General features: G+C 40.3%; 4 protein-coding genes, 1 long non-coding RNA gene and 1 pseudogene across 12 annotated transcripts in view; 3 read left to right on the forward strand and 3 right to left on the reverse strand.

Moving 5' to 3' along the window:
- Positions 1-25,348: 25,348 nt before the first annotated feature.
- ZDHHC20 (zinc finger DHHC-type containing 20) lies at positions 25,349-73,869 on the forward strand. 5 transcript variants are annotated; one of them, XM_029936966.1, is made up of 12 exons: positions 25,349-25,375; positions 29,823-29,926; positions 35,679-35,799; positions 43,452-43,521; positions 45,072-45,104; positions 46,133-46,253; positions 54,819-54,951; positions 59,503-59,629; positions 62,738-62,827; positions 64,271-64,386; positions 65,469-65,546; positions 66,983-70,478. In XM_029936966.1, exons 2-11 carry the CDS (start codon positions 29,867-29,869, stop codon positions 65,504-65,506), a joined length of 909 nt encoding a protein of 302 aa, XP_029792826.1. In that variant the 5' UTR covers positions 25,349-25,375; positions 29,823-29,866; the 3' UTR covers positions 65,507-65,546; positions 66,983-70,478. The 5 variants fall into 5 exon arrangements, with proteins under 5 accessions (XP_029792826.1, XP_029792825.1, XP_029792827.1 ...); XM_029936965.1 differs by lacking the exons at positions 65,469-65,546; positions 66,983-70,478 and adding an exon at positions 72,964-73,869; XM_029936967.1 differs by lacking the exons at positions 65,469-65,546; positions 66,983-70,478 and adding an exon at positions 63,879-63,923 and having other exon boundaries at positions 64,271-64,361.
- Positions 73,870-75,929: 2,060 nt separating this feature from the next.
- Positions 75,930-77,037, reverse strand: MRPL57 (mitochondrial ribosomal protein L57). Of its 2 annotated transcripts, none has more exons than XM_029936970.1 (2): positions 76,935-77,037; positions 75,930-76,725 (listed from the first exon to the last, which is right to left on the reverse strand). In XM_029936970.1, exon 2 carries the CDS (start codon positions 76,718-76,720, stop codon positions 76,412-76,414), a length of 309 nt encoding a protein of 102 aa, XP_029792830.1. In that variant the 5' UTR covers positions 76,721-76,725; positions 76,935-77,037; the 3' UTR covers positions 75,930-76,411. The 2 variants fall into 2 exon arrangements, with proteins under 2 accessions (XP_029792830.1, XP_029792831.1); XM_029936971.1 differs by having other exon boundaries at positions 75,930-76,728; positions 76,935-77,035.
- Positions 77,021-96,491, forward strand: SKA3 (spindle and kinetochore associated complex subunit 3). The gene is made up of 9 exons (XM_029936969.1): positions 77,021-77,277; positions 80,379-80,440; positions 80,572-80,737; positions 83,621-84,032; positions 87,503-87,588; positions 92,970-93,052; positions 94,508-94,711; positions 95,982-96,112; positions 96,367-96,491. Exons 1-8 carry the CDS (start codon positions 77,175-77,177, stop codon positions 96,108-96,110), a joined length of 1,245 nt encoding a protein of 414 aa, XP_029792829.1. The 5' UTR covers positions 77,021-77,174; the 3' UTR covers positions 96,111-96,112; positions 96,367-96,491.
- Positions 96,492-102,335: 5,844 nt separating this feature from the next.
- SAP18 (Sin3A associated protein 18) lies at positions 102,336-108,302 on the reverse strand. 3 transcript variants are annotated; one of them, XM_029936973.1, is made up of 4 exons: positions 107,994-108,302; positions 107,709-107,818; positions 103,005-103,127; positions 102,336-102,739 (listed from the first exon to the last, which is right to left on the reverse strand). In XM_029936973.1, the coding sequence occupies exons 1-4, from the start codon at positions 108,285-108,287 to the stop codon at positions 102,583-102,585; spliced, it is 684 nt and encodes a 227-aa protein (XP_029792833.1). In that variant the 5' UTR covers positions 108,288-108,302; the 3' UTR covers positions 102,336-102,582. The 3 variants fall into 3 exon arrangements, with proteins under 3 accessions (XP_029792833.1, XP_029792832.1, XP_029792834.1); XM_029936972.1 differs by having other exon boundaries at positions 107,976-108,302; XM_029936974.1 differs by having other exon boundaries at positions 108,001-108,156.
- A 14,785-nt stretch (positions 108,303-123,087) lies between these two features.
- On the forward strand, positions 123,088-123,724 carry LOC115289653 (annotated as a pseudogene).
- Positions 123,725-130,229: 6,505 nt separating this feature from the next.
- LOC115289654 overlaps positions 130,230-144,179 on the reverse strand; it is an 18,782-nt gene continuing 4,832 nt past the window's right edge. The window contains exon 3 of the long non-coding RNA XR_003907739.1: positions 130,230-130,315. This is a non-coding gene — a long non-coding RNA (uncharacterized LOC115289654). The remainder of the gene's footprint in view (positions 130,316-144,179) is intronic.

Consider the following 144,179-nt stretch of genomic DNA (forward strand, 5'->3'; position numbering starts at 1 on the left):
GCGCGAGCGGTAACTGTGCTGCCCAAAGCGCGGGCCGGGCGGCGTGTTCGCTGTCCCCCTGACTGCGGCGCCGAGGAGCGCCCGCTTCTGATTTCTCGTGGCGCCGGACCCGTGTTAAAGTTCATTTCTTTCGAGCCAGAATCCGGCAACTTACACAAAACATTATTTTAATACCGAAAGAGTGAGGAGATAGAGCCCGATTCTCTTTTTCTTTGCTGTTTATTATGGGCTGGCCTTTTGAAGTCGTATTTTCGTTACTGCCGATTCTGTCGCTCGTGCTTCGTACCCAGTTTCTCATCAGGTTCCCTGGGCTTAAAAAAAAAAAAAGGCAGTAAAATTGCGGTACGTTTCAAGGATGTGCGATTCTGACTTGAGTAACTTGCCGTTAAGATGGAGGGGAATTGTTTGTAATCAGAACGTTGTTTGGGGGCTCCTACTGTGTGTGACGCTGGGATTGGTTGCTCTGCCTTAATTGTCATCGGTTTTGAGGGTGCGGCTATGTTCGGGTTTTTCTAGCCTTCTGCTTCTCCGTGTGTCTGCCGTTGATACCCGTGCTTCGGGAAAACTTGGGACCGAGTGGTAAGTGGTGTTTGTGAACGCATCCAGACTGAGACCATCCAGAGGACCCTTGTCATAGACACTTAATCAAAGGGCCACGTGAGGTCGACTGCTAGGAACGGGACGAAGTGGAGAGTAGTTGTACCACCCACTCCTCCTGCAAGTGGCAAACCCGCGACCCCTCGCTCTGGCGCTGGAGCCTGTGCCGCTCTCAGCTGAACTTGGTTCCAACCGAGTTCTGCACGTGAAAGAGAATGCTTTGGTTCAGAAAGTTTCCAGGTTGGGTTTTAAGTGAAAATAACCACCGTCAAGAAAATGATTTTGTACCTACAGAACGTTCGGTTTTAAGGAAAACTATCCCTGCGAGTAGGCCCAGAATAAGTTAGTTGTAAATGATCGTAGAGTTAACCTTTTGAGTGTTATTGAAAAATGATGTTTGAGGGGCGCTTGGGTGGCTCAGTCCGTTAAGCCCCCGACTTCAGCTTAGGCCATGGTCTCACAGTTTGTGGGTTCCAGCCCCACTCCGGCTACATGCTGACAGCTTGGAGCCTGGAGCTGCTTTGGATCCTGTGGCTCTCTGCTGTCTCTGTCTCTCAAAAATAAACATTTAACAAAAATTTTTAAAATGTTTGAATCCATTAAGATGGACTAGATTTAGGATGGACTAGGTATTTCTTGAAGCTGCTTCCAAAAAGTGATAGCGAGCATAGGATTCCTTTCAGCTTCTGATCATACTTCATCTTCTTTACTCTAGTGGGCGTTTATTCCAGAAGTTCCCACAGACTTCTCTAATTCTGTCAGAAGAGTGTTCCTACACTATACTAATTCTGCAGTGGCTTTGAAGTGAAGGTTGTGAAGGAACACGGTGACATTGAAATCACACATCTTACCCTATACATGGTTATCATAAAAAAATGTCAAAAGGTGACATTAAGCATAAGGAAAGGGGAAATGAATATGAATTGGGAACTGCTGTGCGCTCCGGTGGACGAAGGGGACATTTTAATCATTCTCTCCTTTCATCCTCAGTAGCTCAGCGCATAGGTATCCTACAGATGTAGGAAAGGAGACTGAGCATCTAGGTCGTCCGTTGGTTAGGTCATACAATTGTTGAGGGACGAGTGCACTGTGATCCACATCCTTACACTCTCCAAGTAACTTTTAGGGAGTCAGTGGAACGGTAAGTGTTTATTCCGGGATTGGGGGAGGGGATTGGGCAGGGATAAGTGGTTGCCCTTCTGGAGATTATAACTTGAACTAGGCCTTAGGCCCATCCCTGAGAGATCATCCCCTACGCCAGCACTTCATGAAGTCACACGGGCTGCAACAAGGAAGGCCCAGTGCTTGACAGAATTTTTAAATATGCAGTAGTGAAAAGTCTTACATAGGGCCTGCATTTAATACTTATAAGATTGGGGCGCCTGGTGCTCAGTCGGTCAAGCTTCCCATTTCATCTCAGGTCATGATCTCCTGGTTTGTGGATTTGAGCTCTGCCTCCAGCTCTGTGCTGACAGCTGGAGCCTGGAGCCTGCCTTGGCTCCTGTGTCTCCCTCTCTCTCTACCCCTCCCACACTCATACTCTGTCTTTCTCTCTCAGAATAATAAACAAACATTAAAAGAATTTTAATGCTTCTAAGTTACATGAGCTTCACTAGGGAGGATTTGGGAGGTCGGCAGTTTCACGGGACTGTATGGTTGAGCGTAAAAGCTCATTTCACTTTCATAGTAAAACCATCCTTTACTACTTATATATATTTATGTTTTCATAACATGGACTTTCCCACTAGAATATATCAATACATAACTTTGCTTTAAGTTGAGTGAAGTGTGAGTTTTATTTAAAGTGCTGTTTTAGAATTATTTACAGTAAGTGAACTACAGGGGTGTGTTGGTGGCTTAGTCGGTTAAGCATCCAACTTCAGCTCAGGTCATGATCTCACAGTTCATGGGTTGGAGGTTGGGCTCCAACACCTTGGAGCCTGGAGCCTGCTTCGGATTCTGTCTCTCTCTCTCTCTCTGTTCCTCTCACACTTGCATTCTGTTTGTCTGTCTCTCTCCCAAGAAAAAGATTAAAAAAAATTTTTTTTTACATTTATTTATTTTTGAGAGACAGCACAAGTCGAGTAGGGGCAGAGAGAGAGGGAGACCACAGAATCCGATGCAGGCTCCAGGCTCTGAGCCATCAGCACAGAGCCCAACGCGGGGCTCGGTCTCATAAACTATGAGATCATGACCTGAGCCGAGGTCAGATGCTTAACTGACTGAGCCAGCCAGGTGCCCCCAAAAAAAGATTAAAAAAAAAATTAAAGCAAACAAACAACAGTAGCTAAACTACAGAAGTAGCCTAAGTATCCATTGGTTGATAACTGGATAAAGAGGAGGTGGTGTATAGACACAAGGGAATATTACTCAGCCATAAAAAGAATGAAATCTTGTCATTTGTAACAACATGGATGGAGCTAGAGAGTATTAAGCTAAATGAAATCAGTCAGAGAAAAACAAATATATGATTTTACTCTTAGATGGAATTTAAGAAGCAAAACAAATGAACAGGGGCAAAAAAAGAGACAAACCAAAAAATAAACAATTACAGAGAACATAGTGGAGGAAGGTGAGAGAATGGGTAGAGTAGGTGAAGGGGATTAAGAGTACCCTTGTCTTGATGAGCATGGAGGAATGTATGGAATTGTCAAATCAGTCTATTTTACACCTGAAGTTAATATAACAGTGTTAACTACATGAATTAAAAGAAAAAAAATAAAGTGCTATTTTAATAATTTTTATAGACTTTTCTTAGTTCCTGGTAATTTTTTTAATCAAACTAGTTGGGAAAGAATGATTATATCTTTACTGTGTTAATTCCTTTAATACTCAAAAGTTAAATAATTCATCCAAGGTCATACAAATAGTAAATGGCATTATCAGCATTTGAAGTCAAGTGGTTTGGCTCTAGAACCCATGCTTTTTAAACTTAACTACTATGCAAGACTAGTCTCCTTGCTTATCAAGGTCTACACTCTCAAGGCAGGTAAGGTAATGGAAGGTCATTTTCTCCTAAAAGGCAGAGGTTTCCTAAATATCTCAGACAGCTAAAATGCCTGGCCCACAGGAGGACTTTCGGAAAATAGTTTATGAGAGGCTCTTGTTCCATTTTAGCCTCTGTAACTTTGTAATTCCACACACTCACAGGAAATGTGTAGTTCCTATTACTAGACGTAGTAATGTCGAGGACAACATTAGAGTAGAATAATAATCGAAGGTGGCCGTGTTACAAGGGTGATAAGCAGAGAAATAACAATTAGGTAATTAGTAATATTGGTGCTTGATGTTACATTAAACTGAACTCCTCTTGATTTTTCTCCCAAGGCTGATATTTAAACATGAATTTATGGGTGGGTTGCCCAATGTTTACACTTTGGTCAAGATGGTTATTTCTGAGGGTTCCCAGAGTGTTATCAGGACCTCTCATTCAGGTCATTTAGAGCTGTTACCAGGAGCTGTGTGCCTCTTGTGTGGCATATAAAGGATCTTAGAGCCCAGAGAGGTTTTAGAGATGATCTAATCCATTTTGTTTACTTCTGAAGAAACTACTTTGCATGGAAGGGCTATGTGGTGTGCCCAAAGATGGATATGTGTCTTTTTTCGGAGAGAAGTATGCAGACTAGAAATGTAACCTCTGAGTCTATGTATCTAACATTCCTGTGTCTCCCTCATAATTTCTTCAATATTGCAATGAGGAAGATAAATAGTTTGAATATCAGCATTGAGCACAGTGTCTTGCTGCAGTTGGTTCCAGTGTTTTTAATTTCAAAAGAATCAGCTTTTGATTTCATTGATTTTTCTTTGTTTTGTTTTCTATTTCTGATTTCTCGACTGATATTTATTATTTCCTTTCTTTCTTTTATGTTGGGTTCATTTGCTCTTTTTTAGTGTTTTTGTTTTTGTGTTTTTTGAAGGAGAGAGTGTAAGCAAGGGAAGGGCAGAGGGTAAGGGTGAGATAGAAACTTAAGCAGGCTCCATTCCCAGCATGGAATCCAACGTGGGGCTCCACCCTATAACCGTGGGATCATGACCTGAGCATTCAACCAACCAGGTGTGCCCCCTCTTTTTCTAGGTTTTTTTTTTTAATTTTTTAAACATTTATTTATTTTTGAGAGAGAGAGACAGATCATGAGCAGGGGAGGGGCAGAGAGAGGGACACACAGAATCCGAAGCAGGCTCCAGGCTCCAAGCTGTCAGCACAGAGCCCAGTGCGGGGCTGGAACCCATGAACGGTGAGATCATGACCCGAGCCGAAGTAGGACACTCAACCGACTGAGCCACCCAGGTGCCCCCTTTTCTAGTTTCTTAATGTGGGAACTGAAGTCACTGATTTGAGTCCTTTCTTATGTGTTAAATCCTGTAAATATACTCCAAATACTGCTTTATTCACATCCTATTAATGTTGATTGTTGTATTTCATTTTCATCCAATTAAAACAACTTTCTAATTTCACTTTTGATTTCATCTTTGACCCATGGGTTATTTTATTTTAATTTTATTTATTCTTGAGAGAGAGAGAGAGACAGAGCATGAGCAGAGGAGGGGCAGAGAGAGGGGAACACAGAATCCGAAGCAGGCTCCATGCTCTGAGCTGTCAGCAGCACAGAGCCCAATGCGGGGCTCAAACTCACAAACCATGAGGTTATGACCTGAACCAAAGTCAGACAGCCAACCGATGGAGCCATCCAGGCACCCAGACTCATAGGTTATTTTAGAAATGCTAGTTTGCAGTTATTTGAGGATTTTTCCAGATACCTTTTGGTATTGATTTCGAATCAATTCCATGTGGTCAGAAAACATACCTTGCATGACATGAGTCCTTTAAAATGTATTCAAGCTTGTTTTATGGCCCAAAATTTGGTCTGTGGTAGAAATATTTCATGTGTATTTAAGAAAAATGTATTGTGTATTCAGTGGTGTATTTTGCTGTTTGTCATTAGGTAGAGTTTTCTGTTATGCCCTAATGTGCCATAGATGTCAAGGCAAGTTGGTTGACAGTGTTTTTCAGAGCTCCTGTGTTCTTGCTGACTTGTTCTTTGTTCTATCAATTGATTATTTAGGGAGGTAGGACTATAATTACGCGTTTGTCTCTCCTTGTAGTCCTGGCAGTTTTTGCTTCATGCATTTTTCAGCTCTGTAATTAGGTACATATAATGTTTGGGTTATTGTGTTCTCTGAGTGAATTGACCCTTTGTCATTTTGAAATGACTTTCTTACCCGTGGTGTTATTGTTTGCTTTCAAATCTAGTTTGGCAGATATTAACATTACCACTAATCTTCCTTTTGATTACTGTTACCATGGCAGATTTTTCTCTGTCCTTTTATTTTATCTTGTTTGTGTCTATATTTAAAATGCCCGGGTGGCTCAGTTGGTTAAGTGTCCAACTCTTAATCTCAGGAATGTGAGTTTAAGCCCCACATTGGGCTCCATGTTGGGTGTGAAGCCTATTTAAAATAAAATTAAAATGCATTTCCTGTAAGCAGCATATAGTTGGGTTTTGTTTTTTAAATTCAGTCTGAAATGTCTGGTCTTTTTTTTCCCATCTTTGGGGGGGTTATAGACTTATAGTTGACATATAATATTATATTAGTTTCAAGTATACAACATAATTTAAAATGTAGATATAGGAGCACCTGGGTGGCTCAGTCAGTTAAGCTTCCGACTTCAGCTCAGGCCATGATCTCACAGTTCGTGGGTTCAAGCCCCGCGTCAGGTTCTGTGCTGACAGCTCAGAGCCTGGAGCCTGCTTCAGATTGTGTCTCCCTCTCTCTCGCTGACCCTCCCCCACTCACACTCTGTGTCTTTCTCTGTCTCTCTCAAAAATAAACATTTAAAAAATAAAATTAAGGGGCGCCTGGGTGGCTCAGTCGGTTAAACCTCCGGCTTCGGCTCAGGTCAGATCTCACGTTCGTGGGTTCGAGCCCCACATCAGACTCTGTGCTAACAGCTAGCTCAGAGCCTGGAGCCTGCTTCCAGTTCTGTGTCTCCTTCTCTCTCTGCCCCTCCCCCTCTCATGCTCTGTCTCTCTCTGTATTAAAAATAAATAAAACATTAAAAACATTAAAAATAAAATAAAAAATAAAATTAAAATATAAATATATTTGACATAATTAAACGATCACTGCAGTAAGTCTGGTTAACATCCATCAACCATATATAGTTATGTATTTCTTTGCTTATGTTGAGAACTTTAAAGATAAACTCTCTGCAATATTCTTTTTTTTTTTTAACATTTATTCATTTTTGAGAGAGAGATAAGGTGTGAGCAGGAGAGTGGGAGAGAGAGAGAGGGAGACACAGAATCCAAAGCAGGCTCCAAGCTGTCAACATGGAGCCTGACACAGGGCTTGAACCCACAAGTGGTGAGATCATGACCCAAGCTGAAGTGGGACGCTTAACCAACTGAGCCACCGAGGCGCCCCTCTGCAACTTTCAAATATATAATAATATTATCAATTATAGTCACCCTGCTGTGCAATCTGTTTTAACCAAGGTGTTTTGACCAGTAACATTTAATGTGATTATGGTATAGTTAGGTTAAAGCCTTATCATTTGCCATTTTTTAAATCTGCTGTATCCTTTGTTCCCCTTTCCTTCTCCTTCTGCCTTCTTTTAAGATAATTAAAAAAATTTTTTTACTGTTTATTTTTTGAGAGAGTACAAGTTGGGGAGGGGTAGAGAGAGGCCGCAGAGGGTCAGAAACCCAGCAGTGAGCCCAATGTGAGGATCAAATTCAGGAACCATGCGATAATGACCTGAGCCAAAATCCAACCTTAACTGACTGAGCCACCCAAGGCGCCCTTGAGTTAATTTTTAAGTGATTTTTGAATTTCAATTTTTTTTAATGATTTTATTTTTTTTCCTTTGTTGGCTTATTAGCTGTAACTCTGTTATTTTAGTGATTTGCATTAGGGTTTATAACATACATTTAAAAAATGTTTTTATTTATTTTTGACAGAGCGAGAGAGATAGTGTGCACACATGCAAGTAGGGGAGGGGTTCAAAGGATCTGAAGCAGACTGTGCAGTGACATCAGAGAGCCCGATGCAGGGCTTGAACTCATGAACTGCGAAATCATGACCTGAGCTGAAGTCAGCTCAGCTCAACCAACTAAGCCACCCAGGTGCCCCCAGAGAGTCTAATTTCTATTTGACATTCAGCTAATGTGTGTTCAGTAGAATAGTGTCATATAATTATGGTCTTCAAACTCACTTGAATTGTGTTTGAAAATGTTAGAACAGACATTCACAATAGCAACATTAATTAAATTATAATTACCAAACACATATTTCAGTTGTCTTTAGGGTTGAAGCCTAGATGATATTGTTTATTGTTTTCTGTGTCTGTAGTCTTTGTTTTGGGTAATGAAACAATGATTCTTTGAAATTATGCCTGTATTATTTAGGAAAAAAATCTGGCTCCCTATATCTGATCCTCAGTGGTTGACATAATTAGAGGAGAATTTAAGACGTGAATTAGAATATTTTTAAAAACCTTCTTATTTTGTTATTTCTTTTTCCTGTCTGTTCTCAGATCCTAGAATGTAGTAATTTTCTATATAACTTGCCTTCTGAAACCTGTAGTGCCCTGCAGACCTTACTTGCATTCTATTATCTCGGCCTTCTTTTCCTTTTTTCTTTCTAAAGAACAGATTTTTTTTTTTCTTCTGACTGCTGGTGAATTAATCTGTTCTTATGTTATTCTCTGTTGATACCAGAAAGCAAACTGGTCTGAGAGAGCTCTATAAATGAATATCAAAAAAAACCCCAGCCCAAATGAACAAAAAGAGCTTTTATAGATTCTTTTATATAAACTGATCCTTTGGGTCTTCACTGGTTTCTTACAAGACAGGAAATATGAAGGAAAAGGTACTGGGCAACTTAGACACCATGGTAGACGATTTGGAAGAAGATTATGCCCTAGTGATACAGATAAAACTTCCCTTCTCCCCTGACCTCTTCTGCTTTAACATTAGTTAATGTGTGTTCAGTAGAATAGAATCATACGGTTATGGTTTTCAAACTCTCTTGAATTGTGTTTGAAAATTCACAGTAATAGTATTAAATTATAATTACCAAACATATTTCAGTAGTCTTTAGGGTTGAAGCCTAGAGATAGATAGAAGATACAGCATTTTAACCTCCAGACTGACTGGCTCCTCGACCTCTCTACTTGGGTATCGAATCAGTATCTCAGACTTAACCACTTTCTGTGTCTTTGTCATTGTCTCTCTCTCTCTCTCTCTCTCCACTGAACCAGGTCCTCCTATCCTAGCTTCGTAAATGAGTTTCCTGCTTCTGATAACTTGGTTGAAACATCATCCCTTATCCAGTTAATCAACAAATCCTGGCATTCAGTCTGCCTGCTTACCATCCCCACTGCAACCGGAGTCATTCAGACCGCCATAATCTCTGTCTTGTGAAGCAGATTGAAAAACAGGATTACAACAATTTACACCTCCTTTCATAGGACAGGAGTCTTTCTGCCTACCCAGCGAATCTGGGCTGGCATTGTACTTGCTCTGATCCATGGAATGTGATGGAAGTGATGTGTGAGATTTGGAGCCTAGGCTTCAAGACAGCATGCATCTCCTGCCTTAGCTCTTTTGAAACTGGTTGCCATTAAGGGAGCTTTGACTATATGGAGAGAGAGGCCCAGCCGAGATGAGCTAAGAGCCAGAGGCCTTGGTGTGAACGAGGCTGTCGTGGACTCTCCTGCGCCAGTCCGTCTGCCAGCTGACTGCACCTAGTACAACAATCCAGGTGATCAGAGCTGGAAATAATACATGGTGGTTTCTTAAAGTCACTAAGTTATGGGTGGTTTGTTACATAACATTATCTGTGTCATTGTAGTACTCTACATTTTTGGCTCTCTTTCCTCCCTCCATTCCTGGCCTCACCCCATATACCTTCCATTCTCCACAGAGCAGCCAGAATAATTCCTTTAAAATCAATACCAGATTTGTCACTCCTCTTCTGAAAACCTCATTCAGTGGAACACCTAGAGTCCTTACTGTGGCCTCCTCCCCTCACCCTCATTACTTCTCTGACGTAATTTCCTCTCTGTTCTTCCTTTGTTCCGCAGCTGCCTCACTGGCCTCCTGGCTGTACTGATACTTGTGGAATGATCTTCATCAATTATTTCCCCTCCCTGAGCTGGTTGGCATGCTATAAAATGGAATAATACCTGTCTTACAAAATAATGTTCTTAGCAGATCAGGCTTTTAGATATTACTGGAGAGGGGGAGAAGATTTAAATAGCCACCAGTGTATTTTTCTTGTCTTCCTTTTTTTGGGGCAGTTTTCTTTGTTTATTTTTAATTTTTTTAATGTCTGTTTATTTATTTTGAGAGAGAGAGAGCACCAGCAGGGGCGAGGGGCAGAGAGAGGGAGAGGGACAATCTCAGGCAGTCATTATGCTGCCAGCGCAGAGCCTGACATGGGGCTCAATCTCAGGAACCATGAGATCATGGCCTGAGCTGAAGCCAAGGGTCTGATGCTTAGCCAAGTGAGCCTGCCAGGTGCCCATGTTTCCTTATTTTTAATTCTTAGAGTTTTTACCCCTTCCTCCTTGTCTTCAGTGAACGAAAGAGCATTCTTATAGTCTTACTACTCTAAATTGACCGTATCTGAAGATTGCATTGCAAAAGCATATGTCTGTCTTGTCGAGCTTGAGCTGCTGTTTGCGTCCAGAGTATGTGTGTGGGACAGTATGTTGTCTGAGAGAGGAAGGCCACATCATGTGGCACTTTAAGAAGATTAATACCTGACAGTGTTCTTATAAGCATGTAAGCTACACAGATTTAGGCATTGCTGAAATATGCAGCCCATCTTCTTAAGCAAATGGATACCTCCACTTAATGAAATAGTAGGTCACAAGTGATGGTGATTATAGTTTTATGGAGAACAGATTTCTCTAAAATAGAGATTCACACACCTTGATGATAAAAGATTGCTTAAAATTATTTTTAAAGCATTTCTCTTCTCTGTGTTCTCTCACTTTTTCCAGTGCTTCATTGTACTTACTAAGGTGAACTTAGGCCCGCCCAGTTGGAATCCTAGGAGAAATTTTATTCGCATACTGGTTGCATAGCATGTGAAAACAAATGTGAACCTATTAAATGTGAAGTCTTCAGGGAAGTTTTTTAAACTGATTGCATGAAAAGGATATCATCAGCACCTGAAGGAATTAATAACACCAAAATGTTATTTTTACATATGTGGATTGCATGGATCGCTGGTGTGAATTTATAGTGACTTTTTCCTGTTCCTGATACCGTATGATTCTTATTTTTCTGTGGATAACTGGCAAACTTCTTACAAGTATTAAAAAAGAAGAAGTGAGGGGTCATGGCTGTGACATGTACACATACGCATTAGCTTCCTAACAGGCCCCCCCCCCCCAAATGTCAGCATGAGTCCTTTAAAAATCTGACACAAGACTAATGCTTCTCAGTTAGGCACCCTCCAGTGGCTTTCCTCTTTGCTCGTAATGAAACCCAGTGTCCTTCCCGTCGTCTGTAAGGCCCTACGTGACCTGCTCTGCCACTCATTTTGACCCTCTCTTCCTTTGCTCCCTTGGCTTCAGCCAAACAGGCCTCCTATGCTGTCAGACCCTGCATAGTCCCACCTGCGGACCCCTTGTGCTTCCTTCTCTTTTGGCTTGGGACGCTCTCCCAGATTCCCTACGGCTGGTTCTCTCCCGCTAGATTTCTTTTAAAATACTCAACTATCAGAGCGGCTTTTCTGACTACTCCATGACAAATAAGTGCTTCCTCTTTCACTTTCTTCTTCCCCTATGCTGTTTTTCTTCTTGGCACTTATTACTGCTTAGTGTAGTTATTTATGTTTCTCTCCTGAGTAATGTGTTCACTGCTTTGTTTCCAGAACCTAAAACAGGACCTGCTTAATATGTACTCAGTAGATATTTGTTGACTGAGTGAATTGATTATATGGTACTAATTCCCATCCTAGTAGAAGAGAAAGAATTGAATGTGTTCACATAGTAGATAGCTCACAATTAATTTTTAGTACAGATATGCTCCTGACCTTAAAAAGATCTCCATATTGATTTAGTCTTTAACAAGCATTAAGTGCTTATAGTGTTTTAGGTACTGTATTTGACATTGGTAATACCAAGATGTATAAATGTGCATGGTTAATTGCATTTGTACTTCACACAGTAGTTTTTATCTTTAATATTACAGTGCTCATTTGCATATTATAAGTTCAATTTTTTTATTTTTATTTTTTAAAGTGAGATTTTTTTTTTAAATTTTTGAGAGACAGAAACAGTGCGAGCAAAGGAGGGTCAGAGAGAGAGGGAGACACAGAATCGGAAGCAGGCTCTAGCCTCTGAGCTAGCTGTCAGCACAGAGCCTGATGCGGGGCTCGAACCCACAAACTGTGAGACCATGACCTGAGCTGAAGTTGGAGGGTTAACAGACTGAGCCACCCAGGCACGCCATAAGTTTTAAATTCCAGTGTAATTAACATACAATGTTACATTAGTTTCAGGTATAGAATATAGTAACTTAACAGTCCCATATATTATTATTCATTTCTCATCAAGATAAGTGAGCTCTTAATCCCCTTTACTATTTCATCCATTCCCCCACCTACTTCCCCTCTAGTAACCATCAGTTTGTTCTCTGTAGTAAAGACTCAGTTATTTTTGAGTTGTCTTCCCCCCCCTTTGATCATTTGCTTTGTTTCTTAAATTCCACGTAAGAGTGAAACCATATGCTATTTGTCTTTCTCTGACTGGCTTATTTCACTTAGCATTATACTCTCTAGATGCATCCATGTTGTTGCAGATGACAAGGCTTCATTCTTTATGGCTCAGTAATATTCTATTGCAAATATATACCACAGCTTCTTTACGTATTTATCTGTCAACACTTCAGCTGCTTTCATAGTTGGCTATTGTCAATATTGCTGCAATAAACATAGGGGTGCATATATCCCTTTAAGTTAGTGTTTTCATATTCTTTGAGTAAATATCCAGTAGTGCAGTTCCTTGATCATAGAGTAGTTCTATTTTTAATGTTTTGAGGAACCTCCGTACTGTCCTTCACAGTGGTTGCACCAGTTTGCATTCCCACCAGCAGTGCACAAGGGTTTCTTTTACTCCGCTTCCTCACCAATGCTTGTTGTTTCTTGTGTTTTTGATTTTAGCCATTCTGACAGGAGTGAGGTAATCTTATTGTGGTTTCGATTTGCATTTCCCTGATGATGAATGATGTTGAGCATATCTTCATATGTCTGTTGGCCATCTGGATGTCTTCCTTGGAGAAATGTCTATTCATGTCTTCTTCCCATTTTTAATTGCATTATTTGCATTTTTGGTGTTGAGTTATATAAGTTCTTTTTTTTTTTTATGTGTTTTATTTATTCTTGAGAGACAGAGTACAAGCAGGGGACGGTCAGAGAGACAGAGGAAGATACAGAATCTGAAGCAGGCTCCAGGCTCTGAGCTAGCTGTCAGCACAGAGCGCGACACGGGGCTCGAACCCACGAACCGTGAGATCATGACCTGAGCCGAAGCCGGATGCTTAACCGACTGAGCCACCCAGGCACCCCAAGTTGCATAAGTTCTTTACATATTTTGGATACTAACCCTTTTTGAATAGGTCATTGGCAACATCCCTCATTCAGTAGGTTTTTTAGTTTTGTTGATTGTTACCTTTGCTGTGCAGAAGCTCTTTATTTTGTTGTAATCCCAATAGTTTATTTTTGCTTTGTTTCCCTTGCCTCAGGAGACATACCTAGTAAGACACTGCCATGGCCAGTGTCAAAAATTTGTCTTTGCTCTCTTTTTTATCGTTCCGGGCCTCATATTTAGGTCTTTGATCCATTTTGAATTTATTTTTGTGTGTAAGAGAGTGGTCCAGTTTCATTCTTTTGCAGGTGACTGTCCATTTTCTCAGTGCCATTTGTGAAGAGACTGTCTTTTTCACATTGGATATTCTTTCCTGCTTTGTTAAAGATTAATTGACCATATAATTATGAATTTACTTCTGGGCTTTGTATTCTTTTCCATTGATCTATGTGTCTGTTGTTGTGCCAACACTATACTGTTTTGATCATTACAGCTTTGTAATGTAACTTGAAGTCTGGAATTGTGATAACTTCAGTTTTGTTTTCTTTTTTTTTTTTAATTTTTTTTATAGTTTATATTTGAGAGAGAGAAAGAGCACGAGTGAAGGAGAGGCAGAGAGAGAGGGAGACACAGAATCTGAAACAGCTGTCAGCACAGAACCCGAGGCGGGGCTTGAACCCACAAACTGTGAGATCATGACCTGAGCCAAAGTTGGATGTTTAACTGACTGAGCCACCCAGGCGCCCCTTGTTTTCCTTTTCCAATATTTTTTTTTTGGCTATTTGGGGTGTTTTGTGGTTCCATTCAAATTTTAGGATTGTTTGCCCTAGTTCTTTGAAAAATACTGTTGGTATTTTGATAGGGATTGCATTAAATGTGTAGATTGGACAGTAACATATTTTAACAATATGTGTTCTTCCATTCTATGGGTATGGAATGTCTTTTTTGTGTGTTGTCTTCAATTTCTTTCATTGTTTTATTTTTCAGAGTACAGATCTTTCATCTTTTTCGTTAAGTGTATTCCTAGGTATCTTATGCATATTACAGGTTTTAATATGATCAATAACTCTATTTATTTCATCCAGTATTTTCCTAAGCTTTTTTTTTTTTGGCCATAGGATTCTTTTTTTTTGTGAAATGCATAATTAAATGCTTTCAGACTTGTTGACCTTTGAGAACAGAGCTACCAATAGTGGTGATGGGGATGGAAGGTGGGGAATAATACATCATTACTGAAGGGACTGTGCCTCTGGAAAAAATGGTGTTACAGTAGATATGAGGGGTAGTAGCTAATTTCTTCTACTTAGCTTTTGTTATTAGATTCATCGTTCAGGAAGAAAAGTCATTATTGCTATAGATAACAAAAAGTTACTTGAAAAATACCAACATTTATTTCTAATTTATTTTTTAAGGTTTATTTATTTATTTTGAGATAGAGTGCTAACATAGGAGGGGCCAGAGAGAGAGGGTGAGAGAGAATCTGAGGCAGGCTCTGTGCAGTCAGCATAGAGCCAGATGTGAGGCTTGAACTCAGACAGTAAGAACATGACCTGAGCTGAAATCAAGAGTCAGGTGTTCAACGGACTGAGCCATCCAAGTGCCCTGTTTCTAATTTTGAAATTGACTTAATAAAATAGTAAATGGTTTTTTGAATAAAATTGTACACATACAAAATACTTGATCAATTTCTGCTAAAACTGGGAACAAGTAAGATGTTTTGTTACATGGCCATTGCTATGTAAGGTTGTAGTGCATTGACAAAATCAGTTACCATATTCCGTCAAGAGAAAATAATTAGAAGCATAAGACACTGGAAAGGAAGAGGAAAAGCTACTTCTTTGTGTAGATGATGTGATAGTATATATTGAAAAGCCAAGAGGATCAATAATAGTGTACCTAAAGAAAAAGAATTGAGTAAAATTAGCAAACAAAAAACCAGTACTTTTTTGTACATACATAATGGTTTGTTTGAAAACATAGTGGAAGAAAAGTCTCCTTTTCCACTAACATCAAAAAGGTAAAAAAGAATAAACTTAAGAAATATGCCAAATCTGTAAGGGGTAAACATTCTGGAAAAACACAAAAGTAAACTTAAATAAGTGCAAAGATGTTTCATATTTCATGTTCATGAATAGAATAACTCAACATTACAGAATTTCTGATCTCCTAAAGTTAATATATAAATGAATTCCATTCCCAACAAAGTTTTCTTTTTTCTGGCACTTGACGAGTCAATCCTAAAAGTCATTGGGTAAAACAAACAAAAAAGAACTAGGAAACCTCTGAAAAAAAGTCATGAAGAGGGCGAACCCCACCAGATTTTAAACTATGAACCCTCAATAATTAAAACTGCTGAGGGACACCTGGGTGGCTCAGTCAGTTGAGTGTCTGACTCTTGATTTCAGGTCAGGTCATGATCTCATGGTTAATGGGATCAAGCCCCACATCGGGGTCTGGGCTGACAGCACAGAGCTTGCTTTGTATTCTCTCCCTCTCTCCCTCTCTCGCGCTCTCGCTCTCTCTCTCTCTCTCTCTCTCTCTCTCTCTCTCTCTCTCTCCTTCCCTTGCTCATGCAGGCACGGGTGTGCTCTCTCTCATAAAGTAAATTTAAAAAACCTATTGGAGTAGGGGAGTGTTTGAGAACTCGCTTTACTCTCTCCAGTTTTGCTCTGAACCTAAAGCTGCTTTAGAAAATAAAGTATTAAACAGTTGTATGGTACGGTGTGTGCATAGATGTATTGGCCAATGGAGCAGAAATAGAATGTCCACAAGTAGTAATTATAGAAATTTAGAACATGATAAAAGTAGCATCTCAAAGCACAGAGGAACAGATGGGACAACTGGATAGATATCTGGTGAGAGAGAAAATCCAGTCCATATCTCACATGATACTCCAAGAATAAACTGCCAATTGATAAAATCTTGTTTTGGGGCGCCTGGGTGGCTCAGTCGGTTAAATCTCCGACTTCGGCTCAGGTCAGATCTCATGTTCGTGGGTTCAAACCCAGTGTCGGGCTCTGTGCTGACAGCTAGCTCAGAGCCTGGAGCCTGCTTCCGGTTCTGTGTCTCCTCTCTGCCCCTCCCCCTCTCAAGCTCTGTCTCTCTCTGTATCAAAAATAAATAAAACATTAAAAAAGTTTTTTAAATCTTGTTTTTACTTCTCTTACATTTCAAATTTTTAATTTTATTATTATTATTTTTTAATGTTTATTTACTCTACTGGCAGGTTCCCCACTGCCAGTACAGAGCCCAATGCAGGGCTTGATCTTATAAACCGTGAGATCATGAGCTGAGCCAAGATCAAGAGTAGGATGCTTAACTGACTGAGCCAGCCAGCTGTCCCTAAACCTTTAAAAGTAATTTCAGACTAGTGAAAAATAGTCCAAAGAATTTTCATATATCCTTCACCCTGATTCCCTAAATGCTATTATTTGCTACATGTCCTTTGTCATTAATTCTCTCTCTGAAATAGTTTGAGAGTAAGTTTGCAGATATAATGTCCCTTTACCAAAAAATACCTCAGCGATCTTTCCCAAGAACAAGTTTGTCTGTGGGGCGCCTGGGTGGCTCAGTTGGTTGAGCGGCCAGCTTCGGCTAAGGTCATGATCTCGCAGTTCGTGGGTTCAAGCCCTGCATCGGGCTCTGTGCTGAAAGCTCAGAGCCTGGATCCTGCTTCCGTTCTGTCTCTCTCTCTCTCTCTCTCTCTGCGCCTCCCCTGCTTATGCTGTCTCTCCCTCTCTCTCAAAAAGAAATAAAACATTAATTTTTTTTAAAAAGAACAAGTTTGTTCAAATTTCTGTAATGATACCACACTCCAGGTGGCTCATAAACAGCAGAAGTCTATCTCTCCTAGTCCTAGAGGCTGGCAGGTAGCTGGGAAGCCTGACATCAGGGCACCGCACATATGCTGTCTGGGGAGCGCCCACTTCCTGCTTCACAGATGATCATCTTTTCACGCATCATCACATGGCAGAAGGGACAAGGGGTTTCTCTGAGGTCTCTCATAAGGGGACTAATCCCCTTCATGATCTAATCACCTCCCAAAGGCCCCATCTTCAAAAAATACATGAATTGGGTAGGGGAGAACACACAACATTCAGTTAGAGCAGAGAACATTTTTTATATAGTATCAGGGTACAGTTATCAAAATCAGGAAATCAGCATTGATAAAATACCACTCTAATCTGTAAGCCTTATTCAGATTTCCCCAGTTGCCCCACGAGTCCCTTCTGTACCACAGTCCAGCTGAGGATCACATGCTGCACTTAGTTATCATGTGTCCTTAGCATCCTTTACTCTGGAAGATTCTGGAAGAGTCCCTCAGTGTTCTCTCTCCTCCATGACCATAACAGGTTTGAGGAGTACAGGCTTCTTTGTGGAATGTCCCTTGAATTAGGTGATGTCTCCTCATGATTAGATTCAAAGTGTACAATTTTGGCAAGGATGCCACAAAAGCAGTGCTCTGGCATTGAGTGTACCTTTCTAGGACTGTGAACTGTAGTTGCCAGTTCAGGTGGTTTCTGCCAGGTTTCTCCATTCTGGAAAGGTGCAGTGTCTGTGTAATTAGCAGGGATGTGGGTAGATTCACGTGCACACATAGGTCCTTCGTGGAAGGACTTGCTGCTCAGTTGGGTCAGCATCTAGCTGTCTGCTCTTTCAGTGTGACTAACAGCACACCGTTCTCTGCCAGCCTGTGTCCAGTGTGTGAATGGGAAGGGCCCCTCTGCTTTAGAGCTCTCGCTTGTCGGCAAGGTTCTGAGGAGCCTGCAGCATGGTTGGATTTCTCCTTAGCACCTAGCCTGTGTCTCAGCATCAGACTCCAGAGAGCCCAACCCGAGACAGGTGTCTTTGCGGGAAAATACCTCAAGACTCTGTAATCTGCTCCTGCTTATTTGCTCTTAGTCTTTTCAGCGACTGTCAATGATTCCTGAAACAGGTTGTGCCGGTAATTTTTCTAATTCTGTGATTTCTTCCACATTTAATGGAATTCTCCCTTAAAGAAGAGCCTTCCCTTCTCCCCAGTCATTCATTTACATCACCGTTCTCTCATGGATTCTTATTTTACGGATTATAATCTAGCATTTATTTTATTGCTCATATTATCTCAGATTTGGCCAGTAAGAACCCTTTCAGTTTAGTTTCTGTAGTCTTTTTGACACGTCTCCATCATTTCTTCTTTCCTTACTTTCTGGCACCACAAGATTTTTCAGGCTTATCCGATAGTTTTCCCAGCCTGGAATCTGCCATTTCAAAATGGGCCACATTTGAATGTAAAAAATAAAACCTTTCAAGTACTAGAAGAAAACATGGGTGGATGGCCTTGTAATCAGGGAGTGAAAAAAGCCTGACAGAAAAAAAAATTAGATAAGTGACCCAAACAGTTCAGAGAAAAGGAAGGAAGGAAAGGAATGGCTCATCAGCATATGAAAAGATGCTTGCTGTCCTGTAGAAGAAAATGCAAAGTAAAATTATCCCGTGGTACAGAACATTAGGAATGCTCCATTGGGTTGATGGTGGGACACAGGCAGTCTTGAGCCTTGCTGGTAGGAGTATAAAGTGGCTCACTCCTTCTCACCGGGATTTGGGGAAACTGGGCAGATTTACTTTTGGTCCAGTAATTTCTCTGTTGGTAATCTACGCTGAGAATAACTTCCACAGATAAACAACACATGCATAAGGTTACTCATTGCCACGTTGTTGGTAACAGTAGAGGTTGGAGCCTACCCAAATGTCTACCCACAGAGCCCTGATTGTGGAACTGGAACGCACTCACAATGCAATACTGTGCGGCTGTAACACAGTGTCGTCTCTGTGTGCTAATGTGCAGTGACTTCTAGGGCATGTTAAGTGAGAGAAGCAGGATGTAGAAGGGGTATGTAAAGGAAGAAATTAGAAATACATTTTTGTTTATTTTGCTAAAAGAAATAGGATAAAGCAGGCTAATAAAAATGATTACCTGGAGTGAGAGGGTAATACGGAAGGAAAGCCAGGCCTTTCCGAGTACCTTATTGTGTAGTTTTGACTTTCAAAGCATTTATATTTTTTTCATATTCAAAAAATAAAATTAAGCAAAAAGGAGGCAAAAGCAAACTGTAACGTTTGGAACCATGGCAGAGATGAACTTTAATTGTATGTAAAATTGATACCATACACAGAGGAAAGAATTGTTTCAAGTGGCTTTTGAATATTGTATTCCTTAGTGGGATATAGTGTAAAGCGAAAACAAAGCAAAAATTTTAAACTACAAAGAAATTGTAAACTAGTATGCAATTTTTAAACTATTTTATTTATATTTTAGGATGAGCTAAATAAGTAAATTCACTAGGAACTAAGATTTTCACTGTACATAAGTGCAGAGAGATATATAATGCCAAGGAAATTAAGGAAAAAAAATTTTGAATTAGAAATATCAATGTGGGACTGCCTTGGTGGCTCAGTTCGTTGGGCATCTGACTTCAGCTCAGGTCATAAGCTCGTGGTTCGTGAGTTTGAACCTGCGTCAGGCTCTGTGCTGAGAGCTAAGAGCCTAGAGCCTGCTTTGGATTCTGTGTCTCCCTCTCCTCTTCCCCTTACCTGCTCACCCTCTGTCTCTGTCTCTCAAAAATAAATAAACATTAAAAAAATATATCAATGTGAATATAAATATAGATGTATAAACTATTTCAGTCATCCCAAAGGGCCTAAAAGCAATGAAACTTTAGTAGCTATGAACACCCCTTGTATTCAAAGCTTGGTTTCCAAGTATCATTAAAAGGCACCAATGCAGGCACCTTGACTGGCTCAGTTCGTAGAGCATGCTACTCTTGATTTCAGGGGTTCATGAGTTCAAGCCCCACATTCAGGTTAGAGCCTACTTTAACGACAACCAAAAAACCCAGGAACCAATGGCCCTTGGAGAAATGGCTAATTTCAGGTCTACAGGAAGGAAGATAGAAAGTGAACCTGGGACATCTTGTACTAGACAGCAAAGAGGTACCCAGAGACCAATGGGGGTAATTCAGGAGGTTGCAGGAGCCTGGTGGAAGGGCATTGGCCAAAGATCAGACAATTTGAGCCTAAGAATGAGTGTAGGTAATAGCGAGACATTAAAGAAATAAAAACCCATAAGTTACCTCATTGATATTCAAAAAGAGAACATTTGAATTTGTTTGCTAACTGTGGAGTTGGATGTTATACCAACATTTCTGTTCTGAAAATGGGTAATTAAAGGGCAATAATTACGATTTTGTGCTGCCTTTTTAGGAAGCTCTAGTTTAATTACCAGTTGAAAGTGCTTTATAGAAAAATGCCAGCTTACAATTATAGAAATCAGTAAGAGTGGGTTTTTTATGGTACTTTTCAACTTATACAAAATAATTGATTCAGGGAAAGGTTATCAGCACATTCTAACACCATTAAGTGAAAAATTTGGGGGAGGAGGGAAGAAAGTCCCATATTGTCAACATTTTACCCCACAGAAATCTTTATGATTGTTAAGTAAAAAATGTGCCTTTACAGAGGAGACGCTTGGTCACTACCTTGTCAAGTGACCCAAATGTAACATAGTGACAAACTTCAGTAATGTACCTCCTGATCCCAGAATACTTCAGATCTGAGTATTTTTTTCCATTCTGTCCCTCCCATCCCCAAGTTACATTCAAGCCTTTATACCTGGAGCGGAATAATAGGAAACGTAGTTTGAGGTAGGGGCTAGAGGGTGAAGTTAAGGACACCAAAAAGAGACAGATAAATCCAGTGCATCTCACAAGACATCTGGCCTGTTCTTGTCATTATTTATTTATTTATAGAGAAGAAGAGGGAGACAGTCCATGTGAGAGCAGGGGAGAGGGGTGGAGGGAGAGAGAAAGGGAGAATCTTAAGCAGGCTCTCTGGGTCTCCGTCCTATGACCCTGGGATCATGACCTGAGCTGAAATCTAGAGTTGGATGCTCAACCAGCCCAGGCACCCCTGTGTCTTCTTTTAAAGAAGTCCCTGTCGTATGAGACGCTTGGAAGGTGATGGTGCATTAGTTTTGAGTCTCCCAAGATCACTGCACAAAAACTTGAATAATATCTATGACAAAACCAGTTTGCTAGAGAATGGGAAGGAGTTTTAGACAACTAGAATGACTACAGAGATATCAGCTTAAACTCCGATATGAGCTTTAAATATTTATGTTCTTATAGACCTAAGACCTATAAGTAAAGGTAATAAGGAAGAGACTATAGTTTGTAATGGGTATATGCTACAACAAGGTAGATATACTAGAGCTATTAGAAAATGGACAGCAATGTGAAAAATTATTTAAATGAGTAATCATATTTTCAGTTGTCATACTGGTTTTGTTATCGAGAGATCGTTGGGTGGGCATTATGGGATAAAGAAGATGAGATAAAAAAGAGGAAGGGTAGAGAGAGGAGACAGGATCTGAAGCTGGCTCTGCACTGACAGCAGAGAGCCTGATGTGGGGCTTGAACTCACAAACTGTGAGATCATGACCTGAACCAAAGTCGGACGCTTAACTGATTGAGCCACCTAGGCACCCCTGTTAATTTAATTTTCAATTAATTTTTGTCAGAAGTTCCAAGGCAGTTCAATAAGGGAAAGGATAGTTTCAGCTAAAAAATACTGGAACTTTTGGTCATCTAAATGCAATAAAATTCATTTCAACCCCTTTTATACCATAAGTTTAAAAATCAGCAGACCTAAATGTAAAACGTATTAAACTTCAAGAAAGAAACATACTAGCAAATCTTTGTGTCTTTTTGTTGGTAAAGATTTCCTAAATAGGGCAGAAAGCGTGAACCATAAAAGGAAAAAATGATTTATTGGACTTCATGAAAATAAAATCTTTCTGCTCTTTAAAACTCACTGTTAAATAAATGAAAAGATAAAATATGGACTAAATGGAAATATTTGCACAATATCTTTGTTAAAGGACTATATCCAGGGTATTTAAAGGGCCTACAATTCAATAATAAAGGAAATAATGATTAAAAAGTGGCCAACAATTTCAACCCACAGCTTCACACAGAAGTGTAGGGCTGGCGGATAAGCATGTCAAAAGACATGTCTTTAGGGAAACAAAATCACAGTGAGGTGTCACTGATGTTTTTAGAATAGCTAAAACTGTAAAGATTGACAGTTTCAGGTGTTGATGAGGGTGTGCAGCAACTTGTAACTGATACATTTTTGGTGGGGAATGTGAAACAGTACAGCCGCTTTTGAAAACAGTGAGGCTGTTTCTGATAAAATTAAACATAGCTCCAGCAGTCTCATATCTAATATTGACCCAAGTAATGAAAATATATGTCCACCCAAAGGCTTGCATGTGTGTATTCACAATAGCCAAAACCCGAAAGCAAACGTCTTCCTAATTGGTAAATGGATAAATAAGTTGCGGTACCTCCATACAGTAGAATACCACTTCGCGGTACAAAGAAACCAAGCGGAGTTTCTGGTTCTGGGACAAGGGAACACATGTTCCTACCATTTTTCCTGCTAAGTACAACTAAAACCCCTGGATATTGTGCATAAAACAAACATAAGATTGTGAAGTGTGGAGAGAGAAAGGCAAGATCATCTGGGGACCGTGGTACCTGAGGAGTCATATGGTGGCAGATTCCCTGAGCCCGCTTTTTGCTTCTCGTGCCCTGTCCTCCGTGCTAGAGAAGCTGGCAACGGGAAGCACCTACGGGCACAGACAAAACCCCCAAGAAAAGCTGGTTTTCTTTAGCCCAACCGGGAGAAGGGCAACCTAGCAAGACAAAACTAGACAGTAGCTGCCCTACTGCAGCCAAAAACCAGGGAAAATTACACTCTGTCCCCACTTTCCCGGAGTGTGAGCTTAGACTCCCCCGCCCAGCTTCCACCAGGAAGGGGATCTCCTCCCCCACTTTCCTTCCCGGGCAGTGTCAGCGTGGTGGAGGCCTAGAAAGTTGGGAGCTTCCCTCCCCTCTGGGCAGCTGGAAGCCCCCCTCCCCACGGTATCAGCGGGGGGCTTGTGGGGAGCACTTGTGTACATGTTGCCCAATTCTTATGTCCATCCCTAGGAATGTTATCTTCTTAGGGGGCTTTATAGATAAAACTTTTCCTCAGTTATAATTTCTCCACAGTGATTGCACGTATGTTGGGAAAGCTACTGATTCCTGTGTACTACGACCACCTCCTGTGTATGATGGTTTTTCAGTTGGTTTTCTTTGGCTAGTGAAGGTATATAGTCTTATAATCTGCAACTAGTGAAACATTCTTTTCTGGTTTTGTACCACTAGTTTATTTCTCATAATTGTGTGGCTTGTATAGTGTTTCCCAATCATTTCACATCATGTCAATAATGAAAATTTTATTTTTAGTGTGTATTAGCATAAATGGGAAATGCTTTGTGAGGCCAGGGGGACCAGCCCAGGATTTAACTGCCCCAGTTCTACCTGACTGATCTGAGCTGAGGGTTGTGCAGAAGCCCTGTGCCTCTCTAAAACCATGCTTTAAAAAAAAAATCACGAACTTGCCTATTTTGTTCCTGAATTTTAGTGGGAATGCTTCGGTGGTGTTTCTCATAGCATTATGCTGGTTTGGGGATTGAAGTAGATATATTTTGGTTTATTAAGAAGGAAGTGTCCAGGTACTTCTCTCTTTTATCAACAGATTTTAGTCAAAAATGGTTGTTGAATTAACAAATATTTCTTAAGCATTGCTGCTGTATGTATGTACAGCTTTAGAACTAAAACAGTGAATAAGATAAGAGACATAAAAGGAAAGAATCAGTCTAAGTAGACTTGAGCTTAGCTGCTGTCTACACTATATGTACCAGTTTTGTGACTTTAAGCAGGTCATTTCAATTTTTTGAGCCTTAGCTTATCTGTAAAATAGTTAATAATAATTTTTGGGGTTGTTACTGTAAGACATGACTCCACACCTGTGCAGTCCAGTAGGGTGAGACAGGACAATCACCAAGTAATTGCAAAAACAATGCGGTGGCATGGTAGTTGGAAGAGTAAGCAGTGGTGATAGAAAGGAGTGTCTGCTCTGCCCAAAGAGGACTCGGGAAGGCTTCACGAAGGAGGTAGTATTTAAACCGGCCCTTGGAGTATGAAGTGGGGAGGCACACGTGAAACTGGTTGATGCATTTAGGAAACTGCCATTTGTTCAGGATAATGAATGTTCAGCCATCAAATTTGCTGGTGGTGAGGTGTGTTAAAACTGATAGTTCAAAGCTCTTTAAATCATTATGTTTGAAGAGACGCTGAAATAAGGCAATGGGAAAAATTGCGAGGAGGTGACAGATTTGAAGAAGCTTAGGTAGTAGAATTGACAAGACCTAGAGGCCATTGGACTATCTGGCGAGGAGGAATAAATAGCAATTCCTAGGGTTTTAGGCTAGGAATAAAAAGCACACTAAAAATTAACAGGGATGGGTTCCTTTATGTTTTTTCTATTGAGAAAGACAAATTGTCTTGAGTACAGTTTTCACAGAGTTTGGTAAGGGCATCCCAGACTGCTTACAGGAATATGAGCCCCATAGAGCAGAGTCCTGTTCATTCTGTAGGTGGCATTAAGAGAAGCGCTAAAGAAAACATAACTATAAACATACTGATAGGCTTAAAAGTAACAAAAGTCTGAAAAAGATTTTTAATGTGATTGGTTGATGAGACAGAAAAATCTTATGTTTAGCATTTTAGTGTTTTTAAAGTGTGCAGTCTCCTCATATGTGGAACTTGAGAAGCTGAACAGAAGACCATGGGGGAGGGGAAGGGGGAAAATAGTTACAAACAGAGAGGGAGGGAGACAAACCATGAGGGAGACCCTTAAATACAGAGAAAAAACCGAGAGGTGAAGTGGGGGCGGAGGGGGGAAATGGGTGATGGGCACTGAGGAGGGCACGTGTTGGGATGAGCACTGGGTGCTCTATGTAAGCGATGAGTCATGAGAATATACCCCCAAAACCAAGAGCATGCTGTATACACTGTATGTTAGCCAATGTGACAGTAAATTACATTTAAAAAAATAATAAATAAAGTGTGCAGTCTTGAATTTGCACTCATGTTTACATATTATAACTAAATTTTATGTTTGTGAAGAAGATATTAAAGTGAATAGTTAATCTGAAATAAATTTATGTACAAAATGTTTAAAGTATATTATTTATTCACTCTTTTTGTTCTATTCTAGTTACTCTCTCTGGAAATGAAGAAAACGGTAAGGCACTTTAAGTCTCAATTTAAGTAGAATACTTACGGTATCCTAATGCTTTTATTTAGTGATGACTCTATGTGTTTTTGTTTTCAGAAAGAAAATCTAGGTTTTTAAAGTTTAAGTAGGAGATATAGTATTGTGTTTATTCCTCTTCAATATCTTTTCATTTGCAGTGTTTATATAAACTGGAGTAGCAGTTATTTTGTGAGACACCTAGTACACAAGCTTCTTTGATAATATTTATGTACATGTTTATGCTTTGTGTGTTTTTCAGAACTTTTGATAGTAGTAATTCAGAGTTCTTCTTGTCTTTATTTTTAATGTTTAGTTATTTATTTTAGAGAGAGAGAGAGAGAGAGAGAGAGCGAGAGAGCACGAGTGGGGAGGGGCAGAGCGAGGCAGAAAATCCCAAGCAGGCTCCCCCTCAGCACGGAGCTGACTCAGGGCCCAGTTCCAGGACCCTGAGATCATGACCTGAACCGAAATCACGAGTCGGGCACCCAACCAGCCGAGCCATCCAGGAACCCCCCAAAGATTTTTACTGTCAGTTCTAGCTAGGGCTGAGGAGGGGGTTTTGTTTCATAATGCCCAAATTTTATTGATGGTTCTCTTGATAATATGTTAGAAATAATACTTTACTGCTCACAGACATTTTACAAAATAACTTTTTGTAACAACTAGTCAATGAGATAATGCCTAGAAGGAAAACTCATTGCTCAGTATTTCACCAGGATAAAAGAAAATAATTAAGTTATTGATATCAAATTTCAAAAATAAAATTCGATTTGAGATACAAAATCCAGAGGATTTCTAAAAACAGTTGAACAGTTAGAAATTACTGACAGATATTTTCTTACTGTAAATAGGCATTAAGCATGTAAATCTCAAGTTGCCTTTGAATCTAATTTCTCAGTTCTAGCCAGGGTTGAGGAGGAATATAGACTTACCCTTGGTAGGATGGATTTTCTTCCTTTAAATCAAAACTCTTTTCTACTTATAGCACAGATACAGAAAGCAGAGAATTTCTGAAGTATTTATAAAAGCACACCTAACTTCTCTCATTATTTCTTGGGTCTGTTTTGCCCATGTCTTTAAAAGATTGTTTTGATGAATTTTTTTCTTTGCTTATTTGTTTGTTTTTTAAAATTCATTTACAAGTGATTTTTGAATCACACTTTTTCATTTATAGATTTTTTTTGCTTTGATTTAATTTGCTTAGTTAACTAACATTTTAGTTTGTCACTTCTAACCAAGGTTTACAGCATATATATATGACCAGAAGTTTTCTTATTAACAGTCATATTCTAATTTATTTAAAAGCAGTATTTCATCAGGGCACCTGGGTGGCTCAGTCGGTTAAGCGTCCGGCTTTGGCTCAGGTCATGATCTCATGGTTCGTGAGTTCGAGCCCCATGTCAGGCTCTGTGCTGACATCTCAGAGCATGGAGCTGCTTCAGAGTCTGTGTCTCCCCCTCTCTCTGCCTCTCCCTGGCTTGTGTTCTGTGTCTCTCTCCCTCTCAGAATTAAAAATAAACATTAAAAAATGTTTAAAAAATGGGGCGCCTGGGTGACTCAGTCGGTTAAGCCTCCGACTTCGGCTCAGGTCAGATCTCATGTTCGTGGGTTCAAGCCCCGCATCAGGCTGTGTGCTGACAGCTAGCTCAGAGCCTGGAGCCTGTTTCGGATTCTGTATCTCCTTCTCTCTCTGCCCCTCTTCCTCTCATGCTCTGTCTCTCTCTGTATCAAAAATAAATAAAACACTAAAAAAATTTTTTTTAAATGTCTTTCATTACATTATAATGTGATAATTTCCATTTGTTAAGTACTTATTTCAGGCATTATGATAAGAGATTTGTTATTTTGGTTTTTTAATTGAGGGTTAAGATTTTTTTAAAAGCGGAAACCATTTTGTTCTTGTGGAGAGCAGAAATACTCTAAAAATATGTTAAATGTCTTTGAAAATATTTTGATAGTATATTGTTTTATGTGCTGACTTTAGTTGTACGTAACTAACTGGTTAAGAAGTTTAAAGTGCCTCAAGGTTACCACTTGTCTCAAAGCTGTACAGTAGTGTACAGATCAAGATTGACAAACTTGATTGAATATGGGGGCCAGGCAAAAATATAAATAGGTGAAGTGAGCTAAGTGAAGTTAACATTGCAGATCAAGTAAATGCTCAGTGTTCGTGTAACAGTAGGAGACTGAGCTCTAGCATACTTTTCCAAAGGAAAATCAAATGGAGGAATAATAATGAATCCATTAGGTAGACCATGGGGTTCAACCTGAAGGGAGCAGAGATTTTGAGAAACCAGAATTTTCATTAAGGATGACAATCAGTTTTAGTGGACATTGAAACAAAAGCAAATTTGAAGATAGATAGAAGTTGTGGGAAGGATTTCATCTGGGCCTCAGATGTTGGCTCTGAAATGGAATGTGACTAAGATGGGTAAAGTGAAGGAAAATACACTTCTAGGTGTGACATAATGGAAAGAACCTTGGTTTTTTATCAAGCAGATATGGGTTTGAATTCTGGCTTTATCATTTACTAAGTGACATTGAGCAAGACATTAAGTTCTCTGAGCCTCAGGCTCACATCTGTAAACTGACAGAATACCTTACATTCTGTAAGGTATATGGACTATAGGGAGGGTTAGAAACAAGGTACACATTATGTGCCTTCAGGTAGGCTGTCAGTATGTGGACTTGGTGACTTGAGTCGCTCTGGTCAAATGTGGTTACTAAGAAGTCCCAGTGGTTCCATCAGTGCATCCATCAGTCATGCAGGTGGGATTACTTCCCAGCAGAGGCACAGCCAAGGCGATACAATGAACAGCACTTCTTACACCGGCTGTTGAGATGGGCTGGAGGCATGGAGGCTGTTAGTTTTTGCAGTGAACCAAATGAGATAAGCCAGCAGGTTATGAGCTGTTACACTGAGAGTGAAAATAACGAGAGAGATTTCTCTGAAAGAGATTTTAGGGACTGGAATTTGAAGTGCTTTGTGCTCATTAGCCGTGTGATGTGAGGAGTCCTGGGTCCTGGCTTCCTGGGCCAGGTTACTCTGGGACTGGTGGCTCTGCTCTCCCAGCCACACATGCACCATTATAATTGCAAAAGCAAAGGCTGTCCAACAGTTGTTAATTTTTTTTTAAAGAACATTTTTTAAACCAAAAGTGAGAGAAAAAATAACCTCAACCAAGGGAAGAAAGGTACTTTGAATTCAATACATGTTAGCTTTATAAAAAACTTCACTACATTCTTCTTCTTAATGTTTCCCATTTCACTGCAGTGAAAACTTTTATCATTTCTTAAACTTGGGAAACACTGAAATAGGGAACATGCAAAAAGAACCAAATTTTGAGAGGACATTAAGATTCTTGGATAGTAATAATGATAATAGCCAGTATTGGGGCACCTGGCCGGCTAGCTCAGTAGAACATACAACTCTTGATCTTGAGGCTGTAGCTCTAGCCCTACGTTGGGTGTAGAGATTACTTAAAAAAATAGCCAGTATTTTTTAAAGATTAGTTATGTGCCAAGCATGGTTTTAAATGTTTTGCATGTATTAGATCATCAGTATTAAGCAGCTAACTTTAACGAAACAAATTAAGTGCTTTAATTGAAGTCCGAGCAGATTTGGAGGGGAGTATAGTATAAAGAGGTAATGAATTCTAAAAGTCATGGAGAAGGCTTATATGGAAAAAGTAATATTTGATCTGAACTTTAAAAATGAGTAGAATTGCAGACTTTTATGCTTGTGTCTATTTTGTTTTGTTCAATGGGTTTGTGGTGCCACTTCCAAATGGAACAAGAGGTTAAGCCCCTGGTAGATAATCTGCTACCTATGGAAACCAGTCCTACTGCAGAACACAACAAAAATCTCTGAATTTTATCTGTGAGTTAATATTTGGAAATAAGGATGTTAGAATAATACATGAATCTACTTGGGAAACACTTAAAGCAGGAGTTTTAAGTGGCTGAAAATGTTGGGTACCCTGTGTTGAGAGGAGAGTGAACAGCATCACTCTTCTGGACAGCCTAGGAACTTTCACTGTGATGGGAACTTCCTGTATTACTTTCAGTTTATAGTTCCTTAGATTTCATGTTCATAGTGATGGATTCAGTCTTAAATAATTTTTAAATCATTTACAATGTAACTTTTAGATAAACTTTTAGAAAGCTTGGAAGACGAGTGAAGAAGGTGTTTCAACTTAAACCTGAATCATTTTAATAAAATCAAATCTCATCTCAGTCTGCAGTCTACTTAAAAATGAGGCTGATAACCCTAATATTACATCGTGCATATAATGGAGTTTACATTTGTCTTCAGTAGATTTTAATTAAGGTATTTATTGGATTAAGCCTAGTGACCCTAAATATTGTTTTAATGTAATGCTTCTTCCTGTTTTCACCTGGATTCAATGAAATGTTATTTGTTTTTATTTACCAGGAAAGGCCGTTGTTTACCTTGTGGCTTTCCATCTGTTCTTTGTTATGTTTGTATGGTCCTATTGGATGACAATTTTCACATCTCCCGCTTCCCCCTCCAAAGAGGTAAATTTAATGTTGGTAAATTGCCAAATGCTGTAGCTAATTATTGAATTATTTTCCCTGTGTTACCTTCGTTAAAACTTTATTACATAATGCATTTGTTCTGTTTCTGTTCATGAACTTTGCTTGGTGACTCCACATTGTGAATGTGAGTCGTCAGCCTGGTCTCAGATACAACCCGCTGAGCACACTAAGATCGATAATAGTGCTGAAGTTTACTTATACTGGTACTTTTCTGCCATGTTGTATTTTCTTAAAGACATACTTTTTTTTTTAATTGGAGTAAAAAATCTTAAGGGACAGAACTAATTTAGAGGAGTAGAGTGTATTTTTAGACACCTTAACATATTTTCTCATATGCTGCAACTAAAGAAAGCTTTGATTGTGGGAAACAACTTGTGCAGGCTATTGTTTGTTATACCTTAGTATGGCTAGCATTTCTTCTAATTTGAGGTTCCATTGGGAAAATAATGTGAGTAAATATTTATGTAGAATAAGTTTTAAGACTAGTATGCTTCTCTTGCCTTGACATAGCTGACTGAAATTTGGCAGAGTTAGATGGCGAAGAATCTACTCTCTGGCGTTAAGATTACCTGAATGTCATTTTCTGCTCTAACATATTACTTAAAGTCTCTGAGCCTCAGTTTCCTCACTGGAAAATGGAACTAATGGATAGTGCCCATTTCCATAAGCTGTTTGTGAGGATTAAAGGAGATTCATTCACATAAAACTTTTGACATAGTACCTGCCACATGGTTGGCAGTCAGATATTAGGCGATGATGATAATTATTTCCCCTCATATCACAGCGTTTAAAACTTACAGACCATGTTTAAAAATGATATCAACTTTCATTTAACTCTTTATAGAACATATATACAGAAAAGTATATCCATAAGTGTACAGTTGCAGAATCTTCACACACCCAACACCCTGTAGTTACCACCACCCAGTCAAAGAAGCAGAACATCACCAGCATCTCGTAAGCCTCCCGTGCTGCCTTCCGCTCACCCACTTCACGCAAACCACTCTCCTGCCCCCCATTGGCATCGGTTTGTTCTGCCTGGTTGTGCACTTTCCGTAAATGGAACCATACACTCTGTGTGTCTGTGTGTCTGGCTCCTCTCAGTAACACGCTGTTTGTGAGATTCGTCTGTGTTGTTGCATATAGTTGTGAAGCATTCATTCTCATTTTTTAGTATTCAGTTGTGGTAAATAACAGTATTTAGCTGGTCTGCTGTCTGTGGACAAGGGCATTTGGGTGGCTTCCAGTTTAAGGCTTTTGAAAATAGGGCTGCTATAAACAGTTTACTGCATATACATGTTATATACACATACATGCATATTTACAAACCTACATGTATCGTTCTTTTGGGTAGATGCCTAGGACTAGAACTGCTGGATCACTTGTGTGTCATTCAGCATTAAGAAAAGGCTAAACAGGTTTTGCCCTTGTATTTCTATTGGGTGCTTTTGTTCTAAGGGGTAGTGAAATCATCAATCAAACTTAGTGTTTCTTCAAATATATTCTTCAGACATTTGGTAGTAATTAGTTAACTCTTAAAGTTACGTTACAAACTGCCATCCACATCTTAAGTTCTGAGTTGAAAAGGAAGTAATTTTACTTGATCACTTAATGCTAGTGACGGCCATTGAAAATATAGCCTGTGCAGAAGTAGATAGTTCTCACTATAGGAAAGAAAAAATAGAATAAGAAAAACAGTTGGTAAGACTTCTGAGAAGCAGTACAGTGTAGAGGTGAAGGACTCAGACTCTGGCTCCAGACCGCCCAGGTTCAACACCTCTTGCCTCTACTACTTCTGGCTGCGTGGCACTGGAAGCTTGCAACGGCTGTGTGTGTGGCCCTCCCCCCGCCCCATGGAATGAGGAGGGTGGTCATACGTGCCTTGTGGGATTGTTGCAAACGCCAAGTAAGTTAATAATATGTGTGGTTGGTAGTGTTTATAGTAATAGTATATGGTTAATAGTGTCTGTGAAGGGCTCAGACGAATACACAGTAGTACATGATAAGTGCCATTTAAATGTTATTTACTTATTTTGGTTGTTGTTTTGTCATATTGCATCCATTTAGCATTCAGCCCAGGGCTTAAGCCTGGACACCCACTCCCATTCCTCACGCTCCCCTGTTCCGAGAAGTTGGACTGACGCCCCAGGCCTGTGCCCAGCAGCCCTGCCGGAGAGGACCCCCTTCCCCCTCAGAGAACTTACCATCCGGCTTCACAACTGCCTCCTGACTCGTCTGCACCACTTTACTGCCAGTTCTTTGAGGGCAGAGGTCATTTTTATGGTGTCCCGCACTATCTCCATCTCCCCACTGCTCAGCACATAGTAGGTGTTCACTATTGAGCGAGGTAATTATGCAGTCATCAAGGGCCGGCTGAGTTCAGCTGCATTGCCAGCCAAGAAGTTGCTGGGGCTGTGGTTCGGGAGCAGCTGGCCGAGCTGGCTCCTTGCGGTGACTGCAGGGCGCTGAGGCAGCCCCTGAAGCTCCTGAAGGCCGTGTCCGTGAGCTGAGAGGCTAGACAAATACTTGGGAAGCAGACCTGGGGAAATTGTTTGAACCTAAAAAGCAAAAACTCTACATTTTTAGGGAAGTTAGGTTATAAATATGGGCATTTTTTTCTTTTCTTTTTTTTAAAATGGTTTTATTTTTGAGAGAGAGAGAGCACATGTGTGCACAGGCTGGGAGGAGAGAGAATCCGAAGCAGGCTCTGCGCTGACAGCAGCAAGCCTGATGCAGGGCTTGAGCTCACAGACTGGGAGATCATGACCTGTACTGAAATCAGGCATTCAACCAACTGAGCCACCCAGGCGCCCAGGGTGTGTTTCATTCTTTGACAGCAAGTACTTCGCACCCACTTTTTACCGACTGTGCTGGGCTCTGGGAATTAAAAGAGCAAGACAGACATGGTCCTTACAGTTTAAAAGGAGAGACAGGTGGGTAACAAAACATTAGAACTGTGATAAATTCACATAATTCTAGAATAAGAACATGAAGATGCAGTAAAGCATCGCGATGAGAGCTCCTGGGGGGCAGAGTGTGGTCAGGGAGCCCTCAGTGGGGTGGCACTTAAACTGAGACCTTTGTAAGTAAGTACCAGTACCTCTTTCACTGAAGTATTAGCTTTTCAAAGGAAGAATCTTTGTTGTTTATTGCTTTATCCCCTTTGCCCAGAATCGGACCTCATCTGTAATGGGCAGATTGCTAACTACGTGAATGAGTGAGTGGTGAGGAGAAGGCAGCATCTGAAGAGCTGGCAGGCATCTTCGGTCCCTGAGCTTCCTCTTTCTGTCACTGAGTGTTCTCTCTCTAAAAAGAAAACATGGCCCCATCACTGATGACCCCGCAGAGGCTGTCCGCCAGCTCCTGGCTGAAAGCAGTGCCGGCCTGCATGGTGCACAGGACCCTTCATGAGCTCACCCCCGACGGCCTCTTCCTGGACCCCGGCAGCCAAGTTATATTTTGCCCTGACTGTTCCATGCTGCATTCACACTGTGCTTTCTGTGTGCTGCTCCCCTCCCAAGATTCTCTTTCCCTCCTGGTTTTCCTAGAAGATCCCTGTTTATCTCTCGTAACCCAGCACGGGCACCACTTCTTCCAAGAAACTTTCACAGACAGTTCACTTTCCCCCCCCCCTCCCCCGCAAGGGAGCTTTTACCATCCCTGGTTCTTAACCCCGATTTCTTTATTGGCACGGTTGACATTCCAGTGGGACTTTGGAGGCGAGGGCTACATTGTTACTTATCTGTGGATTCCGGACCCCCGAGCAGTGCCTTGTTCTAAATTGGTATTTGAACCATCTGAACACTGAACTTAAGATAATGGCATTTTATAGTTTGAATTATATTCACAGTTTTTAATGAAAACTAGATGTATGATAATTTCAGAACTCAAATTCATTAAAAAATTTTTTTTGTTCCATTCCTCATCTAAAATTCTGGTGTCTCGTGAGATTTTCATTTTGTTTAAGTTTTTTATAGTTTATAACAGTAGTCCCTTAATTAAGGAAGAGTAATGATGTCGAGGCCTGGCTAGAAATAGGACAGTCCAGGGAAGCCTGTTCATGTTTTTTAAGGAAACTGTAAAATTTTATTAGAATGGCTCCTTTCCAAATATTTATCATCACACCGTATGACTCTTATGCTCAACTCTGAGCACTGCAGAGACACATCATGTCAGGGAACAACTTGTAATTCAAACAAGTTACAAGTTCTAATTCTCTTAAAGGAGAATGGGCCATTTTGCAAAGTAGGGAAGTATTTCAGTATCTGATTCAAGAAGGAGTGGATCTCCAACGTTTTCTGAAAATTCCTACCTGCCTGGGAGGTTAGATAAGTGACCTCAAGAGTCCAAGTTAAGATCATGGGAATCTTTTCTGACTACTTTCTGTCCTTTTTATTTGTCTGCGTTACTCCTTATGCCTTGTAAGTCATTTGGGGATTTCTTGTGCCATCAAGACTTGATTGTGGGGACCAGGCAAGGTCATCTAAATAGACTTCCACATCCTGAACTGGGGTGTTTGGGTAGGTTAGAGTAACAGTCTGTGGAAATCAAAAACATTTATTTTACATTAGTGGCATGGACGGAAGCGTACTGGAATAAAACTCAAAAGCCTTGTGTCTTAACATCAGCTCTGTCAATAACTGTGCAATCTTAGAAAGTTCCTCAACCCAGAACTCCTCCTGACCTGCCAAACTGTCGCCTTGTTCGTAACAGGACCAACTGCGCCGCTCAGCTAGTGCTGTTACTACTGATGATGGGGCACCCGGAGTATGAGCGTTTTGGTAGTGAGTTAGCAGGTAGATCAAAATACTTGAATATAAAAAGATAAAACTCATTCAAGCAAAACCCTGTAAGAGAAAAATTGAGAAACAGTATATTTAAAATAGATGACATGATCAAGAGCAAGTCTCAGCCATTTTTAGTTTCAAAAGAAATCGTGCAAAATAAAGACTGATAGACACTGAAAGGGTTTGTTTGCATGAAGTTAGAGGCATAAAACTCAGGGTCCTTGACATGCTGTGATGGATGCCCTGACAAGAAGAGCAACTCTAAACAAGTCCTTTGTAGGGAAAATACTGATTAAGGATGTGAACTGGAGGCTGGCCACTCAAGGGAATACAAACTTGAGAGATGGAAACCAGAAATAACTCCATAAGGAGTTGCTCCTTCAGTAAAGGCGACCGTGCTCACCTTGCCGGTCCTTAGTGACTCTGCAGAGAGTGCGCCTGTCAGTTAGCTCTGTAAAAGCTAAAACAAAGTAGTAAAAGAAGGACTCATTCTCACTGAGCTATTTGGCCAGAAAATAGTTGGACCCCATGCCTGTGATTTAACCTTTTCCCCCCAAAGCAAGTGAATCTTTGGACATCCTTCCATAATTAAAAATTTCTTGACACTAATTTTCAAACACCAAAGTTTTTACTAATAGAAAGTATATATTTAACCCTTTTTGGTTGGGCAGCGTTTAATTTTGTCCGTAAAAAGCAAAGATACAGAATTTTCTAGTTCATATTCTTTCTCATCATTAGAATAGAAGGCAGATATTTTTTAATCTGTCAAAGATATATAGTTTTGTTAAAATGTACTTGATTTAGCTTCTTAAATTTGAAAACAGATTTTGCCTTCGTGGAAGAAAATGTCTTTTGTTTGTTCTGGATAAAACTTTCTTTTTCTGACTGTGATGGTTCATGATCATGGGCTTAAAAAGAATTAATAGTTATTTCTCCTTTTATAGTTCTACTTGTCCAATTCTGAAAAGGAACGTTATGAAAAGGAATTCAGCCAAGAAAGACAACAAGAAATTTTGAGAAGAGCCGCCAGGGACTTACCTGTCTACACCACATCAGCCTCAAGGAGTAAGAAACACCAGTCTTAATGTTTTCCTTTCCAAGGAGTTTTTAAAGTATGGTTAATCCTGCTAAGATATACCTGCATGATTTGACTATTAAGCGGGTACTGTGATTGCTGCAGATGATGTCTTCAAGAACAAGATTTCCTGTGTTCTGTATCTTCTGAGGTATCTCAGATATACGTCCATATATGTACATATGTTGATATAGATTTTTTAAGGGGCTCAATATGAGCCTCTATGCATTTTTCCCCCCAACTCAACATCATGGCTGAAAGTTTCACTTGTTATTCTTAGCACACCATCTTTTGGAAATTCTGGTTTGAATTTGAATATTGTGTGTCATCACAAGAGTAATTTTTTTAAAATCAAAAATGTGCTAACTTAGAATGGAGAGGAATAAAAGACACAAAAGGGAAGAAGCCTGTTCAAGGGTTTTTTTTTAATGTTTGTTTATTTTTGAGGTTTGGGGAGGGGCAGAGAGAAAGGAAGACAGAGGATCTGAAGCTGGCTCTGTGCTGACAGCAGAGCGCCCAGTGTGGGGCTCACATTCACCATGAGTTTGACCTGAGCCGAAGTTGGACGCTCAACTGACTGAGCCCCCTGGGTGTCCCCTGTTCAATTTTTAAAACTAATATTTAGAGAGCCAGACTTTAAAAAAATTTTTTTAATGTTTATTTTTGAGAGAACATGAGCAGGGGAGAGGCAGAGAGATAGGGAGACACAGAATCCGAAGCAGGCTCCAGGCTCTGAGCTGTTAGCACAGAGCCGATGTGGGGCTCAAATTTACGAATCGTGAGATCATGATCTAAGCTGAAGTCTGATACTTAACCGACTGAGCCACCCAGGTGTCCCAGAGAGCCAGAATTTGAACTCCAGTTTTTCTGATTCCAAAGCCATTGCGGTTCCACTTTGTCACTTCCAACATTGAGATGGGTGAGTCCTCCAACACCTTTCTTTTCTCAGGGGAGAGTCTTACAATAGGGATTAATTTATGAGTGACCAGTGTGGTCACATAAGTATAGGAAATTGTTTTTCGTGATGTATTATATACCTCCTAAGTTTGTTCAACTAGCAGATAATATAATAGCTAAGAATTACTCAGTTCTGAGTGCTATATACATACTCATTTAAACTTCACAATAGCCCTGTGAAGTAGATACTGTTGTCTTCATTTTACAGAGGAGGAAACTGAGACACAGGTTTATAAGTTGTTCAAGGTTATAAAAATACTATGTGAAAAACGAATAAAATCGAGGTGCTCTGGCTCTAGAACCCACTATGCTGCTGAACTCCAAGGGAAGCTATACCTTTGTAGAGTTATGTAGAAGTTGTGACTAAGGAAATAACAAGTTTGTACAGGATTTTAGGAGGGGGTATTTGTTTTTAAAATTTTTCATGCATTTAATACTATTCATTTTTGCATGACTAATATATTGCCATACAAAATGAAAACATGAATATCAAATCAGACCTCAGCTTTTCTATTACTAGTGTAGTGTAGTGAGAGATACTGACTTTCTAAGTGATTGTTTTCTTATATTAAAATGAGGATAAAAATATCTACGTCTTTGGGTTAGTGGAAATATTAAGGGAGACACGTAAATGACGTGCGTTTAGTGTAGATCTTAGTATACAATAGCTAATGTAAAATAATCTTTGTTATATTCAGTTATGAAAAGTGTGGTTTACAATAATTGTTTGTACTTCTAGTTCTGTAGATTAGATGTTCTTAACCTAGAGTCAAAGATTTTGAAGAATTTATGAATTCTGAGGTAATATGCAAAGGTGTGAGTACAGCTAGCTTTCCGAGTAGTACATTCATAGCAAGGTCATCTGATTTTCAGAGCAGTACATGTGTCTTAAAGAGTTAACAGCCACTGATGTAAAATCTTTACCCTTGAAGCTTTATTATTTTTCATGAATTATAATGGCTTTCCTCTGATCTGAATAATACCCTTCATCTATTCCATGTTACACCAGAATTATGCTACACACTTTACTGGTGATTGTTTAGTCCTTGGGACACCTCTCAGGTGGGTGCTGCACTTGTCCTCAGCTTAGAAATGAAGAAATGAGGCACAGTGAGTGCCCCAATGTCCCTGAGTGATCCGATCTGGGATCTACGGCTTGCCTACCTTATGATGGCAGGCAGAGTCCTTGCTTTTTAGCACCATTTTACACTGCATTTCTGCTGCTTAGAATTCCAAACTTCGGGGGATTTTATTCCCTTCTCTTATTGTAGAAGTCACAGCCATTTGTTCTTTAAGAGCCAGAACTACAGAAACACGTATTCTAGGGAGCGGACCCTTCATAGACCAGAGTTGAGTGAAGTGATGGAGCCACCTCCACAGGAAGGAGCTCAGGGTAGAAGGGGGCTCTCCACTCACTTGCTTTTGGTCTTTTTGAACCATGTGGACGTATTATTATCTCTTCAAATAAACAAAATTGACTCTTTCTAACGCTCTCTCCACAGTCCACACTGTCTCTCTCTACCTTTGTTTCCACTGTTCCCTGCATCAACTCTGCTAAAACACTGTCTTTCCCCACCTTCCTCTGCCTGGGACGATTATTTTTTCCTCTTTAAATCCAATTTAAAGTTTTAATTCTACTTCTTTTCATCAATTTCTGTTCACTTGAACAAGAAGTGATTTTTAAAAGTCTTCCTGGAACTTCTCAGATTCTTACCTTGTCGATCACAGATCACTGCATCACAGTTATTTCTGTGTATCTCACCCCCCGCCTCATTCTCAGACGCTGGCAGTCAGGAATTTCTCCCGTGGTCCCTAACAAGGTGTCTCCTTAAACAGGCCCACAGTCAGTGTTCGCTGAATGAATCTACTCCTGAATCTCTTCCTCCCCCTTGGCTAGTGTTCTCTGTCATTCTAGTACTGTGCTGCCGGAGCCAGCACCACGTGTGCACTATTTAATCTACCTAGTTTTCTCTCCTTCACTGGTTTTTCCCGTCACAGTCTGAATTTCTGTTTTATCAGAAATGATCATTTTTATTATCCTGGTAATGGCACCTGCTTTATTGAGAATCTGACATGTTCTGAAAGACTTATATTTAAGCTGGTCAATCATCCTTTCCCCCGGTATTATTTGCACTTACAGAAGAGGAAATTGAGGCTCCTAGATGGTGAGTACCTGACCCAGAGTCACAGACTGGTTAGGGGAGAGCTGGCATCACAGCTGCCTGGCGACAGGTCCCTGTGGCTCCCAGGACAGTGAGCCACCAGCACCTTTACAGACTAGCTTTGCCAGAATTCATCAGTTTCCTCTTGGTCTCTGCCTTGGTTTTACATATTTTGAGAGAGAAAAGGGAGGTAGGGGGCAGAGAGGGAGAGAAAGAATCCCAAGCAGGCTTTGCGCTGTTCGCACGAACCGTGAGATCATGACCTGAGCCGAAATCAAGTCCGACGCTTCACCAACTGAGCCAGCCAGGTGCTCCTCGTCCTTTCTTATATTTGCATGGAGATTGCTGGCCTTTTTCTTCTCTTCTCCCCCAGTTTGCTCCTAAAATTCTTGCTTCTCCAGTTAATAAATTGCAACCAACTTATTCCTTCTGCTTTCAGGTATGCACCAAAGTATATCTTCCTTAGAAACAACAATTTTGGGGTATCTGGGTGGCTCAGTTGGTTACGCATCCAACTCTTGACTTTGGCTCAGGTCATGGTCTTACAGTTCATGTGTTCAAGCCCCACATCAGGCTCTGTGCTGACAGCATAGAGGCTGTTTGAGATTCTCTCTCCCCCTCCCCCCGTACCCCTCCCTGGATTACATAGTCTCTCTCTCAAAACAAACTTAAACCAATAGTAACAACAAGAATTTGGTCCTGATGCTATTCTAACCAGCATTATATTTTCTCTTCCCTTTGAGTTAGATCCTCTTGTAAGCTGTCTGTACCCAGGGCCTGTTTTCCTTCCTATGTAATTCCAGACAGCTGGCTTCCATTCTCCCTACCTGAGTTCAGTGGCTTTTGCTGCTATGACTTCTTAAAAAGCTTTCTTCTTTCTGCTTTTGTGTTCTAGTTCTGTTCTGCATCCTTGAATAATTATTCATCTAAATTTCTTTTTCTTTAATTTAAGTTTTTTTTTTTTTAGATAGTACACAGCAGGGGGATGGGGGGGCGGAGAGAGAGAGAGAATCTTATCTAAGCAGGATCCATGCTCAGTGCAGAGCCCAATACAGAACTTGATCCCACGACCCTGGGATCATGACCTGAGCCAGATTCAGGGGTCAGATACTTAACCAACTGAGCCACCCAGGTGCCCCTTATTTTTCTATTTCTACTTCACAAGGGTGCCTTGCTCCAATTCTTTTCCTTCTGTTCCTTCAACTTTTGTTTTCAATTCTGGAATTCTGACACTATGAAATTATGATTATTAGTTTATATGTCTCCATTTTTTTTCTTTAATAGTTTTCAGGAATGAGTTCACGTTTCTGAATATGAATTAGAGCAGACTCAAGGGCGCTGTCACACTGGCACACCCTTGCATTCCAAACCCTTCCTTGTGTGTCAGGAAAATGGCAGAGCTGCAGCGACACACGAGGATTGCTTGTCTACCAAGGGGTACCGTCCGCTGTGCTACACCAGGGCGCGGCACTCTTCCTGGGGTTTCCCTGCCCCGCCCCAGTAACCATTATTAAGGCTTCATCACTCTTCTCAGCATGCACCTTCCAATTCAGCAGCTCCCGCTTGGTTCCTTTTCTGGGTTTCTTGCATGAACGTGTCTGTTACCTATGGGTATCCGTGGGGTGAGGTGAGGTTGGGGTCCTCCTACTGCATCATCTTCCCAGGCTTCCCCTGGGATAGCTGTCCTTGAGGGACCTGTTATCCAAACCTGCAAACCCAGACAAAACTGAGTTCACCAGTTCAGAATTTAATACCATCAAGCAATAGTGGTCACATGATAGAAACTCTCTAAATATAGTACTTGTTACGTGATTGAATGAGAAAATGAATAAATGAAAAACACCCTACCCTACTCTACCTGCCTGGCCCCCCCTGCCCCCAACCTGAGCTTATTGTTGTGGTTGACAGCATCGTTCATCTAGGTGCCCTAGACCAGAAACTGCAGTTCCCTGATTGCTTCTTACTCAGGTCTTCTATCTACTTGGTCATCAAGATCCTTCAAAAGTCTTCTTCAAATGTTTGTTCAGAGGCGCCTGGGTCCCTCAGTCAGTTAAACATCTGACTCTCGGTTTCGGCTCAGGTCATGATCTCATGATTGCATGAGTTCAGGCCCCACACCGGGCTCTGTGCTGACAGTGTAGAGCTTGCTTGGGATTCTCTCTCTTTTCCTCTCTCTCTGCACTTCTCCCACTCACACTGTCTCTGTCTCAAAATAAATAAATAAAAACTTAAAAAAAAAAAGTCTATTCAGTTTAGTTTAATCTCAGAGCCAAATAACCATCTCAGAATCTTGAGTGGAAGTGCAGAGGAAAAAGAAAATGAGATCCTCGTGATCTTCGTCTTACCACTAACTCAGCTGTATGTATCCCTGGACAAGTTGCTTTCTCTCTTGGTTTTGGGGTGTTTTTCATCTGTTGAATGGAGAGATCAGCTAGGAGATTTCTATGGTCCTCAAGCTTTACTTTTTCTACATTGTCTGGTTTTGCCTCCCTGGTCTCCAAGCCCTGGTGAGGTGGCTCTGGAAGGGCCTGAGTATCACATGATTCATTCGTTTATAATCCCCTTCATCTTAGAGACACTTCTGTTGAAATTATAAATGTAATACATGCCCGTGATTTAAAAAGGATTTTAGGCCACCAAATGAAAATGGAGCTTACCTTTCACCCTGGTGGCACTGTTCCCAAGGTGACCCCGTATATCCTTGCAGAAATATTTTATGCTTGGCAGAATATTGCAGAACTTATATACAATAAATGTATTTTTTTTTAATGCTTTATTTATTTTTGATGCAGAGAGAGACAGAGCATGAGAGGGGGTGGGTCAGAGAGAGAGGGAGACACAGAACCGGAAGCAGGCTCCAGGCTCTGAGCTAGCTGTCAGCACAGAGCCCGACGCGGGGCTCGAACCCACGAACGTGAGATCTGACCCAAGCTGAAGTTGGAGGCTTAACCAACTGAGCCACCCAGGTGCCCCCAATAAATGTATTTCAACAACTAGAGTGGATGGATGTTAACCAATATAAATTCAGTCACCTGGATAGTGCCTGTTAGCAAGTATAACATTGCTTCAAACTAACACTTTGTCTCTCTTACATGCTAATTCACATCTGGAGGGTGGATACATTTTGTTGGGATATGTGAAGAGAAGAAATATATATGCTTATATTTCCCTTAGAGATGTGAAACATGCTACATAGTCAAACTCTTCTGTAATTTTCTTTTTTTCATCTGCTTTACTTGCATTTTCCAGTTTAGGATACATGTGTATTTTATATGGAAAATTCTTGTTAAAGTCTGCATAGTATTTTACCACATGAATATATCATAAAATGCTTAACTATTTACATAATTTAGTAATTCAGAATATTTTATTATTGAAATCAGTACCAATAGTGAGCATGTCTATAGAATTTTCTAGAAATAGAAATCCTGGGTCAGAGAACATATACATCTTAAGTGTTTATAGATATTCTCAGATTTCCTTCCAAGAAGATTATAACACTTGACCGCCTTCATGCATTTTTTTGAGGGTATCATTAATTTAAATTTTTATTTGAACCTATTTTCTGTGCTAGGAAACAAACAGTAAGAGCACGCAAAGTAGGTTCAAATAAATAGGATCACAAGTCACAGGCAGCAACTTAGACTTTTAACTCTCTTTAAACACCCCAAGAAACTACCAAAAAGTATGAAATGGCATCAAGAATTGGTGAGTGTTTCCTGTGTGGTTAGGGCAGGACTAGCAGAGAATGGAGAGCCCACACTGGGACTCCGTGGGGCTTGTTTCCTCTCGTTCCTGTGTATCTGTTTCATTGGTAACACCATCTGCCTCCAAGTGAGTTTTCATTTTTTATCCAGTTCACATGGCAGAACACCACCCGCTCTAGGCTCTGCTCAATCCAGGGGAGAGCGAGTTTGAGCTAGAAGCGGGGATGGGGATCTGAACCTACTCCCAGAGAAGGCGAGAAAGCGGCTTTTAGACCAGGCACATACCCCCGAAGAAGCCCACGCACGTAGAATATCAAGTAGAGTCTTTACCATCTAATTGCTCTCACCTGTAAAAGTTTCATTGTCCTGAGAGACCTTTAGTCATTTGCCTTGTTGCCGGATCAGTGCAGTTTGTTTGCTTTAGAGGCCGTCATACAGAGAACAGTTAGCATCTAACTGGAATATTACTGTCTCTGTTCATCCATAATAATGGTTTTAAACGGTAGCCTTTGAGGGGCGCCTGGGTGGCCCAGGGGGTTGAACATCTGACTTAGTTTGGGGTCAGGTCATGATCTCACAGTTTGAGAGTTGAGCTCTGCATCGGGTGGAGCCTACTTGAGATTTCTCTCCCCTTCTCTCTCTGCCTCTCCCTGGCTTGCTCTCTCTTTCTTTCTCAAAAAATAAATAAACATTAAAAAAATTTTAAATTATTAGTTGTCAGTTTCACAGAGTTATTTGTAAAAGAATGGAAGTAAATGTTATAGTCAAATTAAGCTTGTACATCCTTTATCAATTTCCTTTTAATTCTTGAATTAGCCATCAGATATTGTGAAAGATGTCAGTTGATTAAACCTGACCGGGCACATCACTGCTCAGCATGTGACATGTAAGTATTACTCGTTTGTTTTCATTTGACCCGAGCACTGCAAATTGGTGACAGGAGAATAGAAGGGGATGGAATATTTTATATGCTTTATACTTAGCAAAAGCACTTCATCCTCTCCAATGATTTGCTATGTGTGCTGGGCTAACAGAAATATTCATGTAAGCCAGAATAGACTCTGAAGTAATCTTGGTTCCTATACTAGTTGGTAGGATTTTTTAAAATATACTTTCTGTGCTTACACTTAGTATAACATTGATAAGCAAGTAATAACCCCTTTGAGAAAGATAACTTTATCTCCTGGATTAAAAAGACTATCATGACAATTTTCTTGTTTCTCTTGTTAATATTGAAACCTAACAAACCAGAAAAATATTGTTTTCAATTATTGTCTGTGTCATCGTTCCCAGAAAAATTTGAAAGATTTTATTTTGTGTGCACTTTTGAGAAGATAGTGTGTCGACATTCTGGGTATTAGTTTATTCATTTCTTAGGTTACCACAGTCCCCTCTTACCTGTCTGGGGATATGTTGCAAGGTCACCAGTGAATGCCTGAAATTATGTATATACTATGTTTTTTCCAATACATACATACCTAGGATAAAATTTAACTTCTAAATTATGCACAGTAAGAAATTAACAACAGTAGCTAATAGTAAAATAGATCCGTTACAACAATATACTGCAATAAGGTTATGTGAATGTGAACTCTCTCAATGTCTTATCATATACCCACCCTTACTGGGATGAGACGGAGGGAGGTGAATGACACAGCTAATGTGACGTAGCGTTAGGCCACCACTGACCTGATGATGATGTGTCAGGGAGGATCATCTGCTCCGAGACCGTGGGGGACTGCTGGTAGCCGAAACCAGGAGAAGTGACTGTAGATTGGGGAGACTGTGGTATTTGAGATGCTTTGTGGGCTAACTTTATACAAATCTAGATTACGTATTATTGGTGGGGAGGCACCTTTTGAGGGGTGTAGAAAAGCTGTCTTACATATATATATCGATAGATATATCTATATCTTATTTATATATAGCACATTATAGATAAATAGCACAGTAGTGCTTATCCATGGGATACAATTTTGTGAATTATGTGGAAAAAATAACCATATACAAGCCCATCATTATTAATATCTTAATATACTTGCTCCTAAAGTTTTATTTTTATGTCTTGCATGTGGTTAAAATAGCATTGGGATTTCTGTATTTCATTTTGTCTCTCTCAGCTAATCTGTAAGCTGGACCTATCTAATTTACCTAGTGTTATATATACCATATCAGTGTATTAAAATGTCATTTGATGTAGTTCAAGGCAGTTGACTGTGCTCAACTGAATTCCCAGTATTAAAAATCATTATTTCTCATCAGTAAAAGTACTTGTGGAAATATCAGAAATTTTTTCTAACCTAGTGTTCTCTAGGTTGGTTTTTGTAAGATGTTATTTGTAAAAGTAAACATTTAAGCCAAAGGAAGAAAAAATTATGAGCAGTTAGCATTAGGGGAATTTTTATAAGGATTTTCTTATGCTTCTTTGTTTTTTAGATGTATTCTTAAGATGGATCATCACTGTCCTTGGTATGTATAAGAAATAGAGGAAGTCTCATTGCGGGTGGAGAGGTGGGAAGGAGAGAGTTGAGAGTAATTTACCTCAGCATTCCTAAATTTTGAACATCCGTTTCATTACTCGTAGATATCAAGATTGATGTCATATTTACATGCATATACATATATGTGTACGTGTTTATATCAAATGTACTCCTTTAATATTTTGATGTTATTCACCCAAGTAAGTATATATTAAGAATTGACATTGGGGCACCTGGGTGGCTGAGTTTTAAGTATCCAACTCTTGATTTCAGCTCAGATCATGATCTGCAGTTTGCGGGCTCTAGCCCCACACTGGGCTCCACACTGACAGCACGGACCCTGCTTGGGATTCTTCTCTCCCCATCTCTCTGCCCCTCACCTGCGTGTGCTCTCACTCTCTCAAAATAAATACATTAAATTAAAAAAAAGAATTAACATCAAAATTCAGAATTCCCTGGGACACCTGTGTAGCTCAGTCGAAGTGTCTGACTCTTGATTTCTGCTCAGGTCATGCCCATGTTGGGCCCTGCACTGAGCTTGGAGGCTGCCCAAGATTCTTTCTCCCTCTCCCCGTCTTGCCATTCTCCGTCTCGCTCACTCTCTCTCAAATAATAAAATAAAATAAAATTTTAAAACATAAGTTCCGAATTCCTCATAGAATTTATTAAAAACACACATCCACAATTAAGACACTGCTCCCTACTTCCCAAATGGCTCATTTCCAAGTTATGACGATTAAGGTTTTTATCTGTCATATGTATTATTGTTGTTTTTATTATGGTTTAATAAATAACATAAAACTTACCATCTTACCCATTTCTCAGTGTGCAGTTCAGCAATGTAAAGTCCGTTCACAGGGCTGTGCACCCAGCCTCTAGAGCTTTTTCCTCCCGCACAGCGAGAGCTCTGTACCTTTCTGTGCCCCAGGCAGCCCCTGGCAGCCGCCATTCTGTTTTTGTTTCTGCGAGTTTGTGGTTTGTCTTACTTTTACAATGTGACTTTTTTTATTCTTCTAGGGTGAATAACTGTGTGGGATTTTCTAATTACAAATTCTTCCTGCTGTTTTTATTGTATTCCTTGTTATATTGCCTTTTTGTGGCTACAACAGTTTTACAGTACTTTATAAAATTTTGGACGGTAAGTCTTTTTTCTATCCTAAAACATATATTTAAGACTTTAAGATGTTTTATATATATGTGTGTATATATATATATATATATAAAGAATTCCTTCATTCTTTATTATAGATGGATATGCTTTATTTCAGTTTTACTAGGTGGAATTTATAATGGGTCAGAAAGCAGATCAGGTTATAAGTTACTTTCATATGTGTGTGTGTTTATTTGTATATAAATGGATATTAAATAAGATATAGTGAGCTTTGTTTAGTGACCCAAACTATTTTCACCAATATTCTAACAATAGACATAGCAGTTTTAGGGAAGTGATTGCTTTTAGTTGAGTTGAAGAGACTTACTGAAGTTTTACAGTAATAAAAGTGAAATTGCCAATATCCCGAATAACCAATAATCTGTTTCCTGCTTCTTAGATGTTAATCTTTTTTCTATCATTTTCCCCTGCATTTTCACTTTATATCTTATAACCCTGTGTTCTTTCAGTTTTATCAAGTCAAAGATTTCTATTTTTAAAGCGACATTTTTATGATTTCTCATTTTCCTATTTATTTAAAACCCATACTTTTCATTTGTGATTTATGGCTTTAGCCTGTTCACTGTAAGTTTATACAATATTGACCCAGGTTTTCCTTTTCCTTTGGTATTTTTAATTATTTTTGTTTTCACATTTAAATCTTTGATTTTGAAGGGGGAATCATTATGGTCAGAAAGTACTTTGTATTTATCCTTCCTAAAACTTCTGTTGAGATGTTGTGAAATGTACAGTTTGTGATTGCACTGCTCAGGTGTGTTGAGGCCAGCCAGTCAGAAGATGATTACTGTTGGAGAGATGGCTTGTTGCTCACGGTGTCAGAGGGAAGGGGTGCCCCACGCCGTGTAGGACCATGTGGGCAGCCCTGGGCATGGTGGGCAAATTCAGAGTGAGCCAGTTTCTTCAACATCTGTGGTCCCTGGTCGTCTTAACTTTCCCTGGAGCGGTGAGGGCAGAGCAGCATTGTCTCCTGGAGAGTGGTGGCCAGAAAGAGGAGGGGCCTGGAGTGTGAATTCTGGATTGGTTAGTTCATCACATACAAGAACGGGTGTCTCTTGCTCTCACTGAAGAACTGGCCAGCTGTGAGAGAGGCCGTCTCTCTTCAGTCAGCAAGGCCCCGGATGCCAGCGCATCAAGAAAATGGAAAATAAGAAAATGTAGTCAATGCAGAAGGAGCTATTATTCCTCTTTTCAGAGTTGAAAATTGAGGCAAGAGGAGGTAGGTGACTAGCCAGAATTTGAACGTAGATCTATCTATTTATCTATTTCAGCATCCAACTACTTTCCACTGTGAGTTGCTTTTCATAGCCTTCCTTGGAAATAACATAATTAAAGCCTCAAGTCCTCAAGCCCAGTTATTTATCCAGGAAATATCTAAGATATTTTATGAGGACTTTCACTTAAACAATTTTGGATGTTTTAAACTTCAGGCATTTAAAACCAGGGGATGGCAGTACATGGCAGGGCCTTTGTGCATATTAGAAAAGAGCACCCCAGTTCTGTGTGGTCTCAGCCCAGTGAGTGTTGGGTTCTGTTTATAACTCTCTTCACCCTATTCAGTGGCCCTGTTTAAATAAAGGATTTAGTGCCAGATAAAGTCTAAATTACAGAATTTCACATTTCTTTATCAGAAACTTCAGTGTTTGCATATAATGATTTGCTAACTAAAATAAATATTTTTAACTTCTTTAGATTCATTATGAGTATGGAAAGACTAATAAACTTAAATCTATCTTTTTCTTCAGTAAACATTTATTGAGTACCTATTATGTGCCAGGCAGTGTTCTAGGCACTTTGGATAGATCAGTGAACAAAACAGAGTCCTGTTTTTAAGAGGAAAGCATATAAGCATAATAAATAAGTAAATTCTATTGTATATTAGAAAGTAAACACTATGAAGAAAAGTAAAAGTAGAGCAGAGGAAGGGATTCAGCAGCTTTCTTGGGGCAGGTGTGACACAGAGAGATAGAAGTGTTAGAGTGATGAGGGTAGACCTCAGTAAGAAGATCAGATGTGAGCGAAGATTTAACGGGAGCTAGTGGATATCTGAAAAAGGAATATATACACCCCACATGGGAGCACCTAAACATACAGAGCAAATATTCACAGACCTACAAGCAGCAATAGAGAGCAATACAGTAACAGTAGGGACTTTAGTACCCCACTTTCCATCAATGAATAGATCATCCAGGCAGAAAATAAGGAAGGAGTGCCATTAAAATGACACATTGGAACAGGTGGACTTAACAGACATTCAGAATACTCCATCCAGAAGAAAGAGAAAACACAATGGTATAAAACTAGAAATCAGTTACAAAAAAGAAAACTGGAAAATTCACAAATAAGATCTCAAATAACCTAACTTTACATTTCAAGGAACTAGAAAAAGAATATATAAGCCAAAGTTAGTATAAAGAGGGAAATAACAGATCAGAGAGGAAATAAATTAAATAGAGACTAAAAAGACAATAGAAAAGTTCAGTGAACCTAAGAGCTGGTTTTTTGAAAAGATAGACAAAATAGGCAAACCTTTGCCTTGATTCACCAAGAAAGAAAGAGGACTCAAAATTAGAAAGGAAAGAGGAGACAGTACAGCTGTGCATTACATAGAAATGCAGAGGATCAGCAGAGACTACTCCAAACAGTTCTACAGCAACAAGTGAGACAACCTAAAAGAAATGGATACATTCCTAGAAACAAACACCCTACCAAGACTGAATCATGATGAAATAGAAAATCTGAGCAGATTGCTAGTAACAAGATTAAATTAATAATAATTTCCCAATAAACAAAGTCTAGAAACCAGATGGTTTGGTAGTGAATTCTACCAAACATTTAAAGAATTAATGCCAATCTTCAGAATCTTAAAAAAATGTAGAAGAAGGAACACTTCCAAATTTATTTTATAAGGCCAGTATTACCCTGATACCCAAACTAGACAAGAACATTACAAGAAAAGAAAATTGTAGGCCAATACTCTTGTTGAACAAAGTCATAAAAGTCTTCCAAAAAATATTAGCAAACTGAATTAAGGAATACATTAAAAAGGGGACAGTTAGGTGGCTCATTCGGTTAAGCATCTGACTTCGGCTCAGGTTATGATCTTACAGTTCATGGGTTTGAGCCCTGTGTCAGGCTCTGTGCTGACAGCTCAGAACCTGGAGCCTGCTTTGGACTCTGTGTCTCCCTCCCTTTCTCTGCCCCTCCCCTGCTTGTGCTTTCTCTCTCATAGATAAGTAAATAAACATTAAAAAAAAATACGTTAAATGGATCATACACAATGATAAAGTGGGATTATTCCAAGGGTGTAGGTATGGTTCAACATCTGTAAATCAATCAGCATGCCATACCACATTAAAAAAATGAAGCAGAAAAATCATATGATTATTTCAATAGATACAGAAAAGGCATTTGATAAAATTCAGTGGCCATTTTTTAAGTGTTTATTTTATTTTTGAGAGAGCGTGAGCAGGGAAGGGGCAGAGAAAGAGATGGAGACACAGAATCTGAAGCAGGCTCCAGACTCTGAGCTGTCAGCACAGAGCCTGATGCAGGGCTTGAACTCATGAGCCAGGAGATCATGACTTGAATCAAAGTCAGGCTTAGCTGACTGAGTCACCCAGGCACTGACGGTTTTTGACAAAAATTCTTAACAAAGTAGGTATGGAGGGATATGTTCCTCAACACAGTAAAGGCTATATATGACAAGTCTGTAGCCAACATACTCAGTGATGAAAAGCTTAAAGTTCTCCCCCTAAGGTTAAGGGCAAGACAAGGATTAGGGTGCTTGGGTGGCTCATTCAGTTAAGGGTTGGACTCGATTTCTGGTCAGGTTATGGTCTTACAGTTTATGAGATCTAGCCCCACATTGGGCTCCATGCTGACAGCGTGGAACTTGCTTGGGATTCTCTTCTCTCTCTGTTACTCCCCCTGCTTATGCTCTCTCTTTCTCAAAAATAAACATTAAAAAAATGAATAAGCTAAAGATTCCCACTCTTGCTACTTTAATTCAACGTGATATGTATTAGAAGTCCTAGCCACAGCAATTAGTAAGAAGAAGAAGAAAAGGAATTCAAATAGGAGAGAAGTAAAATTATCTATTTGCATAATGCATATGTTTACCCTAAGGATTCCATCAAAATGTTTCCAGAGGATAAGGAATGCTGATTTGAAGGGGCTCATGCACCCCAATGTTTATTGAAGCACTGTTGACAATAGCTAAAGTATGGAGAGAGCCCAGATGTCCATCGACTGATGAATGGATAAAGGAGATAAGTGATGGAATATTACTCAGCAATTGAAAAGAATGAAATCTTGCCATTTGCAACAACATGAATGGAACCTAGAGTATGCTAACCGAAATAAGTCAGAGAAAGACAAATATAATTTCATTCATGTGGAATTTAAGAAACGCAGCAGATGAACATAGGGGAAAGAAAGGAAAAAATAAGATAAAAACAGAGAGGGAAGCACACCCCTATAGAGAACAAACTGAGGGTTGCTACAGGGGTGTTGGGTGGGGGGGATTTGCTAAATGGGTGATAGGGATTAAGGAGGGCACTTGTTGGGATGAGCACTGGGTGTTATATGGAAGTGATGAATCAATTATATTCCTGAAATCATTATTATATTGTGTTAACGAAGTTGAACTTAAATTTTTAAAAATAGGGGAATACTTTACGCTGCTTTAGAATTTCACAAAGTATCTTTTATGATTTGGGAAGTACAGGGCAGATGTATCTTCTCAACGAAAATACCTGTATGATTCTCATAGTCATCCTTTTATGCTATTCTGTCAATAAACATTAATCAAACAACAACAACAAAAAAAGACTTCACCAAAACTGTTAGAACTAAGAAACTAATTCAGGGGCGCCTGGGTGGCTCAGTTGGTTAAGCCTCCGACTTCGGCTCAGGTCAGATCTCACGTTTGTGGGTTCAAGCCCCGCGTCGGGCTCTGTGCTGACAGCTAGCTCAGAGCCTGGAGCCTGCTTCCAGTTCTGTGTCTCCTTCTTTCTCTGCCCCTCCCCGTCTCATGCTCTGTCTCTCAGTATCAAAAATAAATAAAAAACATTAAAAAAAAAGAAACTAATTCAGAAAAGTTGCAGGGTAAAAATCAGTTGCATTTCTATATTAGTAACAAACTATCAGAAATTAAGAAAGCAATCCCGTTTACACTTGCTTCAAAAAGGTCAAAATACTTAGGAAATAACTAACCACTGAGATGAAAGACCTGTACATTGAGGACTGTAAGAGATTGATGGAAGCAATAGAAGGCACAGATAAAGGGAAAGTTAATCTGTGCTCATGGACTGGAAGAATTAATATTGTAAAGGTAAAGGGTAATCTTTATAATAAATTATGTTGGGAAACATGGACAGCCACATGCAAAAGAATGAAACTGAATCCCTATCTCACATCATACAAAAATCCATTCCAAATGGATTAAAGACTAGAACATAGGACCTGAAACCATATATCTCCTAGATTATAACATGGGCAGTAAGCTCCTTCCCGTGTTTTTAGATTTAACAACAAAAGCAACAAAAGCAAAAGTAAACAAGCAGGACTACATCAGACTAAGAAACTTCAATGCAGCAAAGGAAACTAATAAATCAAAAAACCTGAATGGGAGAAGATATTTGCAACTCACATCTGATAAGGGGGTAGTGGACAAAATATACAAAGAACTCTAATTCAGTAGCCAAAAAACCAATTAAAAATGTGCAGAGGATCTGAACATTTTTCCAAAGACACATGGATGGACAGCAGGTACATGAAAAACTGCTCAATGTCACTCATCAGGGAAATGCAAATCAAAACCACAGTGAGGGATCAACTCAGACCTATTAGAGCAGCTGTTATCAAAAGATAAGAAATAACCGGTGTTGGCGAGGATATAGAGAAAAGGGAATCCATGCACCCTTGAGTGGGATGTAGATTGGTTTAGCCATTCTGGAAACAGTATAAAGATTCTTCAGAAATTTAGAACTGCCATATGATCCAGCAGTTTACTTCTGGATATTCATCCAAAGGAAATGAAAATACAAACTTGAAAAAATATGGGCAACTGTGCATTGCAGCTTATTTATAATACCCAAGATATGAAGACAATCTTAAGTATCCATCAGTGGACAAATGGATAAAGAAACTGTGTGTGTGTGTGTGTGTGTGTGTGTGTGTGTGTGTGTGTGTATGCACGCGCGCGAATATTACTCAGCCATAAAAAGGAAATCCTGCCATCTGCGACCACATGGATGAGCCTGGAGGACATTACACTAAGTGAAATAAATCAGGGAAAGAAAAATACTGTTTTGTCACTTATACGTAGAATCTAAAAAAAAAACCTTTGAACTCATAGATACAGAGAGCAGATTGGTGATCGTCAGGGACAGTGCATGGGGCACTGGGTGGGCAAAGTGGATGAAGGTGCTCAAAATAACATTAATAAGTCCTGAGTATGTAATACACAACATAGTGGACTCTAGTTAAGTATATATGAAGGTCGTTGAGATAGTACATCTTAAAAGTATCACTAGGGAAAAAAATTGTGACTATGGTATGGATGTTAACTAGACTTACTGTGGTGATCATTTTCATACATATATATATATATATACACACACACCAAAATATATATATGTATGTATAAAATGTCTTATAACTGAAACTATTATAATGTTATATGTCAGTTATATCTCAGTTTTAAAAAGTGATCGGGGTGGATCTCATTAAGGTAAGATTTGAGCAGACTTGAGGGGAGTTAGTGGACATCTGAGAGAATACTTCTGAGGAAACATCTGGACTTCAGAGCAAGGCCCGAAGTTTAGTATGAGCGTCCCCACCGTGTTTGTGTAACAGCAAGGAGACTAGCGTGGCTAGAGTAGAATGAGCGAGGAGGGGCCTCTCGAGAAGCCCAGGCGGTAGGCCTCTGCGAGTGTTGGAGGACTTGGTCTTCCCCATTGGGCGAACGGGGAGCAGTGCAGGGACGGGGAGCAGTGCAGGGACGTGGATCCCTGTAGCACATCACGCTGATGGCAAGCTGGAACTAGACTGCAGGGTGGGGGACAGCCCTCTGGGAAGGCTGCTGCCGTAGCACTGAAGGTGGTAAGAAATTCTCAGACACAGTTTTTTTAAAAAACTAATTAAAAATTTTTAATAAAAGCTATTTGCTAAAAAAGTTTATTCTTTCCTAGATATAAATCTGTTTTTAAAAACGGTGTAAAAGTGTATATTTAAAGTGTACCTTGAATGTGCTTGAAGAGCTAAATATTGTCTGTGGTCTCTTGTGTTTTTGGAGAAAATGTCAACGACCTTTAGAGAGCAACATCTCAGTGTTCTTCAAAACATAAAAGATTTATAAAACTAGTTCAGGATAATTTTGCGTAAAATTTGGTTTCTTAATACATTATCTCTATTTGTACAAGCTTTGCCGCAGGAAATCTACAGAGAGTTGTCCAAAGGTAAAAGAACGTTATTGCCATGCCATTCCTGTGACCTCTATAGTAAATACACATAATACTCATTTGCTTCACAAGATGGGAAGTTACAAGGATCACTTGATGTATTTAAAACACATTGTGGTTACTCTGGGAGAGAGGAGAAAAAGATAAAAGAATCATCCAATGCTAAAACCTTTCCATTTAGTCTGCAAAGAATGTTTCAGTCAAGCAGAAGCACCTCACGCTCTAGTGGAAACCCATACAGATGGTTTTATTTTAAGAGCTAACACTTAAGGGCTTCCTCAGTTTCCTCTTAATAGATAATAATTCTAGGTTAAGGTTTTGTTTCTCTTGGGGCAACTGGGTGGCTCAGTCGGTTGAGCATCCGGCTTCGGCTCAGGTCAGATCTCACGTTCCTGGGTTCGAGCCCCGCGTCAGGCTCTGTGCTGACAGCTAGCTCAGAGCCTGGAGCCTGCTTCCAATTCTGTGTCCCTCTCTCTGACCCTCCCCTGCTCATGCTGTCTGTCTGTCTGTCTCTCTCTGTCTCTCTCTCAAAAATAAATAAAACATTTAAAAAATTAAAAAAAAAGATTTTGTTTCTGTTAAAATGAACATAGCCGTAAGAATGAGTAACAGAAGCTGTTTTCATTCACTAATACTTTGTGGTAAATGTATTTACCCAAATTGCTAACTACCTAAAAAGATTAGAAAATGAGCTAGGATTAAAAGGTAGAAATGAGACAGGTGAGGGTATGGGGATATTAATGTTGTGTTCCAGACGTAGAAATTAAAAATAAACTTAACACAATTAGTGCCTCATTAGTAGCATGTATAATTAAAATAAGCAAATATTTTAGCATACATCAGGAAACCCGTTGTATATCCTGGATATTGGGGAAAGCATAGCAACCTTTTATGTAAGCATTCTCCTTTGATAATGCCAGTTTTCTGTTTTTGGAGATGTTTAGATTTATTATATATCCTTAATATCTGGCAAGATTTTTGGTAGACTCCATAGTCCTTAGGAAGAACCAAATAATATATTTTAGAGGCTGACTATTCTAAAATTAACTCTTCTTTTTTCCTTCCTCAGAATGAACTCTCTGATACACGTGCGAAGTTCCACGTCCTTTTCCTCTTCTTTGTGTCTACAATGTTCTTCATCAGCGTCCTGTCCCTTTTTAGCTACCACTGCTGGTTGGTTGGAAGAAACAGGACAACAATAGGTGAGTAGGTTAAAGAAATCATAATTATTCAGGAAAATGACCATAAACGAGCATGAAGTATTGTGAGGAGATAGAGGTTACATACAGAAGTGTAAAACAGTTCCATGTTGAGATTAACTGTGACTGGAACAAAACAGTGGGTATATAATAAATGTAAATGGCCATTATTTTGAAGGTTCAGGAAGTGAGATTGGCTTTTATGTGTATTTCCAGTGGTGCATTGTATATAAAAGTACTGTTTAAGCTGTTTCCTGCCTCTATTCAAGGCCTTTTCAGAAATCATCTTATAAAGGTAGACAGTAGATTTACATGTTGTAAGGAAGTTCATTCTCTGAATGCAAAAAAAAATTTTTTTAGTTCTCATTTACAGCTTTTTTATTTAGCTAAAATATGTGTCCTTTACTCCCCTCCCGCCACAGTAGATTGCACGCTGACTGGCATGTTCCGTGATTGAGGAGTGTTTTTAACATGGTTAGTCATTCCCATCTTTATGTCAGCTGACAGTGAAACTTATGTAGTATATCACTAATACCAGCCTTTATTTCCTTGTTTTGCTCATTTTTAAAAGTAAAAGATGGAGGGGAAATCCAGTAAGGTATTAAAATAATTGGACCAGCATCTCCTAAATAAGGATGATGTGGCATTGCTCAAACTAAGCTCTCTGCCTGTCAGCAGCCAGCGTGCTGTAACTGAAATACTTGGGCACTGGCTACTGCACCAAAATACAACCCAGGGATTTGTTGGGACACCTGGGGGGCTCAGTCAGCTGAGCATCCAGCTCTTGATTTCGGCTCAGATCATGATCCCAGAGGACATGTGATGGAGCTCCGCATTGGACTCTGTGCTACACATGGAGCTTGATGGAGATTCTGTCTGCCCTTCTCCCCTGTTCACGCCCTCCCTCCCTCTCTCACCGACAAAATAGGGATTGTCACATTGTTTCATGGGAAAGTCAGAAACTCTGCCATCTAAAGCCGTGTGTCTAACAGGAGAATTCGATTATAATAGGTAGATAGATTATAATACAGAAAGATGAAGATGTTTTAGGGAGACTTTCAGATAATGTCTATATTTGGATTATTTTTACCTTGTGTCTTACTGAGTCATTTAAGCCTTGGTGGGCTTCATGGTAACGATTTCCATGCCCTTTCTTCCCTGGCCAACCTCCTCCAGTTCCATCATGCTTTCATCCCTTTTCTGTATAAATAAACTTTCCTGTGTCTAGTAACTAACGGGTTACCCTCTTCCCAGAGGATCTGCCATCTGCTTACCTGTAACCAATAATGATAGAAGGCAACCTACATGCAAAGTCTAGTCCTAGTAAACTGCCTCAACTAAAAAGGGAGAGATTCCCCATAAAAAAGTAGAATCTTAAAAAAATAAAATAAAATAAAAATAAAAATAATTTTTAAAAGGTAGAATCTTTTTAGAAATTGGTAAATCTGATAACAGTGGGCCCATTTTCCTATCTGGCATCCTCCTGTTGAAGCTGAGTAGTGGCTGACAGCTTTCGGGGGAGCCTGAGCACTTAAGTTTAACGTTGGTTTTTTTTTTAACATTTTATTAATTTTTGAGAGACAGAGACACTGTGATCAGGGGAGGGACAGAGAGAGGGAGACACAGAATCTGAAGCAGGCTCCAGGCTCTGAGCTGTGAGCACAGAGCCCGACACCGAGCTCAAACTCACAAACTCTGAGATCATGACCTGAGATGAAGTGGGACACCCAACCGAATGAGCCACCCAGGCACCCCTGCTTCGTTTCCTCCCGGGTCCTGTTGTTATGAGACAGCAGTGCTTCACGGGAAACCCGTTGTTCTCTCTCTTTTTTTTTTTTTATTTAATAGTTTGTGTCAAATTGATTTCCATATAACACCCAGTGCTTCTCCCCACAAGTGCCCTCCTCCATGACCATCACTCCCTTCCCTCCCCCTCCCCCTTCAGTCCAGGGTTTGTTTTCAGTATTCAGTAGTCTCTCATGATTTGTGTCCCTCACTCTCCCCAGCTCCTCTTTCCCCCTTCCCCTCCCTATAGTCTTTTGTTAGGTTTCTCCTGTTAGACCTATGAGTGCAAACATATGGTATCTGTCCTTGTCCGCCTGACTTATTTCACTTAGCATGGCACCCTCGAGGTCCATCCACTTTCCTAGAAATGGCCAGATTTCATTGTTCCTCATTGCCATGTAGTACTCCACTGTATATATATGTTGTTCTCTTTAAACTGCCTTCTTCAAACTTATTTGCCTGTGACTACAGGAAGAAAAGCGTCATTTGCGTCATGACCTAGTACATGCATGCATTTACAAAGTTATATAAATAAAAGAAGCAGAAATTGTATAAAATATCAATCTTTATCTGTAATGTACTCTAACATTTTCTGTGCTAGTTCATTAAAAAGAAATGCTGGTCACAGACCACAGAGCTGACTTCACACCTGTTAGGTGTGACAGGCGCCATCCAGGTGTTTCAACCCACACTTTGAAAAACCATTACCTGGACACGCTACCTCCTTTACAGCCTCACCTTCCACACTCCCGACCTAAGCTGGTTCTCCATCGCTCCTTCCAGAGTCCTACTCTTCTGTCCTTTGAGGTGCCACCCCTACCCTTCTCCATTATCATCACCTCCCTACCTTGAGACCAGTTCTCCAGTTTAAAGAGTTTGTGTATTTAGACAACTGCGATCATCCCCAGCAGGCCAGCTGTCCTTGATTCTGGCAGCCAGTCATTCCTGTAAACTGACTATTGGACCTTTTAACCTCTTGGAACCGAAGAGCCCTTGAAATTTTCAATGTGAATTTTCTATTCTCTGGCCATTCCTCACCCTTCGTCTTCCGTTTTCTGTGCTCCACCGTATGTCCTCTGTGACCCTGCCAGCGTTCCCCTGCACTTGTCTCACTCAAGGATGCTCTTCCTTTCTGGTCTCATTTTTCCCCTCCTTTCCATTCTAGGTCCTGTAACAAATGACTTGAACAACTCTTGACAGCACCCTCACACTACACCCGCCTTGGGTTTCTCCTGTAATTCATTTGCTGATCTGCAACCTGGTTGTCCCAGCCCCCCACTTTGTCCACGAGTCCACTGGGGCTGTAGGAATCTGGGAGGGTAGGCTTACTCCCACAGTGATGGGTGCAACTACACAGTTATAGACCTCACTTGGGTCCTCTGCTTATTTGGCAGTCATGTGTCATGTGTTTCTGAAAAAAATGAGAAGTTGTCACAGGTAAATTTTTAACTCCCTACCCCCCCCCACCCTTCACACAGACATTTCTCCTTTCAAACCCATCGCTGTCCCTCTGCCTCTGACTTCTGAGGACAAATATCTTTTCTGGTATCTAAGGTTAATCTTTAGAACTCTTCTAGAGGCTGTCTCATTTCTTCTAGAATTTTCATCCATCCATTTTTCCTTTTCTATATCATCAATCTTCTCTAATTCTTCTCTCCCTGACTTCTTATCCATAGCTTATAAAACATGCTAAAAAGCATTGTTTTTTTAAATAAAGGGAAAAAAACCCACATTTTTCTGGTGAAAAGTTATCTTTCGCTAGCCCTCACTACACATTGCTTAACAGCCAAGTTTGAAATAATGGTCTCTGATTACCATCTGCTGCTGCTTTTATTTGTTGTTCAGTATCATGTTCAAGTAACACCACCCCCATTCACACATATATCTGTGTCACAGTGCAATTTTGTTAGACTTTATTAGACTGTCGGTTCTTTAAGAATTTAATCTGATTTTCCTTTGGATCTGAAACACCTGGTCCTGTGCCAACAAGCAGGTGGTAAGAATTTCATAAGTAATGAATGAGTGAAGTCACAAGAGTTAGCATATCTTTTTTAAAAATGGAGATATAGGGGTGCCTTGTTGGCTAAGTCAGTTAAGTGTCTGACTCTTGATTTCGGCTCAGATCATGATCTCACAGTTCATGGGTTCAAGCCCTGTGCGGTTCAAGCACCACACTGTCAGCATGGAGCCTGTTTGGTTGGGATTCTTTCTGCTTCTCTCTCTGCCCCTCCCCCGCCCATATGCATGTGCACATGTTCTCTGTCTCAAAATAAACTTTATTTATTTGAAACTTTTTAAATGTTTTGTGAGAGTGACAGAGCACAAGTGGGGGAGGAGCAAAGAGAGAGGGGACAGAATCTGAAGCAGGCTCCAGGCTGTGAGTTGTCAGCACAGAACCTGACGTAGGGCTTGAACCCATGAACTGTGAGATCATGACCTGAAGTCAGGTGCTTAACTGAATGAGCCAACCAGGCGCCCCATAAGCTTTTTTTTAAGTGAGATATAATGAACAAACTTCAGTAGATTTTTAGTAATATTAGATAATTCTTTTCACATTCTCATTTTATAAGGGTGATGAAATACTCAGAGGTAGTATTTTTTCCCAAATAAGTTTGAGGTTTCTTTTAATTGTTACAAATATTTGTTTTAAATTATATTTATAAAACTTTTATATCAAAGAGAGTAAGCAAGAAAATTGCTACTTTCCATCCTTGTATAATTTTTAAATAGATTAACTCTTTTTTTTTTAAATATATGTACCTGTAACAGAATCATTCCGCTCACCCACGTTTTCATATGGACCTGACGGAAATGGTTTTTCTCTTGGATGCAGTAAAAATTGGAGACAAGTCTTTGGCGATGAAAAGAAATACTGGCTACTTCCAATATTTTCAAGGTAATTTATAAACTATAAGTCTCAGAAATTACAGAATCTTTGAGAGTCTCCGTCTCTGGCTAAATGTTTTAAGATTCAGAGAATACTGTATAAGACTTCCTGTGAGCCTTGAGAATGAAAACTCAGAATATCTTGATTTTATAAGATATTTTATTTTTCATGCTTTTTATTACATGGAGCAAAAGAGAGTTTGGGCATATATTTGAATGGAAAATAGAAAAAAGATGATTCATAAAAATAATCATCACTTTCTCCTTCAAAATGAAAATAAGTTGTTTGAAGTAGAAAATGATTAGAATTTATACTTACTAGCTATATCTCAAAGATTGTAATAGATTATTCTGTTGTGTTTTAAATCAAAGACCCAACACAAGTGCCATTTTTAACTTCAAATTTAAATGAAAATAAATGCTTGAGGTGATTTCTCAGTTTCCTTGTCACACAAACTGCAGGCATCGTAGGCTATCTGTATATCAAAGTCATTACAAAAAGGAAAAAGTATTTGAAACTCGAGTGACATATTTATAAGTGTTGTGGGGATTTTTCTCTTAATTAACTGCATTTCCTATATTTTTGTCTGTAAATAACATTTTATCTTCATGTTTGAAAGACATTTTTGCTTGGAATAGAATTCTGGATATTGCTTTACCAGTCTAGTGGGTTATATTTTTCCTGACAAGTTTGCAATCATTCTTTTTCACTCTGTATCTGATGTTTCTTTTTCATTGAGTGCTTTTAAAATAGGCTTTTTATCACTAGTTTGATGCAGTTTGATTAAGATGTGCCTTGGTATATTGTTTTCTTCACGTTTCTTGTGCTTGGAATTGATTGAACTTCGTGGAGCTTTTATAACCTTTGTCAAATATGGAAAGTGTTTTAATCATTATTTCCTCAAATACTTCTGTCATCCTAACCCGCCGTGTACTACAGGGACTCCAAATACGTGTATACTAGTACCCAACAAGTTCTACCACAGCTCATTGATGCACTGTCCATTTTTTGTTGGGTCTTTTTTCTGTTTCACTTGGTAGATCCTATTGCTGAATCTTTAAGTGTTATCAATCTCTTCTGTGTACTTTATTGTCTCCTGTATTACAAGGTTTTCCACTCTGACTGGATAGAACACAGACTAATAATTTTTAAAATTGTTTGCTCTAAACAGCAATTTCAGTGTTGACTGGTTTGGTTGTCCACTCTCTCCACCCCCTGCCCTGTCCCGTTCATTAAAGATGTTCCATTAACTTATGGCTTGCAGTGTTTTTGACAAGAAATCAGCCTCATTCATCTTTATTCACTATTTATAAATTACTGTCTTTTTTTTTCCCTTTAGCTACTTTTAAGGTTTTTTTTTTTTATCACTAATTTTAAGCAATTTGATAGGATGTAGGGTTTCTTTGTATTTATGCCCTTTGGGGTTCATTAGGCTTCTTGGATCTATGAACTTATAGTTTTCATCACAACTGAGTAATTTTAATCATGTCTTCCCATGCTCTACCCCCATTGGTTTTCCAGGCACTCTTAAATATATACGTATGTTAAATTGCAGGTCATTGCTGTTCTTCCCTGCCCCCCCCCCCCCTTTTTTCTCTATTTGCTAAAGTTTGAATAGTTTCTATGTCTATAAGTTCACTCATGTTTTCTTCTGTGATGTCTGCTCTGCTGTTAAGCTCATCTAATGACATTTTTATTTCACATATTGCATTTTTCAGCTCTAGAAGGTCATTTGGTTCTTTTTTTAATATCTTAAATTTCTCTTCTCATTATTACATTTTTCCTGTTAATTCACAGACATATTTATAATCACTAATTTAAAGTGATTGCTTGAAGTTATCATAGTCCTAATTATTTTCTATTAACTGGTTTATTCTTACTTGTGAATCACATTCTCCTGCTATTTTTCATGCTAGTAATTTTTTATTAGATGGTAGACATTTTGAATTTTGTGTATTAAATTTTGCTTTCTCCCTTTGGTAGTTACTTGTGTTTTTAGGGGGATCCTTTTGAGGCTGTTTTAAACTTTATGTTGGGTTTAAAGTAGCATTTTCTTTAGGACACATTTAGCTCTGCAACACAGGTGAGAGCCAGCTGGGGTCTCTACTGAATCCAAATGTTCAATAAGACTTCTCCAGTCTGGCTAGTCAGACTCGAATGCCTTCCAGTGCTGTGGGAGCTTTATGAATTGTTCCGCTTGTACTTGCCAGTTGCTCTTTCGCCAGATTCACATGTGTAGTTTAGCATTCATCAGAAGCCTCCAGTAAAATGCTGAACACAGTGCTGTAGCCCTGTCTCTGCATATCTGTTCTTCCTCAGCTCTGTCCAGTAGATTCAAGCACCTCAGCTTCTTGAAATGTGCACCTCTGTAGCCTCCATTCAATGAGATGACCTTGCTCTACTTGTTTGCCCTCTTGGTGCTCAGTTCCTGGCAGAAAGCTGGGACTCACTTGGTTAGTTTCTCTTCTTTCAGAGACTACAGTTCTGTGTTGCCCTCTTGGGTATATTGTTTATACTATTCAGGTTTCTGCTTTATATAATTTTGATATTTTTTAAATGTGAAATTAAGATATGTCTATATATTTTTTTAATTGTAAACTTCTTGAGAGCAGAGATTTTCTTCTCTTTTGTTCACTGCTGTATTCGTGCCCATTATAATAGTACCCAGAGCATTGTAGGCAATGAATGAATGGATATTCAAATGAATAAATATATGGAACTTGCATCCTGAATTTCATTTTGTGCCTTTATGATGTCTTAAATGATAGTGATGAGCAGGTCAATTCCCCATATATTTGATAATATATTTGATTATCCAAATTTTTAATTATCCAGCTTCCCTGATACTTGAATATGTATGTTTGAGATATCATTACAGGAATCATAATCTTAGTCGTGAAAGATACTGTTTTTAAACATACGTAAATTATAAGAGAAGAGGCTTACTTCTTCAGTTAGACTAGTAACCCTCTCAATTAGAAGATTTTAAGAATTATTCTCTATAATGACAGCTTATAATTTCTTTATACTATGCCTTTGGAGAATGGTTACTAAAATTGACCACCTTGATTTATGTTAATACAACTTAAATTATTGCTGATATTTTTCATTATGCAGCTTGGGTGACGGTTGCAGTTTTCCAACTCGTCTTGTGGGGATGGATCCAGAACAAGCCTCTGTTACAAACCAAAGTGAATATGCTAGAAGGTGTGCTTCCTGTCATTACAGTTTTCAGTGTTCATTATAAAGCAAACTGTGTGTGTGTGTGTACGTGTGTGTGTTGTACATACATATCTGGTAAATACAGTAGTAATTTGTGAGTCAACGTAGATAGGGAAAAAGAAATTCTATATAGAAATTTTTTTTTACTGAGAGTCACTGTGTGTGTGTGTGTACCTAAAATGTTGAGGACACCCACCATTTTTACCATCCAAACCAGAACACTTTGATAGTAAGAAAGAGAGTGCTTGCTATTGCTATTAATAGTTGAATCAGGACAGTCACATATAACTTGAAATCTCTGGGCAAACCAGGAAACATGGCTATCCTAAATATGCTATATCTTTCAAGCAACTCAGATATTCTACCAAGATTTGATGCTCTTGGTTTGTATCAGCTCTGTTTTTTCAAAGAAATTGGTCGTGCTATCCTTCATTGTATTTTGATAAATAGATTTTAACTGCAGCGTGAAAATAATATTAATGAGGATTCCAAAAATACAAATGTAAAATTTTTCTCATTCATTTATCCTAGAAGATATTTTCTCAGTATTTCCATGTCAAGCAAGCTGATTCATAAATTCAGAGAAATAATTCCTTTTAAGTGAAATTTTAAAGAAGATAGAGATGCTTCTGTCAAAGTCAAATAGTTGAAATTTACCTAAGACAGAAATAAATTGTGGGGGATGACATTATAAATTCCAACCGAGCCTATTAATATCAGAAGACAGACCGTAGAACCTATGGTCTTTGGGCCTTAGAACTCTAACTCTTAGCGTGGGTCCAAACAAGTCACCTAAACTGTGTGACATCAGTGTCCAGCTCTATCAAATGAGGATAATCATACCTCCTACCTCCAGGGGTCATTGTGAAGGTGGACCTGTGTCTCATGCACCTAGCACAGTGTCTGGCCCATAGTAAGTACACAACAAATACTAGTTCCCTTTTCCTTCTTCCGTTCCTCCATTCCCTCCCTCCCCGGATCTCTTAGCAAGAAAAGTAAGTCTACGCTAAATCACTAAATCATTTTTTCCCCTTAGATCTAAACTGCAGAGGTAGAAAGCAGAAAACTTGGGAAATGACAGGTAACTTTTTGTCCTGGCCACAGACCTAGATCCTCACCTTGTGCTACCTTATGGCTCTTGATTAACAAATGTTTTAAAAGTTTCACACCAGCTTTTGGAGCTTTTTTTCTTTTGTCTAATTGTTTTCATTGGCACTGTTGGAATATAGATTCTTGGGTCTAGAGAGCCTTTGAGCTGGGGGTTGGGGGCATATTTTTCTTTTGAAGATAGAGGTTTTTTAGAGTGCTGAGATCTTGTGAGTTGCCCTCACATACGTAGGAGAAGGAATACTAATTGGCTGCTTATTAATCAAGTATCTTTAATTGAGCATTAAACTATTTACTAAATTATTTTCCTCCTCTTTTCAGTATTGGCTCAAGTCAACCCTTTCCTATCAAACCGCTTAGCGAATCAAAAAACCGATTGTTGGACAGTGAATCTCAGTGGACGGAGAATGAATCCGAGGAAGGCACTGTCAGATCAGGTAATACTTGTCTTCTTGGAAACAGTGTTTTTTCTGGTTAAAATGAAGATCAACCAGGTTTAACAAATGTGGAAACATCAAAACATCATATTTAAAAATACCAAGATACAGGAGACTTTTAGATAAAATACCTTACATTTGGGGTTTCAGTGTTTATTGGTAGCTTTTACAGAGAAAAGGGGTTGAGTGAGGAAGTTAGTGGCTTTTGCTGGGTCCCGTTCGTTCCCATAGTTGGAATTTTGTTACCCAGCCACATATTTCTTGACCTCAGACATAGAACATTCTTTTGGTGTTCACTATTCTGAGTAGCATTTAAACAAGATTATTCTTTAGGGTCTTAATTTTGCTTATTTGAAAATAATTTTTGAAATGCATTGTAGTCTTCGCTGCTTTAGTATAAAAAGAGTACACCAAATATGTTTTAACCTTTTCTTGATGACTGTTAATCACTCATGAATTACGGATGCATCATAGAACAATTGAGAAGACAGAGGTGGGCTTTAAAACCAGGCCAGGTGTACAGCATAGTCTGCCCTTTAACAAGCATTACAGCCTAAAATATATGCCTGGGGTTTTTAGTAGCAATAGTGGGAACACTGTCCTCTTCTTGCACTGTGGGAAGATGGCTGGACATTCAGATCATTTTGTACTAACTCAAGGAAGTACCCTAAAACTTGAAAGCTTACTGTCAGAACTCCTGATTTTTTAAATTGTTTTTGGCTTTTAGCAGCGCTTACATTATTCTCTTGAATTAGTATCATTAGGACATTCTCTTGAATTAGTATTCATTAGGGTCATCAGACCCCATGTATTAGGTCAAGAAAAAATTCATTCGTGGGCTTCGCAATTATTGCTGCTGAACATCTTTCAAAGCCAGTGGAGATTTTCACAAGTGTCCGCATAAAACCAGACTTTTAGCTGTTAGCACTTCTGGGTTCTTCAAGAGGGCATGGTCATGGTTGATTCCATAGGCATATTGAGTGCTTACATAAGAGTTGCTTTTACTGTGATCATCAATTTTACCATTTAGCCAGAAACTTAATACTTTTTTTGTCATGTCGTATATAATTATGTGCTTACAGGGACAAATAACCATGTCACAGTGGCAGTAGAAAATTGAGTACCACTTGTTCATAACTAACCATTTGAATAAGAGCAAGGTAAGACAGTATAAAGGTAATTTCCTTGAACAAATGCAGTTATTTTCATATTTTGTCATCTCAAAACAATTTTCAAGTTAATTTTTTTTACTCTTTCAATTATACCAGCAAAATTAGGTAGTTCAGAAGAGATTAGAAGGTAACAGCTGCCTAAATCCCAGTTTTCTTACCACACCTAGCACAGTCTTAGTAAACGTGTATTGGTAGATGAATGAAGAAACTAGAAACTTCTTTGGGTTGGCATATGGACAGCTAATCTTTTCAGTAAACAGTGTCTTATTAATTCGTTTGAGAAGAACAAGGTGACTTTTGCCTACTTTTAAATAAATTTTGATCCAGAAGAGAGTGATTAATTAGGCAGCAGAAAAGACCAATGAGCTTTGCTGATGTGATTTAGTTGGAAAAGACAGAGCAAAGAGCAGTTTCCTGTAGCCCAGCCACACTGATCAGCTGTTCTCTATCTGGCCAGCCCGGAGACAAGAGCCAGAGGAAATTAATTTAAATAGCAACAAAGAACATTCCAGACTGACTAAACATAAACCTTAGTACACATAGTGAGACAAATGTAGCTGAGCTGAACTGTGAGGGATGTAGTGAAGTCCATCTCTCCTGATGCTTCAAGACAGAGACCGCCTCTGAGAGCTCGCTCAGGACTCAGGAGCATCGTGGGCGGCTATTAGAGGTTTTGAAGTCTTCTTGCACAACAGATGACCACTAACTTAGCAACTTAAGACAATCTCCATTATTATCAGTGAGTCTGTGTTGGGAGTTCTCGTCTGGAGTCTCAGCTATGGGAACATGTATCTGCTTCGTGGTCCAGCAGTTTCTGTTTGCGCTCAGCTCCTTACGGAAGACCTGAGGCCGTGTCCACAGTCACAGGCAGAGCCCGAGGAAGTCCCGGCAGAACCAGAACAGAGGCCAGCATGGGCTGGTGTCAGGCTGGACTCTGGAGGGAGGGTGATTGTGTATCATGTGGGGACTGTGCCACCAAGAAACTGTGGCGGCGGTGTGGCCCTGGTCCTAGGATTCTTATTGTGGGCGGGATAATGTCTGATGTTGGTGGTCGTGGGAAATCCTCAGCAGTCTGTAACCGTTGCTGCCGGTGCTTCCCGGTGCCCTGTGGCAGTCGTATGAAGGGGCGAACGAAGATGTCTTCGCAGATTATGTCCAAGTTAACAGTAGGCGAGACCAGAAGAATCTACCTCTTTTAAAATGCTCTCTTGTTTGCTTCCGAGGAAGAAAGTCAGCACTACCCCTTACTGTTTATAATAATCTTTGTTATTATTACAATATTAGTTGTATTAAAGTTTTTATTTCCTGTCTTGTTATTTTAGCAGCATTTTATACCTTAGCCCACAGAGCCGCTTAATAAATCTTATTTTCAGAAATATGAAATTAAGCTTTAACCAATAACTCAATTGTTTCTGGTTTTGTAGGTTTATAAGAACATATATTATGGACTGATATTTTCAGTTTTCTTTGCAAGAAAATGATCAGTGGAATGAAATAATTGACGTATAACAGAAGATATATTTTTTCAAAAAGGAAGCCTTTGTACCGATCGCTGGATTCACAGAAGCACTACCACAGAGCAGGAAGATGCCTTAATCTTACAGAGCCCATTCAGCTACATCGACTTACTGCTACAAAAGTGACTTAATTTTACTTTGGAAGTAACACCAGTTAATGAAATGCTACAGAATGAGCTATCAAAACACATTAACACAGCATATGTATTTTTTTTGACACCTGAATTACATTGTTAGAGTTGTTCCTTTGTGTCCATATAAATTTTCACTCCAGAAACACAAGCTGAGAAGTGGTCTTAGGTGAAGTACACGTGGGGCCGTGTGGTAGCTGCAGGTGACTAATACCCACTTACCATTACTTGTCCCGTGTAAGGAAGAGAAAATAACTTTTTTTTTACTGGGTGTTTGCTAACTTACAATTACTGGTTTATACTTTTCAACATTTTTAATAAATTTTTTTATTGTTGGCTGTAAAATAACACTCAGAAAGATTCAGATATCTAAATATAAGACATGGAGCTCATTTGTATAGTTCATTGAGAGCTTAGTTCCAAGCATTAATACAACTGTGTAATGCAGTGTTGTGCCCAAGGCTTAAATAGAAATATTTTTGGTTTTCTCTGCTTTCAAATTATTTTGAACCTTCATGGGTACTTTTATGGGTAGGGAAAAACAAAGGCACATGTGCTATAGAAATATGGGACACCAAATAGTGGCAGTGGCTAGAAGAAAAGTAAAGAGGAAGACGGGCAGGTATTATAAGCTGTTAACAGTTATTTGTAGTCGTATAGTACTGAGAATACAACATGCTGTTGACTTTCAAGTGTCAATTTAGGTAATTACTAAAAATTACTTTGAAACTCCTTACAGTAATCCTGTAAAAGCTTAAACAGTGACTTACAATGCAGTTTGAACATGAAACTGCTTAGCGTAATCCGATTTCAGGAAAAAAATTCTACCCTGACTGGTCCACTCACAGCATCCAGTCTGTGAGCAGTGAATTCCACTCTTCATGCCAACTTTGAAATCTGACTTCCTAAATAGCAGCCCCTTTCTGCCTGGTAAATGAATATACCCTTTTCCTTTTGAAATCCAGTCTTAGCAACAGGAATTGTTGCACTAATTCCAAGGAAAAATACTGTTTCCTGTAAAGGAGAAACAACATAAAAATGTAACTCCTCCTTTATCCTTTTAAGTCATATGTACACACACAAACCAAAATGGTCGGTCGGTTGCTTCCAGTATTGGATAGTGCTGAGTCTTAACCAGCATCTGTAGACACTGACCACTACAGCTTATCGATCTGTAAAATGGGACTGGGGGAAGGGGTATTATGCATGAGTTGGACTGGATGACCTCTGACATTCTTTGATTCCTAATTTTGCAAAAATAACCTTATATTTCATTCCTCTGACAAATATTTGGGGGGTACCGTCTCTATATGCCAAACAAATGCTATAGGGATAGCTCTATAATTTCCTAATGTAGCATAAATTTTATAGTCAGCTATTCTAGATCTTCAGTTTATAGGATTTGTCTAATTCCATTGGCTTTGCTAATATTAGACTGTAATAGGAAGTAATGTTTTGTCCCTTTGAACCAATAGAATGAGTTACTTTGAAAATATAGCTTGGAATACTATTATAATGGTTCTACTTTTGTTTGGACTTTGTAGTCCTAATAATGTTGACGCTAGAAAACTTTTAAGTATGAGAGTTAAGGGTAAGGGATTAAAAACAATCACTTAACTTTGGCAGTTTATGTATTATAAGAAAATTGTGAATGTTTAAACTTACTTGACTACTTTGAGAAGCATTGTCCCACTAGGTTTTGTGTAGTTTTCTACATTTAGATCCAGGGGTTTGCATGCACCTGATTAACAGTTGAGGAGACATAGTTTTCCCCTTTAACCTATTCAGGCACTTTTGTGGTGATGTAATCTTTTAAGTTTTATTTAACGTCATCTTTAATAGTATAGCAAACACCTCTTCAGAAGTTTTCAATTAAAGCCTTTGCTTTAGTTACCTTTGGTTTAATCTATGGCCAACATTTTGCCACATTCTAGATACTTGGCTGATTTATCCGTACATATTAATGGTCATTCAGCAAGGGCCTACAAATGGCGTGAGAGTCCGGGCAAGGCTGCCTCTTTGGTATTTCAACTGGCATTGATTAGTGCTATCAACTCTTTAGGGAAAAAGGTCCAAATGAAGGCCTGTCAAAATTTATTAGTACTCTATCTTCGATCCTTCAAACACTTTGATGTATTTAAGGAAAATAAAGTTGAATTTCAGGTCCTGCCATTGCCATTAAAAACAATTCCCACCAGGGATCTTGGTTTTACCCGGATACAGATTTACTTGAATATTCAGTACCTGAGGCATCCGAGCAGCATTATTAAGCCAAACCAAAGAGCAGCTGCAGTTCAGTAATTACTCACCATGAACATGTTTATAGAGTGTAGTTCCATCTTTATCTGTTGATGAGTTTTTAAAACCTTTCTATGTACTGAATGGTTTTGATCCCATGTGTCATAAGTGAATTTAACTGTAAGGTTAGTTTCAATCAAACATGCAATGTTTACTTGAATTTTACTTCTTTTAGAAAAATTTTGACTATGTTTACAGGATTGTTTAAATTAAAGATGACCAGACATGTGAGGTGTCCATTAATCTTTAAAGCAAATGTATAGTAAGGGCTTAGGACTTGTATACTTGGGGCACTGATATACAGTGACTTACAAATATGTTTTGCTTACATTTTGTGTTAGGACTAGCACTGCTATCAATGGAAACTATTTTTAACTAATCTGTTATTAAGAAATTAATCATATTTTTGCATTTCAGCCAAAATAAAGACCACATTGAAAATTTGTAAGACACAGGTGATATGTAAACCTGAAATCCATGTGTTTCATATGATCTGAACTGTATTTTCCAATCTAAATTAAAAATACAATATAGATTCAGAAAGGTCCATATTTTTCTAATGACTTCACTTTATATTATAATTTTGTTGGGTTGCATAAAGGAGGAAGAATTGTATTTGTATTAAAAGATTAAGAAAGTTATTAGTCAAGTTTATTATATTTGTACTTGATTGCAGATGAGGCTATATGCCCATTTAAAAGAAAAGATGGACACTATTTTAAAGTGATCTTTAATATGTTTTTATAGAAACAAATTTGAAATACAGTTTATTTTGGTTGTCTTTGCTTATCAAGTACCATAAGTCCTGTATTTGTTTCTCATAAGTATAATCCTGGACCATGACTTAATGTTAACTCTTTGCTTTGTCTTTTGGGTGGCCTAACCTACATTAACATGAAGGCTGAACATTTTTAAACTTTTTTCAAAAATCATATTTACTGTATTAATAAATAAAGTCTTGTATTTGAACATTTTTTTGTTGTTGTTATAAAGTGGTATATATCAAATGAGAGAATAACTATTACTTTGACCCTTTTGGGAATTTGGTAAAATAGTGTTTAGTTGGAGAACTAGCTAATAATTTGGGGTAACCACATCTAAGACACATATTACTTGAGTGCAAAAGTATTATGTAGGCCAGAAATTCCTTTATTCAAAAAGTTTTGTTTGCTTTTTCTGAACATGCTAACTTTCAATTCAAAAGTGACTTTAGGATTGTAAGTACCCAGAAAATCCTGTAAAAGTTGAATTGTGGTTGTCAGAATGCTGAATAATGGATTTTGTGTAGAATTCTTTTTGACATTTGTATTTTAATTCCCTTCCAAATTAACAGTTTTGTTATGATGCTGCTGAATAAAACAGGAAGGCACTGAGAGCTGTGATTCCCTACTTTTAGACCAGTAAAATTTCAAAACATTTATAGGAACCAGTAGAGGCCAGTAGAGATGAAGCAACATTTTTTGTTTTAATGGGGGTGGGGGTGGGGGGGAAAGGCGGGGCGGTAATTTAGAGCACTGTGTTTGAGGTAGGAAGGGGGATAGACTACTAACTGGCCAAAGGGCCATTGTCACACCCAGAGCAGTAATGACATCACATCAGCCTTACTTTTCTCATTTCTGTAAGTTAGCTTTTCGGAACCATTCTGGAAAAGTTGACTAATGTTGGCCTCTTTTACCTATTCTCTGCTCATGTACCCCAGAATCTAGAGGGATGAAAACTAACATTTAGTTTTTTCTGTGTATCAGATTTTTATGAATGTTTTAACAACCCTGGGGAATTCACCTCATTTCCTTTAACCCCTCCCTATCAGTGCCTTCCATTTAATATGGAGGATTTAAGTGCTGCTTCCACTCCTTAACTCGCTGTTCTTCCAGCAAGAACGTCACCTCAGACCATTCTCCATGTAAGGTCATTCTCTTCATCCACGACTCCCAGTCCAGTAGCATGCTTCCAGCATACTTGCATGGCCTCCCAACCAAGTTCACGTCTCTGTGCCAACTACTATTACTAACTCAGTTTAGCCATATACTAGTCATACGTACTTTCAAACCAACTCACTAGATTATAAATTCTTGAGGAATTTTTTTTTCTTACTAACTACCCACACAATGAACACTTAAGTTTCGAAAACAACTGAAGTAAAGAAATTCATGCTCATTAATCTCTCATGTTCGAAGTTCTCAAAAGTGAGCGTCAGAGCCTATAAAATTATCCAAAACTTGAAAAATACTAGTCAGCCTTCCACACATTTTAGTGGCAGTATACATTTGTGGTGCAGCATCTTTGGAGAGCAGTGTGGCAATATCAAGTCTTCACATGTCCATATTCTCTGACCTAGCAGTTCCACTTTGGGGAATCTTATAGATTTACTTCTGCATTATGAGTAGTGCATAAGGATGTCAGTGGCAGAGCTGTTTAGAGCAACAAAAGACTGGAAACTGCGTGTCCCACTGCTGTTTACAGTGATGTAATGCGAGAGACCATCTGAAAGGACTATCTCCAGAGAGAAAACAGGAGTCAGGAAGAGTTACGTACATTTCACCATGTACCCTTTCATACTGGTTTATATTTGTAGTGTGTGCATATGTTACTTTGAAAATGGAAAAATGGTGGGGCACCTGGGTGTCTCAGTTGGTTAAGCGTCTGACTTTGGCTCAGGTCATGATCTCGCAATTCTTGGGTTCGAGCCCTGCGTTGGGCTCTGTGCTGACAGCTCAGAGCCTGGAGCCTGAGTCAGAGTCTGTGTCTCCCTCCCTCTCTCTCTGCCCCTCCCCTGCTCACACTGTCTCTCTCTGTCTCTCAATAAATAAATGTTAAAATATTTTTTAAAAAATAAATAGAAAAATGGTGGGTTAGACATTCTGTAGATCAGTGAGGAAGAAATCGGTTATTTTGATATATGACGCTGGCCCAATGTGCTAGCCATTTGGGGGAAAAAATGCTTCACGTATCAGAGCAAATTTCAGTTGGCTCATGAATTTATATGTTAGATAAACTGCCAAAAAAAAAAAAAAAACCATGGATGTAGGAAAGGTATTTGTAAGCAGGCACAATAAGAAAAGCAGATTTGTGTACATGCAAACTTAAGAAAACTAGCACTAATAGGAAAAAATGGATATAGAACAATAAGAAATTCACAAGATAAATAAGGATCAATAATAGCATATAAAAAGATACTTCGCTTCATTAAAGAAATACAAGTGAAAATACCAATAGGATTATGTTTGCCCCTGGTAGGTGATAGCCAGTGCTGCTGAAGTGTTTTGGCAGGAATGTGAAATGGCCCAACTTTACTGAAACAGTAGATCGGCAGTGCGTGTCCCAGGCCTCACTGTTCACATCTTCGTACTTAGACATGCACACACGGCTAGTTGTTTGACAAGCTCTTGTAAAAGCAGTACATGAGTAAACCAGTGTTCATTCATAGGAAATCAGCTAAATTATGTTCCTCTTTTCCAGAGACCACAATGAAGCTACTTAAAGAGGAAGCCACATATAGCTATATTCATAAAAATGGAAGCACCGCCACTGGAAAGGTCTGGAAGACGTTCAGTGAAATAATCAAGTTGCAGCATCTGCGCACATAGTGCATCCCACCTGGAGGGTTCAGAATACATGTTATGCACCTGTGTTCAAAGTCTGCCTATTTGTTAAGCACCTGCTCCAGAGGATGGTGAGTGCTGGGCCCAGGGGGAGGCCAGGGCTGACTCGGGTGGTCCCTGCTCCCACCCTTCTGCCTGCCATAGACACACGGTGACCCTGGGACCCACAGGCTGAATGGTAGGCAAAGCTCCGGGGTGCCGACAGGCAAAGCGAGCCCAGGACGTGAGCATGGCGTTCTCCGTGCGGGAACGAATGGTTCCTCATCCGGCCGCCCAGAAGGGACAACTGTCTGTTTAGAAGATTTAGCAGCTACAGACCTGCGCACACAGCGTGGGCCAGCCACTATGACACTTTCCCTCAGCCTTTTAAAGTAAACTTCACACCCCTGTCCGCGTGATGCTGGAAGCCCCGTTAGGAAAACTCCTTGTTTTGTAATCATCTTCCTGTTAAAATTCACTCAAGAGAAACATCATCTGGAAATGACTTTTGGAAATGCAGTCTCTGCATCGCTGTTTGGATTCAGGTCCACGTTTGTTTCCAGAGTTAGAGGGAAGGCAAGCAGACATTGGATGGGGTGGGTGTGTTTCCCTAAAATGTGTTGGAACTGTTGTATGTGCGTGGTTTTTCAGCATCCTGCATGTAGTATATACGCTGATTAAAATTAAGTGCTTATTTGAAATATGTAGCTTTTTGGGGTGGCTCAGTCGTTTGGGGATCTGACTTTAGCTCATCAGGTCATGATCTCTTAGTTCCAGGGTTCAAGCCCTATATCGACCTCTGTGCTGACAGCTCTGAGCCTGGAGCCTGCTTGGGATTCTGTGTCTCCCTCTATCTCTGCTCCTTCTCTCTCTTTCAAAAATAAATAAAACATTTAAAAAATATATAGCTTTCCTACATGTTTAGATGTGCTTGTCATATGTTAAATGATATAAAAATAGTGTTAATATTTCAATATTCTTAGACTGTCTAACAATGAATCATTCTGAGAAATAATTTACATATACATTTCACTAAGTGGATGGAGGAAGGTGAGAAGGGAATTATGCACGTTTACTGTAATGTGGCTGTATGTAACAGAAAAGGGTGTGCTCTAATTTCATGTAACAAAGAGTTAATAAATGGTTTCGTATACATTCTTGGTTAAATTCTTTAGACTTTTAAACATTACTTAGAAGTGAAAATCTTTACCTACCTATGAAGTATAACGTGCATATATTTTGTCCTTTAGATAGGCTGTGAAGACAACAAAAAGAATTTGCTACAATATTCATATTTAGGAGATACTTCCAGATAACCATTCCTCCCCTTAAGCATTTTATTCCAAACAGCTGTGTGCAGAGTGAACCTTGTAGATCTGTATGTTAACATCTAGTCTGTCTAGATACTTTGAAGTGCAGATGTTTGTTACATATAGTAAAATAATGTGGTCTTTCATACTTTTTTTTTTTTTTTTTTGGTTAAATTAAAAACCTAGGGACGCCTGGGTGGCTCAGTCAGTTAAGTGTCCAACTTTGTCTTAGGTCATAATCTCACTGTTTCCCAAGTTCAAGCCCCCCATCAGCCTCTGTGCTGCTGACAGCTCAAAGCCTGGAGCCTGCTTCCGATTCTGTGTCTCCCTCTCTCTCTCTCTGACCCTCCCCTGTTCATGCTGTCTGTCTCTCAAAAATAAAAACATAAAAAAAAATTAAAAACAAAAAAAGTCAGACGTTTAACCACCCAGGTGCTCCAGCAGTTACGGTTTTAAGGTCCTATAAGCCCCCTTCCTTCACTTTTCTCCTAAGCAGCATCAGCTGTCACCATTTCTGGGTATGAGAAGAAATGGTCAAAGATACTAAATTGTTCATATGAACCAGAGGCATTTTTGTGAGCTATAAAAAGCATTCAATAAGTATTTATACACCACCAAGAATATGATGTATCAATAACAGTTCAGTCTGGTTAAACATTCAACTATCGGGTGGCACATATTTTTCAGGTGCAATGAGTCAAGAAAAAAAAAAAGAAAATGTCTGCACTGCAGACTACACATCCCAAAGGCAGATATTTAAATGTGAATCATGAATCATTTATTAATGAATGCTGGCCAGTGAGATTTGCAGTCATACATTGGTCCTGCTGTTTTACAATCTTTCTGGAAAACCACTGGCAATATGCATCATAACCCTTAAATGTTGGTTTTTAACTTGAGTCAAATTATCCATACAGATTCAATACATGTTTCAAAAGCATATACATGTAAAAAGACTACAAGAAAAAATATATAAAAGACGATTATTTCATCTCTGAATAATGGGACTGAATTCTTTTTCTTCTGTTTTGGAAATGTTAACATAGCAGTTAAAATTTCTAGATTACAAAGAAATGAAATCCAAGTCACACTCATTACTGGGAATGGATTGTGGACAAGTTTCTTAAATGTTTCCTCACATGTAAAATATACAGGGTATGCAACAGTCAAGCCCCTGGTGTCAGAGGAATCTCTGTGTATTACACAGTACAATACAGTATGATATGTTGAAAAGGGGATTCTGAAAAAAAAAACATCAACTGGTAGCCTGTAAAGTATGTCAATTATATCCCAAACATAGGTTGTTAAAATACAACTTCATGTAGCAGTTCTGATGAATAACTTTTACTTTATCTAAATGTCTACTTTTAGGAGCGCCTGGGTGACTCAGTCGGTTAAGCGACCAACTTCAGCTCAGGTCATGATCTCACATTTCCGGAGAGTTCCAGCCCCGCATCTGGCTCAGAGCCTGGAGCCTGCTTTGGATTCTGTGTCTCCCTCTCTCTCTGCCCCTCCCCTGCTCACGCTCGGTCTCTCAAAAATAAACAAACAAACAAAAAAACCATTTAAATGTCTACTTTTAGCAGTATCCCAGAAGAAAATGTTATTTTCAATTGAAAAAGCTCGTTTTCATTTATGTTTAGCCGCTGATTCCTTCCACAGAGGTAAGTAAACTAAGTTGAATTTTATAAAGTATCTCATACTGAGGCACAGATTCCAAACCACAGTTTGCAGTTTTTTTGAAGCTTCCATCCGAAATACGTTTTATTTCCTCTGTGACCCCAGAAATCTGTGTCTGCCTCTCAGAATAAAGGAAAAGGAAACAACAGGCAGAGATCAGACTTTGAAGAATTAACCAGTGTGGAGCCTTGGGTACTCTGCATGCAGACCTCGAGGTTCCGGTTTGCTAAGACTCCAGGCCGAAAGTTCAGTTGTCCTGGAGGCTGCCTTTCCTCCTCCCGAACGGAGTCACAGGGCGGCAGCCCTCGGTCCGTCCAACTGAAAGGCGGCGATGCGTTAGGACCACTTCTTGGTGACGTTGAGATGCTCGAGCTGGTCGGCCACGAATCTGTGGGGGGGGAACTTGGACACGCCGGCCGCCTTGATGGCCTCGAAGGCCGCCGCCCGGCGCCCCGCCGCGTGGCCGAACTCCTGCTCCGCGGTGAGGTAAGGCCTGCTCAGCCAGTAGTGGTTCTCCGCCTCGATCTCCAGGCGACGGACCAGGTTCTGCTTCGCATGGAAAGACACGGAGCGCGGCCGCCGGTGCTTCCCCATCCACTGTCTGCCGGGAATGCGGTTGCGGCGGAGAAGGGCGGTCAGGAACATGGTCCCTGCTGGGACACGGCACACGTCGCACCAGGAACCGGCTACGCGCTCGGTCGCAGGTAAGGGCAGCGCGCGCGATACCGGCCCGCCTGCCGCTCCGCCACCCCCGAGAACGCACGCCGTGCCCCCAAAGAAGCAGGAGCCCAACCGGCCTCCGCAGGGAAGGAAACTTAAGGAAGGCACGCCTGAAGGACCAAATACGGCCACAACTCACCGGCCACGGCGCTCTGAAGACCGCAGTCCTCTCCGCACGCCAGCGGACCCGACCCCGGAAGTGCTCTCGCCTCCCGGAACCTTCTTGCCCCGTCGCGCGAGACTTCAGCTCTCGCGATAGAGGGCTCGTGCGATCTCTCAGAGCTGGGGATACTTCCGGTACGAAGAGCTTCAAACTAGTGGCGGGCCCAGCCCGGGCGGCGGGTTCCTCTGCGCCCGGCGTCCGGCCGCGCGATCCTCCATGGATCTGATCCGCGGCTTCTGCGCGAAGCTGCGGTCTCTGGCCGTCAGTCTGGACAGTGAGACGGCCCGGCTGCAGCGGGCGCTGGACGGAGAGGAGAGCGGTGAGTGAGGCCGGCGGGCGGCGGCGCGCTTCCCGGCTGCGGCGACCGCGCGGGTGCGTGGGCCGGTGCCGGAGGGGCCTGGACCCGTGCGGACGCTCACGCCCGCAGAAAGTGTGTTCTTTCATCTGCATGGTGAGGGGTGCTTCGAAGGAGATTCGGAACGGGGATGGTACATCTATGAAAATGCTCAACGTTTGTCGTGAGCAGAGCCCCGAGGTGCTGCAAGTATCACCTTTTTATTCCTTATTCTTCTGCCCCTCGAGGAGGTTGTCGTGGCTGTCTGTTCAGTTCTACGTACAACCGCACTTGCTCTACGCAGATACTGAAGTAGCACTGTTACTGTGTTGCAGAGAGAAACAGAATAAAAACGTAGATTAAGTTGACAGATTGAGCTCATAACGCATACACTAATTTATACGTGATATACTTCAAGTCACTTAAAATGGATATTACTAAAAATACTGTGTTATTAAACAAAATGCAGTTATTTAGCACGGTTCTTTGCTTGTAAAGTGACTTTGTCTCAACCAGTGGTCCGCAGTTGTAGTAAATGCCTGTATTTTTCCCAGCAAATCGTATTGCCAACACAAACACTAGTTCTCAGTACTGCTCTTTTTTTTTTTTTTTTTTTTTTTTTACTAATCTCAACACCCAGCGCAGCGCTCGACCTCATGAAGCGCAGCGCTCGACCTCATGACCTGGGGATCGAGAACCGACTGATTTTATGACCGAGCCAGCCAGGCATCCCTCAATACTGCATTTAAAAAAAATTAATAGAGCAGAATTCTTCACCACTACCCTTTGTATTAGATATTTTTAAAAAGTTGTTGCAAGAGTAGTAGCTCAGGTTTTGAGATTATTTTTTGTAAACGTCATTAAGTGTAATTTGCCTTAAAATACCGTGCTTTGTAGACACAGACTCCTTTTACTTTTGTTATATTATGAAGAGTGTTCCAGCCATTTAAAAATGTGTATTCTTTTGACTAAAAACAGTATATGTACATGACAAAAAATTTGAGATACGGAAAAGTAGAAAGAGGAAAATAAATATTTCCTGTAACTCAGCCATCCAAAGATGCCACTATTAATATTTTATTACTTTTTGTTTGTTTTGTCTCCTTTTATTTTCTTTCTTCATCCTTTTTTTTTTTTTTAAAGCGTAAGCTCTACATCTAATGTGGGGCTTGAATTCATGACCTTGAGATCAAGAGTCACATGCTCTACAGACTGAGCCAGCCAGATGCCCCTTTGGATTCTTGATATGTAGCTGAATTGCTTTCCACAAAGCTTGTGCTCATTTACCTTCTTACCAGCATATTAACTGTGTACACAAAATTTGCGCTTTCTTCTGGTTTTAAGAAAAAATTGGGATAATTTTTCTATTTGTGGCCAATATGTATTATTGGCTCCTGGGTGGCTCAGTCAGTTAAGTGTCCAGCTTCGGTTCAGGTCATGATCTTGGGGTTCATGGGTTTGAGCCCCCCATCAGATTCTGGGCTGACAGCTCAGAGCCTGGAGCCTGCTTCAGATTCTGTGTCTCTCTCTCTTTCTCCCTTCCTGGCTTGCACTTTCTCCCCAAAATTAATAAAAACATTTTTTAATTTTAAAAAATATATGGAATTGTGATAGAGAAAATGATCACCAAAAATTTCAGCTTTTATGATCACAGTGACGAATCATTAAGTTGATTGACTTTTTAAACTTCTTTATTGAGATATAATTCACATAATATAAAATTCAGCATTTAAAGGATATGATCCAGTGGTTTTTGGTGTATTCATAGAGTTGTGCAGCGATAACAGTAAGTTTAGATTTTCATCACCCTCAAAAGAGACCCCCATGACTGTTAATATCCACTCCCCATAATCCCACCCCACCTACTGCACTAGCCCTATGGAACCACTACTCTACTGCCCGTGTATATTTACATATTCTGGGTATTTGATATAAAAGGAATCTACAAAAGTAGGCTTTTGTGACTGACTTACGTTAGCATGACGTTGCAAGGTTCACCCATGTCATAGCATGTATTGATGATTCGTTCCGTCATATTGCTGAATCCATTGGATGGCTATGCCACATTGTGTTTATTCATCAGTTGATGAACATTTGGGTTGTTTCCACTTCTTAGATATTATGAATATATGCAGACATTTCTGGTAAACATTGTGCTTTCAGTTCTCTTTGGTATACATTAGAATTGCTGGGTCATATGGTAAACCTATGTTTAACTTTTTGAAGAGCTGCCAAATCATTTTCTAAAGTGGGTGCACCATTGTACATTTCTACCAGCAGTGAATGAAGGTCGCAGTTTCTCCACCTCCTCATCATTTATTATTATCTGTCTTTTGAATATAGCCATTTTCTAGTAGGTGTGAAGTGTCACTGCATGTTGACTTGCAATTCCCAAATCAAAATTGGTCAGCTTTAACAGGTGAATGGAGACCTTCAAAGGAGGCATGTTTTAGAAAGAGAAACAATTCTTTTAAAAGCTGCGTTTACGTGATGTCCGTTACGAATATGGCAGCTGACTGGTAAGAAAGGTGACGGTGCCAGGGGTCTTTTCAGTAAATGGTACCAGGTCAGTTGGACACTCACGGAAAATAAGAATAGATCTTGACCCTTACCTCATGTCATATAAAAAAGTCAATTCCAGGATTGTAGCTCTAAATGCAAAAGGCATTTTCTTCTTTTAGAAGAAAATATAAGTACTGTCATTGCCAAAGATTTTTAAAATAGGAACCAAAAGCTCATTATAAAAAAAATTGCTAGGTAGGATTCCATTTCTCCTTCTCCCCTCCCTCCCTTCCTTCTTGATCTGAGTGCTAATTATGTGGGCATGTTCACTTTGAGAGTTCATCAGGTTATAGACTTATGATTTTTGTACTTTTTTGTATGTATGTTATAATTTAATAAGATTTAAAAGAAAAGCCTTAATACTTTTCTTTATAATTGACAAGAAACAAATTATGAATAAATATCTACAAGGATTTTTAAATTCTTTGAAATAATACTAAATTATATTTTCTATTCTTCTTCCTCCTTTTCCTTATTGCACTTTTTCCTTATTGCATTTTTTCTTTTCTTTATTCATATTGAAGACTTTGAAGATTATCCAGCGAGAATTTTATATGATCTCCATTCCGAAGTCCAGACTTTAAAGGTATCGCTCCTACCATATTATTTTTATCATCTTTGTGTGGTAATTTTTAAATAAATAGATTTAGTCTTTTAGTCTTAAGACTAAGTCTTTTGATAGAAAAATTATAATGTACTTTTTTTTCCTCATAAAAGGATGATGTCATTATTCTTCTTGATAAAGCAAGTTTGGAAAGTCAAGAAATCATTGGTTTTGTAAAGGCAGCAAAAGTGCTAATGAAGAAAAATTCAGTGGATATCATGAAAATAACAGAGTTTTTCCAGAAGTATGGATATAATCCACGTGCCAAGAAAAATGCAGGTGTGAATGATTTGCATGTTATGGCATTTGTCTTAGTGTCCTTGATACTGAGGAAGGCAGAGCGATTAAGTGCAGTTACTCTGGGCTTAGTCATGGTTTCTGGTCCTGGCTCTGCCATTCTGTGTGATCATTTATTCAGCAAACACTGTGCCAGACGCAGTGCTGATGGGCGGTACCAGGGAAGGACAGTCCTTCCTCTCCTTTCCAAAGTGCGGGGCACAAGACACACCTACGTGATTTTAGGATGGTTGGTTTCGAGTCAGCTCTGCCGAAGATGGTGGAGAGACTGGTCCTAGGGCATGCTATTTCAGTTTTCTTGTTCTCAGTTTTTTCTCCTGTAGAAGGAGAAATTGGGGGCAACATAAACTGATAAAGTCCTTTTTTTAAGTCTGCAGTTCTAACGAAGAGTAGGATAGCATGGTATTTTAGAATCTAGAGCCAAACTGAGTGCAAATCTCTAATTCCACCATTTACTAGCTGTATTATCTTTGACCAGTTACTTAACCTTGTACCTCAGTATCTCATCTGTAAGGTGGAGATGTTGAATAGTATCTACCTTTGAGGTTGTAGAAGGGTTAAATGAGATAAAAGTTGTTTAGAATAGTGCCTGGCATTTTTTCACCCGGTGTTAACTGGTGTTGTGCCCATACCTGTGAGTGACTCATTTCCGTATACTTCAGTGTCTTTGTTTCTGTTATGAGAACGATCTTTGTACATAAATAAGCCATTAATTAAATTCAACAAACATATGAGGATATGTGTGGAGGCATATTAAACGGTCTGCATGCTACAATGGGAAGAATTCAGTTGACTTCTGTGTGAACAGCTGTGGACTCAAATGTAGGCTCCACCAGCTACTATGGGTGTGAGATTTGGGGTAATTTCTCCAAATTGCTTTTTTCTCCCTTGCAAAATGGGGATGATAGTAACTCCCTATGAGGCAGTGATACAGCGATGATTTTACTAATCATCTCAGTGACAGCCTTGTGATACATACAAGGATAAGTTTCTGGTAGCCCTTATAACTTGTCTCAGAATTAACACAATGCCAAAACAGAACTCTGCATCCGCAGCTCTTCCACGAGCCAAAAGCCATGAAACCAGAGTCTAACCTTTTCTATTTTTATTTTTTGGTACAGTACATACTCCATATTTAAATGTCCTGGTTAATCATGCATGCAAAACTGTACCCTATCCTAGTTTGTTCCCTGTTGTCAGTCAAAACAAAGAAGATCCTACCTTCAAAGAAAAAGTGTGCGCCTCTTCACTCCAATCCTTTGGATCTCTTAGCTGGCCAACTAAATGTACAGCCTAAACGTATCCCTTTCCTATTCCTTTGGACCCAAAAGATTCTGACAAGGATCTATACTAATGTCTGTTAGACCCCATTTTAACCGTAGACCTTCCTTTAAAAGATCGAAACAAAAAAGATCATTATAAGACTTAACAGAATTCCATTCTAGTTCATAACAAGTACAAATACTTTCTTCTTGAAAAGAATACAACAGCATATTTTGGAGAAATTTTTTCCCATTTCCTTCAATAAGTACAGTTGTTACAATTCATGTATCCAATTTAGCAACCCGTGATATCTATTCAAGGTTGTCTGAAACAGATCTTTGTATTAACTCCCTCCCTCCTTATTCTTAAACAGATGGCAGCGTTTGGAATCAAAGGATATGAGGTCAAGTTTTGGCTTTTTACATTTTATCAGCTGAGTGTTTTCCAAACTGGTGTTTGGTACCTTTATCTATAAAAACGAAAAAATATCTTAAGAGATTTTGTGCTTGAAATAGTTAATATGAAAATTAATTGGAGTGAAACATTCAAATCCCTGTCCCATGGAGGATTCTAACCACATTTTCATTTCCTTCATCTCACCCTTTCCATTTTGTCTTGCTTTCTTGTTACCCTAATTACTGGTTCATTTCTCTTTTCCACCGCATGCTACACATTTCACATTTGTCCTCCATTTTCTTAACACCCATCCCATTCTCCAAACCTGGCTCTCTCGCTGAAGCCCTGTCATTTGTTAAGTTAATCTCTGGCCAGATCCACATATCTTCTTTCTGCTTATCCTCTTTGACTTTCTGTTATTTCTCACATTAAAAGCTAGTGTTTTTCCTTCTCCAGTTCCATGGCATCATGGGTGCTATCCTGGGCCTTTTAAGTGCAACTTGGGTCCCACACCAAGTTCCTTAACTGTTAACGTATGCATGAAATGGCAAAGGATTTGGGGAAAAGCATAGTTGTTAGTAAATTATCGAGTTTGAAATGTACAGTGTGGTGATTAACCATATGGTGTTTGGAGCCATATATAACCTAGTCAAGGTTGAGAAACTACGTGTCTTGCTAATGCTCTCCTGTTATTTTCCTCAACCAGGCTTTTGATACAGGCATTCGACTGAGGATAAAAATTTATCTTGGTGGACAATCTTTCTTTCTTAACTTAGGCATCTGTAAATGAAAAATCTCAACTAATGTTATGTTTTTTGTTAAATCTAGATCATAATTAATTCCACCCTGTAATTAATGTCATAAATGATAAAATAGTTCCAAAATTTATAAAGATTGGTAGGCCACATTAGCTGGGGCAGTAAGGGTATTGGGCTTTTATTTGCATTGATTTTTCATCTTTTAGCACTTGAGTTTACTTTCCTTCTTTAATGTGTCATCAAAATGGGATATGGGTAGACAAGAGGGACATGTCAGAAATTTCCTAAAGGGACAGTTGAAATAAAACTTTAGAGACTAAGGAGGGAGGGAATCAGGACTTTTGCTCATTTGGGACATTTCAAATAGAGCTTTTTTATGTGGCTTTCGAACATGGGATTTTGTGGTTTGATGTTGGACCAGAACATGACCTCCTTGGTTTCCTCACAGTGGATGAACAAGAAATCCCTGACTCTGACTCCAAGTCCACAACCCATGAAAATCTCCACATGTCTGATGTGAAGGACAGTCTGTCCGGTCCTGCTGTTCCAAGCATTTCTAGTTCTGAGCGGTCTCCACGGAGTCCCCAGCTTTCAGATTTTGGACTTGAGCGGTACATGATATCCCAAGTTCCACCAAAGCCTCCACCAGCAGTAAACCACCGTGAAGAAGAGCCCAAAATCTTAGCTCCATCTTCCAACCAGTCCCTGGGTAAAGTACTCAAAACTCCAAAATGTGCACTGAAGATGGATGATTTTGAGTGTGTAACTCCTAAATTAGAACACTTTGGCATCTCTGACTATACTGTGTGTTTAAATGAAGACTATACGATGGGACTTAAACATATGAAGGAGAATAAAAGGTAAGCCGTTTTAAAAACAGTATTTATTTTGAGAGAGAGAGTGAGCGCGAGTAGGAGCAGAGGAGGGGCAGAGAACGCAGGAAAGAGAGAATCCTAAGGAATCCTAAGCAAGCTCCACGCTGTCAGCAGAGCCCACTGTGGGGTTGAACTCTCCTACAACAAGTGTCAACTAAAACATAGGACAAGAATGGCACCAAAGTCAGAAAGGGAAAATGGAAGTCAGTTGTTTATTATGTGTATATTGTTAATATACATAGGTAACTTATGTATTGGAGGAAATATGATTTGATAGCAGAGGCTGATAGATGAATTAAAGACTCAAGTTTTAAAGCCTCAACCAACCACTAAGACACAATAGCACTCCACTTAAGAGAAAAGGAGCACTAATAAAGAATTACTAGCTATTGCAGAGGAAATACCAAAATAATATTCATAACTCACAGTAAACAGAAGGGTGGCAGATTGGCTCAGTCAAGTAAGGGTCTAACTCTTATTCTTGGCTCAGGTCATGATTTCACTGTTTGTGAGATTGAGCCCCACGAAGGACGAGCAGAGCACCTGCTTGGGATTCTCTCTCTCTGCTCCTCCCCTGCTCACATTCTGTCTCAAAATGATTAAACATTAAAAATAAAGAAATGAGGTGAAAAAAGTGGTGAAAAGCTCAGGACCTAAGCCGAAGTCAGTAGTCAGACCCTCAACCGACTGAGCCACCCAGGTGCCCCCAAAATAATCATTTTTAAAAAGAACTGCCATTATCAGGGGCCTACAGACTCCCGCCACAGTCCAAATCCAGCCTGCTTCCTATTTTTTGTAAATAAAGTTTTATTGGAGGACACACTAAAGAAGTTCCTTTTGGGGCACCAAGGCGGCTCAGTTGGTTAAGTGTGCAACTCTTGATCTCAGCCTTGTGAGTTCTGGCCCATGCAAAGGGCCCACGCTGGGCTCCACACTGGACCTGAAACCTCCTTTAAAAAGTTCTTTCTCTAAAACATCTAAGAAAGAAAACTGCAGTTAGTTTATGAGATTGACATACCCTTGATACAGACATTGACAGAGCATGTGAAAGAAAACTAGCGCCAGTTTTATAAATATGGACGTAAAGTCCCAATTAAAATGTTCACAAATTGAATTCACAGAATATTACAAGTATAGTGTATAATTTACAAGTCAAGCTTATCCCAGGAATGCAAAGATAGTTTAGTACTTGAAAACTCATACTTTATTTTAATGATTTAATAAGAGATAAAAGGATAATCTTAACAGATGCCAATAAGGAATTTCATAAAGATTTTTTGAGTTTATTTTGAGAGAGAGCAGCATGCAAGTGGGGAAAGGGCAAAGAGAGAAGGAGAGAGAGAATCCAAAGCAGGCCCTGTGCTGTCAGCCCAGAGTCTGATGTGGGGCTCTGTCTCACAAATTGTGAGATCATGAGCTGAAATCAAGAGTCAGACACTTTACCAGCTGAGCCACCTAGGCGCCCTAAGGATTTGATAAAGTTTGCTACTCATTACTTTAAAATGCTTGGTCAAACTCCAAATAGAGTACTTCATTAACATGATAAATCACAGATATCCAACTTAATAGTGAAGCCTTCTGTCACCATTATTTAACATTCTTGATACTTTGGCCAATTCCAAGTATTTCTAGGCCATGTTTTGTAAGGGGGGTTGGAGGGTTGGGCGGCAGCTACCCAAGAAAATTCCATCTCAGTCTTCAAGAAAGAGGCTGATAGAAGGTAGGTCGTATGTTTGTGGTAAGCTAACCGTTTACAATAATGTTTTCCATATTTTATTAATAATTAGGTCCTAAACAGTAGAAAAAAATCCATTCAAATTTGCAACAAGAAAGTGAAATACTGACATCAGTCATGGGCAAAAAGATCTACGTGATTAAAAACCATAAAATATTTCTGGGTTAAGTAAAGGTAAAATTGGGGAATGTAATATTTTTTCTTCATCCTAAGAGACTGCATGTTGTTAAGATGCTTACTTGCAACAAATTAATTTATAGGTATCATGCATTTACAACAAAGCCTCAGTAGGATTTTTTAGAGGTCAATGATAAAATGACTCTAAAATTTATTTGGAAGAATAAAAAGTAAAACCAACCTGTCTGGTTCAGTCTGAAGAGCGTGCAGCTCTTGATCTTGAGGTCATGAGTTCGAGCCCTACGTTGTGTGTAAAGATTACTTAAAAACATAAAATCTTTAAAAAATAAAAGTAGTAGCTACAATAGTAATTAAAAAATAGTAGTAATGAGGGAATCCGACCTACTAATGGTAAAATATATAAAGCTATAGTAAGTAGGGGCGCCTGAGTGGCTCAGTCGGTTGAGCATCTGACTTTGGCTCAGATCATGATCTCACAGTTTGTGGGTTTGAGCGCTACATTGGGCTCTGTGCTGACAGCTTAGAGCCTGGAGCCTGCTTCTGATTTTGTGTGTCCCTCTCTCTGTCCCTCCCCTGTTCACGCTCTCTCTATATCTCTCAAAATTAAATAAATGTGAAAAACAAAGCTACAGTAAGTAAAAGTGTCACAGGAAAGACTTAAAACTGGAACAAAATAGCCCAGAAGCCAATTCCAACCTACATAATTTGTAGAAGGTGTTTTGGAAGTAAAACTCACTCAGTGAACTATGCCAGGACAGCCAGTTACTTGAACCACCTTGTTGTCATATTTGATGATGCTCCTCTTTATATCTCAGACATCTGAGTAAATGCCTAGAATACCTTAGCGAGATGACAGGGATCAGAATTTTTCTAGTCTAAAATAATGACAAGTTTTTAATTTATATCTGTAAACTGGTTGCAAAATTCCACTTTATGGCTTTGAAACCATGAGCTATGTAGCCTCTGTATTTGTTTTTTGTTTTCTTTTCTTCTTTTATAGTTTATTGTCAAGTTGGTTTCCATATAACACCCAGTGCTCACCCCGTGCCTCCTCCACGCCCATCACCCCCTTCCCTGGTCCCCCTCCCCCATCAGCCCTCAGTTTATTCTCAGTATTCAAGAGTCTCTCATGGTTTGCCTCCCTCCCTCTCCCCAACTATTTTTCCCCTTCCCCTCCCCCATGGTCCTCTGTTAAGTTTCTCTTGTTCCACTTATGAGTGAAAACATAAGGCATCTGTCCTTCTCTACCTGACTTACTTCACTTAGCATGACACCCTCGAGTTCCGTTCATGTTTGTAGCCCCTGTACGTGAACACATGAATTAAACTTATGGCTTTCCCTTAAGTCAGGGTTTCTTAACCTGTTTCTCAGTCAAAGCTGTCAGCACAAAGTGGTTCATAACCTTTTTTGAGCCACGTTTGTACATTCATTTAAAAAAACGTTCAGTGGGATTTGTGTTATACAAAATAGAACTGAATGTTTGTCTAGACTTGACAGTATATAGCAAGACTGAATTTTTTTCCCAGAGGTTCAATATTAACTTTTATTTTTTACCACATAATTTCCCTATGAATCACACCAGTGAGGAGGCCATAGAATCAGAACCAATGACCAGTGAGAAGGTCTTTGCTACTCCTGGCCTCGCAGTCCAACAGTTGAAAAAAAATGGTGAGTACAAGAATTACATTACTTCTCAGCTGTTCTCGTTCTGGATTATCTTTGTACAGAGTTGGTTCTGTCACCTTTGATATAGTCATTCTGCATCTTGTCAGAATCATGTAAAGTACCGTCCCATTTGGGTGAAGCATGATGCCATCCTAGAGGAAGATACAGTTTCCTGGTATGCTTTTCATAGTTTTCCTGATTATAGTCAATATTTCTCCAAGGCGCCTGGGTGGCTCAGTTGGTTAAGTGTCCAGCTTTAGCTCAGGTCATGATCTCACAGTCTGTGAGTTCGAGTCTGTGCTGACATTTCAGAGCCTGGAGCCTGCTTTGGATTCTGTGCTTCCGTCTCTTCTCTGCCCCTCTCCTGCTCATGCTTGTGCGTTCTCTCTCTCTCTCAAAAATAAACAAACAGTAAAAAGATTTTTCAGCTGCTTGTTAACATTTTAACTTAAAACATAAATGTATATTCATTCAGCAAATTTTTGATACAGAATCAAGAGTGCCGTATTTTAAAATTTAGCTTCAGCCTGTTGATTAGAGCCTACATTATTTTTCTTACATAAACTATATTCAGAATATAGTAGCTACCATTTCAAATTGTTTTTTTAAATACAACAGGAACTTAACTATTTCAGTGTTTTCATATTTGTTCCACCAACCACAAAAACATTAGTTTTCACAAAAATATAAAAGAAAAAATTCTAGAGTTTTTTGATTTCTTGGTAAATTATAATTGTCTAAATCTTTGTCAAATTTATTGCCACATTAAAAATAATTTTTAATGTTTATTCATTTTTGAGAGAGACAGAGTGCAAAGTAGGTGAGGGGCAAAGAGAGAGGGAGACACAGAATCTGAAGCGGCTCCAGGCTCTGAGCTGTCAGCACAGGGCCTGATGTGGGGCTTGAACCCATGAGATGTGAGACCATGACCTGAGCCGAAGTTGGACGCTCAACTGACTGAGCCATCCAGGCACCCTTATTGCCATATTTTTAAAAGTAACTTATCTTTATCAAGTCTTTCCAAACTTAAGAACATTATCAGAAGAATTCTCTTTTTGTACTAATTTCACTGACATGCAATATTAAATGATGTTATTGAGTTAAGTGTTTCTGGCATAAACAGGTATGAGAAAATACAAACGACTTGTAGTAAGCTTAGAGCTCAGCTTGTAGGAAAGAGCCCATATGTACCGAAGAGAGGGAGAGAATGGGCCCCCATCTCGTACATAAAAAGAGTCAGTTCCCAATAGAGCATCAGCTGTTTAGAAAATGATGACGGCGGCACCTGTGTGGCTCAGTTGGTTAAGTGTCTGACTCTTGATTTCAGCTCAGGTCATGATCTTGTGGTCCGTGGGTTCAAGCCCTGCGTCGGACTCTATGCTGACAGTGCGGAGCCTGCTTAGGATTCTGTGTCTCCCCCTCTCTCTGCCCCTCCCCTGCTCACATGGTCTCATTCTGTCAAAATAAATAAATGACCTTTAAACAAAAAAAAAAGGAAAGAAAATGATATGATATAGGAAAATATCTGTATAACTTCTGAAGAGGGATGGATTTTTTAAAAGATATTTTTAAAAATTTATTTATTATTAGAGAAAGAAAAGCACGAGCAGGGAAGGGGCAGAAAGAGAGGGAGAGAATCCCAAGCAGTCTGTGAACATCTGTGCAGAGCCCATCATGGGGCCCCAGCTCACAAGGGTGAGATCATGACTTGAACCGAAATCAAGATTCAGAGGCTTCACTGACTGACACCGCCCCCCCCCCCCCCCCCCCCCCCCCCCCCCCCCCCCCCCCCCCCCCGCCAGTGCTCCTGGGAGGGATTGTTTAATGAATAGCGTGCTGACCGAGAACCTTCTGGACACCGCAGGCTGTGTGTTCTGTGGAAGGGATGGTGAGCAGAGGCTTGTTTAGAGAGATTCTGTTGTATTTTAGTTTGACCCTATTCTTATGCCACAAGAGTACAACTACTATAGTTTTTATAGTCCATATGTAACGAAAACTCAGTAACTTGTTAACCGTTTTATTGACCGTTGCTTCTTATATCCCACTCATTCCTTCTGGGTTTAGTTTCTTCTTGTGAACGCACAGCCAACAGCAGTTCTGAGGTGATATTTCTAGTCTCGGAAGAGTGGGCTCTGGTTTTGTGTCTGAAGACATCTTTTTTCCTTTCTCTGTCATTCATTTTTGAACAGTGAGTGATTTAACTGGAAATAGACAACAGATTGACAGCTGACTTTCTTCAGAATTTTATAAGAAAGTTGTGTCATTGTGACCAGGTGTCCATCGCTGATGAGCAGAGTGCTGTGGGCCCGATGTGCTTTCCTTCGTTCATCTCTGGTCTTTTCTTCCCGGTAGTAAGATGTGGGTCATTATCTTTGCTATTCTACATTTCTCTGTAATTTTACAGTAAGTGTATTTGTTTTTATTTACTGTGTTTAGAATGTGGTATGATTTTCAAAGTAAGAACTCCTGTCATCAGTTTTGGAAAATACTCTGAGGATTATCTCTTTAATAAAACTACCTCTTCTCTAACTCCTCAATTTTTTTCTACTGGAATCTCTGTAACATAGATTTTAGAATGTTATCCTCTATCCTTGGTTTGGTAACTGCCCTTTGATATTTTCCTTTTCTCTCTGCTACTTTGTGCTTTAGTTGGAACTTTCTTCCACTTTGCTATTTTTTTCTCTTACACTGAGTCTAAATTATTATTTTAATCTATTGAATTTTTATTCCAGGAACTACATTTTCTGTCTTAATATGTTTTTTCATTCAAATAGGACTGTTCTTTTTTTCCCTTCCATAATACTGTTCCCTTGCCTGTGATTTCTGTGCTGTCCTTTATCTCTGAATTTTAAACACATATATTTGGAAAACTATTTAAGGTGTTGATACTTCTGTTTATTGCTTTGATTCTCTTTCTTGGAAGTGTGTTTCCTTTTTTTTTAATTTTTAAAATATTTTTAAATTGAACTCCAAGTTAGCATACAGTGCAACAGTGATTTCAGGAGTACATACCTTGTCCGGGGGCCATTGGGGTCCTTTCTGGTACCGTACAGATTTTAGGATTGTTTGTCCTAGCTCTGTGGAGCATGCGGCGGTTATTTGACAGGGATCACCAGGCTTTTAATTTTTTGCTTTTTTTTTTTTAACTTTTTTTTAATGTTTATTCATTTTCTTGAGAGAGAGCACGAGCAGGGAAGGGGCAGAGAGAGAGGGAGACACAGAATCCGAAGCAGGCTCCAGGCTCTGGAGTCAGATCATGACCTGAGCGGAAGCCGTAGCTGGACACTTAACTGACTGAACCACCCAGGCGCCCCTTTCCGCGCATCTTCAGATGCAGTGGTTTTCAGTGTCATGGGTTGTCACAGAGGCCCGTGGGGCCACTTCGTGCTTCCCTGGCCAAGGCACCGGGTTTGCCGATGACGCACAGCTTCTCACGGTACCTGCCTGACCTGGGAGGCCCGCAGGGAACTCAGAACCCACAGCTCCGCCCTGTTCTGGGTTGATGCTCTGCTCTGCGGGTTTGTCCAGACTTTCCCTTGGCGTGCAGCCCTCCTGCAGAGCCAGCGCCGGTGCCCTGGGTCCCAGACCCCACTACGTCCAGGCTCACGGCCTGGTGGCGGGCCCCGGCCGGGTCGCCTCTCCAGAGCCGGCCTTGGGACCCAGGTGTTTGTGCACGTGGAGGTTTCAGACGAAGCAGATGTCAGCCTTGCCCTGTAGCTGCTTCAGATCCTTTAATGTTATGCTTCCAAGTAGGTCCCCACTCCCCTCCCCTTCCTCCCCTGAAGTGATGTTTATTCTAAAGTGTAGTTGTGTTGTTTGAAAATTGTATTTAAGTTACAGTATCCAATTTTTATTTTGTCACTTGTTTTGTTTTTTTTTTTTTTCATTCAATCTCTGTAAATCCAGTTCATACATTTGAATTTTTCAGGGGCGCCAGGGTGGCTCAGTCGGTTAAGCGGCCGACTTCGGCTCAGGTCATGATTTTGCAGTTTGTGGGTTTGAGCCCCGTGTCAGTTTCTATACTCACAGCTCAGAGCCTGGAGCCTGCTTCGAATTCTGTGTTTCCCTCTGTCTTTGCCCTTCCCCCATTCATGCTCTGTTTCTCTGTCTCAATAATAAATAAAAACATTTTTAAAAAATTAATTTTTTAGCGTTACATGAATAAGCCAAATTTTATTTCTTCATTTGCTTATTGACTTGTTTTTTCCTTCACTCTTATAGGCAGTGCTCTGATGACTTTTATCCTTGTGTTCGTGTGTTACTCCCATGTAGGAGTGGAGTGTCTAGATCAGAGGGGATGCCTCCCTTCCCGTATTCTGGACGATGCTTAATTGCCACCAGAGCAGCTCTTCTGATTCCCAGCAGCAGTGTTTACGTTCATATTTCTCCATCTTTCCCAGCACTTGATTTTTAGACTTAATAACATTTTGCTAGTTTCGTCATTTTTCTAACATGTTCACTTTTTTCTTTGATTTTTTTTTTTTAAGATTGCTTTTATCATACTGTGTGTTAGAGGTGTTACGTGTCTGTATACACATGGTTCTGCTTCTGGGATCTCTTTCTTGTTCTGATGGTCAGTTATGGCTTTAGAGTAAACCCTAACATCTGAGAAGGTGGGTGACTTCCGTGTCCTCTTCCTTTCCCCTCTTCTTCTTAGAAATTTGATTTTCTCCAGAAAGTTCACACAGATTTTAATAGATTTACATGTAGGCGTCTTGTCTTCTTTGTTGCTCTTGTAAAAAATACCTTCTCTCAAATTATATTTCTAATTGTTTGTTGCTCCTTTGATAGAACTATTGATTTTTGTAAATTGCCCTGATACCTGGCAGCCTTGCTGAATTTTTATTAGTACTGATGATAGGTGAACATGAAGTTTTGTTTCTTCCTGTGTAGTCAAGTACACACTAGAGCTATTTCTTAAGTTCTTAAAAATAAAGTACAGAAATTATATTGACTAAGATTATAACATAAAAGTTGAAATCTTGAGGCACCTGAGTGGCCCAGTTGGTTAAGCATCTGACTCAGGTCATGATCTCATGGCTCATGCGTTGGAGCCCCGCGTCAGGCTCTGTGCTGACAGCTCTCGAACTCTGTCTCTTAAAAATAACATTAAAAAAATAATTTAAAAAATAGTTGAAATCATTTTTTTAATGTTTATTTTTGAGAGAGTGTGAGCAGGGGAGGAGCAGAAAGAGAAAAGGAGACACAGAATTCAAAGCAGGCTCCAGGCTCTGAGCTGTCAGCACAGAACCCGACGCGGGGCTCGAACTCGGAATCTGTGAGATCATGACCTGAGCCCAAGTCAGACTCCCAACCGACTGAGCCCCCCAGGTGCCCCTCTATTTTGCAACATATATTTTCATGCCACTGTTTGTGTCTTTTAGATGGCGACTATACAGCTTCCCCCTTGGCACCCACATTCTGCACTCCTGGTTTGAAAATTCCTTCTACAAAGAACAGAGCTTCGGTGCGTTTCCATGACCTTGAAAAGCTCTAATCTTTCTCCTGGTGACTCACATACAATACTCTTCTAGACTCCATCTGTTTTAAGAACTGAGACTATTGTATGACAACTGTACTGCAATTTAAAAAAAAACACTTAGACTACTGCAGTATTTAAGAGTACATTTACATATTTCTGGAGAATTTAAGGAAATTTGGCAGCATATAGCAAAAGCTTTAAAATTTTTTCATACCCCTTAAACATGTCTCAGAATTTTCTCTAAGGTACATTGGTACAAAGAATTATCACGAGGTTATAGAGGAAGGAGCAGCATTATTTATAAGAGAGAGTAGGTAAGGGCGGGCGGGAGGGGGGGTGGAGAGAGAGAGAGAGAGAGAGAAAATCCAAAGCAGGCCCTGCACTGTCAGTGCAGAGCCTGATGTGGTACTCAAACTCCCAAACCGTGAGATCATGACCTGAGCCCAAACAGAGGTCAGATGCTGAACCCACTGAATCCCCCAGGCTCCCCTAACATGGGTTTTAAAGCACAGATAACATGAAAAGAGTCTTGAAGGAAATGACATGCATACACATGTATACGCATGTGCGCACACACATACAGTATGCTTTATTTCAAAGAAAAAGAATAAAAGGATGTATAGAAACACAACAAATGTGATTATCTCCAGGTGATTTATGGGTGATTTTTATGATTTTCCCGAATAGTTCTCAGTGAACAAATTAATAGAATCATACCTCAGCCCTTTTCTGAAGTTGCTGTGTGCACTGACGGCCACCAGTCCAGCAGACGGGGCTGCCCTGAAGTGTGGCTGGTGCGTCTGAGGAGCCCAGTTTTACTTTTAAAAATGTGATGAATTTAAGACTAAATTCAGATAGACCCGTGTGGCTGGTTACTACTCTCTTGGCCAGAATAGACAGACTGACAAAATGCTCGTAGCATTTGAAGCGTCCGTCAGGTTCTCTCCTGCTAGCACTTCCAGTTACAGTTGATTCCCTCCCTGGGGAAGGCCCTCTAGTGATGGACTCTCTGAACTCTGACCCTAGGGAGACGAGCCGGTTTACTGGATTGGTCAGGCTGGCATGAATTGCGTGCTAAGTTTACCTCACACGGGCCTTCTTTGACTCAAGAGTGAGGGCACGTGGTAACACTTTGCTGGTCCGTGGGGTTACTCTGAGCAGGGCCGGCTCCATGTTGCCGGACACGGGGCGGGTGAGTCCGCCTAAGGCTGGTTCAGTCAAGCTCGGTTTGTTTTCATGTTAAGCTGTAGCTCAGCCTTTACTAGTAACGAAGATAGTATTTTGTTCTCCATATGCCATTTCTTTATTTTCTCCATTTTCTTTAGTAATCGGTTGAGGAAGAGCAGGTCCCTTTTGTGCAACACAACTTAAATTGACTAAGAATTTTTATTCACTGTATTTTATGCCATCATAACTTAATGATTTTTTTTTGTTCAATAGGAATCCACAAATTGTCCATTATCAGAAACAAACAGTTCATCAAATGATTTGGAAATGAAAGACTACACATCGTTAGTTTTAAATTCAGAGAAGTGTTTTGAAAGTTTTGCGGATCCCTCTTCTCCCATAATTTCTTCTTACGAGAATCTGCTGAGAACACCTACCCCTCCGGAAGTCACTGCCATTCCAGAAGATATTCTTCAGGTTCTTTTGCCAGGCTATTTCTTTTTTGATACATTTTTTTTGAAGTTATATTACAGACCTGAAGCTATATAAAAACGGTCTTATTTTTCTTCGGACTAATGTGCTGGTTTGTATACTGAGAAAAATCTAAGTCCTGGGCTCTTAGTCCCTTCTGGGAGCACCTGCATCAGGGTCTTGGGGCTGAGCATGATCCCATGATCTCATCCTATTTTTATTTCCTGGTGGTGCAGTTTCTCTTTACCTTCAACTTCATGTGTTTATAAGAGAATTTCAAGCAGACTCCATGCTGTCAGCGCAGAGCTCAACTTGGGGCTCAGTCCCACAAACTGGGATGATGACCTGAGCCGAAATCAAGAGTCAGACGTTTACCGAGCCCCCCAGGCGCTCAAGAACGTCTGATTATTTAGTACAGTGTCACTTACCTCTAGTCTACTACTGATCTGTAAGGACTGCCAGCTCTACTCCATAACATCTCCAGTCACCCCACCTTAGCCGAGGTTAGAGCGGCACCTGTTGCTTAGGCAGGTGGAATGGTTCAGAACCATTCCTGAAAACTGCCCAGCTTGTGGAGAGCCGTGACTACTTGTAATGGTACCAAACGCCAGGAGAGCAGACGCATCCTAGGATGTCAAGAAGTATCTGTTACCCTTTGTTCTCGGTCTTTTCTGTTTTCCTGGACATTAGAAACTTGAGTGAGCATGTTCTGTCTTTATAGGAGTTATCTAGAGTTTCTACTTTGCTGTGGTTGATCCTTCTCTTCATTTCTACATGAAAGGGGCGGGGCCTTGTATTTACAGTATCACGTCTTTATGTATAAAAAATCATAGCTGGTATTTCAGACTCTTCTTTTTATAATCTTTAATGGCTGATCATCTTTCTTTTGAGCATGTATTTTGCCTCTTTCCTATATATATTTTCTCAGACAGTGTCGTGAAGGCTTAATTTGCCCTTGGGGATATGTTACTGCTTATTTTACTTCCATTAATCTTAGAGCACATTTTAGAAGGCTTCAGAAGTCAAGCCTCCACATTGAAATTCAATTTCTAACTCCATCCTTTCTTTGCTGTTGAACATCTGTGCTGAAACCGTCTCTGCACTGTCCGTGCAGAGCTCGATGTGAGGCTTGAACTCACAAACCATGAGATCATGACCTCACGAAAACTGAGAGTCGATGCTTAACCCCTTTTCTTGGCTCGAGTATTTTATAACACCTTCTAAGTTTGTTGTGTAGTTCCTATGACTTGATAAAAGGGAATTTGTTTCGTTTCAGATTTTATCAAAATACAACTCAAACCTAGCTACGCCGGTGGCCGTGAAGGCCATGCCGCCCAGCAAAGGGCTCCTCCCCAGACATGGAGGACTGAGCATCCAAGGCGTTGGCAATAAAGAAAACTGGTGAAGGTATGGCGCCATTCCCAAGAAGCCACCTGTGTTACTGGGCGAAGACATTTAAAAATGAGCATTCAAAACCTAGTAACAATGCTCCAGTTGACATTTGCCATCTCTCTCTCGTGATACAGAGCTTGTCCCTGGGAATCTATATTATACGATTTTAGAAGTGTAAAAATATAAGTCCTACTGTTCTATCATTTGCGTGATTGCATGTGGATTATTATACTTAATCAATGTTCTTAAAAATCTGTATGTTTTTGCAGAAAACTTTTCAAGTGTGGACACTGAACAGAAGGCGCTGGAGGCGGAGCTGGACTGACTGACACATCACCCTACATCTTTCCCCTTTTTAAACACCAACCATATTAAAGATGAACATGGACGCTGATCTGCTTTTTGTTAAGATTTCATTTTCTTTAATCTTGGTCTTAGTCATTCCATTTTTAAAGATCATCACGATTGCACTGATTTCACATGTACCCTGCCTAATCTAACAAAATGGGTAAGTGGTACTAGGAAGCAGGGTAAATAAAGTTTTTAAATGTTACTGTTTGTTCCTTCAGACAAGGCCAGCCAGTCTTCTCGTGGCGAGATGGTGGTGCCGTCGCCTCGGGCCCGGCTGCCTCGATTCTGGCTCTGTCCTTGTCCTGTCTCCTCACAGGGCTGTCCCAGAGCCCTTCCCACCTTTGAGCTCTGCAGTGTTTTCTTAAGACTCTGATGTCTACAGGTGACAGCTCAGGTTTATTTAGGAAGAGGGAGGGCCTGGAGCTCCCCCGGCAGGCCTCGGGCTTGTTGTTTTTACTCACAGCTTTGTACACGTCTTTGTCCTCTCCTCTGCCCCTCCCGCCGCATGGCTGCTGACCCCTCAGCACCCCTTCCTGCAGCCTGGCCACCCAGCCCACCTCTATCTGAAAGGTTTTGAGGACTCTGCCTGGGCCAGGTGCCCTTCCGTGGACTGTCCCCTCTGACCCCAGGAGGCGGGAGACGTGGTCTCGAGCCCTCTGACAGCTTCAGATCACCCTGTCCAAGCCCAGGATCCTTTCTATTTAAGTGGGAAGTAGTTCTGAGTTCATCTGGCGAACTCCAGATTACTCCCAAAGGGAAAATAAGGGCCTAGCCGATAGTGGACACCAGTTAAAAATTTGAGAAGGCACAGCTGGCAAGTATCATGACAAGGTGCTTCAGTTTCCCAGACCTGACCTTCAAAGGCTTAGGTTTGGGAAACCTGCAGTAAAGATTACCCTCTTTTATGATTGTGCCTTGGAAGCCCGATGTGAAGACTTGTCACGTTGTGCTCTTTCCATCCTGTTAGAAACAGGGTTTTACCCTAAAGCCGAGAGGGAGACAAAGAATCCACAAAGAATCTGAAGCAGGCTCCAGGCTCCAAGCTGTCAGCACAGAGCCCAACACAGGGCTCAAACCCACAAACCGTGAGATCATGTCCTGAGCCAAAGTTGGGTGCTAAACTGAGCCACACAGGTGCCCCTGACAGCACCAGTATTGACGGGAACCTAGGGACAGCATGGCAGCAGACTGAAGAGATGGGCGGTAGGGTGGGTCCAGAAGCAACAAGTGTTTTACGATGGGAAATAACATCACAGTAAGCAGTTCCGGTTGTCTGTTTTTGTGATAGTCCCTCAAATTCCATTTGTCCAAAACTTCTCTCCCTGACCCTTTTCACATTTCTCCTCTGGTCCTAGTGCGATGCTTCCAGCTTATCCAGCGTCAAGTGTCAGGATCTTGCAAGCCTGTTTCCTCGTTCAAAACCCGTCAGCGCCTCCCTGTGCTTTGGAGATGAAATCCAAGCTCTAATACGCCCACACGGCCTCATACAATCTGACCTTAGGTCACTTCTCCCTCTTCTGCAACTTGTGCTCTAGCAGCACAGGCCACATTTCCTTTTCGTCCTTCCTGCCGCGGGGCATCACACACACTGCTCTCCAAGACGCCTCCCATCCCTGGACGCACCACCTGAGTCTGCCTTTAAAGGAAAAAGTATTCCAATTTTCCTTGAAGAACTTAAAGCCCAGCTCCAGGCTTATGACCCAAGTCAAGGCTGGGACAGCCAACTCTAGGACTCTGGAGAACTGCGGGTAAACAACACACATTTCCTGGTGTGCAGAGATGCCCACCCGGAGCCGCCAGCCGCCGCCTGCCCCCGCAGGACACCCTGCGCCTTGAGGTGTGATGACTTTGAGCCCAATCACCCGCTGGGCCTGCAGCCAGCTAGCTCTGGCTGGGGCTTTTCAGTTAAACGCTTCATAAACTCTGCCACACTAGCTGGAGTTTCCTTGTTTCAAAGGAGTTTTAGCCAATATGCCTCATGTCTCAGGGTGAATGTTCTTATTTCCCTAGTCCCAAAGAGGTCCTCCCTCTTAGCTCTTTCTGAGCACCCTGTTCTCACCCCTCACAACAGTAGGTGGTAGCATTTGTAATAAGGTATTTGGGTGTACTTTTTGTCGTTACTAATGGACCAGGGGTTCCCTAAGGGCAAGGACTTTGTTTGCTCTTGTTCATCATGCAGATATCCAGCAACATTAGTTACTCAATGAATTAGTGATAACGTCTTAGATCAACTCTTAGAAGTAATAAGTACTATTGTCCTGACTTTCAGATGAGTGAACTGTGGCTTTGACGATGGACTCTCCTTGTCCAAGTCCCATTTGCCACCTCAGGTCTTGCTTCCAAATCTTACTGATGGCCTGACATCTCTGGGACATGTTCCTTCCCCTTTCCGCTCCACCACTACTGTGATTCTCACCTTAGTAGCCTCAGACACTTCCTTTCTCTCATAAACTCCAGCCAACATGTACTTTTGTGCTGCCTTCCTCACACCATTGTCTCTGCACATGCTAGATCCTGTATGTGGGAAAACAGATCCAATCCAACTGCTTTTACTTAGGAGTTGGACAAGCTCCAATGCCATTTTCAGTAGCAACTGTCTATCTTTGAGAGAGACTGAGCGTGAGTAGGAAAAGGACAGAGAGAGAGACAGAATCCAAAGCAGGCTTTAGGCTCCCAGCTGTCAGCACAGAGCCCGATATGGGGCTCGAACTCACAAACTACAGTGACATCGTGACCTGAGCCAAAGTCAGACGCTCAACAGATTTAGCCACCCAGGCACCCCTGGACTACAAGACTTTCTCAGGATGTATCTGGGTCAGATTCATCGGGCTACTGCCAGGCCCATGGCACCTGCCATCCTGACAGGCGCTCATTCTGTACATTTTATCCCTGGCAAAGTATGGGGAAGCTGTGAGGATTAAAGTAATCACGAACAGTACCGATTCCAACAATTCCAATGGGTGATCTACAATTTGCAGATCTTAAAAATGCCTCAGGAGGTTCACCTCATTCACAATTGAAATTGCTTTCATTTCATCAACTCCTATCTGCACTTTTCTTAGAAGCTGCTAGCCAGGACTGGAAATTCTGACAACTGAAGACACAAATCAAGGGGGCCACAAATGCCTTTCTTCTTCCTTTGTGAACAGTGCTTTAACTCAATATTCACGAGGAGGCACACTCAGGGCCATTTCATTGGCTCTTCCCAATAAACTTTCAAGGTTGGTATGTAATGGTAACACCTTTATAATAAATTCTGCATAACATTTCCAGGCTCATGATTTCTGCTTAATAAAGTTATTTTTTAGTACCATTAAAATGGGTTTATAGGCTCTAGCTTACTCCCCCCTAGGGATAAAAGGGGGAAGAAAATGCATGAATAAACATACTTCCTTCAGGCTTTTTTCCATTGCAGGCTCCAAGAAACTACAGCTATTGGCAAAACCACCTGCATCTAAGCAATAGAATGCCAATCAGAACACAAGGGGTCGTGCAGCTGCCCTGACACTCCCGGCCACAAGCTCTAGTGTCATTTACAGCAGGTGCTTTGGTTTGTATAAAAACGGAAACAGGTCTACATACTCCAGATGACTGCCGGTGGCAGGAGCCAGCGGTGGGGGCTTGCCTGCAGGACGGCAACCCTGGAACGCGGGAGGGAGCCAGGCTGTGAGAGGAGAATAAAAGAAATCACGAAGAACCCTACTTCTGGAAACGTCATCTGCCGCCTCAGTTCACGACCCACAGTCATGCCAGCTGGCTGAGCCTCCGGCTAGTCTGCAGAGGGGAATGTGATGTTTGCAGCTCAGGCGTGAGGGTTCAAGGAGGGAATGCAGTCAGGTCCTCATGCCCGCACAGCCCAGCGCTCAGACTGTAATTCTGTTTAGCGGTTTCCCAAAAAACCAAGTTTGGACTTTGTTTCTGATTGAATAGAAAGAGGCAGGCTGAGTTCAGCTCATTTAAGACAACAGAGTTTAAATTTAAAATTTTAAACCTAAGCTAACAGTTTACTAGCTCTCCCCCTTTACACGCATGCGTGCGCTCACTCGCGTGTACACACAACTGTCTCAAACATCACCTGAGCTAGGGATTACTATGGACATAACAGTCCCAGTCATGTTTTATAAAATCTAAATGTAATGATAAGACTCCCCACTGAACATCCAGTAAATAACTGAAAATCCCAATTTTCACGCACACAGTGAGGAAACTGGACGGTTATTACAGGCAACACATGAATTAGAACACATACTCCAAAGGGAAAATTTCAACTCCAAAATACCCTACGAGCAAGCAAGGCAGTTGGGAGACTAGGCACTGGGCACGGTGCTGTCATGGTGACCACTTATTTCTATTTTATATTTGAGGATACGGCTCCGTTACTTACCCAAAGCTGTACTTACCCAAGCCAGAAGTAAATTAAGGACTAAGTACAAGTCGTCTGATTCGTAGCATTATAGTCAATAATAAAACCCAGTAGGTACTCATTAACTGTACTTTGGGTAGAAGGCCGCAATCTTTAAAGGGAAAACTTCACATTGTAACCAAGCAAATAAACCCCTTTAAAACCACTGGGAGAATAACCCGGAATTACAGGGGAGCCCTCACTGCCATTCCCGTCATGGGAAACCTGTCTTACGAAGGTCCTGAATTTAGATCCTGCTCTTGTCTGCATAGTAAATCAGTTTCTGCCCCACAAACAGGAAGGGAACCATGGCTCTTCTCAAAAAAAGAAAAAAAAAGTTGAAATTACTTTTATGACCCACAGAACTCATGTCCATCTAGTCTGAATGAATATAAAATCTAAGGGTTTGGGGTGAACTTGAGTCGAGGAGGCACAAGATGAGATCCAGGCTCCAGGCTGGTCTTGGCCTCCTGGGGACAGGCTTTGCCACGGGGACCCCGCCACATTTCCACAGAGCCACGCCCTTCTGTGTGTGCCAGACAAAATGACCACGAGTGTACCACTAGCACGTCTTTCATTTTGGAAGAGTTTTAATTTCCTGCTGTGACACACACAAGTGATTTAGGCTTCCTCCACGCCACCGCGTGATCTACACGCTTCAAGTTGGGAACGAGGTGGGAACGAAGTGCCATGGAAGACACAGCTACAGCCGTGACACAACTCTACCTCGTGGAGAATGGGTGCATTTATAGTTTCTCACGGGTCAGGCTCATACAGACAAGTCATCGGCACAGGCCTGTGTGCCGTCATCTCTATTTTACAAACAGACACAGAGATCCAAGTAACTTGTCCACGGCTGCAGAGCTCCAGGTGTGGCCAGGACATGTTTAACCCAACTGGTCGTAAGCACGACACACAGACTCTCAAATCAGACACTCAGATACAAGCCAGTCCCCCCATACCCCCCCCACCGGCACTGTTCACAGGATGGGTGAATACCTCCTACTCATTCAACTCGACCTCATCCATCCCTGGCTCTGCTCCAAGGTCTTAAGATTCCCTTCATTCCTCCCTCCATTTTCAGATCTTCAAGGTAAACAATTCCACCCCTACCCTAAGTTCTAATGCTTATCTCCTCTAGAGTGCTTCCTTCTTCCAAATGCCCTATCCTGCCCACGGCTAAAACAGAAAAAACCCTGTGGCACCCATTCTCCTCCAACTTACGTCACCTACCTTGACAGAGACAAGCCCATCGAGCACACAACTTCGACTTGCTTTGCCTCATGCTCTTCCCAAACGCCTCTGCCACCATGTTGCCTCGTCCTGGTTCCAACCGCACGGGACAGTGCCGGCTCTATGTAATACAATACCATTGCCACCTCACTGCCCCTACCTGGGCTTAAACACGCCGTCCTCCACTACTCAGCATAAACCCCAAATACTAAGACAACCCTGTTCCCATCTCCATGAACTTTCACACTCTGGTTGATTGCACACATGTATTTAACAATACAGTTTTACAAAGGATGCTAAGAGCACTTTTCTTCATATTTTATGGAAGGACCAGAAACACGAGAATTTCTAGGACTATCCAACACAGCCAAAACTAATTCCTAAACAGACGCACTACAATTTGTTTCGAGTTTAAAGGCTTAATGGCAATGATGAGGGGAGGAAAAAGTTTATTTTACATAACTGAATGAAAAATAATTCAAGAAATAGTAAATAAAATTTAATATGGTCTCATGCGCCCTGAAGGAGGCGGTGCCCGATTTGGGGGGGTGATTGCTATGTCCAGATAGTCTCCTATTTGGAACTTCTGCGACTGGAGGGTCATGGAGTCATCGGTCCCCTTCCTCCCAGACATGGTGCTGCCAATCTCTTTTACCCTGCAGAAAAGGAGACCAACTGTTACTGGATCACAAATCCATGAAGCTAAATATTCACTGCAAAGTAAATACGGGGCCTGAATTTGCTCCATTATCTTATAGCACAGTTAAAAATTAATTACCACATAAAGCCAGACAAGATGTTAAGATAATGTAAATTTATATTCTGCCCATTAAAGAGGTTCATTAAAAGCGGTTATCCCTATCAATTAAAACATATCAAAACCAAAAAGATTACAGGAATTAAAAACTAAAAGTTACCTACCGATAGCCAGGTCTTTTAGGATCTGTAAAAACAATTGCAAAATTGAAGTGTGTGCCCTTCTTTCTAGCTTCTGGGTAGACTTCTTTTACTAAACTAGTCAGTTCTTTCAGAGTTGCATCCATCCTGAATAAAACAAAACAAAACAAAACAAAAAAACAAAACCAAACATTACATTTGATTAATCAACAATATAACAATAATATAGCAAGGATACTGACATATGAGTTAATTATGCATGTCTGAATTGCGATCTGTTAGAATTGAGGCTGTCAAAGTCTTATAAGTAATTTTATTTTTTTTTAGGATTTTATTTTTAAGAATTCTCAAAATACATAATACAGGGTTCAAACTCAGAACCCCGAGATCAGGAGGCACATGCTCTACTGACAAGCCAGACCCCCATACTTAATTTTAAAGCAGCTAATAATACTATTTGCCCCTGCAAACCCCCCTTTCCAGCCTCAGTGATTGAAATTTTGATGATTTAAAGTCAGACTATTAGTGCCAAAAAGGACTTTCGGGGATTACAGCTGAAATCTTTTGTTGCTATGTAACATCTCATTGGCCTAGTGATTCACCTCTTTAAGAATAATCCAAATTAATTCAAACACTTAAAACAATGTATTTCTGGGGGCACCTGGGTGGCTCAGTCGGTTAGGAGTCTGACTTCGGCTCAGGTCATGATCTCACAGTTTGTGGGTTCAAGCCCTGCATCAGGCTCTGTGCTGACAGTTCAAAGCCTGGAGCCTGCTTCAGATTCTGTGTCTCCCTCTCTCTCTCTGCCCCTCCCCTGCTCGCACTCTGTCACTGTCTCAATAATAAATAAACATCCAAAAAAAAATTATTTCCTTATTTCTAAAGCATGTATAGTTTTCCACATTTCATCATGTCTCAAACTGAAATGCATCCTAGACTCAATGATAGTAAAGCATTTTTGTAAAGAAGTAGTGTTTTTTCTTTCTAAGGTGGAATCTTAAGAGTTTTCTAGATGATGGAGCCAGAAAGCCAATGAAACATGAAATTTTCTTTAGAGTAAGCACGGGCTCCTTTCACAATACACAGTCTTGCCCTGTAACTATCTGATCTTAATGGATGACATGGAACTGAAACAACACTGCCTACAAGGTGCTATAAAATGAAACAAGGACACTAAACACTCTTAAACAATGCCCGTGCTCTCTTACCATTAAAACTACCAAGACCCACTTAGTTGCTATGTAACATCTCATTGGCCTAGTGATTCACCTCAGGTCATAAACCTAAAAGCATTGTTCAGTTCTTCCCAGCTTTGTTGATTCTGCCTCCTAAATACAGATCACATCGTCTTCTCCATCCCCACCACCACGGCCTTATTTCCACCTCATTACTGCACTCTACATGTTGCCTTCAACTCCTCTCCATCTCAGTTTTTAAAAGTTTCCGTACAGGGGCGCCTGGGTGGCTCAGTCAGTTAAGCATCCGGCTTCAGCTCAGGTCAGATCTCACGTTCATGGGTTCAAGCCCCACATCGGGCTGTGCTGACAGCTAGCTCAGAGCCTGGAGCCTGCTTCCGTGTCTCCTTCGCTCTCTGCCCCTCCCCCTCTCATGGTCTCTCTGTATCAAAAATAAATAAAACACTAAAGAATTTTAAAAAAATAAAAGTTTCTGTCCAAAACTTCTGACACACAAGTGACAGCCATTCCCACCTCCAGGGGAGAAGCACACCAATGCCTTCCCTCAGGAGCAGTGGGCCCAGGAGGTCAACCGACTGCACGTTTTGTGGGTACTGGGGCTGCCCAGACAGACAGGACCCCCACAGACCATGGAGGGAACGAAGCTTCACTTGCACAGAGAAAAGACAGCACAAGACTGGCTTCATGAGTCTCATCCTGGAGCTGATGTGCCCACAGTCTCATGCACCCTTCCCGTGCTGCAGGCTAAAGAGCCCTGGGAACAGGGTCTGCAGTGGGGCAGGCCAGCTCCCACACTCAGGCAGGACAAGGAACACATCAAACCCAGAACAGGGAAAGATGCTCCCAAAGACATGCCCAGCACAGGCTGTGAGAGTGGGAGGGAAGCCCCAGGTCACTCTTAGGCAGCCATGCAAGCATGGGGGGAGGAGCTGTGCACGACTGCCTTTCTCCACTGACGTGACTGTGAAGGTCAGCTTTATGCGTCAATTTGGCAAAGCTACAGCCCCAGTTATTCAATCAAACGCCACTGTAGGTGTTACCATAAGGTATTTGGTGTATGTGATTAAAGTCCATAGCCAGCTGGCTTTAATTAAGGAGATTATCCCAGATAATCTGAGTAAGCCACATTCAATCCATTCGTAGGCCTGATTCAATCGATTCAGAGGCCTTTACGGACAGAGTAGAGGCTTCTCTGAATAAGAAACTCAGGCTGCTGTGGGCAGCTTTCACTCTTGCTCAAGTCCCAGGCCAACCCTGGCGGCAGCTTGCCGTGCAGCTCAGGGACCCAGAGATGCAGGCAGCCCTCATGATCCTGGGAGCCAATTCTCTGCATCAGTCTCTTCAGACGGATCTCCTGCTGGCTCGGTTTTTCTGCCTGAACCCTGATTCGGCTTACCGAGGTACTTCTCTTTCAACAACCTGCCTAACGACCATCCAAGCACAGGAGACTTACCACTGCTGTGGGGTCTGGCTTGTCACCCCATCTCCACAACGCCCTGAACTTTAGCAGACTCAGGATGCTTCTGGTAGGGTCCTCTGGACTGCGTTCTTCCTTCCTAGACTTATCCTAGGGCTGCCTGTTTGATCCTTCAGTCTACATGTACACATCGAGACGTCCCAAGATTTGTTACCTAATCTTCCGTCAGTACTGCTCCTAGGGAGAGGGGGCAGGGCTCTGTGCTCCTAGACACCAACCACTCAGTCTTTCAGAAGCCTGGTCTTTGGCCATCATTTTGAGGTGTAACATATGTGGTCATTCCTTATTTGGTTGTACTTTAAGGACAGGTCAGTCTAGGGCAGAATTTGTTTATAACTTCTTTTCACTTAGTATTTACTCATGTGCTTTCTCCACTAGATGGAACTTACATAGGAAGCCACAATACCTTCTTCACATCATACCCTAGGAATCTAAACACAGCCCTTGGCAAATAGGAACTCCTATTTGTTAGAAGAAGCATACACTTTAATCTCTGAATAGAGACTTTCATCAGCCCATTAGTAACAGTTCTTCCTGTAACAGTTAAATCAGTCTTCCTGGAACCTGTATCCTGGAATGATGCTGATCAAGAATCACACTACAGGGTGTGATTTAACGACTATCCTCCAATAAGACAAGTAAGGTCCCAATCTTTAAAGAATCAAGTTGTGCTGTGCTGGGCCCACAGTTTAAAATTACATACCCTCCAGGACTATAAAATGGTGCATCTCCTGCGAGAAAGTCTGGTGGTTCTTCAGAAAGTGAAACATATGACGACTACAGGACCCACCACCCCACCTCTCAGTAAGTATATGCCCAGCAACCTCACCTCTAGGGAACTACAGGCCCCGGCCACCCCATCCCTAGGGAACTACAGGACCTGCCAGCCCAGCACCCCAATGCTCCAGAACTACAGGGTCCGCCAGCCCGGCGCTCAGTATACACTGACGTATCCACCCGAAGGAACTGAAAGCAGGGACTAAACAGACCCAAGTCCCTGGCAGCATTATTCACAAAAGTCAAAAAATGGAACCTCAAGTGCCTGCCAGCAGGTAAGAGGACAAAATGTGGTATCTCCTACAGTGAAATCTTATTCAGCCATAAAAAGAAGTCACAGTTCTGTACAGGCTACAACGTGCATTAACCGTGGAAATATCAGGCTAAGTGAAATAAACCGAACACAACGCACACTATATGGTCCACTCCTTTAAAATACCTACAATAGGCAAATGCACAGAAACGACCAGGCCAAAGGGGGACATGGGGAGTTACTGCTTACTAGGGCTAGAACTTACTTGGGGGAAGCGAAGCTCTGCCAACAGGTAATATATATACTCGCGATGGGAATATAACTGATGCAACCGAATCCTTGCAGTGGCAAACGTAACACTATATATACCTTTATCACAATAAAAACCGTTTAAAGAGTTATCAGCCTTTTACTGCTACCAAACACCCATTATGATGTCAAACTAAGAAAATACACGCAGCACTAGAGATTAGTCTGCAGTATGTAATGGCCCCGAACTGGGGGTATGGAAGGTCCCAGTAAGAGAAACATTCAGGGGCACGTCCTCGCTAAACACACATCACAAGCCTTCCCATTAAGCACCGGAACAAAAATCAACCTGTTATTTACCCTTTAGTGCGTGGCACCTAAGTATTACTATCACACACAAATGCTCTCGAGGATATAAATCCCATGACTTCCCTTTACTGTGTTTTTTTTAGTACCATTTATTTGCTATTGAGCCCCTTGGGGAAGGCCACCGCATTTTCTCTACCTATTATTTGTGTAACAAGCAGCCACAAGTGATAGCAATCTTGGGTCTGTCAATCCTCCGCAACTCAAAAGTTCGAACATTTAAACGTGTTACAAGACGGGCTCCTTTTACCTAACAGGTAAAACCTCCAACTTTCTGAAAGCTGGGCCCAAAGGCCCAAAGTGGAGGAGAAAAGGCGGAAACAAGGAGGATACTTCTTCAGCAACGCGGGGAACTGCTTAACGTCTGACCACCTCCAGGGCCGCGCCCCCAGCCGCCCTCGCACTCTCACCAAGTGTAGATCTGCAGTTCGCTGGACGGTACGTTTCCGCGGGAGAATTCGTCCATTCGGTGGTGGCGGCCGTTATTGGTGGTGAAAACACGCAGCAGCAGCGGGCACGTCTGGGAGCCAAAGGAGGAAGGGCAGAAGTTAAAGAAAGCGGCTGCGAGTCCAGAGCTCCCTTGCCCTTCGGAGGCGTCGCGGCCTCCGAACCGCCCGGGGAGCAGTAATACCGCCGCCTGCGCGCACAGGCCGCACTCTCCACCCCGCCAGGCCCACCTCCACCTCTTTCCGGACCCCATACTTTCTCCCGATCGATCGGTTTCTCCGGCTCTTTCTTAATTTCCTCCTGGGTAACGCGCGACTCCACCGCCATCTTCCTCCTACGGCCCGCGAGACGCTCGCTCTGACCTCCGACCCCCGCAGCGAGCATGAGAACGAAGTCTCTCGCGAGGAGAAGCTCGAGGCTTTATAGAGGACCCGAGAAGCAGGGGCGGGCCGTTTGCTAGCGCAGGCGCACTTCATTCTGAGGCGCGAGAACCTGGGTCCGGCTGCGCCTGCGTGTTCGGTCCTCAGGAAAAAGGCGGGCATTGGCGTCCGCGGGGCGGAGCTTCTAAGGGATGCGTTCCTTAACTAGCCCTTGCCAGCGGGGGGGATTTATTACCCGAAATTTTCATAGACCAAACAAGCCTACGGTGACACTTTTACCACGTATTGAGTAAGTTAGCAAACGCAGAGCTCGTAGAAATGTACAGGAGGTAAATAAGCAAAAACATGACTTTATTAGCAAAATATCGAACTCTTCATAAAGAGGTAACAAGTTGTGTAACACAACCTTGTATGTGGACCCCTGAGTGAAGACAGAAGAGGCTTTGGAAAGCTGACGGGAAGAAAGAACACCTGGCAGTAAATGCTCACGAAATGGTTAGTTGTCTGATTTGGGGAAAGTGAAGTGGACTCTTCCCACACCACAATAACACGATTCCGGATGGATCAAAGATCTACATATGAGCAGCAAAACTAGAACTTTTTGGATATAACGTCATAAACCATCTTCATGACCAATGGATTGGGATACATGACACTAAAAGCACTACCCAGAAAAGATTGATAAATTTGACTAAATTGGAAAAACAAAACAAAACCTGACCTTCAAATTAATCATGAAGAAAGAAAAACCTAAACCAGAGTGGAAAAAATATTTATAATGCATGTGATTAGCAAAAACTAGTGTCCAGGATATATAAAGAATAGGACAGGCATCCCAATAGAAAATGGGTAAAATTACTGAACAGGTGCTTTTAAAATGAAGAATTCCAAATGGCTAATAAGGTGCTCAGGAATAATTATTCAGGGAATGCATTAAAACCATAGTAACTGGCTTTGATTGGTTTGAAACAAACCACTCATTAGCTTGGCAAAAATTAGAAACTCTGACATTTGTTGGTAGATTATTGGGAAGTCTCCAGTACTGGTGGTGAATGTATAAACTGGTATGCCTACTTTGGAAAGTGGCTTAGGGTTATTTAGTAAAGTTGAATAGATATATACTTTTGATCTATAATTCCACTCCTTGGTATATACCCTAGAGGAGATCTTGCTGAAGTATATCCAGAGACATTACCAGAAGAGTTCTTGGCGTTTTGTTCATAAGAACAAAAAGCTAGAAACCACCCCAGTTCCATCATGAGCACAGTAAATCAGAAGTTCAGTGCATCACAATATACCATACAACAACAAAAGTAGCAAACAGCAGTAGTATATGGCAACAAAAATGAACAAACTACAGCTGCCTGAAACTACAACTATGGAAACAACATGAATTTCACGAGCATAATGATGGCTGTATGGCATCAAAGGCAAAAGAATATCTACTGTGTGAATCCAATTTTATAACATTCAAAAGCAGACAAAACTAAACTATACTGTTCAGGATGCATCCCCAGGCAATAAAACTATACAAAGAAAGGAATGAACTAATTACCACAGAAGTCAGAATGATAACTATCTCAGAGAAAAGAAGGAGACTGTAATGCGGGGTGCGTGCAAAGGAAGTGCTTCTGAAGTGTTGGCAACATTCTATTTTTTACATTCTTTTTGTGGACCCAGCTGTTAGATTTTAAATTATTCTTTAGGCAGTACGTTTACATTTTACACTCTTCTGTATGAATACTACATCTTGTTAATTAAAAAAATCCCACCCCAAATGAATCCCTATCAACTGATTAAAAAAAAAATTACAAACAATCCAAGAGAAAAATGGGCATGAGTCATGATAAGCATTTATGGAAGAGAAGAAACACAAATTACATGTTAACATATAAAAAGATGCCCAACCTTATGAATAATCATAGAAATGCACATTTAAACCACAAGCAGGTAACATTTCATTCAGATTGGCCAAAATATAAAAATCTGACACCCAAGATCTGGCAAGGACATGGAGAAAATGGGATTATTATACACCACTCTCATCCACTGTGGAAATACTGGTGTTTCCTAGAAAGATTGGGTATTTAATGCCTTAAGACCCAGGTATTCCACTTGTGTTATTATAACTGGAGAAACGGCTACTCATGAGCACTGGGCAGCATGCTGAACTACATTGAAACATTTATTCTTAATAACTAGAAAAAATATGAATGCCTACCAAGAGTATATCCATAAAGTGAAATTTCATAGATTTGAAAATTAATGAGTGGATCAATATGCTTTTTCAAAAGTATACTAAAAAAGCAAGTCACAGGGTGCCTGGGTGGCTCAGTCAGTTGAGTGTCCGACGTTAGCTCAGGTCATAGTCTCATGGTTCGTGGGTTCGAGCCCCACGTCAGGCTCTGTGCTGACAGCTCAGAGCCTAGAACCTGCTTCAGATTCTGTCTCCTTCTCTCTCTGCCCCTTTCCCACTCATGCACTGTCTCACTCTGTCTCTCAAAAATAAATAATTAAAAAAAAATTTTTTAAAGCAAATCAGAACAATACATACAACAGGATTCAATTTATGGAAAGTTAAAAAATAGGACCTTTCTCTCCCCTTTCCCCCAAGTACTGTTTAGGAAAACAAACACTAAATGGTAAAACTATAAAGAGAAGCCAGGCAGTGATTAACACTAAATTCAGGATAGAGTTACTTCTGAGTGTAAGCTATGGTAATGTAATTTATGAAGGGCATCAGGGAACTTCTAATGGACTAGCTAGTATTTGCTCACTAGAGGGTTTTTGTGGGGAGAGGTTCATTGGTCACATTGTGGCTATACATTTTAAATACTCTTGTGTGTGTGATTTAGATTTCTGCTAAAAAATTTTTGGCTGCTTAGAGATGGGTCTTTGCATGCAGTAAATATTGTTGTTGTTGTTGTTTTTAAAGATCTTTAAAATTTCTCCCCAGTTCTATGATTCTATTTTTTAAATTTAATTATATTTTTTTTACTTAAGCTCTTATTTTAGTTTCAGTTAACATACAGTGTAATGCTAGTTTCAGGTGTACAATGTAGTGATTCAACATTTCCATTACAGCACCCAGTGCTTGTCACAAATCCTCTCCTTTCTCCCATCATCTATTCCACCCATACCCTCACCCTCTATGATTCTAATATCAAATCTTTTCCAAAACTTCCATAGCATAAAAATACAGACACATGAGGGCACTCTAATCAATCAATTAAAGGAACAACAATGAAATGGGAAATGAAGAAGCTCACGTGTTGACATTCTTATTAGACATAAGCTCTCATTTGGACTTTCCCAAATGACAAGCACTCATCAAAACATAATTTCCCAGTACCTTGAGGCAGTGGAACTCCAGGTACAGTTTAGAAGTAAAGGTAGATTTTTCAGCATCCCTCAAACCACGTACCTGAGCTTCTAGATGCAGCTTGAACGCAAATTATAATATTTAAATATATGCATCCCTTCTCTTTAGAATTTACACACATGAGTATTACACTTCTACATATATGCCCCAAAGGATTGAAAGCAGGGACTCCGACTGATATTTGAATACCAGTGTTGGGGGGCCTTGGTGGTCCAGTCGGTTAAGCGTCCGACTTCGGCTCAGGTTTTGATCTCACAGTTCATGGGTTTGAGCCCTACATTGGGCTCTGTGCTGACAGCTCGGAGCCTGGAGACTGCTTCGGATTCTGTGTGTCTCTCTCTGCTCCTCCCCCACTGCTGCTCTGTCACTCTCTCAAAATTAAACAAACATTTAAAAATAAAAAAATTAAGAAACTTGAATACCAGTTTTCATAGTAGCATTAGTTGCAATAGTCAAAAAGTGAAAACAACCAAATATCTCTTAACCAATGAATTGATACACATATAATGGAATAGTATTCAGCCTCAAAAAAGAATGAAGTGCTGATACATACCAACAAGGATAAAGCTTGAAAACATTATGCCAAATGAAATAAGCCAGATACAAGAGAGCAAACACCTAACAGGGAAATTCAGAGAGACAGAAAGTGGAATAAATGTCCCTAGGCCTGGGGAGAGGGGGGAATGGGGAATTACTGTTTAATGATAAGAGTTTTTCTTTGGGACAATGAGAAGTTCTGGAAATGAATAATGGTGATAATTGCCCAGCACTGTGAATATACTTAATGCCACTGGATTGTACACCTAAAAGTGGTTAACATTATACATTTCATGTTATATATATATTTTACTACAACAAAAAATTTTTTTAAAGAATGAACATCTGGAGCATGTGAACTGTGAAAACAAGTCATCAAACTTTCGCCACCTGTCCTCTTCTCTCTCTTTCTTTAACGTGTTTTGGCATCAGTCAGGGGGCAAGTAGATCACCCTAATTAAAATCAGAAATATGTAATGTGAAGTTTTATAGAATATGTCTCAGTCAATCCCTGCAACTCCATGGCTGCTTCTGCTGTTGAGATTCAGAAGGACAGCCTTCTGATTAGCAGGAAAACACATATTCATGAATATGTACAAACTGTGTTTCTGGAAAAGATTTAATGGAATATATTTTTCATAAAACTTTCCGACTCTTTTTGCAAACACTGTGGATTGTAAATCTGGATATTTCTGGGGAGTTATGAAACCTTTTCCAAATCTCTTCAGGGACATCTGCCGGAGACTAGGTGTTCAGCATTCACAAGCACAGTATTTATGGGTTCTTTTTCTGGAAGGAAGTGTATGTAAATACTCTCAGTAAAGCATCTGCTTGCTACCAAGAGTAGCAAAACTATGTGAATTTCCATAACCATTCCTAGAAACATTAAGTCTAGAGGCAGTATAATTGCTACTTACAAGATACATTGTTTTCTGTTTTCCTAAAAATTGTATGTCTACAAATAAGCACACAAGCCTGCTTGGCATCAGCCCTAAAGGCAACGCTTCTGTAACCAGTGCCCTCACTGACTGGTATGTCTGTTGCCCCTTAAGCCATCCCTCACACCACAGCCAGAGACGCAGTGATTTTAAAGGCTGTTCTCACTAAAATGTGCTCTGAGATACAGTTTGGGGAGTCCACTTTTTTTTTTTTTTAAATTAAAAGCTTTTATTGTTAAGTAATCTGTACACCCAACATGGGGCTTGAGCTCACAACCCTGAGATCAAGAGTCGCACACTCCACTGACTGAGCCAGCCAGGCGCCTCTGGAATCTACTTTTGAACTAGCTTCTCGGTTGTTCTGAGAACCATCTCATTTACAGTACATTTTAAGCCAATGGATGGGAGCACATTGGCATTTCAGAGAGTTGAAATGTCTCTCCCTTTACCCCCTGTTTTAAGCATTTGGAAGATTAGATTGATGATAGTTTTTAGATAGACATCCTCTTCCTCAAGAGTCTGCAGAGTGTCAACAACATATTCACCAGAAGCAAATTGTAGGGAGCAACTAAACAGCTTAGTTAATGGTGGGTGCCTGGGTGGCTCAGTTGGTTAAGCGTCCAACTCTTGATCTTGGCTCAGGCCATGATCTCACGATTTGATTCATAGGATCAAGTCCTGCATTGGGCTCTGTGCTGACAGCACGGAGTGTGCTTGGGATTCTTTCTCTCTCTGACCCTCCTCTGCTTGCGCCCTCTCTCTCAAAATAAATTTAAAAAAATAGTTTAGAAAAGCTTAATTAATGGTTAAAAATCTTAGCTTTTGAATATAGATAGATCTTAATTTAAATTTGAGCTTAGTCACTTGCTAGCTGGTTAATCTTGAATCACTTAACTGTTCTGAGTCAAAGATTCCTGATCCATAAACTAGGATAATAAAATACCAGACAGGACCCTTAATGAGGACTAAATGCAACTAAAATAGTTGGCACACAGTCTTATGTCTTTCTTTCCTACAGCATTTGTCTATCTCAGGAGTCAGCCAACTATGTCCCTTGGGCTATCTGTATTCGTAAATAAAGTTTTAATGGGACACAGCCAAAATAAATAAATAAATAAATAAAATAAAATAGTTGGCACAGTGTCTGCTATAAACTAAACGTTCAACAAATGTGAGCCATTATAATCATCATTATGTAGACTGCATCTTCTTTTGCAAATAGGAAAGAGCGCAAATTAAGATATTAATTTCCGGGGCACCTGGGGGGCTCAGTCGGTTGAGCGTCCAACTTCGGCTCAGGTCACGATCTCCCAGTCCGTGGGTGTGAGCCCTGCATTGGGCTCTGTGCTGACAGCTCAGAGCCTGGAGCCTGCTTAGTATTCTGTGTCTCCCTCTCTTTCTCTGTGCCTCTCTCTCTCTCTCAAAATAAAATAAAGACATGAGAAGGAAAAAAATATTTTAAAAAAGAGATTAATTTCTTGTCAGTTCCCGTTATTGCCAAAGGATAGCTGATTCCATGAAAATCTCATGAAAAAAATAGCATTGCTGTCATGATTACTTAATCATAAATCTTTGCCAACTCATTATCATGTACATTCAAACATATATGTGCTAATCTTTTTTTAAATTGATTTATTTTGAAAGAGAGTGTGAGTGGAGGAGGAGCAGAGAGAGACGGAGAGAGACGGAGAGAAAATCCCGATCAGGCCTCACACTGTCAGCGCAAAGCCCAAGGTGGTACTCGGTCTCACGAACCATGAAATCATACCCTTAGCCAAAATCAAGAGTCAGATGCTCAATTGACTGAGCCACCCAGGTGCCCCACATATGGACTCATCTTTAATCACTGCAAAATACTGAGAGCAGTATTCAACTGGGGGAAAACAAGCTATGGAAGATATTTGGTTTTGGTATTTAAATATCAAATCTAGAAGGAGTGGTACTTTGGGAGACTTGGATGGCTCTTCTGGCCCTGATCCTAAGTTTGCACATGAAGAAAGATCTCCAATAACATATCATTTCTTTGAGATTAGGAAATGCATGGGATAGATGTCTTCATGGTATCAACACCATAATACCATAAATCAAATCAAGGCAGTCCTTTATATATACCCGACTCTAAAATATGTATTAAGTGATTAAAGATGGGCGCCTCGGTGGTGCAGTTGGTTGAGCTACTGTCTCTTGATCTAAACTCAGGTCATGATCTCAAGGTTTGTCATGGGTTTAAGCCCCATATCAGGCTCTGTGCTGATGGTGCATAGCCTGCTTGGGATTCTGTCTCTCCTTCTCTCTACCCCTCACCTACTTGCGCATGCTCTCTCTCTCAAAATAAAAAAAAATTTTTTTTTAATGATGAAAGACATTTTAAAGTGCTTAGGTAACTATCTTAGTGTCATATTCCCATCTTTTAGATTTATATGGTAGTAATTATATCAGTTCATATTTATTGATCACTGTATCAATGATCTTTTTAGTGCTATGTAACAACCACCTGAAAACACAGAAGCTTAAGACAACAACCATTTTATTTGGGCCAGGCTCAGCTGGGCAGTTTTTCTGATCTCATCTGGCTTCCCTTATGCAACTCTGGTTATCTGATCTCTCAACTTGGGGGTAGGGGATTAAGGTGGTCAAAGAGGACTTTGCCTCCCATGTAGGAAATAGTGCTGGGTCATGTGTCTTTGCCAGGATAATTCAGGCTTCTTCATATCATAGTCTCAAGATTCCAATAGAGTAAGAGCATCCTGAAGACTTGGCTCATTAGCTATACAACTTACTTTTGCCACATTCTCTTGGTCAAAGCAAGTTATAAGATTGCCAAGAATGAAGGAAGTAGAGAAATAGACCACTTCTTGGTCAGAGTTGCAGCTAAGACACTCCACTCTCTTTTATTTTACTCATTTTTCATAATAAGCATATATTTACTTTTAGAAATTAAAAGTAATATTTTAAAAAGTGAATTTCTAGCAAAAGTCACACAAGAAGAAGTAGACTTTCTTAACAGACCAATATCTATTAAAGGAGTAGGGTCAATAATTAACATCTTCCTGAAAGAGAAGCACCAAGTCCACATGGGTTCACTGGTGAATTCTACCAAACATTTTTGGTAGAAATTATATGAATTCTCTACAATCTCTTCCAGGAAGTAGAAGCAGAAAGAATACTTCTTAGCACTGCTAGGAATTTACCCAAAGGATACAGGAATGCTGATGTAAAGGGGCACATGCACCCCAATGTTTATAGCGGCATTATCAACAATAGCCAAATTATGGAAAGAGCCTAAATATCCATCAACTGCTGAATGGATAAAGACAATGCGGTTTATATATACAATGGAGTACTACTTGGCAATGAGAAAGAATGAAATCATGCCATTTACAGCAATGTGGATGGAATTGGAAGGTATTATGGTGAGTGAAATAATCAGTCAGAAAAAGAAAGATATCATATGTTTTCACTCATATGTGGAATTTGAGAAACTTAACAGAAGACCTTGGGGGAAGGGAAGGGGAAAAATAGTTACAGAGAGGGAGGGACGCAAGCCATAAGAGACTATTCAATACAGGGAACAAACTGAGGGTGGATGGGGCGGGAGAGAGGGGAAAATGGGTGATGGGCATTGAGGAGGGCATTGAGGGTGTTGTATGGAAGCCAATCTGACAAGAAATCATATTTAAAAACATTTATAACTCATAAAAAAGAGAATATTTCTCAGCTCACTCTCTGAGGGCAGCATTACCTAATACTCCAACAGATCAAGGCATTACAAGAACTGAAAACTACCAACTGATATTTCTCATGTACATAGGTATAAAAATCCTCAACAAATATTAGCAAATCAAATCCAACAATGTTAAAAAGAATTATACACTATAATCAAGTGGGGATTATTCCAGGCAAGCAAGGCTGGTTTAACATTTGAAAATTAATGTTAAGTCATCACATCAACAGGCTAAAGAAGTATCATACTATATCAATAAATGCAATAAAAGCATTTGTCAAAAGCTAATACCCATTTATGATAAAACACTTAGCAAACTAGATTAAAAGGGAGATTCTGAATTTGATAAAGAACATCTACAAAAAACCTACAGCTAATATCATACTTAATGATAAGAAATTGAAAACTTTCCTACTAAGATCAGGAACAAGTGAAGGTTGTTCCCTTTCATGACTCTTATTCAATTTCATACTGAAAGTCCTAGCTAATGTAATAAGACAAGAAAAGGAAATTCTAGAAATACAGACTGGGAAGGAAGAAACTGAACTTTTTGAGTTTGTAGATGACAAAACTGACTATGTAGATAAATCCAAAATACTGACAACACCAAATTCCGGTGAGAATGTGAAGCAAAAATAACTGCCATTCACTGATGGTAGGAATGCAAAATGGTACAGCCACTTTGAAACATAATTTGGAAATTTCTTACAAAATGAAAGATACTCTTTCCATAGGATGCAGAAATCATGCTCATAGGTATTTAACCAAAGGAGTTGAGAACTTATGTCCACACAAAAACATAGGCATGGATATTGATAGCAGTTTTATTCATAATTGCCAAAACTTGGAAAGAACCATGATGTGCTTCAGTAGATTAATGGGTAAATCCAGACAGTTCTGCTTTAAAAAAAGAGCTATCAAGCCATGAAAAAGCCAAGGAGGAAACTTAAATGTGTGTTACAAAGTGAAACAAGCTAATATGGAAAAGCTCCATATTATATGAATTCACCCATATGAAATTCTAGAAAAGGCAAAATCATGGAGACAGAAATATGCCAATGGTTGCCAGAGATTGGGAGGAGGAAGTGATGAATAGGCAGATCACAAAGGATATTTAAAGCAGTGAAACTACTCTGTATGATGCTATAATGGTAGATATATTCTATTATACATTTATCTAAACCCATAAAATGTACAACACTCAAGAGTGAACCTTAACGTAACCTATAGAATTTGGTTGATAATATTATGTCAATGTAGATTCATCAATTGTGACAAATGTACCAGTCTGGTGGGGGGTGTTGATGTGGTGCATAGGTGGGAGCAGGGCATATGTGGAAACTTGGTATTTTCTGCTCAACTTTGCAGTGAACCTAAAACTGCTCCAAAAAATAGTCTATTAAAAAATGTTTAGTGAGATTTTCAAAATCATGAATCTCATCATTGGATAAAACATATTTACATTATTCCCTTGAAGTTTTATTCTCATATTTTCATCATTGTGTATATCTGATAATTTTCATATCACAATATTTTTTCCCATTTTTACCATTCTAATGTGTAATGTCTAGATCTTACTCTGATAATTTCACTAATAGTAAGTTTAATAAAAATGGCCAGGGTGCCCGGTGGTTCAGCCAGTTAAGCATCTGACTTCAGCTCAGGTCATGATCTCATGGTTCATGGGTTTGAGCCCCACATAGGGCTCTGTGCTGACAGCTCAGAGCCTGGAGCCTGCTTCAGATTCTGTGTCTCCCTCTCTCTCTGCCCCACCTGTTCACACTCTGTCTCTCTCTATATCTCAAAAATGAATAAAATATTTTTTTAAATGGTCTGCAAATTGGTGTGGGCTATTTGGATGAAATGGTATATTTAGTCATGAATTATTTCTTTGTTTTTAAGATTTTTTTAAAGAAAGAGACAGAAAGAGTGAGTGGGGAAGGGGAAGAGAGGGAGAGAGAGAGAATTCCAAGCAGTCTCCATGCTGACAACACAGGGCCTGAACTCACAAACTGTGAGATCATGACCTGAGCTGAAACCAAGGGTCTGATGCTTAACCAACAGAGCCACACATGCACCTGGTCACTAGTTGTTTCTTTCTTTCTTTCTTTTTTAAATATAATGTAATTTATTGTCATTAGTTAACATACAGTGTATACACTGCACTCTTGACTTCAAGAGTAGATTCCCATGATTCATCACTTACATACAACACCCAGTGTTAATCCCAACAAGTGCCCTCCTCCATGCCCATCACTCATTTTCCCCTCTCCCCAAGCCCCCCCATCTACTTTCAGTTTGTTTTCTGTATTTAAGAGTCTCTTATGGGTTTGCCTTCTTCTGTTTGAAACTATTTTTTCCCTTTCCTTCCCCCATGGTCTTCTGTTAAGTTTCTCAAGTTCAACATATGAGTGATACCACATATGAAGATATCACTTCACACCTGTCAGAATGACTAAAATTAAAACACAAAAAACAAGTATTGGTGAGGATGTGGAGAAAAAGGGACCCTCTTGTACTCTTGGTGGGAAAGCGAACTGGGGCAGCCACTGTGGAAAACAGTATGAAGGTTCCTCAAAGAATTAAAAATAGAGTTACTATATGATCCAGTAGTTCTACTTCTGGTATTTACCCAAATGATACAAAAATGCTAATTCAAAAACATATATGCACCTCTACATTTATTGCAGCATATTATTTAGAAGAGCCAACATGTAGAAGCAACCCAAGTGTCCATTGATGGATGAATGGGTAAAGATGTGGTATATATACACAATGGAATATTAGTCAGCCATTAAAAGAGTGAAATCTTTCCATTTGCAACAACGTGGATGGATCTAATGAGTATAATGCTAAATGGAGTTGAGTTCATCAGAGAAATATTCATACCATATGATTTCACTCATATGTGGAGTGTAAGAAAAAGCCAAATGAACAAAGAAAAAAAGAGACAAAGAAAATAGCAGAGTCTTAACTATAGAGAACAAACTGATGGTTACCAGAGCGGAGGTGGATACAAGGCTAGATGAACTAGGTGAAGGGGATTAAGAGTATGCTTATCATGAGAAGCACTGAATAAATGTACAGAATTGTTGAATCACTATACTGTACACCTGAAACGAATTTAACACTGTATGCTAACTATATTGGAATTAAAATTTAAGAAAGAATGAATGAAAGAATAAATGTATTAATGAATAAATAAATATATAAATATTGTGTTTCTCGTTAAATCACATGGGTTTGATCATTATATTATTTTCCTTAGTAAATAAAATTTTCTTCTACCAAATGAAGTATTACAAGTTACAATGGAATAATTCCTTAAAATCATTTAATTTTAGACAAAAAACATTTTCCTTTTAAGATTTTATTTTTAAGTAATCTCAACACTCAACATGGGGCTCAAACTCACAACCTGAGATCAAGAGTCACATGCCCTACTGACAGAACCAGCCAGGTGCCCCAAGGGCAAAAAATCTCTTTAGAAATTTTTCATAAAGCATATAAAAAGTACTGAAATAGAAACTGCTTGTTTTAGATCTTTACAAGCAGTTTCAATCTTACAAGGGGTATGAAATCATAAAAGTTATTCAGGTTATTCACCAGCATATGGGCTGACACAAATTTCTTTATTAAATATTACATGAAGTATGATTTGTACGGTGAATTTCATTAAATAATTGTGAACTTTAATGCCTAGGACTTATCACAACTCCACTTTTGGTTTTCAGACAGGAGGTATACAGCAAGAAAATGATGCATGTTTACTATGATTTACATAGATTACCTTAGATTGTGAATAACGTGTTCTGCGAGTGTTCCACGAGATAAGCAAATGTTTCTAATAAATTTTAACTTGATAAATAAGTGATGTCTTGCAATACGAGAAGTACATGACTCTGAATGTCACATGCTCACAACTGAACCAGAGGTTCCCCCAAACCTCTCACTGTGGGATTGTGGGTAATCATCTCCCATGCTCGGATGCGTGGTTTCAGGCTGTCGTGTGTGGCAGAAACCAGTGATTTTTCAGAACCCTGGAAGGTGCCCACAACTGGCACTGCTGTATTTTTGTCACTTCAAAACACCTAAGAACAGTCCTTTGCTTTTCCATACAAGACTGAGCTCAGGAACGCTTGCTTCCTTCTAGGTCAGGCTGCCTGCAGAGAGAGACCCTTTCCTCTGCGGCCTTATCGCCAGTCACATGACATACAGTGTATTAGTAATACCGCTCTGTAGTCAACATCCATATGAGCATATACAATGACCCCCATGCAGAAAAAGGTTGAAAGGAAAGGCAGTAAGAAGGAGATGATGACACTCAAAGTTAAGAAGGAAATAATTAAGAAGTACAAATGAGGTATGTGAGTGGCTGCAATTGCAAGATTTTTAAAAATTTTAATGTTAAAATTTAATTTAATTAATTTATTTTAAATTTAAATCCAAGTTAGTTAGCATATAGTGAAATAATGATTTCATGAATAGAATTTAGTGGAACACCCAGTGCTTATCCAAACAAGTGCCCTCCTTAATGTCTATTGCCCACATAGCTCATCCCCCACCCAACACTCTGCCAGCAGCCCTCAGTTTGTTTTCTGTATTTTAGAGTCTCTTATGGTTTGTCTCCCTCTTTGTTTTTTTTCTTATTATTGCTTCCCTTCCCTTATGTTCATCTGTTTTGTTTCTTAAATTTCACATATGAGCAAAATCATATATTTGTCTTTCTCTGACTTATTTTGCTTAACAAATATATTCTAGTTCCATCTACATTGTTGCAAATGGCAAGATTTCATTATTCTTGATTGTCACGTAATATTCCATTGAGTGGAATATTATATATATATATATATAATGTCTTTTTTAGCTACTTATTGACATTTCAGCTCCTTCCATACTTTGGTTCTTGTCAATATTACTGCTATAAATATTGGCATGTACCACTTCAAATCAGTATTTTTGTATCCTTTGGATAAATACTTAGTAGTGCAATTGCTGGGCCCTAGGGTAGTTCTATTTTTAATTTTTTGAGGAGCCTCCACACTGTTTCTTAGAGTGGCTGCACCAGTTTGCATTCCCACCAGCAGTTTAAAAGGATTCTTCTTTCTTCGCATCTTTGCCAACAACTGTTGTTGCCTGATTTGTTAATTTTAGCCACTCTGACAGGTGTGAGGTGGTGTCTCTTTGTGGTTTTGATTTGTAAGAAATTGCAAGATTTTATAGGAAGTCTACATCTGCATCACATCTGTAGAGGATGAAGAGAAAAAGGGAGATGTGTAAAATGTGGGAAACAGTGCAAAATTTTGTAGACAAGCACCACCTGAATAAGGCTGTAGAAGTGTGAGCGACGAATCTGTTTTATGATAATGCCATTTCACACGCCCACAAATCTTCCAAAGGAGGCAAAAGCAAGTGTCATTGGGTACGTTTCCTGTTAAAGTTGTACAAAAAGTAAAAGATTCCATTTAGCCAATGGATAGCAGAGAAGGCCGTCCTACATACTAAGCCTCCTCTCTCTTGTCTCCTTCACACCACCATGAAGGTTTTCAAAGGTAAATGCAGGTCAATTTGTTTATTTTTCTTTATATTTTGTACTTTCTTATTTTGTATTATATTACAGTATTATAATAATTTTTATATGAATATTTTGGGTTGAGGAATGAATCCTCTGAGTTTCCATTATTTCTTATGGGGAAAATTGCTTTGATATATAAGAGCTTGGGATCACAAGCATGTTTCCTTGGCAAACCAAGGTTGTATGGTATTTAAAAAATTTTTGTAAGTATCTCAAAATTAATTTTCTCTCCTCTATAATCATAATGCCAGTATTTGCATTTTATTTTTTTAAAGGTATATTCATTTTTGAGAAACAGAGAGAGACAGAGCATGAGTGGGGGAGGGGCAGAGAAAAAGGGAGACAGAATCTGAAACAGGCTCCAGGCTCTGAGCTGTCAGCACAGAGCCCTATGTGGGGCTCGAATCCATGAACCACGAGGTCATGACCTAAGTCAACGTCGCCGTTTAACCAACTGGGCCACTCAGGCTCCCCAGTATCTGTATTGTACTAAATGGCACTTAATTTAAAACTTAGGCCAATACTACCAGCGCCATTAAAATCTGAAGTTGTCAGGCAAAAATATTCTTTTGCTTTGATATAAAGTCTTCATTTATCTGTTTTATCGATAAAGTATTTGATATAAAATCTCTCCTACACTACAAATATTAGGATCACAAAGGCAGAGCAGAGAGTTTTGATGGTCTTCAGAATTTCTCTACTGTCACAAACAAACAAAAAAGCAAAAATCAGGAGCAGGCCAAGCTGTGATTCATAACACTGTCCCAAACTCCTGTCAAGAAACAGGCAACCTAGCAGCGGTAGGGATGAGGCAGAAGCACTACCTTGAGGCTGCGGCGTGGCAACTACATGAAAGCTGTTTGGGCCAGGCCCGCTATCTCCTATGATAACAGCACTTTAGAAGGAACATGTCCATACTGTTTCCAGTTGCTGGTCTTGGATAATTCTTGAGTGCGCCTCAAACCCAAACCCAAACTGACCCCCAAAATACAGAAACTTCTTAACCGAGAGGCAAGAAATTGTACACTCAGTTTTAAAGAAGCAAAAATTGTGAAAAAATACAAAGACTCCCAAAGCGTATTGTTGATTACTTGTAAAACATGCAACAGAACAGTTACACATCATGGTAAAAGCAGAAGCTTTCTGTCCGCACTGAAGAGCAGTCCTACCACTCCTACGACTACCCTGAAGACACGAGAGAGAAGGACTCCAACTTCTACAAACCTAAGTCATATGTGTGGCTCCAAAGGCAAGAGCCCAGCCTTTGTATTCAGGACACCGACATCTGGACAGTCAACACCCACTTGCTCCTCAAAGAGCGTGAGCAAAACTAAGAAACACTTCTCTCAATTAAAAATGTTGCTTAGTCAGAGTGAATCCCAAAAGAATTCAAAGGTGGACTTCAGAAGTTTCTTACTGTCTTTGTAAAGGATAGGCTGTGAAAATAAATGTTTGATGCAACTCTGAAACTAAAGTTAGTCAGAAAAACATCTCTTTTTAAAACTTTAATTATTTAAATATATGGAAACTAGGGTCCAAGAGCAAACTTCTCTGGGATTTTTCAGTACCGATGGAGAAAATACTTCATTAAAATGAATAACTGAAACCTGTCTACCTTACAGGGTGGTTGTGAGGATCAAAAATAAATTAAAGGTCCTTGTAAATAGCAAAGAAAAAAAAAAAAAGAAACAGGCAACCTAGTGAGTATAGTCTGGATGCCACTCTTTCCTCTCCTGTATCTAATCTATCAGTGAGCCATGGTTGGTCCTGCCCTTCCTTTTCGAATCCTTTTACTTCTCTCCATATCTGCTGTCATTATTTTAATCTAATGAATGAGCAGTTCCCAAAACATGGCTTGAACAATTGGCATTGTTTTTACAGACATTGTGAAGAGTGGATTTGGTGCTTAGGTATTTTGCTAAGAAGTTTCTATTTTGAAGGAAAAAGTAATATCTTTTTACTATGTTTTTTAAAAAATGTTTATAAAGTATGGTATGGTGTGAAGAATAACAGATTTTTTCCATAAGGGTATTAAAAAGTAATGAAATCGAAACCAATACGAGCCAAGTTCTTCCCCTTTTTAGTTGCCAACTGAAGGCAAGTCTCATGGGCTCTCTGAGAAACGGATATGATAAGGCACACATACATCTGACAAGATTATTGTGAAGATGAAATAAAAGTCCTGTGACACTGGAAACTGACTCACTTACTTAAACAACTGTTTCCCAAACACTGCTGTTTGGTAGTGCCTACTACTATCACAGGTGCCAAGCGTAAAGTAGTGAAGAAGGACGAATTCCCTGTCCATGAAGACCTTAGGGTAGAGCAGACAGAAAATAAAAGAATAACAACAAAGACACCACAAGCACACACACACACACACACACACACACACACACACACTTACACACACACACACAGATAATTTCAGATCCTGGTGCCTTCACAGAAAAACAAATAAGGCAATGTGCTCTGAAATGCTACTGATTGAGGCAAAGGGAGCAGAAAATGAAGGTTGGGGATGAGGTGTCCCAGACAGAGTATACTGGAGACCGAAAAGAAGCCAAGGTGGCTGGGGTAGGGAGGACAGAGCAGAGAAAGGAATAGATGAGGCTGAGGAGGTGGGCAGGGACCCAAGTCACCTGCTGGAGGCCATGGTGGGAGTTTCAATTTTATTTTAATTGGAATAGGAAACTGTAGTGGTTGGGAGTCTTATGCGAGTCGAAAAAGACTCCAGCCAATTTAAGAAAAGGAGTTGACCAAAAAGAAGTTGGAAAACTCACAGGACCACCAAGAAGCCCGATGAGTCAGGCTTGGAAAATGGGCAACTGCCCAGTGAGGCAGGCAGGACCACATCCCAGAACTGCCAGCAAGTGTCCACACTGCCTGCAGCCCCAGACCGGTATCCAGGGCAGTGCCTCTAATGGATCCTGAGAGCCTTTGATGGAGGAAAATATAGAAAGAGTCTTCAAACACAAAGACTCCCAAAAATGCAGTGTCAGCACTCAATGTGCCCCTGGGGCGTCGTAAGGTTAGCAACAACCCACCAGGCCATTTATCCACTTGGTGTTTTTTTGTTCATTCCCGGATCACAAATATCACACCGATGGTTATGACATTGTCTTGTTCCAAGACTAAATGTTATGACATATTTTCAAATATCAAGTGTACGGAATTGAGGCATACCTTATTCAAAATAGAAACATTTGCTTACCTACTGCAATGGTCACGTTTTCTCGTAAAGGAAGTTGCATGAAGGAGCAAATTTCTTACTGCTGAAAATCCTCCTCATCTGGGGTGTGACTCATATTCTTGGCAAACAGTTCAAGTTCCTGAGAATATGTATTTTAATCAGTTTCTTTCAAAATCCTAAGTTCTGAGCAAGGAAAAGAGAGAAAAAGCAAGTGGGTAGGCTTGTCAGAAGACATTTCAAAATGGCTGGCCAAGAGAAAAGACGGTAACTAATGGGCACACATGGTTTCACTCAGGCAAAGTCACTGCCTTTCAGGAGCAAGCATCAACCATAACCCTAGGCTTCCGAAAGCAGGCGAAGAGGGAGGCGGTTCCAGGCCAGATGAAGGCAACTTTCCCTAGCCTGGGTCCAGGAGGACATCGCTGTGGGACAGGAAATAGCAGGATGTTTTTGGCAGTGTGGTAATAGTGGAGACGTGCTGTGAAAACAATGGAGACGTCCATATCATTTCAACAGTGGTGACTGGCGTGTTATATCTAGGTGGTATTTTTTAAACCTCTAAACTGGAAGCTTCCTGGCTACACATTAGAGTCACTTGGGAAACAAACAAACAAAAAGCATGAGCTTTGAAATTCAAGAGGCTGGGGAATTTCTGTGCAGGGTTACCAATGTCTCAGACACCTCCTTTGTTATTTATACAGTTCTAAGTTCAAAGATATTTTAATTTTTTTAATGTTTATTAATTTTTGAGAGAGAGACAGAGAGACAGAGTGCAAGTGGGGGAGGGGCAGAGAGAATGGGAGACACAGAATCTGAAGCAGGTCCAGACTCTGAGCTGTGAGCACATAGCCCGATGCAGGGCTGGAACTAACGAACTGAAGTCGGACACTTAACAGACTGAGCCACCCAGGCGCCCCTAAGTTCAAAGAATTTTTAAGACACTACCAGATCTAACTTTTGCTCCAATTATTTTGGTAAGCAAGATAACTTGCCTCTGTTTTTTTTCGTTCTTTACAAACTTAATTTTTAATTGCCTGTACTTAAAAAAATAGTTAAATCTTAAGCAATCATAATGATATATTTGTCTTCGTATCTGTCATCTTTAGAATTTTAATATCCATCTGATTTGTAACTCAGCATAGTTTCATTCTCTGCTAAGGTATGAAGGTGTGTAACTGTAAAATGTAAAATGTAAAATGTGTCAGGATATGGCCTACGGATGACTGGGGAGTAACTGGAGCCCCACGGTAGACTACTTGTCATTCTTTAGGACAAAGGAACTTCCTGTTTTGTACTTGAACACATGCACTGGGGCTTACTGGGAGGCTGGGCTGGTCTCGGATGCCTCCAGTGCGTGGAACGTCCCCACCTGCTTCTGACAGCACGAGCTGCCACTCTGGGCAGAGGCAGTGCCCACTCTTGGGACCTGGACAGGCACGTGTCAGTGCGTTCTGTGGGCTTTCTAAAAGTTAGCTAACTTCACAGCTAGGAGGAAAAGAAAAGCCTTCCGGAGGGCAACGTGGACCATCCCTTGTGTTAGTAGTAAATGTACTTAAGTGTTCCAGAAAGTTCACCTCCAGAGAGTAGGTTTGGGGTGGGGCCCAGGGAACTCCCTGGTTGACCTGATGCCGTTGGCCTACGGGCAAGTCATTGAGAAACACTGGTCATGGGCAGGGCAGAGCTTTCCACAGGAAGAGAGTCTAATTAAGAGAGCGGAATTCCTGATTATAAAAAAAACCTCATTTTACAGGGTGTGCTAGACATAGTGAGGCTTTCTCCCTCTCTTTTTTCATACTCAACCCTTGTTTATCACCATCGCCTTCCACGGAAGGAGCCATGTTTCCCTGAATCCCTTTCCTTCAGGGTTCTAGATTTGCATTCTGCCCATGGCAGGCACACATGCATTATTTGAAAGGCATAGAGGCACAGAAGCAGTGGGCTGGACTGATGCGTGGACCCTGGAACAGCCACACCTCTGCACGGCCACCAGGCTCCTCTGTGAGGCCCCTGCTGCCCAGAGTCTGAGCGTCGGTGGAGGTTCTCAATCAGGAAACACATAGCAACAGATTCCTGGGGGAGGCCAGGGATGACGGTGGTGCTCTGACTGCCAGTGGCCACTGCAAGGGCACAGGTACAGGATTGTTCATGAGGCCAGCAGAGTGACTTCAAGGAATGCTTATAAAAAGAAAACTTCCAACTTCATGCTTAGGGCTTATCATTTTCAATTCAAGCCATAGTCAGAAAACCAGAAATTTTCGATCACTGCTCTCTAGAAGAAACTCTTGTTTTTTAGGGCTGCAGGGCCAGTAAACTGTCCCCCAAAGACCCAAAGGTCAAACCTGTGGGTTGCAGAATGACAACATACATACATTGGCCACACACTACCAATGCCCCTGAACACCTACAGGCCAAGGTGTAGGAAGGTTCCAGGCCAAGGTGCAGCCTGTCCTGGCCCCAAGCGTGTCGTGTCGTAGTATACGGGAATCCGGTCCCTCTCCTGTGCCAGTCATCCCGTCATACTTGCAACACCTCCTTCATTTTTACTTTTTAACTGCTCCCGCTCTCCAATGAATTACACATGAGTCCAGGCAGACTAGCTCAGGGACAGCAGGGAGGGGCAGACTGCACACTCTGGTGTCAGTCGCACTCTCCTTAGGTGACCAAGACTTCCTTTTGTATCTCCCCAAACCTAAGACTTACCAGTTGGGAGGCACTTCATTATTCTATGCGCTATTAAAAGAGGAAAATCACTGCCAACTGTAGTTGGAAGATGCCATCAATTATAAGATATATCCTGATCCAGAGGGTTAAATGCGAAAAGAAAAAAAAAGCATGTCTTAAAATGGGTGGAAAATAGTAAACGGAGCTCCTTGGACCTGGCTCCTCTCCTCAGAATTCTTTGTTTTGTTTTGTTTTGAAGTCTTATTGAATTAAGTAGTCTCTATGTGCAACGTAGGGCTCAAACTCTCGATTATGAGTTGCACGTTCTGCTGGCTGAGCCATCTAGGCACCCTCCAGAGTTCCTGGTTACCTAGGAGGGACCTTCTCTCTCATACAAATCATCCAGTGCCTTCCTCAAGGTAACACGACGTGCCCACACGTAGCAGATTCCTGCTTCTACCAACTGCTAGCCCTGATTTCAAAGGATTTTTTAAAGATATGGGAAGGGGCTCCCGAGTGGCTCAGTCGGTTAAGCATCCAACTTCGGCTCAGGTCATGATCTCATAATTCGGGGGTTCGAGCCCTGCGCCGGGCTCTGTGCTGACAGCTCAGGACCTGGAGCCTGCTTCGGATTCTGTGTCTCCCCCTCTCTCTATCCTCTTCTGCTCACGCTCTGTTTCTCTCTGTGTCTCAAAAATGAATAAACATTTACAAAATTTAAAAAAACATATGGGAAAACATCTATGATTACAAGCTGGAAAAGTCTACAACATAGTATGCAAAATATATTATCAAAAGTGTAAGAAAATTCATACAAAAAGCTGGAGACAGATATTCTAAGAAAATATTTACAGCATATTCATAAAGGGCTAATAATTATGTGAAGAATTTATAAGAAAAAAATGATAATTCTTACAGAAAAAGAAAACAAAAATTTAGTTCATCTATTCAATAAATAGTAATGAACATTTACTGTGTTTCAGGCTCTGTACAGCTGAGGGTGCTCAATAAACCGCAGAAAATAATCTGACCAGTGAAGGTCATAGCCTTTTGAAGGAAGAAATGGTGCTGAACAAGGAAACACACAGGCACACCTCAGAGATATTACAGGTTCCGTTCTAGGCCACCATAATAAAGTGAATGTCACAAAAGAGCAAGTTACATTCTTTTTTGGTTTCTTGGTGCATGTAAAAGTTATGCTTACTGTAGTCTTAACTGCTATATCATTATGTCTAAGAAAAACCAATATACGTACCTTAAATTAATTTAACATTTTAATGTTCATTTTTGAGAGAGAGAGAGATAAAATGTGAGTGGGGGAGGGCAGAGAGAGAGAGGGAGACACAGAATCCAAAGCGGGCTCCAGGCTCTGAGCTGTCAGCACAGAGCCCGATGAGGGTCTGGAACCCACAAACTGGGAGATCATGACCTGAGCCAAAGTGGGATGCTTGACCAACTGAGCCACCAAGGCGTTCCTAATTTAATTTAATTTTTAAATTTATTTATATAAGTAGTCTCTATACCCAGCGTGGAGCTTGAATTCATGACCCCGAGATCAAGAAACACATGTTCTTCCCACTGAACCAGCCAGGCACCCTGTACCTAACTTAAAAATACTGTATTGCTAAGAAATGCTAATTATCATCTGCAAGCTCACATCTTTTTACTGCTGGAAGGTCTTGCCTCGATGTCGATGGCTGCTGACTGGTCAGGGTGGTGGATGCTTGAAGGCTGGGGTGGTTGTGGCAATTTCTTGAAATAAGACAACAATGAAGTCTGACGCATTGACTGACTTCCTTTCATGAACGATTTCTCTGTGCATGTGATACTGTGTAGGCCTTCTTTCAAAATTGGAGTCCATCCTTTCAGCCCCTGCCCCTTCTTTAACTACTAAGTTTGTATCACATCCCAAATCCCCTGTTGTCATTTCAACAATCTTCACGGCATCTTCACCTGGAGCAGAATCTGTCTTGAGAAACCACTGTCTTTGCTCAGCCATGAGACGCAGTCCTCACCCGATCACAGTCCATCACGAGATCGAAGCAATGCCGGCCACCTTCAGGCCCCTCTTCTGGTTCTGGTTCTCTCACTGTTTCCACCACATCCACCGTGACTGCCTCCACGGACGTCCCAAACCCCAAAGTCATCCCCGAGGGTGGGAATCCACTTCTGCCAAACTCCTGCTAACACGAATCATGTAAATATATTAACCACTCAAGAAATAAGTTTTTAGATAAATAGGCCAAACAAGGCTCACGGAGTAAATGGAGACTCTACTTGGGAGTTAGCTCAATTGTTTATCACCTGTGCTAATAGCCACTTCACGCCTGAGAGGTGTCCGGGTAGCAGAGGAAAGAACAGAATCCGGGCACACGGAAGAAGAACAAAGTTAGAAAAGAGAACGAATTGCCTACATTTGCAGGTGCCGGCTGGGGGCCTCCATCTGAGGGTCACTTCGTTTCTCCTTCCCATGCACCTACAGGCCCTGGAGTGGCCACTCTCCGAAATTCTATTCCTTTCGATTCAAATTCTATTTCAATTATTTGTTACCACATCTGTCATTGTATCTTAGCGCACAGAGTTGACTCACACTTAACCAGTGTTATTTCTTGTCTTTCTTTTTTCTACACACTAGGTTGTGTGTGTTGTTTTCCTTGTGTCCCAAGGTCCAGCTTATGCCTGAGTCTAACATTCAACAAGTGTTGGATGAAACTGTGTATGAATGAATGAATGAGTGATGACAAATTGGCCCTGTCCAATACATTTTAGAACATACGGGAAAATAAACATAAAACCAAGTTGACTATTTTAGGTGCATCTTGACTTAGTTTTGTATGGGGAGCAAAGTAGAAAATCCCCCAAACTTGCTCCACATTCCAAATTTCATGTGCACAGCACCTGTCATTGCTAAGGCCCAAATGTCATCAGAACCTTATAAACAAACAGAACGGCCTCTAATGGAAATTTCCAAGAGGTTATACTTTAGTTTTGAATTCATTACAAAAGATATACTAGTCTCTTGGACAGTGCTTAGAAGGGGAGGTAAAAGGGACAAGCAGTAATTATAGATATTCAATATCGTTAGATTGTGTCTTGACTTCAGTCCAGCGAGACTCCATGCAGCCGGCCACGGAGGGAAGTTGAAGCTGGAATTCGCTGCTGAGATGTGGGGAGCGCTCAGCCCCCAGGGAGCAGCGGCCAGGTGTGGGGCACTGCTCCCCAGACAGGAAGCTGAGCAAATCATCTCCATTCCCGGGGTGGGGGGGTCAGTCCCAGCAGGTCAGGGCTGAGTTTAGTGACATGGCAGTGACAGGAAATGCTGACATGGCACTTTTCAGACCCTTAGTCTATGAATAAAACCCACGCCAAATTCCCACATGTTTGTTTTCCAATCCGGATCATTACAAACACGAGATTTCCAGTCATTTTAATTTTGCTCCCAGTCTTCATTGTCCCAACACCATTTGCGTTGACTTAAACAAACTTGAAAAAATATATCTGCTTATGATTCCTATGTAAAGATCATTTGAGATCTTAGGTTATGTTCATGATGTAAAAATGAAAAGCAATTCAATGGTGAGCGAAGTGGAAAAAAGAAAGCAGTAGCGATGGCTAGTAAACACCACAATTCCCGAGTTAGGTGGAGACATCATGTGCCCCTACTCACCCACATGGGAAGGCACAACAGGAAGGGGTGCGGGTGGCACTGAGCAGTCCCAGGTTTCTGTACATTTGGGCCAATTTACCTACCCTCTTTGAAACGTACTTTTCCCAACCATATACTGGGGTGATAAAAACTCACCCAACTGTTGGGACGAGGAAAGGGAGCGACATTTTGACAATGGCTGTCACAGACCATGTGACGTAGGCCATGCAGTCAGGAGAGGGTGCCTGCTGTCCTCCCCGGGGCCCCTGCAGTAGCCCCCAGGCCCTGGTGCAGGTGCTGCTGCCCATCATGGGTGGCAAGGCTCCATGGACCTGCGCCGTGAACTGAATGCATCTTTTCCCCTTCCTGTGGGGGCTTTCTGCTCCTGCACTTGGCCCTGCAACATTGCAGGAGAAGGTCCAACATGCACTTGCTGTTTGGGACCCCTGAGCCGTTCCACCTCGCCTCGGGTTCCAAATGTGACGCTTCACCTCTTTCCCATGGTCTCAACCTTGGCTCTTGTTTTTGTTTCTGTTTTTCAGTTTATTTCCTTATTTTGAGAGAGCAAAGATAGGGTAGGAACAGGGAGAGAGAGAGGGAGAGAGAATCCCAAGCAGGCTCTGCACTCATGAACTGTGAGGTGGTGACCTGAGCCAAAATTGAGAGTCAGATGCTTAACTGACCGAGCCAGCCAGGTGCCCCAACCTTGGCTCTTGTTAACGATGATTTTGGCGTGACACATGTGACACTACCCTCAGTCATCATCCCCAATCCCTACACAAGCAGGCAATGGGCATTTTCGGAAGAACTCGGTCAGCTGCTTCAGACTACGGTGTGGGCTGCAGAATACTATTTTACATAAACGGTTCTGATTGTATCTGGACAGTGACCCAACCCCCCTCCAGTGACCCATCCCCCCTCCAGTGCTGCATATGCAAGTTGCTCAGGATGTGCACAAGACTGACTTTGCAGCCCAGTGGTGCAGTGCATTGTTTGGTTTTACGTACATCTCTACCTGGTGATTTTCCCCCCTTTTACTTTTGGATAAAAGGAAGTGTCCTATAGTGATTAAGAGCAGAGACTCTGGGGCACTGCCTGGATTTGCTCATGGTTCAGCCACTTGCCAGGTGGGTGACCTTTGGGGAAGTTAGCCACTCCAAGCCTCAGAGTCCTCATCTGTGACAGATGAGGTGGCCCCGAGGACTACATTCAGTGACTCAATCCCGGTAAAGCCCGTACAGCAGTGCCTGGCACTTAGTGACATGTGTTTGGCATGAGGGTAGTGGGGGAATTACTTTTTGTATTTGTGTGAGAGCAGTTTGGGGAGATTCAGTTTGGAGAGCTTGGTTTGGAGCTTTAATTTGCTTTGATATCATGTTGTAGAATAGAAAGATCCTCTGGAGCGCCTGGGTGGCTCAGTTGGTTGAGTGTCCAACTCTTGATTTCAGCTCAGGTCATGATCTCCTGGTCGTGGGATGGAGCTTTGCAAGATTTAAGATTTTCTTTCTTTGGGGGCGCCTGGGTGGCCCAGTCAGTTAAGCGTCCGACTTCCATTCAGGTCGTGATCTCAAGGTTCATGAGCTCCAGCCCCACATCTGACTCTGTGCTGACAGCTCAGAGCCTGGAGCCTGCTTCGGATTCTGTGTCTTCCTCTCTCTCTCTCTCTCTCTCTCTCTCTCTCTCTCTCTCTCTCTCTCTCTCTCTGCCCCTCCCTGGCTCACACTGCCTCACTCTCAAACATAAATAAACATTTAGAAAATAAAAAAAAAAGATTTTCTCTCTCTCCTTCTGCCCCTTTCCCTGGCTCACATACATGTGCTGTCTCTCTCTCTCAGCTTCTGAAAACCAAAAAAAAAAAAAATCTACTCACTTGTACAATGTCAGTCTGCCAAAATGGCAGGGTCTGGGAGTCTCAGAAAGATCACTTGCAGAGTAAAAACTGCATAGACAACATAAAATGCCACTGCTCACAGTGGCCCGAACCCAGCTTTGCGCCACTCCTGTGAGCTCTGTTCTCACCACAGGTGTCCGGAAATAGTACAGGTAGTACAGGCACTATCTGATGCTGTTCCTGCAGGGGGCAGTGGTGGGGGAGAGGGGACAGAAAGCTCCCATTTTCTGATTGAGGAAAGGTGATTGGCTAGGGAGGTAGCCGTGACTTTTGAAGAAATCAAGACGTTTACAAGTATTTCAGCCTCTCATGTGATATGTCACTCTGACTTCTCTCGGACTAGCCTGTTCCAGACATTACTGTAGCCAAGTCTCACATACTTGGGCCTCATTACTTTTGTTGGCATTCTCTTACAAGGACCCTTTCTTCAGGACACCAGTTAACCTGTATCCTCCTCATTCTGGACCAGTATAGGGCTGTAAAAGGCTGTAGCCAAAGGATCCGGGGTCTTTGCTTGTCTACTTTTTGTATCACGTAACCAGAAGAAGTTGTGCCGAGACTCACATTGCTTTGTGTTTAAATCAAAGTGGAAGCATCACATTTTATAATTTCTAAATATTATTAAAATATCACATTTATTTTCTAGGTAAAAATATATCTTTAGAAATGTCCAGGGGCATCTGGGTGGTTCAGTCAGTTAAGCAAGTAACTCTTGATTTCAGTTTAGGTCATGATCTCATGTTTTGTAGGATTGAGTGGTGATAGCACAGAACCTGCCTGAGAGTCTCTCACTCTCTCTCTTTCTCTCTCTCTGCCTTCCCCCTCTTAAAATACATAAATAAACGTTAAAAGAAAAAAACTATTCAGGATTGTATTCAGAGAGAAATTTAGAGCCTGACTCGTATTAGTAAGCATTTTGCTATACTTAGGAAATCAGCAACAGAAGGAAGATATCTTGCTAATTAAACAAAGTATAGCTATCAGAAACATACAAAAGCAACATACTTAATGATAAAATAGTACAAAATTTTCATTAAAGTCAGGAACAAGATGAATATGCTTATTATAATTTCTTTATAGTACATCTTACTGGAAGTTCTAGCTAATGCAATAAAATACGAAAAATAAAAAAATGTATGAATATCAGAATGAGAAAGCCAAATTGTAATTATTTGCCAATGATATGATGATTACGTGGAATATTTAAGAAAGCTGATGGATAAAATACTAGTACTTATAAAAGAGCTCAACAAGATAAACAGCTCAAACAGTACAGATGATTTTGATAAACATTTGTAAAACAAATGAGACCCTGTGAGAATGCTCAACATTATTATCCTCAAGAAAAAGCAAGTAAAAATAACTACACACACATTAAAATGGCTAGAATTGAAACAATACCAAGCAATGATGTAGAGCAAATGCAATTTGAATACACCAAGGATTAGAATGTAAAAGGGTACAACCACTTTGGAAAATGATTTGCCAATCTCTTATCAAGTTTGTTTATCAGAATTCCACCGCTAAGTATGCACCCAAGAGAAATGTAAACACTTGTCCACACAAAGACTTGTGCACAGATGTTTACAGCCCCAAGTCAGAAAGACCCCAAATATTTATTAACAGGTGAGCAGATAAACAAATTGTGGTATATTTATAAAATGGAATATACTCAGCTATATGCAACATCATGGAAGACTCTCAAAAATATTTTGCAGAATGAAAAAAAAAACAGAATAAAAAAATTAGATAGCATTTGATTTCATATTTTTTTTAATTTTTAAAATTTATTTTGGGGGGGGAGGGGCAGAGAGAGAGAGAATTCCAAGCAGGCTCCATGCTCAGTGTGGAACCTGAGATGGAGATCAAACCCATGACAGCAAGATCACAACCTGAGCTGATAATTAAGAGTCTGATGCTCAACCGACTGAGCCACCCACATGTCCCAGCATTTGATTTAATTTGTAAGAAATTCTTTTTTAAAAAGGCATTCTAATCTCTAAAAGACAGGAAACAGATTGGTGGTTGCCTGGGGTTGAGGGAAAGGAGAGGGTTCAGCAAAGGATGGGGAGTAAGGAACCTTTTGGTGTGATGGAAGTGTTTCTTATTTTAATTGAACTGGGCTCTCAAATGGGTGCATTTTGTTGTATGTCAATTATATCTCAGAAAAGTTGATTTTTTTAAAGTGTCAGCTTTATATATTGGATTTTTATGTCCTTTGCTTCTTTTTTCTTCACTTTTTCTTCTACTTTGTTTTTACTCTTTGGCTAAGATGAACTCTTTAAGGATGTTCATTGAATTGTAATAGGGCTCAGGTGATCCTTTATGATCCATCTAACTCTGGGACCCCCTCTTGATTCTGCCCCACCTTTTTTTTCAGTTGCATCTAATCCTAAGTCTTGACTTCATCCCTGGTGTCTGGACTAGATACTGGTGTTTGCTTGTTTTGAGTCAAGTCTGCATCCCCTGAGCAAATTCATACACGTTAGGCTGAGGTGGGTAGGATTCCTTGCTCTCATCTACACACAAATCCGGCCCTGTTCCAGTTTGCTGATGCCAACAAGGCTTAGACAGTGGTCCTCCAGGGAATAGGATGTCTACCAGGTAGCGTGGGCACTCTGCTTGGCATGACAGAAGGAGGGGAGATGGCCAAGGAGAGTTTCACAGTATGAGAAATGCTTTAAAAATTATACTTGAGGTGCGTGGGTGGCTCAGTCGGTTAAGCGTCCAACTTTGGCTCAGGTTATGATCTTGTGGTTCATGATTCAAGCCCTGTATTGGGCTCTGTTCTGACAGCTCAGAACCTGGAGCCTGCTTCATATTCTGTGCCTTCCCCTCTCTCTGTTCATCCCCCACTCATGCTCTGCCTCTCTCTCTCTCAACAACAAATAAATATTAAAAAAGTTTTTAATTGTACTTGAAATGGATTGGTTATATTTCTACTGTGTGTCAGACCCAGTCCTCTGTGTGTATTACTGCACTTAACACGTCTGAGAGCGGGTTAAAGATGGAGCCACATTCTGAATCTGCTCATTTCTGCTCTTTGCACTCTACTACACGGAATCTCAACCTCAGGCTTTACCGGGTTTCCTGCACTCTGCCCTAGAGGACTGGAGCGTAGACAGTGAGGCCTAGAAATCCTGACGTCCTGGTGCCCTTAAATGCAGAGCAAGCAGGAAAACTACGTTGGGGAGATCCACGAGGGAGGCCAGGAAGGGTGGGATGGAAGGAATGTTTGTTCCAGGGCTGTTGGTGACTCCTGTTGGAAGTGATCTGAGTCATGGAAGGGAGCCCAACAGCATGGACTTACATAGAAGTCTGCACAAGGGATTGGGGCCAGAGGCAGAGAGGTCCCATGGGTCTCTGGATTAATTAAATCATGAGATTTTAGAGTAGGGGAAGATCTTAAGAGATCATATAGTCCCACTCTCCATTTTATAGATGAATCAGTGCGATGTAAGAATTTAAAATATTTCCCCAATGCCTTACTGCTTGGTAATTGACTTGAAATGAAAATTCTAGTCTCCCCACCATGAGTCAAGTAATTTTTGTCTTTAGACAAGGCTGCTGATTTATGTTCAGTTTTATCCTTAGCTTCTTGATGGCTTTTAATGGACACACGTGTCTGATTTAGCCTGACTCTAAGTGGACCTCCACAACTCCTTTTTAAACAAATTGTCAAGGAAATCAGTTTCTGCAAAATGCTTTGTCTTAACCAAATTCAACTTAACTAATAAAAGAAACTGAGAAGAAATGTATACAAAGCAATACAATGAATCAATTATAGCCAGTCTCCCCAGAGAAAAGCATTTCCAGCTATTGAACCATAATGTAAAACAATACAGTCTCTGAAAGTGTAGGAAATCAGTGCATCTCTTGTTCAAGAAGGCACACGTGTGTGCAGCATCCTTGTCTTTTTCCTGTCCTTTCAGAATGCTATTCCCTCTCAGTTCTAAGCTCCACCTATTTAAGTCTGGGACACCAAAACCATCACTCATTTATACTACGAATCACCAGAATATTTTTGGGCGTTGGCAAACCGTCCTCTACCTCCTTCCACCGGCCCAGATGTACATGCATCTGAGCGACACTAATTGAGGACAACTCTATAACTTAAAATGAAAGTCTTGAAAACCTAAAACTATTTTTAAATAAAAACTGTTGAAATTCACTATTTTGAAATTTTATGCTGTATTTGGTTGTTTAAAAACAACACAAAATTTGAGGGGCGCCTGGCTGGCTCAGTCGGTAGAGCATGCAACTCTTGCTCTCAGGGTTGTGAGTTCTAGCCAGAAATTGGGTATGGAGATGACTTAAATATAAAATCTGTAGGGGCACTGGGTTGCTAGTCAGTTGAGCATCCAACCTTGACGTGGGTCATGGTCTTGAGATTCGTGAGTTCAAGCCCCACATCAGGCTCTCCTCTGTCAGCTCAGAGCCCATTTCAGATCCTCTGTCCCCGCCCCTCTCTGCCCCTCTCCCACTCATGCTCTCCTTCTCTCTCTCAAAAATAAGTAAATAGTTAAAAAATGATAATAAAATAAAATCTTTAAAATAATACAAAATTTGAGATTTCATATAACACTAGAGAGAGAGTTACCAATCCTAAACAATGAGGTAAGGCTAACATGTATCTGAACTTCTTTCACTGAGTACATTGTAATGGTGACTAGATTGTGTAGGTCATCTATTCTTGAAACTTGAAACGACCCTGGGTCCATAAATCAAGAGCATGAAACACTAGAGGAACTAATAATAGTTCATGTATTATATTAATTAGTTCACAAGGGATCAAAAGTTAAAAATTAGGTATCTGGGTTATTTTTCATTGTGGTAAAAAGACACGTAGACTTTATCATCTTAACCATTTTTAAGTGTACAGCTCATCAGTATTGAGTTTATTCACATTGTTGTACTACAGATCTCCAGAATTTTTTCATCGTTCAAAACTGAAACTCCATTAAATAACAACTCCCATGGCCCCTGCCTCCAGCTTCTGGCAACCACTATTCTGCTTTCTGTCTCTTAGCAACCTGACCACTTAAGGCACCTCATATAAGTGGAATCATACAGTTCTGTCTTTATATGACTGGCTTTTTCACTTAGCATAATGCCCTCAAGATTCATCTGTGTTGCAGCATGTGACAGGATTCCCTTCTATTTTAAGGCTGAGTAATATTCCATTGTATGTCTATATTATACTATTTTTTTACTTGTTCATCTGTCAGTGGATGCTTGGGTTGTCTCCATCTCTTGGCTATTATAAAATATGGTGCTGTGAACATGGATATGTAATATGTTGAAGATTCTCTTTCAATTCTTTTGGATATAAAGCTAGAAGTGAGACTGCTGGAGCAGATGGTAATTCCATTTTTACTTTTTTTTGAGACGTCGCCACACTGTTTTTCATAGTGGTGGTACCATTTTACATTCCCACCAACAGTGCACAAGGGCTCCCTTTTCAGGACTTCCTCTCCAACATGTTATTTCTTGTCTGTTTGATAACTGCTATTCTAACAGGTGTGAAGTGATATCTCATTGTAATTTTGATTTGCATTTCCCTGATGATTTATGAAGTTGGACATATTTTAATGTACCTGTTGTCCATCTGAATGTTTTCTTTGGGAAAATGTCTATTTAATCCTCTCTCTATTTTTTAATCAGATTGTTAGATGTTGAGTTGTATGAGTTCTTTATATATTTTGGAAATTAACCCTTCATCAAATACGTTATTTGCAAATATTTTCTCCTATTCAACAGGTTGCCTTTTCATTTTGTTGATTGTTTCCTTTGCTGTGTGAAAGATTTTTGGTTTGGTATAGTTCTGTTTTGGTTGCTTTTGCTTCTGGTGTCAGATTCAAAAAATCATTACCAAGACCTGTGTCAAGGAGCTTACTGTCTATGTTGTCTTTTATAGTTTCAAGTCTTCCATTCTCTTTCTTAAGTTTAATTTATTTTGAGAGAGAGTGCATGTGAGCAGGGGAGGCACAAGTAGAGGAGAAGAGAGAGAGAATAATAAGCAGGCTCCACACTGTCAGCTTGACCCCATGAACCATGAGATCATGACCTGTACAGAAATCAAGAATTTGATGCTCAGCCAACTGACCCAGCCATGTGCCTTCCACTCTTCAATCCATTTCTTCTCTTTTCTTTTCTTTTTAAGTAATCTCGATGCCCAATGTGAGGCTCAAACTCATGACCCCCAAGATCAAGAGTCACATGCTTTACTGACTGAGCCAGCCAGGCACTCTGAGTCTTTAATCCATTTTGAGTTGATTTTTGTGTATGGTGTAAGAAAGTGGTCTAGTTTTGTTTGTCCATGTGCCTGTTCAGTGTTCCCAGCACCATTTATTGAAAAGACTATCCTTTCTCATTATATATTCTTGCCTCCTTTGTTGAAGACTAATTGACCATATATGCATGAGCTTATTTCTGGGATCTCTATTCTATTATTTTAAGTAATAAAGCTTAAAATCAGGGATCATGATGACTCCATTTTTCTTTCTCAAGATTTAAGGTCTTTTATGGTCCCATACAAATTTTAGGATTCTTTGTTCTATTTCTGTGAAAAATACTACTGGTATTTTGATAGGGATTGTGTTGAATCTGTACATTGCTTTGGGTAGTGTGGACATCAATACGATTCTTCCAATCTGTGAGCATGAAATATCTTTCCATTTATTTGTGTCTGCTTCATTTCTTTCCTTAATGTCTTATAGTTTTCAGTGTTTACATCTTCCACATCCTTGGTTAAACTTATTCCTAAGTATTTTATTCTTTCTGAGGCAATTGAAAATGGGATTGCTTTCTTAATTTCTGTTTGTGAGAGTTCCTTATTAGTGAATAGAAATGCAACACATTTTTGTGTATTGATCTTGTATCCTGCAACTTTTACCAAATTTCTTAATTCTAACACTTTTTTATAGAGTCTTTAGGGTGTTCTATATGTAATATGTCATCTACAATTAATGACAGTTTTATTCCTTCCTTTCTAATTTAGATGCCTTTTATTTCCCTTTCTTGTCTAATTAGTCTGGCTGGGACTTCCAATACTATTTTGAATAAAAGTAGAGAGAGTGTATCTTTATTTTTTTCCTGATATTAGTAGAAAAGCTTTTAGCTTCCCAGCATTGAGTATGATGCTTGTCATACATGGCCTTTATTATGTTGAGGTACACTTCCTCTTCACTTGCTTTGAGAATTTTTAATATATATGTATATATGTTGAGTTTTGTCAAATGATTTTTGTCTTTCCTTTTGATAATGTGGTGTGTCACATTGATTGATTTGTGAATGTTGAACCAAACTTGCAATAAATACCACTTGCTTCTGGTATATTATTCCTTTTCCTGTACTGTTAAATTTAGTTTGCGAATACTTTGTTGAGGATATTTGCATCTGTGGTCATCAGGGATACTGGCCTGAAATTTTCTTTTCTTGTGGCATCCTTGTCTGGTTTTAGTATCAGGTAATGCTAGCATCATGAAGTGACTTTGGGGGAGTTTCTTCCTCTTCTGGTTTTTGAAAGACTTTAAGAAAGATTGGTATTAATTCTTCTTTGAATGTCTGATAGAATTCATCAGTGAAGTCATCTGGTCCTGGATGTTTGTTTGTTTTGTTTGATTACTGATTTCATCTCCTTTCTAGTAATCTATTCAGATTTTCTATTTCATCCTAATTCAGTCTTGGTAGCATATATGTTTCTAGGAATTTATTCATTTTTTCTATGTTGCCCAGTGGGTTGGTGTATAATTGTTCATAGTAGTCTCTTATGATCTTTTGTATTTCTGTGGCATCAGTTGTAATATCTTTTTCATATCTTTTTTTAAAGATATAAATTTTTTTAATGTTTTATTTATTTTTGATACAGAGAGAGACAGAGCATGAGAAGGGGAGGGGCAGAGAGAGAAGGAGACACAGAACCAGAAGCAGGCTCCAGGCTCTGAGCTAGCTGTCAGCACAGAGCCTGATGCGGGGCTCGAACCCACAAACGTGAGATCTGACCTGAGCCGAAGTCGGAGGCTTAACCAACTGAGCCACCCAGGCGCCCTGGCATCTTTTTCATATCTGATTTTATTTCAGTCCTCTCTCTTTATTTCTTGGTGAGTCTACTTAGTGGTTTGTCAATTTTGTTACTTTTTTGAAGAACTAGCTCTTAACTGCATTGATCTTTTCTGTTATCTCTTTAGTCCCTATTTCACTTATTTCCACACTAATCTTTGTTATTCTAAATTTTTTTCTACCAACTTTGAGGTTCATTTGTTCTTCTTTTACTAGTTCTTTGAAGTGTACAGTTAGATTGTTTATTTGAGACTTTTCTTATTTCTCAAAGTAGGCTTTTATTACTATGAACTTTCCTCTTAGAACTGCTTTTGCTGCATCATAAATCTTGGTTATGTTATATTTCCATTCTTATGTGTCTCAAGGTATTTTTTTAATTTCTCTTTTGTCTTCTTGGTTGTTCAGTACCATATTTTTAAACCTCCACATATCTGTGAATTTTCCATTTTTCTTTATGTAATTGTTTTCTAGTTTCATATCATTGTGGCTGGAAAATAAATTTGATATGATTTCAATCCTCTTAAATCAATTAAGACTTGTTTTGTGGCCTACCATATGATTTATCTTGGAGAATGTTCTATATGTGCTAGAAAAGAATGTGTATTCTGTTGCTTTTTGATTGTTATACATATATCTATTATGTCCATTTGGTCTAATGTGTTAAGGCCAATGTTTCTATACTGATTTTCTGTCTGGATGATCTATCCAGTATAAGTGGAGTGTTAAAGCCCCCTCTATTATTGCATTGCTACCAATTTCTCCCTTTAAGTCTGTTAATATTTGCTTTCTATATTAGGTTCTTCTATGTTGGGTGCATAAATATTTACAAATGTTACAGTCTCTTGTTGTGTTCATCACCTTCTAATTATATAATGTTCTTCACTGTCTTACTATAGTCTTTGTTTTAAAGTCAGTTTTTCTGGGGGCACCTGGGTGGCTCAGTTAGTTATGTGTCCAACTTTGGCTCAGGTCAGGACCTCATGGTTTGTGGGTTAGAGCCCCACATCAGGCTTTGTGTTGACAGCTCAGAGTCTAGAGCCAGCTTTGGATTCTGTGTGTGTGTGTCTGTGTCTGTGTGTGTCTGTGTCCTTCCCCTGCTTTGCACACTTTCTCTCTTTCTCTCAACAAATAAATACAAAATAAAAATTTACAAAAATTTAAAGTCAATTTTGTCTGATATAACTACCCAGTTTTCCTTTGGTTTCTATTTGCATGGGATATTTGTCTCTATTCCTTCACTTTCAGTCTGCATGCATCCTTACATCTAAGTGAGTCTTTTGTAGGGGCACCTGGTGGCTCAGTCAGTTGAACATCTGACTCTTGAATTTGGCTCAAGTCTCATAGTCATGGGATCAAGCCCTGCCCGCATCAGACTCTGCACTGTTAGTGCGAGAGATTGTCTCTCCTTTCTCTCTACCCCTCCCCCTGCTTGTGCACTCTCTCTACCTTTCTCTCTCAAAATAAATAAAAACTTAAAAAAAATAAAATGAGTCTTTTGCAAACAGCATAGAGTCTTCTTTTTCCTTTTTCCATTCAGCCACTGTATGTATATTGAAGACTTCAGTCCACTTACATATAAATTTTTGATAAGTATGTATTTATTGCCATTTTGTTCATTGTTTTATGCTTATTTTTGTAGTTCCTCTCTGGTCTTCTTTTGCTCTCTTTCTTTGTAATTTGATGACTTTCTTTAGTGATGTATTTAGATTCCTTTCTCTTCATGTTTTTGTATTTACTATATGTTTTGGCCTTGTGGTTACCATGAAGCTTACATATAAGAACTTATATCTATAATAATCTATTTAAAGTTGATAACAACTTAAATTTGACCAAATTTTAAAGCTAAACATTTTTACTCTCCATCCCCTCCCCACATTTTGTTTTTAGTGTCAGATTTCCATCTTTTTATCTTGTATACCCCTTAACTAGTTATTATAATCATAGTTATTCTTATGATTTCATTTTTTGACTTTCATACCAGCTTAATAAGTGATTTGTACATTGTCTTTACTATATATTTACCTGTTCAATGAGATTTATTCTTTTCTATGTTCTTTTGTTATTAATTATCATACTTTATTTTCATCACAAAGAATTCCTTTTAACATTTTTGTAAGGCTGGTTTAGTGGTGAACTTCTTTACTTTTTGCTTGTCTGGAAAATTATTCATCTCTTCCTAAATTCTGAATGATAACTTTGCTGAGTAGAGTAGGTTGAAGTTTTTCTTTGGTTGGAAGTTTTTTCTTTCAGCACTTTGATTTTATCATGCCACTCACCTGTCCCCTCACAGTTCCTGATGGAAAATCTCCTGAGTGTCTTACGGGGATTCCCTTGTGTATGTAAGAATTTATTTTCTCTCCCTGCTTTTAGGATTCTCTGTTTTCGTTTAATTGTTGACATTTTTATTATAATGTGTCTTGATGTGAATCTCTTTAGATTCTCTTGT

This window comes from Suricata suricatta, chromosome 4, assembly GCF_006229205.1.
Source record: "Suricata suricatta isolate VVHF042 chromosome 4, meerkat_22Aug2017_6uvM2_HiC, whole genome shotgun sequence".
NCBI classification, from domain to species: Eukaryota; Metazoa; Chordata; class Mammalia; order Carnivora; family Herpestidae; genus Suricata; species Suricata suricatta.

Excerpts from the sequence above, each read along its gene's own strand:
- ZDHHC20 (XM_029936965.1), top strand. The coding sequence starts at position 29,867 with ATGTTTGTATGGTCCTATTGGATGACAATTTTCACATCTCCCGCTTCC. Across the intron at positions 35,800-43,451 it reads CACCACATCAGCCTCAAGGA|CCATCAGATATTGTGAAAGA; the intron begins GTAAGAAACACC and ends TTCTTGAATTAG. Across the intron at positions 43,522-45,071 it reads CACTGCTCAGCATGTGACAT|ATGTATTCTTAAGATGGATC; the intron begins GTAAGTATTACT and ends TTTGTTTTTTAG.
- MRPL57 (XM_029936970.1), bottom strand. The coding sequence starts at position 76,720 with ATGTTCCTGACCGCCCTTCTCCGCCGCAACCGCATTCCCGGCAGACAG.
- SKA3 (XM_029936969.1), top strand. The coding sequence starts at position 77,175 with ATGGATCTGATCCGCGGCTTCTGCGCGAAGCTGCGGTCTCTGGCCGTC. Across the intron at positions 77,278-80,378 it reads GCTGGACGGAGAGGAGAGCG|ACTTTGAAGATTATCCAGCG; the intron begins GTGAGTGAGGCC and ends TTCATATTGAAG. Across the intron at positions 80,441-80,571 it reads CCGAAGTCCAGACTTTAAAG|GATGATGTCATTATTCTTCT; the intron begins GTATCGCTCCTA and ends TCCTCATAAAAG.
- SAP18 (XM_029936972.1), bottom strand. The coding sequence starts at position 108,287 with ATGCCCGCCTTTTTCCTGAGGACCGAACACGCAGGCGCAGCCGGACCC. Across the intron at positions 107,819-107,975 it reads GGGTCCGGAAAGAGGTGGAG|ACGTGCCCGCTGCTGCTGCG; the intron begins GTGGGCCTGGCG and ends TTTGGCTCCCAG. Across the intron at positions 103,128-107,708 it reads GAACTGCAGATCTACACTTG|GATGGATGCAACTCTGAAAG; the intron begins GTGAGAGTGCGA and ends TGTTTTATTCAG.